The sequence below is a fragment of the Pogona vitticeps genome, chromosome 1, assembly GCF_051106095.1.
Source record: "Pogona vitticeps strain Pit_001003342236 chromosome 1, PviZW2.1, whole genome shotgun sequence".
Taxonomy (NCBI): Eukaryota; Metazoa; Chordata; class Lepidosauria; order Squamata; family Agamidae; genus Pogona; species Pogona vitticeps.
In genome coordinates this window covers 356,241,833-356,381,250 of record NC_135783.1, presented here as the reverse complement: position 1 = coordinate 356,381,250, position 139,418 = coordinate 356,241,833, and the positions used below count along the sequence as shown (strand labels likewise).

The 139,418-nt window shown below is 49.1% G+C and overlaps 5 protein-coding genes, 1 long non-coding RNA gene and 1 other non-coding gene across 15 annotated transcripts in view; 5 read left to right on the top strand and 2 right to left on the bottom strand.

Moving 5' to 3' along the window:
* Positions 1-10,712, top strand: part of LOC110091038 (cytochrome P450 2C29) — a 12,793-nt gene extending 2,081 nt beyond the window's left edge. Inside the window, exons 2-9 of one of the 2 annotated variants that reach the window (XR_013541230.1) lie at positions 1-144; positions 597-746; positions 2,795-2,955; positions 4,976-5,152; positions 6,524-6,665; positions 7,362-7,549; positions 7,750-8,210; positions 9,269-9,403. The exon at positions 1-144 is cut by the window's left edge and continues 19 nt beyond it. Coding sequence is in view for 1 of the 2 variants with exons in the window: in XM_078384594.1 (XP_078240720.1) it covers positions 1-144; positions 597-746; positions 2,795-2,955; positions 4,976-5,152; positions 6,524-6,665; positions 7,362-7,549; positions 7,750-7,891; positions 9,269-9,450 (1,286 nt within the window). In the remaining variant the exon portion in view is untranslated. Of the gene's footprint in view, positions 145-596; positions 747-2,794; positions 2,956-4,975; positions 5,153-6,523; positions 6,666-7,361; positions 7,550-7,749; positions 8,211-9,268 lie in introns of both variants that reach the window. The other variant, XM_078384594.1, reaches the window with a different exon arrangement.
* A 33,629-nt stretch (positions 10,713-44,341) lies between these two features.
* TMX1 (thioredoxin related transmembrane protein 1) lies at positions 44,342-55,332 on the bottom strand. The gene is made up of 8 exons (XM_072986957.2): positions 55,033-55,332; positions 53,895-54,010; positions 52,026-52,071; positions 51,118-51,246; positions 50,068-50,113; positions 49,877-49,978; positions 49,273-49,345; positions 44,342-47,462 (listed from the first exon to the last, which is right to left on the bottom strand). The coding sequence occupies exons 1-8, from the start codon at positions 55,293-55,295 to the stop codon at positions 47,296-47,298; spliced, it is 942 nt and encodes a 313-aa protein (XP_072843058.2). The 5' UTR covers positions 55,296-55,332; the 3' UTR covers positions 44,342-47,295.
* A 6,972-nt stretch (positions 55,333-62,304) lies between these two features.
* On the bottom strand, positions 62,305-75,436 carry KLHL28 (kelch like family member 28). Of its 3 annotated transcripts, XR_012082743.2 has the most exons (6): positions 75,165-75,436; positions 72,765-73,663; positions 69,194-69,634; positions 67,766-67,974; positions 66,393-67,054; positions 62,305-64,941 (listed from the first exon to the last, which is right to left on the bottom strand). XR_012082743.2 is itself a non-coding variant. In XM_072986954.2 (5 exons), exons 2-5 carry the CDS (start codon positions 73,661-73,663, stop codon positions 66,891-66,893), a joined length of 1,713 nt encoding a protein of 570 aa, XP_072843055.1. In that variant the 5' UTR covers positions 75,165-75,436; the 3' UTR covers positions 62,305-66,890. The 3 variants fall into 3 exon arrangements, 2 of the variants coding, with proteins under 2 accessions (XP_072843055.1, XP_020670679.1); XM_072986954.2 differs by having other exon boundaries at positions 62,305-67,054; XM_020815020.3 differs by lacking the exon at positions 75,165-75,436 and adding an exon at positions 73,816-74,442 and having other exon boundaries at positions 62,305-67,054.
* Positions 75,437-75,725: 289 nt separating this feature from the next.
* Positions 75,726-107,904, top strand: TOGARAM1 (TOG array regulator of axonemal microtubules 1). Of its 6 annotated transcripts, none has more exons than XM_072986951.2 (22): positions 75,732-77,121; positions 79,845-79,896; positions 81,628-81,762; positions 82,155-82,454; positions 84,519-84,784; positions 85,274-85,506; positions 86,579-86,679; positions 87,044-87,211; positions 87,792-87,890; positions 88,340-88,518; positions 89,518-89,665; positions 90,578-90,655; positions 90,974-91,127; positions 91,461-91,566; positions 93,562-93,797; positions 96,066-96,224; positions 96,775-96,901; positions 98,243-98,361; positions 99,903-100,092; positions 101,538-101,757; positions 102,324-102,410; positions 106,692-107,904. In XM_072986951.2, the coding sequence occupies exons 1-22, from the start codon at positions 75,853-75,855 to the stop codon at positions 106,943-106,945; spliced, it is 4,680 nt and encodes a 1,559-aa protein (XP_072843052.2). In that variant the 5' UTR covers positions 75,732-75,852; the 3' UTR covers positions 106,946-107,904. The 6 variants fall into 6 exon arrangements, with proteins under 6 accessions (XP_072843053.2, XP_072843052.2, XP_072843049.2 ...); XM_072986948.2 differs by having other exon boundaries at positions 99,900-100,092; XM_072986950.2 differs by having other exon boundaries at positions 86,576-86,679; positions 87,050-87,211; positions 99,900-100,092.
* Positions 107,905-108,430: 526 nt separating this feature from the next.
* PRPF39 (pre-mRNA processing factor 39) lies at positions 108,431-139,007 on the top strand. The gene is made up of 14 exons (XM_078384564.1): positions 108,431-108,611; positions 117,412-117,778; positions 121,602-121,727; positions 122,409-122,527; positions 123,212-123,379; positions 126,067-126,235; positions 127,619-127,726; positions 130,312-130,476; positions 130,804-130,930; positions 132,978-133,246; positions 134,643-134,827; positions 135,285-135,359; positions 137,422-137,542; positions 138,256-139,007. Exons 2-14 carry the CDS (start codon positions 117,449-117,451, stop codon positions 138,310-138,312), a joined length of 2,019 nt encoding a protein of 672 aa, XP_078240690.1. The 5' UTR covers positions 108,431-108,611; positions 117,412-117,448; the 3' UTR covers positions 138,313-139,007.
* LOC144586417 (uncharacterized) lies at positions 126,264-127,319 on the top strand. Its single transcript, XR_013541235.1, has 2 exons — positions 126,264-126,597; positions 126,740-127,319. It is a non-coding gene; the product is annotated as an uncharacterized LOC144586417 (long non-coding RNA).
* Positions 133,324-133,406, top strand: LOC140703644 (small nucleolar RNA SNORD127). The gene has a single exon (XR_012082946.1). It is a non-coding gene; the product is annotated as a small nucleolar RNA SNORD127 (small nucleolar RNA).
* Positions 139,008-139,418: the final 411 nt, after the last annotated feature.

The following is a 139,418-nucleotide window of genomic DNA, read 5'->3' as shown; positions in this document are numbered from 1 at the left end:
CCGTGTTCACCGTGCATTTCGGAGGGGACCCTGCCGTGGTTCTCCATGGCTACGACGCCATAAAAGAAGCACTGATTGAGCGCGCAGATGAGTTCGCACCCAGGGGACGCCTACCGTTGTTTGACAAAATCGACAAAGGGAAAGGTAAGTTTTGCTGGATGCTAGTCCTCATGGGAGGTGGGAGCATATCCTCCACCCGGGAGACGGAAGAGGCACAGAGACTAAAAAAGAAAAATGGGGGCAGGGAGAAATCAGCTTACATGGAGGGCTGGTCAAGGAGGTCTTTTAGACACAAACAGGGGGAAATCCCAATAACAAGTTCCGTTTTTTTTCTATCAATTAACCACTTCTTCACCAAACGCAAAGAAATTGTTGTGGATGTTTTTCAATGAGTTCTCTAGGTACCAATTGCTTGGAAAATACGGATGCTACTTTTAAGATCAAGTAAAGGAACCTCCTATTCTTCCATTCTCTTCCTCTGATCCTCCCTTCCTCCTCATCCTCCTTTTCTTCTGCTCTTGCTCTGGCTCAGTCCAGTCGTGACTTTTCCTTCACGTCTGTGTGGTCTCTTTTCCCTCAACCGCATTCTCTTCCAGGGATTGCCTTCAGCAATGGGGAAAGATGGAAGGTGCTCCGGCGCTTTGCCCTCACCACCCTCCGCAACTTTGGGATGGGGAAGAAGAGCATCGAGGAGAGGATCCAGGAGGAAGCCCAGTATCTCCTGGAAAAGCTCCAGGACACGAAAGGTAGGTCATGGAATACGGAGGGAGGGAGGTGACACTTGCCCACCCAGCCAGATAAGGAGGATCAACCCAGGGAATCAATAAATCACTCTCCTGCCTGTGCTGCAGGGTCAGAAGACCAAGCAGTCGTAAGATCGAATCCACGTGACGGAGTGAGCTCCCATCGGTTGTCCCAGCTCCTGCCAACCTAGTGGTTCGAAAGCATGCAAATGCAAGTAGATCAATAGGTACCATCTCAGTGGGAAGGTAACAGCATTCCGTGTCTAAGTCACACTGGCCATGTGACCACGGAAGATTGTCTTCGGACAAACGCTGGCTCTATGGCTTGGAAACGGGGAGGAGCACCGCCCCCTAGAGTCGAACATGACTGGACAAAAATTGTCAAGGGGAACCTTTACCTTACACTTCCTAAACACCCACTCTACAAGCACTTGTTGTGTTTCAAAGCTCTGTACTATGCTGTAGTAGAGCATGGGCTTCACAGCTGCAGCAAAAACTTGGTCCACGTCTCCTTTCTAATAAGTACAGATATATTTTTTTAATGAGAGATCAGGCTCATTTGATTTAGTAGGTACACTAAACAGTTTAAACAACCATGCCAAGACAAATTAGTTCTTTGGACATCATGATTTCTTTATCCTTGTTTGAAACACCTTTCCAGAAATTAAGGAGCCACAGCAAAAATTTCAATAAGAGTGACAATATGCACAAGCGTGTATGTTCCCCCTTCCTTCTTTCATTGTTGTTATTTCTACAGGGTTTGTTAACTCTACAAGGCCAGCCACTGACTAATTTTCCAGGGCCTGTTGAAGATCACATGGAAATTGGTGCTTCCGGAAGGCCTGTAAATGCCCATAGACTCAGAGGCCAAATCCTATTGAGTTTTTGTATGTATGCAACACAATTGTATGTAACACAATTGGCATGAATCTCAGCAGTGAATGGCCACACCTTTCGTTCGTTTAGTCGTTTAGTCGTGTCCGACTCTTTGTGACCCCATGGACCAAAGCACCTTAAGAATGGTGTATCAGACGGAGTGACAGACTAAGGTCCTGGAGCTCAGGGATTTGAATCCCTGCTCAGCTGTGAAAACCTCCTTGGGGAGTGGAAGTCGTAAAACCACTCCTTAAATATCTCACTTACCTTCAAAGCCTAATTAGGATCACTGTAAGATGGTTCTGGTATGAGAGCACGTATCAACAACGAGAGGTTAGCTTAGATTTCAAAACTCATAACACAACACGACACGTCTGAACTGAGGTCTTAATATGTACCGGTAGCAATTCACCATTAAGATAAACACCGGCTGCGCTGGCAGGAACAACTAATAGGATTTTGGGAACGGACTCATGCGGCTGGAAAGCTGGAACGGACTTCAAGAGTCATCAAGGCAATGTCCCTGCCACAGTAGGAAAGGCAGCAAGATCCATAATATTGGAAGTAGGAAAAGATGATCAAGGAGCTCCTGCTTTGATCCCAGGGTTCACACCACTTGCCAGGAAACCTCCCCAGGAACTTATTGTGGGTGAGTTGGGTGATCCCTGAGAATCTAGCAGGATCTTGCTGTGTCCCAACGATCTTCCCCTCACCCCGACAGTGATCTCACCAGCAGCAACCTTGCTCCGGGGAATGACATGGTTCTGACTGTGATCTTGGGACTTGCCTCGGTCGCTTGCAATGAGACTGCTTAGGGCAGTCTTGCCCTGACGGCCACCTCATCATCCTTACACAGAAGTACTCTCGCTCCAAGCAGTCAGAAAATGGCGATGCAGAAATCTTGTTGAGGCTGTTCTGCCGAAAGGGGAAGCACAACAGCCTCCCCTTCACTGTCCTCACTGTGATGGGGCTGCAAAAGAAGCCATTTGTGCTTCTATGGAGGCTCTTGCTCGTGCAGAGAGCCTGGGCACAAACAAGGAGCCTCTCCTCTGCTCTCCCATCAGATCATGGATGGTGCAAGGTGAGCAGCTCTGTCTCCAGCTACCTCTATCACTATTGCTATTGTGATTGGCATGATTGTTGATGTTGTTAGATGAGTCTTTTTGCACTTCCAGGGAAGCCCTTTGACCCCAGCTTCCTGCTCAGCTGTGCTACATCCAATGTCATCTGCTCGATCGTCTTTAGTGCCCACTTTGATTACCATGATGAGAAATTTCTAACGATGATGAAATTGATGAACGACAACTTCTGGATTATTAGCTCTCCCTGGGGACAGGTAGGCCCTCCTCCATGTGGTTGATAAGTTGTTGTGTTTTTTGTGACATTTCATTTTTATTATCCATAGAGAGATCTTTAGTGTGAGTGTAACACAGAATCATAGAACCACAGAATAATTGAATTGGAAAGGGCCTATAAGACCATCATGTCCAACCACTCTCCCTGCTCAAGACAGGAATCCAAGTCAAATAGATATGACAGATGATTATCCAATTTTTTCTTGAAGGCCTCCAGCACCAGAGTGCCCACCACCTCCCAAAGTCATGGGTTCCGTTGTCCTACTGCTCTAACAGATCAGAAGCTTTTCATAATATTCTGCCTAAATCTGGCTTCCTGTAGCTTGAACCCATTATGACACTTTGGGATAATCAAGAACAGGTCCTGCCTCTCCTCTATATGAAAACATTCCAAGTATTTGAAAAGTGCTGTCCTATCACACCTCCGTCTTCTTTTCTCAAGGCTAAACATGCCCACTTCTTTCAGCCTTTCCTCATAAGTCTTCCTTTCCAGCCTCCTGATCATCCTCGTCATCCTCCTCTGAACTTGCTCCCATTTGTTGGCATCCTTCTTGTACTCCTCCTTTGTGGCCTGACCTTCCTTCCACTTCCTTTAGGTGTCCTGTTTTGTTTTCCGGTTCTCTCCCTGCTTTCTGTGAAGCCACATTGGTCTTCTTTGCTGTCTTCCCATCTTTTTCTCTTGCGGGAATGTTTCTGCTTGTGCCTCTAGAACTTCCTTTTTGAGAAACTCCCACCCATCTTAGACTCCTTGTCCTGTTAGAATCTCCTGCCATGGGACCTTGCCTATCATTGTTCTGAGCTTATTAAAATTGGATTTCCTAAAATCCGGCATTTATGTATGGCCACACCCTCTTTGGTTTCCATTGACATCAAGGACTCAAGCACAACATGGTCACTTTCCCCCAGAGTCCCTCTAGCTGCCACTTCTTCCACCATCTCTACTGGCTAGAATAAAGGGCTGTTAGTTTCTTCTTCCCCTTTTTGTAGGAGAAAATTATCAGCCAGGAAAGCCAGGAATTTTTTAAGAGTCATATTTGACAGAATTTGTCTTCCAACAAGTATCAGGATAATTGAAATTTCCCATTACTACTATGTCGTGTCTCTTTGACATTCTTGTAATTTGTTTTTCAAAGGTTTCAACCATATATTCTTCCTGATTGGGCAGTCGGTAATCAATTCCAACTACCATGTTCCTTTTGTTTTTTGCCTCAGTTATATTTATCCAGATGCTCTCGATGGGACAATAAAGCTCATTCTCCTGTATTTCCATGCAGGCTATCTATACAGTGGACCCTCTACTTACAGAATTAATCCGTATTGGAACAGTGGCTGCAAGTCGAAAGTCTGTAGGTCGAATCTCCATTGACCTACAATGCATTGAAAACCAATTAATCCCATAACTGGCAGTTTTTATTCTATTTTTGTTCCATTTTGGTTTTTTTCTGGTCTGTAGGTCGATTCTCCGGCTGCAAGTCGAATCTAAATTTTGCGGCCAGAGAAGTGTGTCACTCGAAAAGTCTGTAAGTCGAGCCGTCTGTAAGTCGAGGGTCCACTGTATTTGATTCCACCTCCCTTTTGATTCTCTCTGTTCTTTTTGAACAATTTATATCCTTCGATGGCTGTATTCCAGTCATGGGAGTTGTCCCACCACATCTCTGTTACCCTTTCAAGTCATATTTGCCCTCCTGAGCTAAGATTTCCACTACTTCTTCTTTGCTTCCCTAACTCCCGGCACTTGTATGTAGACATCAGTGGTCATCAGGGATGGGAGGAACACCAGAGATGAAGATGCAAGGAACTTTTTGGAGACCAAGGGCCTTCTCTCATTATTAGAAATCACCAGCTGCCAGGCCTCCACAAATATTCTGCAGTTCAGGATGTAACCTCAGTTTCTAGCTACCCCGAGGCCAATCCTCCATGCCTATCCAGGCATCCAGGAAAGAAAGGTAACTGTGGACATCATGTATGACATGTATATCTCTCTTCTGCTTTCCTCTTTAGCTCAGCAATTTCTTCCCATCTTTCATGAGCCTCATTCCTGGGCCTCACCACAGAATGGCAAAAAACAATGAAAAAATGAAAGATTTTGTTAACAAGGCAATTAAGCACAATAAAGATACACTTGATCCCAGGGCTCCACGGGACTTCATTGACTGCTTTCTTATTAAAATGGAGCAGGTGAGTAAGAATTGACAACCAATGTAGTGCTGTGGATAGAGTGTTGGGCTAGGACGTGGGGGGTTTTGATTCAAATTCTTCTCTGACCATAGAAACCCGTTGGGGAAGGTGGGCAGAATTCACAGTAACAAACCACATCTCGCATCCCTTGAAAACCTTGCCATAAATGGGAAGAAACATGATGTGCTAGTGATGGACCACTTTGTAAGAAAAGTTGAACAGTTGGTTAACAGTTACGGGGCGATTATTGAGATTGCTACTGACCTCCCTCATAGTCGATGCCACTGGTTCTCCCTTCCTGTTACCTTTCCCATCTCTGAGATGTCCCTGTTCCTGAGGCATCCTTAATGAACCCCCATCTAGCCCAGAATGCCCAGTGGTGAAGGCTGGTCTGCAGCCTAGGGGACATCACCAAAACCGCCAAACTCAGACTAGCAGCCTGGCACTCAGAAAGACAATACCAGGGACCAGAGGGGTAATCACAGTCACAGTCAGAAATCAAACTTTTGTCTCCACCAGGTTTGCTTGCCCTGGCCTTTTTTGGTATATAAAAAGCAAAATCCTTTAAAAACCTTTCTATTACTTTTTCTTCTAGGCTTTTTAGGACTTATCTAAATGGGCTCGATTGGAGTGGGGTCAAGTAGAAGTCCAATGCACCATCCTCCCATCCAACTGGCATACATACCTCAGGTGATCCTATTTGGGCCAGCTCCTTCCCCTGTCAATATGTCATATCATGAAGTGGCTTAAGAAAAGAGCCACTTCAGGATACTGGCAAATTAAACATTTCCTCCTGGAAGTAGGAGGAGAGAAGAAAGGCCTTTGTTTTTCATTGACTTGTCTTAAAGTTCCCATCAAGAACCTGCCCACAGCCAAACATACTACAGTGTTTATTTTTTTAAAATTTGCCCTGATAGAAACTAATTTTTTAATAATTTCCTCTGCCTCTCCATAGAGGAATTGTTTAATTTGCGAACATCCTGAAGTGGCTCTCTTTTAAGCTGTGTTCTTCAGCCATGTCACAATAGGAGAAACTGACTGCAGAATGAGCCTTGAAAGTTCACAGGAAATGAAGTAGTCCTACTCATAAAAAAAAAAAGAAGTAAAAACCCCTATCAGGAACCCAGAAAAGTAGGGATGTGGCTGGGATGGCCTATAGTTTGCTCCAGCAATTATGTTGTGTGATTGCCTGAAAGACAAATGATCCAACTCATCCCCGCAGCAGAGCAAACAGCAGGCTAAGCACCATTCTTATTCCACACTTAGTCTTCAGCTGATACAATTTTTCTGCCTGTTTGAATCTACATTCTTCTTACATTTTAGCCAGCACAACAAAGTTAATTCTACTGATTGTACTGTATGTTTCTCCAGGAAAAAAAGAACTGTGCATCAGAATTCAACACTGAAAACCTGGTGACCTCAGTAATTAATTTGTTTGTAGCTGGAACAGAAACAACCAGCACGACCCTCAGATACGGGCTCTTGATTCTCCAGAAATACCCGGAGGTAGAAGGTAAAGCAGACCCTTCAACTACCTGCTGGCAGCTCCACTCCGTTTCCCCCCCCCCTCCATGGTCTCCCCTTTCAGATTCTCCATGTCTCATCACAGCCCCATGGAATTCCTGCCTTGCTGCTTGGGAAACTCCCAGAAATGGCAGAATTTCGGGTGATCATGGAACTTAGCAGGGTTGCCTGTGGGTAAAGAAGCACAATAAAAATGTAAGCAAAACCAGGAAGGATCCACCAGAAAGACAGGAGGGAATTCTTTCTTGGACAAAGCGCTTTCTTCACAGGAGAAAGGGCTTTCTTCACGGGAGCTAAATGTCTATAGATACTCTTCCAGAATACTTGAAGACTGCTCTGCTTCCAGGATTCAAAAGCAGAGAGCATATATATATTTCCCCCCTCAATAAAAGTAGGCACCCAACTCCTCTGAAGAACACCTGTAATGTGAAATATCTTGGGCCATGAAGAAATAATGGCCTGCATTTCGGGGTGCAGCCTCTTTGTAGGGGATGATCAGGGAATAGAGCTGGAGAACGGAGACTCATTAGAAGGGGCAAAAAAGTCACATAGAGGAGACCAAGCCACCCAATCCATCATCCAGCCTGTAGGGCAATCGGCCACCAGGTCAGCCCTCCTGGCCAGATTCCAGGGCTTCCGGGACATGTCGGGGCACTGGTGCTGAGCCTTTCCCATCCCTTTCCAGAGAAAGTGCATGAAGAGATTGACCGCGTGGTCGGCCGAGCCAGGGCACCGTGCGTAGCTGACCGTGGGCAGATGCCTTACACAGACGCCGTCATCCACGAAATCCAGAGGTTCATCTCTCTCGCCGCACTGAGTCTCCCCCACTCAGTGACCAAAGACACCCCCTTCCGACAATACGTCATCCCAAAGGTACCGGCTCAGCTTCTAGGGCAAAACAGGAGCTTCCGCGTGACCGAGGCACATGGATCTTGGCAGGGCTCGGGGCTGTGTTTCTGATTTTCCAGAATCCCAAGGGATGTGATTCCAAACGGCAAGTGCTTTAGACGTGCCCAAAGAAATCGGTGTGCATATTTAATTTTGTTTACAGTACTTGGTTTTCTTCTCCTCAGGGCACCACAATCATCCCTGTCCTCATCTCTGTGTTGTATGACAGCAAAGAATTTCCAAACCCCACAGAATTTGACCCACAGCATTTCTTGAACAAAGACGGGACTTTCAGGAAGAGTGACTACTTCATGCCCTTCTCGGCAGGTAAAAGGGCCCATCTCCCCCTCCAATTGTCCAGCTCCTTGGAATCATGCTCATCTCCCACCCTTCGGGCAAGGAGGGGATATTGGTGGGGGTAAATGGCAAGTCCCTTCTGATTTATCCTGGAAAAGCTTGAGCCCTCCATGGAGGTCTCAACAGGAGCTGAAGACAAAAGCTACGTATACATAAAGGAAAACTGCACAAAGAGCCAGTTGCACAAAATGATGACAGTGGCTCCTTTCCAGCATTGACTGTGATGGATGTCAATCATTTTGAACATCAGCCTGTTCCCTCTGGGCTTGCTCTCTGCATGTGTGCAAAGGTAACGTTGCTCAACATCTCTCAGTGTAGACTAAATACACTGTAGACAAAATACACATTCTGGACGAAATATTACAGTAGTTATTAAATTTTCAATTGTTTAAAAAAGAAATGTATTTTGGAAATGAAAGTAGCCAATGGGTCACTTAGGGTTCTTCAACAATGAAACAATGCAGCGCTATGCCACTTAGCAAAAATTAATTTTAGAAATGGAGAAAACATTGGGCTGAAACATGGCACCCTGTACCTGCCCCCATTTGTGCATAAAAACAGTGTTGATGGCTACTGGCTGACAGCTATTGCAACAGAGATTTATTTATTTATTTATTTATTTATTTATTTATTTATTTATTTAGTTAGTTAGTTAGTTAGTTAGTTAGTTAGTTAGTTAGTTAGTTAGTTAGTTAGTTAGTTAGTTAGTTAGTTAGTTAGTTAGTTAGTTAGTTAGTTATTAGATTTATATCCTGCCCATCTAAACCAAAGTCTACTGTTGGTGGATAACAATAAAAAAGGAATAAAAACAATATAATAAAGCAAAAAACAACAATAGTAATGTGGCACAAAATTGGGGGGGAGAGAGAGAAGTCAGGAAGTGGGGAGTAAGAAAGGGGGGGTCACATGGCAACCAAAGGGACTCAGGCCGAGCGATCTAACATCAACATGTGGTTGACTAGATGACAATCGAAGGGGCCCCGGGAATTATATCCATGTGTACAGAAGGAGTAAACGAATCAAGGCCCACTGGACCAAACCATTCCAAAGTGACTCAGGCTGGATCCTTCCCTGTCCTTAATATAGCCATACCTTCAGCTTCACGTTCAGTTCCTCAATGGACCAGAATAAAGAAATGAGCCAATAGTCTTTGTTATACCTGTACTCTTCCACCATGCCCTGCTGAGTCCCTTCCCCACCACAATAAGTGGAAAGAAGGCTGCAACTAATGTTCCCAGGAGATGTTCCTGGAGGGCCACATTCCCCTTGACCTTGTCGTGAGATTTCCCCCAGCTGTTGATGAAGACCCCCCTCTTGTTTACCTTCCCACCTTGGTTTCCCTTGCAGGTAAACGGATCTGCGCAGGGGAGGGCCTCGCCCGCATGGAGCTTTTCCTCTTTTTGGTCACCATCCTGCAGCACTTCAAACTGAAGCCCCTCCAGGATCCCAAGGACATTGACATCACCCCTCTCCTGAGCAGTTCTGGCAACTTCCCTCGGCCTTATCGGCTCTGCATTCTCCCTCGCTGAGGAGAAGGAGGCCTCTGGCCCACTGGAAACTATCTGGCAGTGGGTGTTTTATTTCAGCCTGCTGCCATTTTCCAGCCAGGAAGCAAAACTGCAAATTTATGAACACTGGGAGTCTTTTACTTAGACAAAGTCAATCTGCTTTCATAGAAAGGGGAGCTAGACTTCAGAACATGTAGCAATTGTTTCACCTTGAAATCTGACATTTTGATTTTGTTCCCTCTTTCTTGCTCACCACAATCTTCTTTCCTCCTTAAGAAGTCTCCAAATCACTGCTTCCCAAAACAGCAGGACATTTTGGGAAACATGGGAAGTCTGAAAATAAATTGAACCCATGAAAAAGACGGGACGTGGTGGCGCTGTGGGCTAAACCGCAGATGCCTGTGCTGCAGGGTCAGAAGACCAAGCAGTCGTAAGATCGAATCCATGCGACGGAGTGAACGCCGGTCGCTTGTCCCAGCTCCCGCAAACCTAGCAGTTCGAAAGCATGCAAATGCAAGTAGATAAATAGGGACCACCCTCGGTGGGAAGGTAACAGTGTTACATGTCTAAGTCTCACTGGCCATGTGACCACGGAAGATTGTCTTCAGACAAAACGCTGGCTCTATGGCTTGGAAACGGGGATGAGCACCGCCCCCTAGAGTCGAACACGACTGGACAAAATTGTCAAGGGGAACCTTTACCTTTACCTTTTACCATGAAAAAGACATCTAAAACATGATTGGAGGGAGGGAGGGATTCTAAGTGAAATCTAAATGGGCACCTGTCCACATATACAAAAGCTATGTAAAAACTTGCTAGTCATTAACGTGCCACAAGATTCCTTGTTCTCTTAAGTTTTGTTGCATATTAACTTATTAATACATATTAACTTATTGTTTAGTCGTTTAGTCGTGTCCGACTCTTCGTGACCGCATGGAACAGAGCACGGCAGGCCCTCCTGTCTTCCACTGCCTCCCAGAGTTGGGTCAAATTCATGTTGGTTGTTTTGAGAATAGAGAATGACATTGCTTTCATTTTCTGCGTGTAGAGAGAACTGGGGAAATTCTTCTTTTTTTTTTAAGCTGTAGATCTCAATCCAATCAATTGAATGCCTGTGTGTTCTCTGCTGTTCTCTGCTTTCTCGGCCAAAGGGTGCTGATGACATCTTTTGTCTCATATATTCTTCCATACCTCAGTTTAATCGTAACCCCATATCACTTTAAGAACATCATGCTGGTCCTCTGCTTCTATTAAAATCCTATATTAAAATCTTATACAATTAATTTATTATTTTTTCATTATCTTTTTTTCACCTACCTTTCCCATCTGTACTAGTGTATCATTTCACCACTATCAGACTCATCCTCCACTCAATGTATTTTCACGGCAATTACGTTTTTCCACATTCACTTTAGCCATTTTTTCTGCCCCAACTTTTGAACCCAATGCTTCCAGATGCTTCTCAACTCCTGAAAGTGATTTATTCATCACAGCTTTTAACTGTGATTGTTCAGATCAGTTGTTAATCCAATGATGCATCCATAATGTCTTGCGGCTGCTTAATATTTGTTTCAACAAATGGAGTTACTCTTCCTTGATGCTCAGAAAGTATTCAATAATGTCAGTTGGCATAATGGACCTGCAGTTGAACATAATGGACCTGGGAGAGAAGTTTATAAATGTAATTAAGACAATCTACAACAGTGATGACAAACTTATGGCACGCATGCCACAGCTGGCACTCAGAGCCCTCTTTGTGGTCACGCGAGCCATAAGTTGCTGGATCACTACCCCTGGCAGTCAAACCTGAGGAGGTGGCTGCAGCCGCAGTACCAGCACCCTGACAGGCAGCGGGCCAGGATCTGGAGCAGCTGGCTCTGGCGGGCCGGCTGAGTTATAGGCAGTGGTGGGGTTGGGCATGACTGGAGGTGGATCCAAAGTGGGTTCTGGAGGCTCCTCCTTGTCAGGGACTCCCGTTTCTCCTGCCACGTCCGCCATTGCCACTCCCAGTGCTGCTGCTGCCTGCCACCTGCTGGGTTGGTGTTTTGTTTGTTTGTTTTTTGCAGTTTGGGCCCTTGGGCTCAAAAAGCTTCACCATCACTGATCTACAAGAACCAAAAAGCAAAAATAATCATAAACGGTGAGCATGCTGAAGACATTAAGATTTAAAAGGGCACAAAACAAGGATGCCCTCTCTCCCCTCTGCTGTTCATATTGACCCTGGAAGTGCTCAACAGAAATGTGAGACAGGACCCAAAAATTAAAGGAGCAAATATAAAAGGTGAAAGCTATAAGTTACAAGCGTTTGCAGACAATTTGGTATTCATCTTCGAAGATCCACTGGAATCAACACCAAAATTAATAGAAAAGATTGAGGAATATGGAGAAGTAACAGGAAAAAACAAAAGTTATTACAAAAAAAAAAGACTAACAGCAAAGAAAAAAAACCAACTATCAGAAATGTCAAATTTACAAATAGTTAAAAGGTCAAATATTTGGGAATATATTTAACCGCAAGATGTATAACCATCAATAAAACAACTACATAAAATTACTTAAACAAATAAAAACACACTTGGAAAAATGGAAGAACTTACAATGTTAGGAAGGATAGCAACAATTAAAAAGTATATCTTACGAAAATTACTTTTTCTGTTCCAATTAGAATAGAAAAGAAGTACTGTAAGGATTTAAACAAGATGATTTTAAAGTTTATTTGATAAGGGAAGAAGGCAAGAATTAAACTGAAAATGCTACAAGAATCTAAAGAAAAAGGAGGATTTGGACTACCAGATTGGGAGTTATATTACCAAGTATGTACTTTAATTTGGCTTAAAGAATGGATCTCTTTGAGGAATAAAAGACTGCTCTGTCTAGAAGCACATGATCTACAATTGGGCTGGCATGCCTTTTTATGGTGTGAGAAAGCCAAAACCCATAGATACTTTCAAAATCATTATATTAGAAACTCATAATATAGGAAAGGATAAAAAAGAAAATGTAGATAAAAATGCCTAGGTGACTTTCACGTATGGAAGCATTTGTCCACCCAAACCTCAGGAACTTTTAGGAAGTTTTAAGCTATAAAGCTATAAAGGACAGGAAGGAAGGCCGGCCAGGCGAAGGGGGGGGACATCAGATGGCGAGAAGGGGTTCTCACCTGTGCACATGGAGCAGGGAGGGCTGGCGGAAGCACAACCTCCCCCCCCCCAAAAAAATCCATGGGCCTCCCACAAGGGCCAGCCAGGAGGGTATCTGAGGGTATCCCTCCATAGAGCTCTATTTCATAAAAAGAAACAAAAGGCCTTGGAGACCTGGGTTCAAATTCCACGGGGGGTGCACTGGGTCAGCTGGAGGGAAGGGAAGCCCTTTTCTCAGCCTAACCTAAGGAGGGCGTTGCAAGGACCAGAGGAGGGAGGGAGAGAGAGAGGGGGGGGAACCAACCCTGTGCTAGCAAACATGGTTCCCTGGAGAACGTGTGAAAGCCTGGACAGAGAGTAATCAGGAGTTTGCACACGCTAAAATAGGCTGAGGGAATCCTGGAGCTCAGCTAGCCATGCTACAACCCTCCTTCTTACATGTCTGCCCACATAAGGACACCCTTGTACTCTCAGATATTACTGTCAGAAGAACATGTGGGCTTTGTAGTCCTTAGACTTAACTTGCACCACAGGCAGGACTCCTTAAGTATGCTAGGCCGAGGCAGCACTCTCAGATGACCCTAAGACAAGTCTTACTGTTCAGGAAACCAATTGATTTTTATAATCATTATTTTATTAAAAAATAAGCATGTTACTAGATATCAAAACCAAACTAAGCCAAGCAAGTAAATAAGCATCATGTTAGTTATTTACAACTCTGTAGTGATGCAAAGAAAACATGAAAAATAGAAAAATGTCCAAAAACCTTACAAGAATACAAAAAGCCATTAAAAAGGATAACAACAGTTCCAGTCCAGTAATTCATCAGGAAAAGCAAAATAATCCAAGCATGTTATAAAAAGGTTATAGTCCTCAGTGATTCTGTAGAATAAAAATCCTGTACCAAAAAGAAAAATGTCCCATTGTCCTTAGAAAATTACAAGAGCATGTGTGTTTAGTCGTTTAGTCGTGTCCGACTCTTCGTGACCCCATGGACCAGAACACGCCAGGCCCTCCTGTCTTCTACTGCCTCCCGGAGTTGGGTCAGGTTCATGTTGGTTGCTTCGCAGACACTGTCCAGCCATCTCATCCTCGGTCGTCCCCTTCTCCTCTTGCCATCACACCTTCCTAGCATCAAGGTTTTTTCCAAGGACTCTTTTCTTCTCATGAGATGGCCAAAGTACTGGAGCCTCAGCTTCAGGATCTGTCCTTCAAGTGAGCATTCAGGGTTGATTTCCTTTAGAACTGGTAGGTTTGTTCTTCTTGCAGTCCAGGGGATTCTCAAGAGCCTCCTCCAGCACCACAATTCAAAGGCATCAATTCTTCGGCGGTCTGCTTTCTTTATGGTCCAGCTCTCACTTCCATACATCACGACAGGAAAAACCATAGCTTTGACTATTCTGACTTTTGTTGGCAAGGTGATGTCTCTGCTTTTCAAGATGCTGTCAAGATTTGTCATCGCTTTCCTCCCAAGAAAAAGGCGCCTTTTAATTTCAGGGCTGCTGTCTCCATCTGCAGTGATCATGGAGCCCAGGAAGATAAAATTTGACACTGCCTCCATATCTTCCCCTTCTATTTCCCAGGAGGTGATGGGGCCAGTGGCCATGATCTTAGTTTTTTTGATGTTGAGTTTCAGACCGTTTTTTGCACTCTCCTCTTTCACTCTCATTACAAGGTTCTTTAATTCCTCCTCACTTTCTGCCATCAGAGTGGTATCATCTGCATATCGGAGGTTGTTGATATTTCTTCCGGCAATCTTAATTCCGGCTTGGGTTTCTTCCAGTCCAGCCTTCCGCATGATGTATTCTGCATATAAATTAAATAAGCTGGGGGACAATATACAGCCTTGTCGTACTCCTTTCCCAATTTTGAACCACTCAGTTGTTCCATGACCAGTTCTAACTGTTGCTTCCATAGTCCATATGAAGTATTCCAAAAATAAGAGCCCATAGAGAAATAATTCATAGTCCTTAGGAAAAAGCCCATAGGTCCAAGGGTAATCCAGTATAGTATAAGGATCAGTCCATGTAAAGGTTGGTCACGATAGACTTCAGGGTTGGTCATGAAAGACATTAGAATGAGTCACGAATGACTGAAGAGTCGGTCTTGAAAGACAATGTCCATAGGCAAAAAGTTCCTTTTTCAAGAGTAACTGGCAAGGCTTATCGCACCTTCCCACGATGTCATCCAATCAGAGTTCGTTACTAGGCAAACAGTCCTGTTACACCACATGACTTCTTTCCCATACACACCAGATGTTATTTGTGTTACTGTGGTTTAGCAAAGAGTCACAACAATTCCCATCTATCTAATCACACCGAGTCCTTTCTCAGGCTCTCAGAATAATATTCTCTCTGCTCGCCTAGAAAACAACCTGTCAGCATAGCATAGATACTTTATACAAAGAAACAAGATGGAACCTCTCTTGCTCATTTCTTAATTACAAACCCCATATTCCTTACAAGTTTTTAACTCAAAAACCCATCTCATCACACCCTGCGCCAGCAAGAGGGCAGGAGGCACAGGCCTCCCTACCAGACCAATGAAGTGGGTGGGGTGTGTGAGGGGCAACACCTCTCCTACAGTATATATACCCTCAGGGGAGGCAGTCCAAGGGTGCCCTTAGGACATAGTCCATTATGACATAGGAGGGAGGGCCTGCCTAAAGTGGAACTGCCCTGCCTCCCTCCTGCCATGACTGTCAGCACATCCCATTTTGAGACTCACAGGGATTTAGAGGCTTAACAGCAGCAGGATGACAATTGCCCAGCACAATTGCCCACAATATACTGAAACAGGAAGATAACAGAGATTGCTTAATCTCTTCTGTAGGTAAAAAGGTAAAACCTCCAGAAGCAGCCATGCCAACAGCCCAGACAGAGCCTAAGCAGGCTTAGCTGCTCATGACCATGAAGTGCCAGGGCCTGGCGCAGAGCGGGTGCTCCTCAAGTCATGGCGAGGGTTTTTCAGGGGCACAAAGGAAGGAAACCAGAGCCTATCTTCTGTTGTTGCCCTTCTTCTCCTTGTTGTTGTGTTTTTTTTTGTGGACCAGTGACCCTAAAATGGTTTCCAAACTTCATGAGGGTGTGGCGATTTCCCATGACTCTCAGGGTCATATTCATGAGCTGATTTGCATGAACCTATCAGAGGACAGGAGGGGCGGAGTCAGCAGCGGCCTGAGGCTTGGCGGGGGGGAGGACTGAGAGAGGGGGAGCGTGTCATGTGGCCACCCCTCCCCCCCTCTGCCCTGGGGGGGGGAGAAAGGAGGGAACCATCTTGAAACCTTTGCTGTGGCCCCTGAGAGAGACTGGCTGAGGGTTTTTGAGAGTTCCTGAGGGAAAAGAATAAGGGCCGTCCTGTGGTCTGCATGGCCTCCGCTTGGGAGGGGGGGGGAAGCTGCCCAGTCCCAGGGCGCTCCCCCCAAGGAAGGGACTTGGGGGGGAACCGCTGAGGACCCCCCCTCGACTCCTGAGAAGGGTCTCTCTTCCCCCCCCGCCTCAGCCAGGATGATCACAAGGAAGGCCAGTCCGATTCAAAGGGGGTCTCGCTAGAATCAGGGCCTGAGGAGACCCACCCCTCCTTTTGAGTGTCCTTTGTGGGGGGGGGGAGGGAGTAGAAACCTCTTCCCAAGGGACAGGAAGGGAAGGCCGGCTGGGCGGGGGGGGGTGTCATTATATGGCGAGAAGGGGTTCTCACCTGTGCAGGTGGAACAGGGATATGATAAAAGGGAAGGGGGTCAATCCAGCCGAACCTTCCCAGGAATGAGGCTGGCCAGGTTGCCTTCACCAGGGTGGGTTATCTCGCTTTCCAGTGTTTTATCCTTCCAAACTGCATTCCATGTGATCTGATCAAAGGTGTGCTCTTCCTGCATGTTTCATGTAGTGCTTTTGTGTACATGGTCTCTTCATCCTGACTTCCCGTCCATCACTCTACCCACTACCCCAGAGTGACTCCTGGACCACCAAGTTCTTCAGCTTGTCACACTTACTTGAAATGTAGTGTTCGAAAGGAGTTTTAGAGATAGCATGACTTGTGAGAAAGATAAGTAAAGCGAATTAAGTGTGGACTTTCACTACAAGCTAAAATAACCAAACCAAGGGCACTGTAGTGGCATTGTAATTGATTGATTGATTGATTGACTTTCTATCCCGCCCATCAAGACAGGGTCTCCTGTGGGCAGCTTGCAACAAAGGAGGATTAAAACCATTGTTTCCCTCCTTGAATCATTTCTCTTTTTTTTCAATTTTGAGTCTCTCTCTCTCTCTCACACACACACACACACACACACACACACACACAATTTTTCCTAAGTTTTGAGCCACTTTTCAGTTTTGAGTCTGACACACACACACACACAATTGTTTTCCTAAACTTTTAATTCCACACCATTAACACAGAAACCTTTGACAAGGAAACAAAAAACCAAGTTCCCAAAGAGACACTTAATCTGCTTTGGTGAAACAAAACCACACACACACACACACACACTTCCTCTGTTTGCAGCAACAAGAGGAGGTAGCTGACAATGGTTCAAGGTTTGATTGTGGAGGGTGGGCAGCAGGGCCGGCTCAGTGCTCTGCTTGGGTGCCAAGGGAGGCCTCCCCACATACCATAGGCTCTCCAGCACTGGGTTATGCTCTCCTGGGGTCTAGGGAGGCAAAAAGGGCCCTTTTAGGGTGGCAAAAGGGAGGCTTTTGCAGGCTTTGGTGAAGTCCCACAGCCCTCCTTCAGACAGCTGAAGAATAACAGAAGGAACAGTAAGATTTCATTATGTTTCTCAGTGGTTTGGCCTTCTTACATACAGAAGCCCTTGCCTTCCCTCCAGGCCAAAAGGCCCAAGTGCAGATGGCAGGGAACAGCACCCATTGCACTACCTGACGCAGAGTGGGTGACCCAAAAGTTATGGTGAGGGTTTTTCAGAGCTACTAAGGAAGTCAGTCAGGGCTTCTCTTCTGTTGTTGTTCTTGTTGTTGTTGTTTTTATTGACCGCTAAGTCAAAATCGACCTCCAGTGACCTTAAGAGGGCTTCCAAACGTCATGAGTGTGGCAATTTCCCATGACCCTCAGGGTCATATTCACGAGCTGATTTGCATGAACCTATCAGAGGACAGGAGGGGCGGAGTAAGAAGTGGCCTGAGGCTTGGCGGGGGAGGAGGACTGAGAGAGGGGGAGCGTGTCACGTGGCCACCCTTCCCCCCCTCCGCCCTTGGGGGGGAGAAAGGAGGGAACCATCTTGAAACCTTTGCTGTGGCCCCTGAGAGAGACTGGCTGAGGGTTTTGAGAGTTCCTGAGGGAAAAGACGAAGGGCCGTCCTGTCGTCTGCATGGCCTCCTCTTGGGAGGGGGGGGAAGCTGCCCAGTCCCAGGGCACTCTCCCCCCCCGAGGAAGGGACTTGGGGGGGAACCCCTGAGGAGCCCCCCCCTCAACTCCTGAGAAGGGTCTCCCTTCCCCCCCGCCTCAGCCAGGATGATCACAAGGAAGGCCAGCCCGATTCAAAGGGGGGTCTCGCTAGAATCAGGGCCTGAAGAGATCCATCCTTTTGAGTGTCCTTTGTGGGGGGGGGGAGGGAGTAGAAACCTCTTCCCAAGGGACAGGAAGGGAAGGCCGGCTGGGCGGGGGGGGTGTCATTATATGGCGAGAAGGGGTTCTCACCTTTGCACGTGGAACAGGGAGGGCATGGAAACACAGCCTCTTCCCCCCCACAATCCATTGCCCTCCCACAGGGGCCAGCCAGGAAGGTATCTGAGCCCCCCCCCGACTCCTGAGAAGGGTCTCCCCCCCCCAGCCAGGATGCACTTCTTGAGGGCATAGGACAATATAATTGATTTTTTCATTGCCTCCACCCATCAAACAAACTGTAAGCATGTACTGCAGCAAGATGTTGCAGTAGGGAACGATCCTCTCCAGGGTTCTAGCCAAGCCATATTCCAGGAAACACCATTCCGTTCTCCCACGACTTGTCTGTGAGGGTTCGCTGGTGTGGGCTGTCTTTTCCCCAATAAACAGGCGAGGCTCAGAAGGAACATCAAACGGAACGGTATTTATTTCAACATTAACATCATCAGGAACTACCCCCATAAAAGGGTTCAGGGAGGTTTGGAGACCCAGGTTAGGCTTGGAAGGAGTCCACAAACTATGTACAAAGGGATTGGTATTCTCTGGATTCCAAGGACCTGTTAAAGGCGGCACAGGTCCCAGTCCAGGGTTCAATTCTTCATCCAGGGAGATCAAGGGTAGGGTCTCCTCGTCGCCACTCCAGCCGTCCCAGGAGGATCCCTCTCCTCCTTCGACGCCCCATGGACCGGGTAACCCCCCAGCTTCCTCAACTCGGCGATATGCCATTGCCGTTTACGCTCTAATTCTCGGGCTACCGCCTCTCGTTCCTCTCTCAGCTTCCTTCGCCACTCTTTAGCCTCCGTTTCTCCCCAATAGGAAGGGCGAGGCTTCAACCCCAGTTGCCGACGTTTCTCTGCCTCCTCATGGGGGATCCGAACTTGCTCCCATTTGTGGGTCCAGGGATCCTCCATCCAAACCCACTCCCAACCGCCTGGAATGTCCCTGGCCCTCTCTCTTATATCTCCCATCCCTGCTTCTATCTCCTCCCCTCTTTTTCCCGCCTGCACTCGCCCCGGTTCGCGGGTAACTTTTAACCCTTTCACCGCCTCCTCTAGGTCCCGGGTATCTACCCCCTTGCTCAGGGTGAGGGTTCCGCCGCATTCTGTTCCCCAATCAGGGGTTTCCACGCCTTTCTCTTCCCGTCGCGGTGGGGATGTGGGGGGGAAGTCTGGGTTTGGCTGCTATTCTTCGGGAGCAGCGGCACTCCAACCATGGCTTCCACTTTGGGAGCCTCACATACCCCCCCATCCGAGAGTGCCGCTCGCTCCTCCTCGCTCCGCGCCCACGGACCCTGCCGGGAAAAATAATCTACGTTAGAGTGTTCCTTACCCTTGCGATATTGGACAGTGAATGAATAAGGTTGCAAGGCGAGGTACCACCGGGTGAGTCTGGGGTTAGTTTCTTTCATACGATTCAACCATTGGAGTGGGGCGTGATCTGTTACCAAGGTGAATGGGGCCCCTTGCAGATAATATTTCAAGGCGTGAGTGGCCCACCTTATGGCCAATGCTTCCTTCTCTATAACCGCATACTTTTCCTCCCGGGGTTTTAGTTTCCGGCTCAAGTACAAAATGGGATATTCGCCCCCATTCCTCACCTGGGACAACACTGCCCCTAGACCCCGATCAGAGGCATCAGTGAACAACACAAAGGGACAAGAAAAATCTGGGGAGAATCGGATGGGCAACTCACAGATTATTCCTTTCAAAGTTTCAAAGGCCTGTTCCTGGGCTGGTCCCCATTTAACTTTAACCGAGGCCCTTTTCCTGGTAAGGTCCGTGAGGGGTGCCGCTATAGAGGCGAACTGTGGTATAAATTGTCTATAATAACCAATTAAGCCCAAAAACTGCTGCACCTCCTTTTTGGTTCTCGGTCTATACCACTTGGAAATTTTAGTTACTTTCTCTTCCTGGGGTTGAATTTCCCCTTGACCGACTTTGAAGCCTAAATACTCTACTTTATCTAACCCTATTCGGCACTTTTTGGGGTTAACGGTTAACCCAGCCCTTTTTAACTCTTGGAGTACCCTCCTTAAGTGCGAGAGATGTTCTTCCCAGCTAGCACTGAAAACGATGATGTCATCAATGTATGCAGCAGCCCACTCTCCCTGGGACTCTAACAGCCTATCCATGAGCCTCTGAAAGGTGGCAGCTGCCCCATGAAGCCCAAATGGCATCTTGACGAATTGGAAGAGCCCTTTGGGGGTGCAGAAGGCTGTTTTCTCCCGATCCTGAGCTCTCACGGGAATCTGCCAATATCCCTTAGTTAAATCGATTTAGCTCAGGTAGCGCGCGTTCCCTAACTTATCCAGCAAATCCCCTACTTTTGGCATGGGATAAGCATCAAACTTTGATACTGCGTTGACCTTCCGGAAGTCCACGCAGAACCTCAAAGACCCATCAGGCTTGGGTACAATGACTGGGAAGCTGCGCCAAGGGCCTTTGGCGGGTTCAATCACCCCAATGCTCAACATGTCTTCTACCTCCTTTTCCATTAGGGCCTTCACGTGATGAGGCCACGTTCTTCCATTCTCCCTTACCACCACTCCCGGGTCGGTCTCAATGGCGTGTTCTACTAGATTCGTTTGTCCCGGGATCTTGGAGAACACCTGGGGAAACTCCGATTTCAAGGACAGGGCTTGCCCCCTTTGGGTGGGGTTCAGACGTTCACCCACTGTTATGTCTTCTTCCCCCTGCATCTCCCCGACTTCAGGCCCCAATTCATCGTCAGCCTCACCATCGAAGAAGCATTCACGGTCTACCCACGCTTTTAGTAGATTCACGTGAAAAACCTGTTTCTTCCTTTTTCGATCAGGGGTTTCGACTTCGTAGTCTACTTCACTAACCCGTCTCAGTACCTCGTAAGGTCCATGCCATTTAGCTAAGAACTTCGAAGTCTCAGTTGGTAACAATACCAGTACTCTCTGCCCCCGCTCAAATTCCCTGGGTTTCACTTTTCTATCGTAACGTTCTTTCTGTTTCCCCTGTGTTTGGGCTAGATTCTCCTGGGCCACCTCCCAGGCTATTTTCAAATTGTTCCTCATCTCTACTATTTGCTGCAGGGCATTCCGTGATGCATCTTCTCCTTCCTCCCACCTCTCCCGTATTAGGTCTAGTATTCCCCTTGGTTTCCTTCCATACAACAGTTCAAATGGCGAGAAACCCGTCGATGATTGAGGGGCTTCCCGCACTGCAAACATTAAAGGGTTAACAAACAAATGCCATTTTTTGGGGTGTTCCATCGCCACCTTCCTCAACATTCCCTTCAGGGTTCGATTGAACCTTTCCACCAAGCCATTGGCTTGTGGATGGTAAATAGAAGTCCGGAGTGGCTTGACACCCAAGAGATCCCACATTTGTTTGAACGTTAAACTCATGAAGTTAGTCCCCTGGTCCGTCAGCACTTCCCTCGGAAACCCCACTCTCGAGAATACCCCCAAGAGTTCTTTAGCCAGTACTTTTGCCGTGGTCGATCTCAAGGGGAGGGCCTCTGGGTATCGTGTAGCATAGTCAATGATCACCAACACGTATTGATGTCCCCCTTCTGACTTAGTTAAGGGCCCTACAATGTCCATTGCAATGCGATCGAACGGCCTATCAACCAGCGGCATAGGTATTAATCCTGCCCCAGGACCTGTCTTGGGTTGAGTCAATTGGCACTCTGGGCAGGATTTACAGTAGTCTTCGATGTGCTTCACCATCTCTGGCCAAAAAAACCTCTGCCGGATACGTGCCAACGTTTTCTGCGTTGCCAAATGCCCAGCTACTGGCAAATCGTGTGCCCAATGCATCACCCAGCTCCTTAAGTGGTCTGGGACCACCAGGGCCACCTCCTCACCCTGCTCCCCCCGGTGTATTTGGTATAGCAGCCCCTGGCGCACCTCAAATCCTTCCCCGTTCACCGGGGTCTCCCCCTCTGGGTTGGCCTTCTGGAAACAGGGTTTCAGGGACGGATCATCTTGCTGCAGGCCCCTCAATTGATCTCTGGACAACTGCATTACTTCTCCTTCCCCTTCTCCCTCTCCTTTTTCACCAACCAATCCATCTTCCGCTCGTCGTGCCAAATCCTCTAGGCCCGGCCAGTCCCTGCCCAACAGCATCTCTCGGGTTAGGCCGGGTACCACTCCCACCTCCAATGTTGCCTCCTGAGTTCCGATGGTCACGTTTGCCCGGGCCGTATCGTATTCTTTGGCGTCCCCATGGATGCACCTTACCACTACCGTCTCTCCCAGTCTCGGTCCCTCTAGCTCTCTCACGAGCAACCGGGTGCACCCCATGTCTATCAGGGCCCGTTTCCTCTGGCCGTTGACCTCTGCTGTTACTACCCACCCGGGATGGAACTTCTCACCCACCTTGGCGGCGTTTGCATAAATGTTGGCCCAGGCATATTCTTCAGCCGGGCAGAACTTCCGGATGTGGCCGAATTGGCCGCAGCCGAAGCACGCGGTCATCTTTTCCTTCCCCTGGTTCCAAGTGGGTGCCAGTTTGCTTTTGGCCGGGTCTGTTGTAATCGTCGGGCGGGGAATCCGGGACCCCGTTGTGTTCACGTACTCGATGCGGTCGGGGCCTTGCTTTTTGGGGGTCGCCATCTGGTTCCCTCGTGGCGCTCCCGCGTTCGTTGTCTCCGCCATCTTGTCTTTGCTCCGGGGTTTCTCTCCCCCTGCCGCAGGGCGGTTCAACCATGGATCTTCCGCTCCTAGATAGTCTTCTAGCAAGGTAACGGCGCCCTCTACCGACGTTGGCTTATGTTTCACTACCCAGTTCCTGGGTCCTGGGCTAAGCGTCGACACCAATTGCTCGAGTATCATTAGCTCTAGCACCTGTTCTGCCGTTTTTCCTTTTGGCTGCACCCACCGTGTGGCGTTCACCCTCATCTTTTGCGCTACCGTTCGTGGGTGTATGCCCGGTTTCACTCGTAGCTCCCTAAATCGTCTGCGGTAAGCTTCCTCATTTAGGTTCAACGTATTGAGGATTGCCGTCTTGACCTTTTCGTAGTCGCCTGCATCTTCGGGGTCTAACGTATCCACTATTTCTTGGGGTAGGCCTGTTAGGTAGGGGGTCACAATGAGGGCCCACTGGTCTTTTGGCCACTGTGCTGAAATCGCCATTCGTTCGAATATATTAAGGAATGCCGCCGGATCGTCTTGAGGACCCATCTTTTGGAGTTTAATTGGCGGGCGATGTGCGATAGCCCCTCTGCCTTCCATAGGCACTGCTTTGGTGGAGAGTCCAATTTGCGTTCTGCTCAGTTGATCTATGATTAGTTTCTGCTGGTCTGCCAGTTGTCGCATCAGCGCCTCTTGGCCTTCCGTTATTTGCCGTATCCAGCCGTCTGTCTCTTTAGGAGGGGTTGACAGCCCCCCGCGTTGGGCGCCAATATGTGAGGGTTCGCTGGTGTGGGCTGTCTTTTCCCCAATAAACAGGCGAGGCTCAGAAGGAACATCAAACGGAACGGTATTTATTTCAACATTAACATCATCAGGAACTACCCCCATAAAAGGGTTCAGGGAGGTTTGGAGACCCAGGTTAGGCTTGGAAGGAGTCCACAAACTATGTACAAAGGGATTGGTATTCTCTGGATTCCAAGGACCTGTTAAAGGCGGCACAGGTCCCAGTCCAGGGTTCAATTCTTCATCCAGGGAGATCAAGGGTAGGGTCTCCTCGTCGCCGCTCCAGCCGTCCCAGGAGGATCCCTCTCCTCCTTCGACGCCCCATGGACCGGGTAACCCCCCAGCTTCCTCAACTCGGCGATATGCCATTGCCGTTTACGCTCTAATTCTCGGGCTACCGCCTCTCGTTCCTCTCTCAGCTTCCTTCGCCACTCTTTAGCCTCCGTTTCTCCCCAATAGGAAGGGCGAGGCTTCAACCCCAGTTGCCGACGTTTCTCTGCCTCCTCATGGGGGATCCGAACTTGCTCCCATTTGTGGGTCCAGGGATCCTCCATCCAAACCCACTCCCAACCGCCTGGAATGTCCCTGGCCCTCTCTCTTATATCTCCCATCCCTGCTTCTATCTCCTCCCCTCTTTTTCCCGCCTGCACTCGCCCCGGTTCACGGGTAACTTTTAACCCTTTCACCGCCTCCTCTAGGTCCCGGGTATCTACCCCCTTGCTCAGGGTGAGGGTTCCGCCGCATTCTGTTCCCCAATCAGGGGTTTCCACGCCTTTCTCTTCCCGTCGCGGTGGGGATGGTGGGGGGGAAGTCTGGGTTTGGCTGCTATTCTTCGGGAGCAGCGGCACTCCAACCATGGCTTCCACTTTGGGAGCCTCACATTGTCTTTCTGTTTCTTCCTCCTCTAGTTACTGGCAGAGTAACACATATGGGCCAAGTGAGCGGATTTTGATTCAAGTACTGTATTGGGACTTGTTGTTGTTGTTTAGTCGTTAAGCCATGTCCGACTCTTCATGACCCCATGGACCAGAGCATGCCAGGCCCTCCTGTCTTCCCCCGCCCGGCGTTGGGTCAAAGTCATGTTGGTCGCTCCGATGATCCTGTCCAGCCATCTCGTCCTCTGTTGTCCCCTTCTCCTCTTGCCTTCACCCTTTCCCAACATCAGAGGTTTTTTCCAGGGAGTCTTCTCTTCTCTGGTATTCTCCCTCCGACAGTTGCAGGAGAAATGCAGGGAACAACAACAGCCACTCTTAGTGGCCTTCATAGACCTTACAAAAGCATTTGATCTGGTTAGCAGGGATGGCCTTTTTAAAATACTTCCCAAGATTGGATGTCCACCTCGTCTCCTTAACATCATCAGATCTTTCCATGAGGGAATGAAAGGCACTGTAGTTTTTGACAGCTCAACATCAGACCCCTTTGACATCTGAAGCGGAGTGAAACAGGGCTGTGTCCTCGCACCAACACTTTTTGGGATCTTTTTTGCTGTCATGCTGAAGCATGCCTTTGGAACTGCAACCGAGGGTGTCTATATCCGGACTAGATCAGACGGAAAGCTCTTTAATCTCTCTAGATTGAGAGCGAAGACCAAAGTCCAGCTGAAATGCATGCGGGACTTCCTCTTCGCAGATGATGCAGCCATCGTTGCCCACTCTGCTGAAGACCTCCAACAACTCATGAATCGTTTCAGCAAGGCCTGCCAAGACTTTGGACTAACAATCAGCCTGAAGAAAACACAAGTCATGGGCCAGGGCGTGGACTCACCTCCTTCCATTACCATCTCTACACAAGAATTGGAGGTTGTTCATGACTTTGTGTACCTTGGCTCAACCATCTCTGACACCCTCTCTCTGGATGTCGAGCTGGATAAACGCATTGGCAAAGCAGCCACCATGTTCTCTAGACTCACAAAGAGAGTATGGCTCAATAAGAAGCTGACGACACATACAAAGATCCAAGTCTATAGAGCCTGTGTCCTAAGCACACTCCTGTACTGCAGCGAGTCCTGGACCCTTTGTGCACGGCAGGAGAGGAAGCTGAACACATTCCATATGCGCTGCCTCCGACGGATTTTTGGCATCACCTGCCAGGACAAAGTCCCAAACAGAGTAGTCCTAGAACGAGCTGGAATTTTCAGCATGAATACATTACTGAAACAGCGACGTCTACGTTGGCTTGGGCACGTCGTGAGAATGGCTGATGGTCGGATTCCAAAGGACCTCCTGTATGGAGAATTAGTGCAGGGAAATCGCCCCAGAGGGAGACCACAGCTGCAATACAAGGACGTCTGCAAGCGAGATCTGAAGGCCTTAGGAATAGACCTCAACAGATGGGAAACCCTGACATCTGAGCGTTCAGCCTGGAGGCAGGCACTGCATCGCGGGCTCTCCCAATTTGAAGCGACCCTTGCCCAGCAGGCCGAGGCAAAGAGGAAATCACAAAAGCAGCAAAACCAGGGAGCTGGACAGGGGACAGATTGGATTTGTCTTCAGTGTGGAAGGGATTGTCACTCTCGAATTGGCCTCCTCAGCCACACTAGACGCTGTTCCAAGTCCTCCATACAGAGCACGCTACCATAGTCTTTCGAGACTGAAGGATGCCTAACTAACTTAACTTCTCTTCTCATGAGATGGCCAAAGGATTGGAGCCTCAGCTTCAGGATCTGTCCTTCCAGGGAGCACTCAGGGTTGATTTCCTTCAAAATTGATACTTTTGTTCTCCTTGCAGACCAGGGGACTCTCAAGAGCCTCCTCCAGCACCACAGTTCAAAAGCATCATTCTTCAGCGGTCAGCCTTCCTTATGGCCCAGCTCTTAATTCCATGCATCGCTAAATTCAAACCTAGCTCAGATTAAATCGAACTCTTCTTTCTCACAGACTACATGTGCACTTCCACACATGTGCACACACAGATTTTTTTGAAAACACATAACCATTTTGCACAAGGTGGCCTATTTCTGTGCAGAATTATGCAATCCACACAATTCACAGAGTTTTGCTAAATGCCCCTTGGATCTATGCTGGGTTCTTTACACCTGTCATATACTGGACTGTTTGCCATGCATTCTGTGGGTTTCTGAGCCTTCTCATCCAAAAACCATGGGTGGCCCTAACTATCTGCCCCAACCACCCCCACGACAACTGCCCCCTGCCGCTGTCTTGGTCCTTTGCCCAAACCTTCACTGACAAATCTTCACTGCCTGCCCCTCCTCCCCATACCATTCAGACAGATGTCACACAGGCAGAGAGGCAGAAGAAAGAAGAAATAGCCAGAGAGACAGAGAAGAAGGCTCTTCAGCTGGTGGTCCTGTGGGGGACCACTCTCTCCTCTCCTGACTGGGCTGAAATTCATCTGCCTGGGCTAGGCTTCCAATTACTTGGGCAAATACACCTAGAAGCAAAGTGATGGCTTTCTGTGCCAGATAAGTGGGCTGTTGTGTCTGCAGGAGGCATGTGTGTGGGAGAAGGGAAAGGGAGACAAGGGAGCAGAGATCGGCACAAAAGATGGGGGCCCCTTTTTTTCTTGAACAGAGGAGATCCATGAGGATATCTATGCAGAACACAGACGTCCTTGGCAATCAAGAATTGCACCTGCAGGAGACCTGCAATTGGTGGGGAAGGAGAAGAGAGAACAAGGTTCCTGGAAGGAGGTGATGCTCTGGGCTGTCAGCTACCTGAAGGACCCACATGAGCCTTCTTGGTGCTTAAGAACCTCAGAGGAGATCCTTCTTTTGGTCCCATCACCAGGGGCACACTGGCAATGGGATGCGAGAGAGGGCCTTCTCGGTGGCCGCTCCCAGGGGATGGGAGGGATGCTCTTCCTTGGGGAACCAAGCTGGACCCCGCCCTTCTATCCTTCTGCCGACCCCTCTCTTCGGGCAGGCTTTTAACCATCATGATTGAGTCCCTAGTTGCCTTCTGACAGCTAAGGTAGTTTTTAATCTTCACTTTCCTTTAATTATTGAACTATAGTTTAATTAGCATCTAGTTTAATCATTTTTTAATGTTTAACTTATGTTTTTTTTTAAATTCTATTCTTTTTAATACTGTGTGGGATGCCTTGGTTCCTCCTTATTGGGAGAAAGGCAACCTATCAAACAAACAAACAAACAATATATTAAACACCTTAACCTCCTGGGCTCAAGTTTGTCACTCTCTCCACTGCGCTGGAAAGGAGGCGGCAGAGGGAATTCTACACAGGCAGGCAGGTGTGGGGGTCCAGTGAAGGGAAATAAGGGGGAATGCCCAAAGCAGCTGTGTGCCAGGGCTCCCGGATGCCCAGCTGTGTGCGCCACCCCTCATCTGCCATGGTTTCCCTTAGCACCTGTGTGCTTGCTAGCCAAGGGAAAGCCTCTGGCCGTGTGCAGAGAGCTGGGATGAGCTGCCTGGCTCGTAAGTGGCCCCACTGCTCAATGCTGCCTTTGCTGTCAAGAACGGGTCTCCAGGGGAGCAGAGACCAGGCCATGAGGCTGTTCCTTTGATACTTGTGCTTGTAGATGTGAATCACTCCGATTTTGATCATCAGTTTTGCAATGAGGTACCCTTTCCGATGGGTTGCCACGGAAACTAGAAGAACGTCACTCCAACCGCCTCCAGATCACCCTCCTTTCGTTTCATTTGGGCAGGAAACGGCCAGCTGGAGGTCTTTCCGACATTTTTCTGGACAAAGACTCGGAAAGCTTTGCAAAACAGCAAGGATCCTGCCTAGGATGATTCATGAAAGAAACACTCTAAAACATTCTAAAATAAATGAACCTGAAATGCAGTTAAACTGAATTTTCTCTTTTTTTCTAAAGAATAAAATAGTTCACAGTACAGTCTAAAGGCTTGGAGGGGGCAGGTAAGAGCTTTGGGGGGGGGGAGGAGAAAGAGAAATACGATTTGGAAAAATGAATGCATTTATAAATTTGTAGGAAAAATACAATTATTTCTGTCTCCGGTTCTTTTCCATTAAAGACTCGCTATTCCTCGTCAGAAGAATATGCAGTAAGCTACCTACGAAGAAAGAAACATAGGTAATTGTTTTTTATCCTCTTTCCCAGTTTATAAAAGCCACTCTAATATTGAATATATTTATGCAAACTACAGAGGCGTTCCTTGAAAATCTGAGAGGGCCCCATTGGGGTTGTGGCCCTTTGCCGGAGAAACACGGTTTTAAATCCACGCAAAGTCTCCTGGAAGCGAATTCCGGAGGTTTCCTGGACATGTGCTTTCCTTTCCGTCTTTCCCCAAGTCTCCTGCAAAGATCATCCACAAGGACAATCGGGTCGCCATCCCCAGGTTTTTTTGCCTCTCTGGGTTCATGCATCAGAAATCCTAAAAGCAAATCTCTAAATATCTTCACAGGGTTCCTGCTATGGAGAGACTCCCAAAGAGAGATTGATAGAGCCGGTGTTATACACACAACTAGCAAAGATGTGATTTGTAGTCTCAGAAGATTTAGCACCCTTTTAATATTATTTCATTCCTTTTTTCCCCCTGGATATCCCTGTGATTTCTCTTTCGCTTCATGAATTGAATGTCGAGAAGGAAATCTTCCTTTCTAAGATTTATTCAGCAAGCAAGCATGTATATAAAAAGTATAAAATAGCAAGCTTATACCTGTGGGTGCATCAAATATATAAAAATGGATGAGTACATATTTCAGAATCTACTGTCTTCATATAAAACGTCTGTCCATGTACCTAAACAGTATTCAGTCTAAGAGGAATAACTGCAAGTAACAAGCAACTTTATCTCCTATAACTTCACTTTAAAACTTAAAGAAGGCTTTAAAAAGTTATGATATTCAGAAGAAATATGGCTTAAATGTGTGCTCTTAATGTCTAAAAAGGAGAAAAAATAAACTCTTATACGAGTCACTTAAAGAGTCATTTAAAAACTACAGTAGGCATCCTTCAGTCTCGAGAGACTATGGTAGCGTGTTCTGAACAGAGATCTTGGAACAGCATCTAGTGTAGCCGAGGAGGCCAATTCAAGAGTGACACAATCCCTTCCACACTGAGGACAAATACCATCTGCCCCCTGTCCAGGTCCTTGGTTTTGATTTTGAATTCTTTAAAAACTATGTTAAAGAATTCTCAGAATATTGCAAGATTGTTGCATTAGAGTTAGCACAGGTATTTCTAAGGTCATGTTTAGAGATGGGGACAAATTTAAAAAATGGTGATTCATTTTGATCCATTATTCATCAAGGTTAACGGATCAACGATTACAAATATACGAATATTCTTCGACCAATTGACGAATCGACCCATCAATTCATCTGTATTCTAAATGGCCATAACACTCGGCCCCCAGTGACCTAGAGACACCAGATTTTCAGGGAAGCTTCCTCATAAGCTTTTCTACAATGCCTGAAGGACTGGTGAACATAGGAATATGGACCCCTGAGTTATATAGTCACAAAGAGGACCCCCTCCCACGAAAGCTCCCCACCAGGTACTTAGAGACTCCAGAATCACAAGAGAGCTTCCAATGTCCTTCCCCAACAAGCCTCCCAATTTTGGTGAAGATTGGATATCGGATATCTGAGTTATTCACCCACAAATTGGGTCCCCCCAGGAGAGTTCACCACATGGCAACAGAAGCCCATTCTGCCTACTGGCTGCCAATCAGCTGATCAGAAGCCAATAGGCAGCCGCCACCCACCCACACAGCCAGCCACCCCAACAGCCTACCCCCACACCCCCTTCCTTTCCCTACCTTAGCCCCCACCCCACTCCCACCGACACCCCCTTACCTTAATAGCTGCTGTCAGGTCTCCATCAGGCCTTTGCAGCCAGGGCGTGTAAAAAGGGAGACTGGCTGCCCTTTGCAAAGATGGCGGCTGTGGCTTCATTTAGGGTAGGGAATCTGCAGCTTCCATCTTTGCAAAGGGCAGCCTGGATTCCCTTAAGGCAGGCTAAGGAAATCCAGGCTGCCCTTTGGTGGTGGCTGCCTTTCTGCCACTGATCAGCTGATTGACGGCAGGTAGGCAGAATGGTGGTTTGTTTTTCAAAAAAATACAAAGGATGAATAAAAACGGGTAAATATTCATCCCTTCGTATTTGTGGGGGGGTCCTCTGCAGCCCCAAAATACGGATCGATGAATATTTAACAAATCGGCTATATTCATCGGAAAAACCAATCCGTTTTTATATTCATCCCCATCTCTGGTGACATTACATCATTCTATTATCTTACCTCCTTTTGGGAGGGTTTTTTTCTCCCCTCCCAATGAAAAAAAAGGCATATGAGTCTCTCCTAATACTGAACCCAATTTTCCATGTCTTTATACCCTAGCAAACAAAAACAACTGGCCTGATCAGCAAGGTTAGGATATTGCTAACAGGGGGGCGCCGCTGGCACTGCACAAGGGCTCCTCGTATAGCACAATGCACCCTCACCAAGGAGGGGGGCTGCTAGAAAGTGCACCTCACTTTTAATATCAATAGATGGTGCCACTGGATATATTATTCCATGCCCTCTTCTTGCTGTAACAACCTTTTCCCTGTTTAAAAACTGGCATTTTCCACCCACCACCCTTTTATTGAAATTCTCTGAACGACAACCCCAGTGCCTCATGCTGATTTATGGAAAGGTGTGCTATTTTAACTAGTAATGCCATTCAATGTGCTTACTATGTAGTTTATGACGGTTTCTAACTTAAATTTTTTCATTAAAAAACAGTCCAAACATTTGAACATTTTCAATTTGTTTGAATTGCATCTATATTTCTTACACACCCATTATTTTAAATTGTGCAACTTTCTGATGGGAATAAAGAAAAAGTAACTTTAAAAATAAGTTCTATTTTTTGTTTTTGCTTAAACCCAACTTTCTGGATACCACAGTGTTCTTGCTGACAAGATAAACATTTTCACTATAAATCCTCTTTAATTATTTTCTTTTAAAATACACTTTGGAAATATTTTAACAGTAATTGAAGGAATGACTCGAAAATCAGAATGTCTTAAGAATCGTCACATAAAATAATGGGATTTTATACATGTACGATGAGTTAGCGGCTGAAATCCTTTTGTGTAGGTATGCACACGTAATACAAAGCAGTAGGGAAAAAAATCATGGTATATCCGCAAAGCACTTCCACAGGTGTGTTGCACAGCAACCACGACTGGAATGGCGCCATCAATTAGGCAATCAAATCACACAGTGCTGACTGCAGGGCATAAAGCCCAGCACACTTCCACCGACACAACCAGGTTATGCCAACATCCACCAAATTTCAGCCGGTGTGAACATTTCCATGCAAGCTCAACTGCCCATGTAGGCAGAAGACCGTCATGCAAACTGTATGGGGATCACTGAACACTCCTTGTGCTTTTTCGAACAAAGCTTTCCAGTTACCTCTATACTGTTGCTTAGAAGGATGTCACAGTTTTGTTTTGTTTTTAATTAAAAATTAGATTATAGTGTTGCATACAAACGCTTCTTTACCAATGGTGCTTTTCTTAAAACCCTGAGAATCACAGGTACTCATCCCTGTTTATTTTTAAAAGATGGGAACGTGGATTCCCTTCAGTGACGATCCCAATTTAGAAGCTTGCCAAAGTAGGTCATTCTCTTCCTCAATTCTGAGGCACAGCCGGAACAGAGGGCGGCAGGAAACTGGTTCCTTTTTCGACGGCTGACGTTCCAGATTCTTCTTTCGCTGGTGATTCGGGGCAACCACAGATCCCGGAGTAGCATTGGCTTGGCTTTTTTCCAACGAACCTGCCTGCCTAGGTGAGATCCCATCCCATGATTTTAGAATCAGAATGGCTCCTGGTTATGATGAGTATGTCATAATACTCAAGAGAAAAGAAAGCATGAGAAGTGCTCTTAAGGTGCAGAATTTCTGGGCACCTTAACGGTGACCCTGTTCAAAAGCAGCCGTGTGTGTGGGGTCTCTCCGTCCAGCCTGGAATGTGGTTTCTGAAAGATGACTTGTCCGTCCCTTCAAGAGCGGGTGCTGAGGCCCCAGGAGTAAGCCCTGGGCCTTGTTTTGAGTGAGACGGGGGAAATTCGAGAAAAGGTTCAAAGCATCTGGAGTAGCTTTGGAGATGCCGTGAGCACCTCTAGACCTGCAGCCGGCTAAGTGGGCTGAGTGCCATCTCTCAACGGACACCCGCTCTCCTCGAACATTTCTAAAACTGCCCCCCCATCTTCCAGCAATGACACCACGGAGGGCAGCCAGATGCCAGGCGGCTGCCCGCTGGAGCCTCTCCATCTCCAGGGACACCGAAGGAAGCACGTAAGCAGATATTATGAAGATTTCTCCTTCCCTGTTCTTGTCTCTCCAAGTGGCAGAATATGCACCGAGCGAACGCCTTATACAAAATAGGTTTGATAAAGAATCCATTTACCCTTCAGGCGTGTGATGCGGCAGTAAGATTCCTTTTCAAGATTTTGCTTTCAAATACACTTAGGCGTGTGATCGGAATAAATGCATGTACTATTACGACGTCCTGCCAGCTTCCCCCCTCCCCACACTTCCTTTCACTGACGGTCAAATGGTGTGGGCGGGGGAATGAAGACTTCAAGAAGGCCTGGTGAAAAAAAACACCAACTTCTGTCTCTCCCTTGCGGGTTTTCAAATGCTGGCTGGCGGAACAGCCTCAGCTTCTCTTTTGGCAGTTTTCTGCTTGCTCAGCCATGGCAAATACCTGCCAGTACCCCCCCCCCCTCTGGTGATCCCACTTCAAAACCCCGACTTTCTTGTGGCTTTCGTCCACAGTCGACACTGCAGCTCATTAGCCGAGAGCGCGACTTCGGCTCCTTTCCTGTCGACTCGTGGCCTGCGCAGCCCTGCTCTTTTCAAGCTCAGGAGCCCGACAAGACCATCCTGGTGCCATCTCTGTCCGAGGTGCCCAGGAGACGAGAGAGAAAGAATCCCCTCCTTACCAACTGCCTTCAGCTGCCCAAGAGAGCAGAATCCTCCCGTTCACGCCTGCTTCTGGGTGAGCAGGTCCTCCGTGAGCTTTTTGTGAAGCCACATTGGCCTCTTTCGCTACCTTCCACGGTGGCGAAACCGTGGCATTTGTTTCTCTGCAGGAAAGGAAGCTGGGAACTTCTCTGTCCTCCTGGAGTGACTGTATCCGTTGCCCTTCAAAACCTATATCTTGCCCCCCCCCCGGCTCCCTCTCCCCATGCAAGCCCATTGATTTATCCTGCAAGGTAACATATGATTATCACCTTAAATCCTTTCCTCCACATCTGGTGCTCTAAGAGATTATCCTGTCTCCAGGACAGCCGTACAGATCCATTGTCCTCCATATCCTGATGCAGGAGGACAAGAACAGACACTACAGACAACCCATCATTAGCGTCAAAAGCTTGTTCAAGTCAGAGAAAGTCAGGACTGAGGCAGACTTGGGGGGGCTGAAGTCCTGGGCATTTGTTTGGAGTCAATTTTCACAGACTCCAGGAGGTGAGAACCACACGCAATCAGCCGCTCGGGATTCCCAGCTTCCAGCTCGGGAAAGAACCTTTTGGTCTTGGATTGACTTTGGGCTCTAGAATTCCTGCTTGAGGTGTTTTGGTCAAGTCAAGGAAGCCTAAATTGACAAGAAAGAGGAACTTAACAAGTGTTCTTTCTAAATGGAAGGAAGGAAGGGAGGGAGGGAGGGAGGAAGGAAGGAAGGAAGGAAGGAAGGAAGGAAGGAAGGAAAAAGCAGATGATGAGTGGATGGGTGGAAGGAAGGAAGGAAGGAAGGAAGGAAGGAAGGAAGGAAGGAAGGAAGGAAGGAAGGAAGGAGCTGTTCATGGAAGGAAGGGAGGGAGGGAGGGAGGGAAATGAAGACTGAGCACCCAGATGCTTCAACTCTGGATCATGCTATCGTTTTGTGGCGGGTTCCGTGGCACAGCCAGCCATCTTCCAGCCTTCCCATCCTGCACCAAAACTGCTGATGGCCTGTAGTGCAAGCCAGGCACAAAGGCTGTGGAGATCTCCCTCGTTGCAAATTTGAAAGATATAACCATATATTAGGATTTGTTAATTATAAAAAGATAGCCTGTGCAATGTCCCCAAGGAATTGTGGGTACACCATCATTTACCAAAAGGCCTAAGAACAGGGTCCTTCTTTTAGCAAAGGTGCGCCAAAGACAATAAAGTACTTCCGGTCTTTCCTGAAGGAAGATCAAAAGGAGCTTCCTGAGAAGATATAAAGGAACTTCCCTGGAAAGACAGTTCAAAGGATTCCAATTCCAATTCCTCATTTTCTGTTCCTCTATGTGTCTCCTATAGAGCCATGTACCACCTTTGGTTCCATAGACCATCCTCACAAGCATTGCTGTGTATATGGTTGTCTCCACTAGCCAGCATTAAATAAAACACCTCCCTAAACTTGCAATACGGCTCCTTGCAAAATCTGAAGAGAAAAGTTCTCCACAAGGGCTGAGTGGATCAAAAGGCTGTTGGCAATTCGCACCAGGATGGGAGAACCAAGGGGTGCTTCAGGTCCCTCTGGCATAGCATGATGCCTGTTGCTGCAAATCCCTCCCCGGTTGCCAGGCGGGTGAGGTACCACCACATCCTCCTTCTGCTTCCTTGGAAAGAACTTGGAAGCCACTGATAACCAAGGAATAAGTCGGGCTAGCTCTTTGCTGTGAGGCCTCCAAGAGCAGGGGGAAGAGCAAAGAACGACCAGCGATAAGCATTAATCTCTCTACCTCACAGGACAAGTACATCTCGACTAATCCAAACCTCATGCTGGAGAGGTCTGAGCCTGTCCCGGCGGTGCTCAGCTCAACCAACCACCTCCTAAATCCAGATTTATCTTGTCAAGAGCACAGTGTAAACACAGCCTTGCCACAAGTGTATAATACTGTACAGATACAGTGCATCTGGTCCCAAGCCTTCTCGAATTACCAGCCCATTAGCACACACAGTTTCGTTAGAAATCAGTTTCTATTGCATAAGCATTAGCATCAAGAAACATATTCAAAGATCATTGCAGTTAAATACGTAAAATAACTTTTTCCCATTTAAAATAATAAACACTAAAAAGCTGAAACTAAGGTGGGCTATAGTGGGCTAGCCCCGCCTCTTTCTTTCTCCTTACTTACATCCTCTCTCCTTCAAGCTACATGCTCATACCATCATCAAGGAACAAAATCCAGAACAGAAACCATTGAACCACATTCTGTTCTTCTCCAACACTTTCACATAACCCATCGTCCATTTCCTACCTTTCTAACTCCTCTCTTCCTCATGATCTTTCTGGCTGTTAACCAATTAATCTTAAGAGGTTGTACCATCTGTCTCCTCCCCTTATTCCCATGAAAGTCCAGGAGTTGTTGATCTCTTCTCTAACAAGCTTGGAATGTTGAGTCTTCCACATGCCTCTGAATTTGGCCTTCACGCTATCTCGATCCAGGCTTTAACGGTGAAAAGCAACATTCCAAAGTCTCTCAAATCATCTCCACACAGAACCTGTCTGAGTCCATTTTACATTTCTCTGACTACATATCCCATCATCACAACACCCATTTCTCAGCTGTTTATGTATCTCTTGGGTCAAAAGTCACGGACGGATCCGACACCTAATGGCCATGTGCTTTCTTTCACATTCAGTCCTTGCCTCAGGCCACAGCTCAGGAAATCCTGGCTGAAATATGAGTGAACAGCGGTCCTTCCTTAAACCCACGAAGAGCAGCAACAAACGGAGGTGCCGACAAGGCCAGAGAAAGGTCTCCAGCCAGAGCAGCAGCTTCCCGGTTCCGCCCAAGGTCTGGATGTGCCAGGGGAAAATCAATGTCCTTTGTGCTTTTAGGTAAATGGGGAGGGAAGCCGAAATGTCACCGGGTGTCTGTGAAGATGCAAACACACACACACACACACACACACACACACAAACACACACACAGTGTGTTGCAATAAACTGCAGATGGTGGTAGCATGCTCCATTTCATCCTCTCAAGACTGATAAAATGGCAGCATCTGAACCAGTCAACAGGAACCACAAGACCTGATCCAGGTTGCCACCCCACCTCAACATTTTATTTCCATTCGACTAGGATCTTGGCTTCAACAGGAGAGACAGCATCTGGTTCCCCAAAATATGCTTGGGGGCAGCCATCATTTTTATGGGGGCGGGAAAAAAAAATCTGAATTTGAAGTGGGGTCCTGAGGGCAGAAAGCGAGCGACCGAAAGGGAAATTAGAAAACAGACGGTTAAGTGTGGGGTGATGTGATGCTCCTCATGTCGGCCAGGCGAAATTTATGCAAAACCTCAGGTCAGGGCTGTTTGTATGGGGGGGGGGGGAAATAATCCTGAAAGGAGATACCAGTCCAATTCTGAATGTAAAAACCGGGTACATTTCTCCCTTCAGCAATACTGGGGTTGGGGGATGTCGTACCCCCTGTGTAGTTCAAAATCTGTGCATAACTGTTATGGCCCTCAAAACATAACCACAAAGAATAAACAGATGGTTCACAGAAAGAAAGAGGAACAGTTGAGTTTACTATATTAACTGTACAGCTTTAATATAGTAAACTCAACTGTTCCTCTCTCTCTCTCTCTCTCTCCCTTTCTATGTGTATGTGTATGCTTATTCCATAAGCACCCTCCCCAGCCACCACATGGAAGCACCATGCCAGGACGAGGGGCATGCCCAGCTGCTGCCATCGGCCCCGGGGGCCTCAGTAAGTCCGAGACCGGCCTTTCTTGAGCCACTGGCTGGAGACGAACAGCAGAATCGTATATGTTGAATATTTGTGTATTGAAATTTTATTTATTTATTGAAATAGTCTTTTATATTTTTATTGGACTATTTCTTAATTTACTGGGGAGGGTAATCTATGTACAGTACAACCAAAGCAGTGTTGCTCAGACTTGTGCAATTCAAGGGAGAAGTGCACATTATCAAAAACTGGAAAGGTGTCTGCCGGTGGAGGGGGAAATGGGGAAATTGTTGAAAATGGGAGGTTTAATTGATGGAGAGAAGAATTTTAATTCTACAGTTTATATCCCCCCCCCAAAAAAATTAAATCGTTAACTTATTTGAGGAAAGACCATATACGTATTTCAGGGTGACGTGCACCATTCCTGCTCCCCTCCTGATATCAGATCATGCCCCGATACAAGCCTAAGGGGCCGCTAAGAGTACGCCCGTGACGAGCCTAAGTTTTAGATGCTGCATTCTAGCATACCGCTTCTCCTTGAGAGCATACCGGGTTCCCAAACCAAGCTGGGCCTTGTGGCTATACTCCTTGCATGTTCTTGAGAGCCTGAGACCTTTGCAAAGAACCTCCGCATTAATCCCCACCCTAAGGGCCCCACAGGACTCAGAAGCTCCTCTTTCTGCCGTCTTTCAGTAGCCCAATCAACGGGCTGCCCGCCTTGCCTCTGGACTCCCAGCTGTGCTTCTCTTTCTCTCCCCCCAGGAGTCCTTCTGAGCCTAAGTGCCAGCAGGAGCCCTGGCCCTCCCAGTTCTCATCCCAGTCTCATCCCTCTCTTGCATTTGGATCTGCACAGGAATGGCTCGGCTGTGCTTTGCTGTACAGGTGAATGCAGGAAGCCGAGGTTGGGCTGCTGCGGGACGCAAGGATCCGGGCGCCAGGCTCCGTATTGGCCGGTGGAGCTTTGCTGCCACCTGCTGCTCTGTTCCCAAGGTAGCAGAGAAATTGGTTTAGGCAATAGGTATTGCCAATTTTTTGCATTTGTATTTTATTTGGTTTGGACCACACGTTTAACCCTTCCTTCGATTTCTCCATCTAGTGTGCACACTTAATCTACATCCCACCTAAGTGAGCGTCACAAGGAAGCCCAAAGGTGAGCTTTCCTTCTGGACATGCTGGCAAACCTCTTCTGTCGCTCATGTCCCACACTCATTCTCATCTTAGGTGGCAGGTCTCGCATGTGGCACCCAGAGGGGATTGGAAGGACTCAGTCCAGCTTCAGGGGGCAGCCGGATGTGCCCAGTGCTCCCCCCGTACCCGATCTCAAAGGGCTCCGTGAGTTAAGCCACTGGGCGTTTTCCATTTGCTTGTTCTGGTGTCTGGAGAGCCACATCCTGGATGTGGACTGCAGTCATACCACGTCCCCTGTATTTCAGCTGAGTTCCAGACAGGAGGAATATCAAACACGCCCTTTCCAATCCCTTAAACCAGTGGTCCCCAACCTTGGGCCTCCAGATGTTCTTGGACTACAACTCCCAGAAGCCTTCACCACCACCTCTGCTGGCCAGGATTTCTGGGAGCTGAAGTCCAAGAACATCTGGAGGCCCAAGGTTGGGGAGCAGTGCCTTAAACCTCAGATTATCCAGAAGGGCACCTTTTGGTCTAAAAGCACTTTTTTCTTTCTTTCTCTCACTTTAGTTCTTTGTTTCCATGTGTCATGTCATGAGGTTTTTCTTCCTATAATTCAGAACCTGCAATTCTGGGCCACAAGTGAAACAGCCATGACGATTAGCTCTGCCCAAGTGGTACTGGATGAGACCTTTTCAACGGGGACAGCACGAGCATCACTCCCGATGCTGGCATCGATCCTTTGAGGGTCTTTCAAGGAGGAAGAAATGATTCATTTGGAAGCAAACACGTCCGTGTGTGTCTCTGTGTGTGTGTCTGTGTGTGGTTGAAAGGGAGAGATGGAGAGAACAGACCTCTGCTCTCACACTGAGGGTATTTCTTGAGAGCGACTCTACCGGCCCGTCTGTGATTCAATTTTTAAAGAAACAGTCGGGTTCATAGGCGTCTCAGTTATATAAAAGTTGCTGATCTTGTATGAGGTCTGGCTAGGCGGGCGGAAGAGTGCTGAGGGGTCAACAGGGTCATGGCACAGAAAGTGGAAGCAGTGTCCGGACTGGGAATCAGGCCCTCCGAGGCCAGACGTCCGTAGTGAGGTCAGAGGCTGAAAAGCAGGACTTCTGAAGCAGAAGGGCTATTTCTCTGGGATGGCAGCTTGATCCACTCGTTGGGGCGCGGGAGAAGCCAGCCAGCCGGAGGGCTCCCAACCCCATGCATGAGACTTTGGGGTGGAAGATGTGGCACCCCCCCCCCCAGTGGCCAGCCTCTCGAGAAGATTCGGGGCCCAGCTAGGCGGCCCTCAGCCTTCCATCAACCATGGTTCTAAAATGGAAACGATTCTAAGGAGGGGCAGACACGAACCACCCCTTTCTCATCAGCCCTGGAGCTGAGGCTATCCAGTTAATTTCAGGAATGACCCCCAGTTGAGGGGCGAGGTGAGGTGGCCAAGGAAGCTGGGAGAATGGGCCTTTTCAAAAGCATGGAGGACAAAGATCAATCCAGCCACGAATAGAGATATCCAGCATTACATGCCAAAAAACGTTCAGCTCTGAACGCCGCCTCCTCTCAAACAGTGGATGCTCTCGGGAAGGGCAAGGAGGATGAAAAGGGACTGAGATCCGATTACAAAACCGGGGCCCTTTTATCTGAGCAAGAAAGACGAGCCAGCGTGTGTGGTGGTGGCGGCGGCGGAAATAGGGACAGACATCTCTAAAAATTAAGCATGACACAGACAGTGAAAGACATGCTCTTGATTCTCCCACCACAAGATGTGGCGAGGACAGGGCCAGCATGAAAGGAAAGCAAAAAAGCTACGTCTGCTCAGGATGGCGGCTGTCCCTTGCCTCGAGTACGGAGACACTCGGCATGCCTCTCCAGCACAACCGTTGCTAGGGAACACGATCCAGGGAATGCTGCGGTGCTTTGGGGCTTCCCGTCAGGGCATCTGGTTGGTTTAGCCAACGTCCGGACGGAATGCGAAGCGAGAGCAGCCTTCCTCGGGTCTGCACCGGCGCGGACGATGAGCGGCTCACAGCCAGCGGCCGTCATGATGAACCAGAGGTCCATGGGACCTGCAAAGATCTCCTTCAGTGCCAAGAATGTTTTCCCATCAGCTTCCTTGACTGTCCCGCTTTCACACCCGTACATGGTGATCTGAAAGACAAGAGTGTGGACGATCTTGGCCTCGGTCTCCAATGACACACCCTTACGCTTCAAAGGCTAGCTGTTATATTTTCTTAATGTGAGCTTTCATGGACAAGTCCACTTCATCAGACATAAGAGCTGATGAAGTGGGCATGTCCATGAAAGCTCACATAAAAAATTATAAAAGTTAGTCTTTGAAGTGCCACCACATTTTTTCTTTTTTTCCTCTATTTTTATTTTGTTTTCACCTATAATGCTTGCACAGACTCACATAGTTCACCCTTCTACAATCCCGACACTCGATTATCTTTTTTAGTTCCTTCATTGCTGCTGTTCCAAATTTCAGTCTTCTGAATTCCTGGCCCCAGTATCCGTTAGGACTCCTGACTGAACCAAGCTATTTTTTTAAAAAAAAATTCAATATTCCAATTTCTTCATTTTTAACACTAAAATTGTGCACTTCTGTAGTCATGATTTTTATCTTCCTCATGTTCAACTTGGTCCTGCTTTGACACCTTCTTCTTTCAATTTCCCTAACAGTCATTCTAAATCCTTGCTGCTTCCTGCCGGTAAAATGGCATCATCAGTGTATGTCACATTATTGATGCTCCTTCCACCCATTTCCACTCCTCCTCCATCTGAATCTAGTCTGGCTTTCCATATAATATATTCTGAATGCAGGTTATAAGCAGATAAAGAGATGCCAAAGGCAGGCTGTTGGAAAACCAATAACTATGGCAAAGTTACAAAGAGCAGGGAATCAAAGGGCAGTAAACAATGCAATAAAAATTGCCCCTGTAACTAAGGGCAAAGTTCATCCAAGTTTCAATAGGCGTCTGAATTAACGTATTTGGTTTTCTCCCAAGCCCAGGGGGAACACGTGGCTCTCATGAGGCAGGGGGTTCCACAGGGCAAGCAGAACTATGAATGCAGGCCCTTTCTCTGGTGTTTCCTTTGTGGGCACTTCAGAGGCAGTCACAACTGACAGGAAGAGCTCTCCAGCCAATCTTATTTTTATTTTAACGTCTTACTGATATTATTTTGATTTGTCTATATTGTATTATTGTATACTACTGGCCTTTTATTGCATTGCTTTGTCTTTATATTCTGTTTTATTGTATCATGTAAATCACCCAGAGTGGCCTGGGTTGCCAGATGGCTGGCTGGCTGCCTGGCTGAATCTTTGCAAGCAGGGAAAATGCAGCTTGAAAGGTACGGCGGGTATCTTGAAAGACATCCGATGAGCCTATAAAGTGAAAGTAGAAACAAACTGGAAATCCGTAGCCCGGGTACCCCGTGGTCCAGAAGCCCAACTCTGCTCAGGAGCCCCAGGGCTTCTTCATTCTGAGTCAGGAGATGTCTCCAAACGTCCTTCTCCCCCTCACCCTCCCGGAGCTTTCCGGAGTCACATCGCCCCCATTTAATGGGTTTCATGTTTGGATGCTCTACTTGGGAAATGAAAAAGAGGATTTAACCTCCACACGCTGCCTTGGAAGCTGAAGTGGGGGCCCAATGGGGAGACCCATGCAGGAGGGGGAAAAATGAAGGTGGGGGCCTTCTAGGCAGGCGGGACAGCCTCTGAGGCCAGCAGCGGCCCTTGCCCAGAGACCCTGGGCTCTTTGCAAAAGGCCAAGCCATTCCCACTGGCGGAGCCCTTTGCCTAAGAGAGGTGGCAAGCAGGGAGGAGGTGACGAGGGGGTGCAAGGTTGTGCCAACCTCTGTTCATAGGCTGCCCCCCCCCCACACACTCTCTCTCTCTCTGCTGGCAGCAAAGCTGCTCTGGCTTCTTCTGCAGGTGGGGCCAGGCAAGAGAGGCCCCTCTCCAGCCAAGCCTCCTGGGGAGCAGGGCAGGACCCTCAGTCCAATGCTCCTGTGTCCCCGTGACTACAAACTGGGGTGTACGTGTGTTGTGCACATCCTGCTCCTCCCGAAGGGCTCTCTCCCCCCCCATTAGACTGGGCTGGTTTGTGCATGTGTGCGCGCACGTGCGTGCGCACACACACACACACACACACTGTCCAGGGGGTGCCTCGATTCAAAGGCTTTATTTTTAGCACAAACCTTAATTTGAATTCACTTTGATGTGTTATTTTGAGCCTCCCTTCTGATTAACTCAGCATCAAGGAGTGCCGACTGACTTCTAGCTCCGGAAGAGAGAGGAGGCCTTCTCCTTGTTCCCCAGGGCAGGACCCCAGAACCAACGAGAAGCGGCATAGGGGCTAATATTTACTCCAAAGGGCCGGAAAGACAGTCCCTGGGCTGAGCTTTCCTCCTTACTCCTAGGAAGAGGCTCTCCTCCGGGGTGGGGTGGGGAGGCCAGAGAAGAGGCATGAACTGAAAAACCTGCATCAACAGTGATAGAAGAAACATTCCTGTGTCCTACTTACGCCCACCTCGGCCGGTGGACTTGGACCGTCCACGAACACACACAGGACCCTTCTCTGCAAGTGATGCCGTCCTGTGCCTCCAGCGCTGCCTGGCGACCGTACTGCAATGGATGCAGGAGAACGGGCTGAGGCTGAACCCGGACAAGAAGGAGGTTCTGAGGGTGGGTGGCCCTGTGGATGGTGGCTTGGGAAACTCCCTCACGTTGGGGGGGGGGGGTGGCCCTGGCCGCGAAGAGTGGGGTCCGCAGCCTGGGGGTACACCTGGACCCAATGCTCACCATGGAAACGCAGGTGGCATCGGTAGTCCGCACCGCCTTTTTCCACCTTTGGCGGATTGCCCAGCTGCGACCTTACCTAGACACGGGGGCGCTCACTACCTTAGTACTTGCACTCGTAATCTCTAGATTAGACCACTGTAACACACTCTACGTGGGGCTTCCTTTGAAGCTGATGCGGAAACTTCAAGTGGTGCAGAATGCAGCGGCCAGACTCCTTACTGGAATGAGAAAACACCAACATACCTCTCCTACTCTGGCCATGCTGCACTGGCTGCCCATCCATTTCCGCATTGACTTCAAAGTGTTAATGCTTACATATAAAGCCCTAAACGGTTTAGGACCTTGATACCTGGCGGAACGCTTACTCCCAGCTAGTTCTACCCGTGTCACTCGCGCGAGCCAGGAGGTGAGGCTGAGGAGCAGGACGCTGAGGGAGGCCCGGAAAGAAAGAACTAGAAACTGGGCTTTCTCGGTGGTGGCTCCTCGTCTCTGGAATAACCTACATCCAGAGATTCACGCTGCACCCTCGCTGGGTACTTTTAAGAACCAACTAAAAACATGGATGTATAGGCAGGCCTTCCCTTCCAGTTAATTCCTGTCCTCTTTCCTTTTTTTTCTCTTTATTTGATTTATTTTTATTTTTCCCATCTTATAGAATCATTTAATTAATTGTTATAATTTTTTTTAGAACTTGTTATCCTTATGTTGCAAGCCACCTAGAGTGGTTGAAACAACTAGATAGGCGGGGTATAAATACAATAAATAAATAAATAAATAAAGCCCCCTCGGCCATCACCTGCGTGCATGAGCGCTGGGTGTGTGTAAGGGGCCTCAGCCCAACCGTCAACTGACTGTCCTTCCGAGCTCCTCCTTATCAAGGGAAGAATCTCCATATGTCTTCTGCTGCTGAAGAAATTCTGTGATGCGGGATGGTCTGCCAGGACAGGATGTGACCCAGTCAATGGCTGTGCTCAAGACACAGCTTAGCTGAGAAGCCTTGTGTGTTTCCATCACAGGACGGGGGGGGGGGGTGTCGCATCCTGTTCAAAGAATCCATGTGCAGAGGAGGAAGGTGTGCTAATTCTCCAGCATGAAGTTTTACCTATTCCCTCAAAATGGGTGATAGCTTCACTTCTTGCTCTCTGAAAGACAAAACACGTGGATTTTTTTTGTCCGGGGGCGTGTGGCATTTTTCAAAAGGAGCTCAAGCGATAAAGGAAGAAAAGCCCAGACACAGAGTTAGCTTTATTACTCGGAAATGCTCTGCAGACAGGACGGCGCCCTGTGGTCCACTGCAAACGAAAACAACAACTCAACAGTTAACAAAGGAAAACGTTTCCAACCTGACGGCCTCTGGCCAGAAACAGTGGCTGCCAGTCTCTCGTTGAGAGTGGCTTATTGGGTCACCAGGCCACGTGTGGGTCTCCAAGAGGCCTCCTGCGGGCGGGCGCGCAGGGCGGTGGACAGGCACCCTCCGCGTCCGTCCCCTTCAGCAAAGCTGACACCCATTCGAGTGAAGAGCCGCTCAGAGTCCCCTGGCTGAACAGACCACGCACCGTTTCAGCAGAATGAGGTAGGAAAGGAGACCGTGCCACTTCAGACTGCAAGCGAGGCGCCCTCACCCCTGACCTTTCTTTCGTTTACTTCAATGGGCTAGTTCTAGTGGTGGCATCTGATGGGCACAGGTTAGTTCTACCAGCTGCTTCAAGCGGTCTTGTCATAAAGCCTTCAAAAGCAACCCGGTTCCTTCTTAACAAAACCTCTCTTCGCTGGCCGACTCCCTGCTCCAAAGGAATTCTGGACAGCTATCTTGAGCAGACAGGAAGCGTGGTGGTGTCAGTCTACGGCAACAGTCTGCCAGCTTAACAGTGTGAGTTATCTGTCAGGCCAAGCTCCTCTTCCATGAGAAGGCAAGAGTTAAACCTAAGCAACCCCCACTCCTTTACACAGGACAAAGCTGTCTATCACGCCTCCAACCTTCCACTGCTGGTCCAGAGCAGGAAGGGGCTCTCAGCAGGTCCCTTAAAACCAGCAAGCATGGAATTTCTTCATCAACAACACAACTGGCTAAGAATGGCACAATCCTTCTGCGCTGCTCTCTCTCTCCAGAGCAGAACACTAAAACCGACCTAGGCATCCTGAAAAATTTCACAAATCCAATGACTGGGGAGAAGGAAGAAATATTACTGGACATCAGCCATCAACGCTCAGTGCTGGCCCTCCATGTGGCCTGCTCGCTGCACAAGGAAACGCTAGGGGAGCTCAGACCAACAAGGTGGAAGGTGGTTGCCGGGATCTGCTGTACAAAATCCTATCCAAGAAGGATGCACAGAAGGAAAAGAGGGAAACTCTTGGGATCTCTCCCCTCTAGGATGTGCGCAGAGTTCTTGAGTACATCGCAGAGTCCGGTGCCCAAGCAGACGCTTAAAGAGACATGACGTCTCTGGTCCCTTTCTGAAAAGGAATGCCATGGAAGCTAGACGAGAGCACGGCTCCACCATGCAGGAAGACACGCGAGCCCTTCTCAAACAAACTGGCCTTATCATTGCCTCCTCGTCCTCCTCCTCTTCCACCAGGAGTCCCTGGATTTGGGGCAGCCACCCTACGCTCCTCTGGAGTGGTTGAGAAAAGCTAATCGGAGCGCTCTCTACATCTGCCAAGGGAAAAAAAACAGCTGCCTATCAAGAACAGGGGGAACTGTGCTGCACTAAAATGCAACAGAAACAGCAGAAAACCTAAACAGGTACATGCGAGGCTGCATCTTAACAGCCGCAGAGAACACGGGTGGTTCAAAAGACGGGAGGCATTTCCGAGAAAGCCGCTGTGTCCCAAAGAACCAGGACCATCCAGTCCTGCATGGAGGAAGGCAAGCATAACAAGATGCCGGATGCATTCACGTTGTTATTTGGCTCTGCCAAGGGAATCTACTTGTGCAAGACTCAAGGCCGGTGCTGGAACTGGGGGAGGAGGAGGAGTAACTTTGCAAGAGAGTTGGGTTTCGTGTGGTTTTTCTCTCTATAAAGGGAACCAGGGAGTGCCCTGGGCCAAGACACCAGGAACGGTGACAACACTTCTCCTTCCTCTTCCTACTTCATTCACGGATGCTCCTATTCCTAACTTTCAAACTATTCAAAAAGAAAAGAATAACTAGAACAACAAACAAAGAAAGTGGCCAACCCGCCCACCCCGACACCCTCTCTTTGCATCCTCTACCATTTCAATTCAAAATCAAATCAGGCCACAGCACCCCTTCTCCTTCATTGGTTATGAAAAGCAGGAACTACAAGTGCCTGGGGGGGGAGGTTGAGGTTGGAGAGAGAGAGAGAGAGAGAGAGAGACAGGGAGGAGGGAATGCCACAGGGGAGAGCAGGATGATGCTCAAATCCTGACCCATCACAGAGGCCAATGTTAAGGCAGGGAAACCAAGACCGGCTCTCAGGGCCCTGATGGGATTTGGAGCCCTGACCCTTTTGAAGAGCCCTCTTTAGCCTGTTGCATGTGGGGCAACCTCTGTATTGAAACACAATCCCTCGCCCCTGGGGAAGGGGCCGGGTAGGGAAGCTGTTGCCCCAGAGAGCCAGGCCCAAAGTCCTCCTGGACCCACACACACATCTTGTGAAGTTCCCACCACTCCCAACTTGAAGCTTTTTTTTTTTTTTAGTTTGTTAAGTCAATGATACAGGTCTCTTTTACTACCCAAAGAACAGAGCATTCATTGTAAGCCTCTGGTGAAGATCACACCAAGGAGAGAAGGCGTGTGATGGCTGAAGCAGTTCTCTTCCCAGGTGGCCTCCACACAACAAGGAAAACGGACACAGAAAAGCCTTAGGCCCTCCTTGCTGGGCAGCCGGGCCGAGATCCTTCAAAACCGCAGACGGGTAGCCCTGACGTCCTCTTCCAGCCGATACGGAGGCTGAGCTTCTTGCCTCCCGGTCAGCCGGGGAAAAAAGAAACCTCACACATTTCAAAGATCAAACGTTGAACTGATGCCATCAAAAAGACTTGAAAAAGGCATTTTCCCAACTGTTGGGAGCCTCCACGGTCATGGAGGGAGAAAAGGAAGAAGTGGGGGGGGGGGCTGCTGCCGCCGCCGCCACCACCACCACCTGGCCCAGCCTGGCCTTCGCATTTGAACGTGGAAGATGCAACACAAGAAATCCAGGACAGGAGCCAGCCAGCGGGAGCTAGGACTCTTCCCCTTCTGCACCTGGGGCCACCACACGCTGCCTCACGGTGTTGGACGGGGAGGGTACGTGTGCTGGCTCCCTGGGCTCCGTCTCAGCATCAGAAAGGTCACTGCCATGCACACCTTCCCTCTTCCTGAAGCACTCAGCAGACTCTGGCCGGTTTTCTGGAAAAAACAGTGGAAAGGCTTTACTACTGGCAAAGATGACCTGTTCAGATCGCTGGAAACTATGATACGATGGCTTTTTTCAAATACAGTGGTGCCTCACATAACGAGTGCCCCGTTTAACGACGAATCCGCATAGCGATGTGATCGCATTGCGATGTTTTGAATGGCAAAACATCGCATTGCGATGATCGGTAAGTGTTTCGCTTACCGATCTTTGAATTGCGATGTTTTGAAAACAGCTGATCGGTGGTTCCAAAATGGCCACCGGAAGAAAAAAATGGCCACCCGCAGCATTTTCGCGCGGCTTCCTCGCTTACCAAGGTGGCGAAAATGGCGGCCAGATGGAGGATTTCCGCATAGCGGTGAGTTTATCCCCCATAGGAAGGCACTGAAGGGGTTTCAATGCGTTCCTATGGGGTTTTTTGCCCCGTATAGCGACGATTCCAGATAGCGACAATTTATCCGGAACAGATTATCTTTGCTATGCGGAGCACCACTGTATTTGAAAAGTTGTCCTATGGAGCATGGGTGGGATGGACTGGATGACCTCGTAGATCCCTTCCCACTTCACTCTTCTATGATTTTACACAGGCACCCAACACATCTGGCTCTGGGCAACACTTCAAACCTTGCAGGAGGCGCCCACCATCTGGTGCAATCCCTCACTTTAGTTTGGTCAGGAAGGGCAATCTGACCTGTGAATGAAAGACTTGGTCGGGGAGAGGGCTTGGCAAAAGCCAGCTGAGCAGAGTTCACGGCAGAGGAGAGAAGCCTCAAACTGGGGGCTTCCTTGTTGTAGCTCAGCCTCTCAGGGCCCTTTTACATCCCTCCCCCAGCACTCCGCAAGGCCAGAAAGAGGTGGGCCTCCCTCCGTAACAAGTCCTTCAGAGCGGGGCCACCACCAAAAGAGACTGGTTGCCTCTAGCTCCACTTCAGACTCTGCTGCTGAAGGCGTGCCTGTCCCAGACGACAGAGGAGGAGACAGAGGCAATACGGCAGCACTGGGAACCAGAGGGAGCTATTAGGTATGGATGGAAGACGCCCCCATGATGATATTCTCTCTCTCTCTCACACACACACACACACACAAGGCAGAAGAGGTAGGGATGTGAAAATGGTCACAAAATTATTCATTCTTGACATGATGTGTGAAAAAGGCATGTCAAGGCGCTCCTTTTTTGTTTGTTTTGTTTTCGTTTTTTAATACTACGATCCTACTACTGGCAAAAGAATAAGGGAACAGGGTTTTTATTTTCCCACCAAGAGTTTTGGGATTTTGCACAAAATGTCTGTGCGAAACCCCTGCCCTTTACTTGTGAAGTGTACACAGAGAGAGAGAGAGAGAGAGAGAGAGAGACGGAGGGAGGGAGGGAACACGCAAGGACTGGCTAATTGCTCAAAACCAGTCAAACAGTCCATGCATTCCAAATGTGAACAGTCTCCTCAAAAAAGACAACCATTATATTGTATCATTTTGCCCAAGTAGCACAAGCATCGTTCTTGCAAAGGCAAGAACTCCAGATAATATAAAAAGTGTTGCTGTTTCTTCTCACAAATGGGAATGAGCTGAACGTGGATTTAATTCCCACACAACACACACGTTTTTCGGGCTTTTGTGACCCTTTGCTGAAGCTTCTTGGTTTCTTTCCAAGAGACCTAAAAAATTCCTAGTGATTCCAAAGGTTTTAGCATCAGCCATGCCAGGTTAAAACGGACTTAAGCAACAGAAAAATCCAGCCGTTTGCCCTGCCTGAGATGTTGCTGAATTGTACCACCAGTCAATGAGCAGCAGCCTCAGGATACTTACTTTGAAAAGCTCTCAGCGGTGGTGGCCTGTGCTTCTTAGAGGGACAAATACAATCGGCCAGGAACACCATAATCTGAGCAGGGGGGAAAACATAACACAGAGACATATACACAGGCAGATGCATTATTCCTTCCTTCAACACATCTCCTAACTTGCCTCTTTATTTTCCTTTCCTATCCAGAGTCTTCTCTGTTTCTTGAGACCAACAAAGCACGGGTGCTTGTCAGGAAATTACAAGGTTTGTAACAGAAGAAACTGACATCTAAGACTGATCTTATAAAGGAAGTTGTTCATCAGCCATATGGCACAGCTGGGTATAAAGCTGAGTCACGCTGACCAGGCAGAAGCCTGACATAATCCTATCAGATCACCTAGAATGAGGTCATGGTACCTGACGGGTCATTTGTACCATATATTGTACATAGGGACATACACGTGGAGATGCCGCTGAAGTATTTTGTGAAGATGGGACCTATGTCGTATAGACTCTGAAGAAGAAAGTGGCCGCCTCGTGTCTTTACTTCTCTGGGAGGATCTTGGAGGCTGGTGGTGGCACCCCTGCTTTGCTCAGCGCACCCCAAAAGAAATACGTGGCCCCGCTTACCAGCCCCAGCAGCAGTCCTGAAAACAACGTCGTGAGGGCAAAGATGGCGTAGGATCCCCAGGGCGGAATGCCAAGGTTTTCGGTGAAATAGCTGTGGCATTGCTGCAACCGAGAGGGAACGAAAAGGTCAAGCGGAGGAGACAGAGGGGCCAAACAGACTCTTGGCTCAGAGGAACGTCTGTGGCACTTACCCTGATCCACATGGACAACTGGAACAAGGCGGACATGCTGCTCATCCTGCCCAAAGGGAGAGAGAGAGAATCAAAAAACATCCTGCCATCACGGCAGGCAAACACAAAACTATCCGAGTGGAAAGCGAAGCCTGGACGGAGGACGGCAGTGGCTCTAAAAGGCTGGCTTGGTCTCTCCGGAGCCCGGCTCCTCAACAGCCTACATGGCGTGGTGGCCACGCAGGCAAATACATTAGGGAACGTCTCCAGCAGAATCAGTTCACACATTCATCTTCACCTCTGGAGTCAGATGATGGAAAGGCCCGCCTGAAACAGCCCAATCTGGTAACATCAGAGCCAACGTATATATCGCCCAAAAGAGATCTCCCCTTTAACTCAAAGGGGAGACCAAACGCTTAAGGGTCGCCTCCACTCAGAAAAAAGCGGATTTAGAAGACCTGCTCCCTCTAAGACTCAAGTTTTGAATTGCAAAGCATGGCGTTTTATCACAAAACCAGAGAGGCAGTGAGCAATGCTGGGCTTTGACCTGGAAAACCCACATGCACACCTTTGATTTGACCATGTAAAGCTTTTAAGCGGGTCTGTATCAGAAAGCGGAGGACTGATCACTTAACTACCCAGCCTAGCCCACCTCTCCAGACTATTGCACTGATCAAGGGGAAAGGCACTGGCCAGGGACGCTTCTGTCCACTCACTGGAAAGAAAAGGTGGGTTTAACCACTTAAGAGGAAACACCTGGAGAGAGTGGACGCAGGCCAGGTATTAGGACTCTTCAGCTCCATCTCCTCTGTCCTGGCGGTTCCTTTACCGGAGCAGGTCCTGGGCACCTCAGCCACCCAACGCACGGGGGCTTTAAGGAGGACATTCTCCTGCTGGAGGGGGAGAGGATGTGGTCCTCCCCTTCCTTCCTCCCACCCTCAAAGTTTGGACAGGCAGAACAGGACTGTTATGGAATACTGATATCACAGCTTAAAGATTCTGGGCACTGCTATTTCTGGATTTTAGAGATAAGCTCTACTAACGAGACGAGAGGCAAACCCTGTTACTTACAGGAAGGATGATGGGCCTAACCATGAAGAAACAGGATCAATGGATTTCCATTCTTGGTCACTGATGAAGTTGATAAAGTCATTTTTAGTCCGCGGGCCCTGGTAGCGTCTGAACTCTCCATCCTTGCAGCTGTTCAAAAGGGTACATTAGGTCAGTTGTGTTTAAATGACCCACCAGAGGAGCCACAGAGCTGTGACACCACAGAGCAGGGGTTGGCAAAATTAAGCCTCCAAGGCCACCTGCAACCACTGGGGGCTCGTCTGCGCCCCAAGGATGCCCCCCTCCCCAAACAGCCCCATCAAACAAAGGAAACAAAAACTGTTCTTTAAAGGAAAAATATGAACCTCTTCTGCTCCTACAGTTCTTAAACTGTCAGCTTTGCCAGGACTGACAAAATATGCCCCCGCCAAGCTTTTAACATGCGGGGGGGGCAGCAGGGACTCCCAGAACCCTCCTCCGTGGTGGCCGAGGGAGATTCTGGGAGTTGTAGTAAAAGAAGAAGAAGAAAGCAAGAGGAGTCCCTCTCACCCGCAGCAAGGAGGGAAGGAGAGAGGTGCCCTCTTTTCGGCGCCTTCAACTGAACCACCACAGATACCTCCTAACATCAATCTTCTATGAAACTATAACAGACACCCCCCTTATTAGCTTGATAAATACCAAATCATTTGTACTATTAAACAAAATTGACAGGAATAATAATCTGAACTAGTTCTCTTTTACTGTCAATTTTATTTAATATATTTAATGATTCCAGCTTTCTCACCTCTTCTCATTCCAATCCTCTTTCAACGTTATGGGAGATAGAACTAATATTCACAACCGATTTTTCAATGGATGCTGGAGAAGAAATGTTAAGCCCTAACCTTGAGTTTTATTCATGTATTAGATGAGACTCCCCGTGCACTTACTGGTAGATGGTGGGAAGAGCTGTGATGATAAACCGCCCACTGAGGCCTGCAAAAAAGATCCAGAAAACAAGTGAAGGCTAGAGGTTTGTCTGAGACCAATTTATTTCAATGCTGTCTGCCTCAGAGATACTCCATCTCTCCACTCTGTAGCTGCACATGTTTCATGTGTCATCCCTGAAACTTATTCTTAAAAAGCCAGGCAGAAATGGCACAAGCTACTTACAGAGCAGTCAAGCCCCCTTTCCTCAACACAGAATAAACAGCCAGATGCTGCTCCACAAAATGAAACCATCTCTTATATGTAAGGAACACAAACTGCTTTTATAGTCTGTGTCTCTCTCACACACACACATGAAGCTGCACACAAGTGCACAAAGATGAGAAACAACCGCAAGCTTTCAGCCAGTATAACACCCGTGATATGCAATCAGTAATACGGTTTACTTGGAATAAAACTGAATTTAAAAAAAAATCTCCCATTACCCTAAAATTCAGCATAACCTGCTTTAGGTAAAGGTAAAAAAGGTAAAGGTTCCCCTTGACAATTTTTGTCCAGTCGTGTTCGACTCTAGGGGGCGGTGCTCATCCCCGTTTCCAAGCCATAGAGCCAGCGTTTTGTCTGAAGACAATCTTCCGTGGTCACATGGCCAGTGCGACTTAGACATGGAACACTGTTACCTTCCCAACGAGGTGGTACCTATTTATCTACTCGCATTTTTACATGCTTTCGAACCACTAGGTTGGCGGGAGCTGGGACAAGCGACGGGAGCTCACTCCGTCACGTGGATTCGATCTTACAGCTGAAGATCTGCAGATCTTACAGCACAGAGGCTTCTGCGGTTTAGCCCACAGTGCCACCACGTCCCTCTATAACCTGCTTTACCTTTAAAGAAACAATTAAAAAGAAAGTCTGCTGCATAATATATGCAGTTATGAACTGAGGGGCATAAAATTTAGTATGTTAACAGTTTAGGGTAGATTTTCCCAGTATGTTTAGCAATGTAACTTGTTGAAATGTTTTAGAGGAAATGTTATGAGAATAGTTTCTACTTTAAGCTTTGATTGTGTTCAACTATAATATATAAACGTCGTTAAGTGTGCTTGTTCTTCCTCTTAATCAAGGACTATTACTGACACATCAGGACGTTTTGTTTCATAAAAATCTGTTCAAAAAAGGGTAAATCAGACGATGTTCCATTTCAAGGGCAGTGGTCCCTTTTTTGAATTCAGCCTCATCCGCTGGAGATGCAAAGGCTACTCCAGCCGCACTGTGACTCTGTGCAGAACCACTTGCCTCTCCCCACCCGAAGCTCAGCGAGAAACACGGGCACAATTGGTTGAACCCTGCGCTCGTTCGACAGTCCCACTTCAACGTCCTCACCGTGCTTGTGACAAACTGTTCGGAACCGAGAGATTCTTAGATCGGAGAGCAGCTTTGGCGCTGCTGGCCCGCAGCACTCCTCTCTCTACAAACTTATCTCCTTCCTTCCATCTGTGGCTTCCGTACAACGAGCCACACAAAGCTCTTTCAGTGTTCCCTTTTGGTTTACAGATCGCTGGGTCTTGGCTTGCCCTTAAAGCACACCCAGGTCTACGCTCTGGCTATACAATCCAGATAAAAGCAACAGTGGCCAAGTCGTCCTCACCGCACCGATTCTGTTGAACAAATCGAACCACCAGTACAATTTCCCATGGGTATACGCTGCTGGCATCTAGCCTGACAGAAGTGGCGGGAATTAAGTGAGAAACCTCAAACTTTACCCCACTGGCTTCCTATTGGACTTCCATGGGAACAGAACCTTTGGCCCTGCTTTGCCATTAACCATGACAAGCAGCCGTGGTGGCAACGGCATCTGCGTCAGCACTTACCGGGCTGTTCGGTCACGTCCACTTTGGCTATGTTGATTTCTAGGTCCTCCCCCCATTCCGCGAAGTTCTCCCATTCCGGCTGTAAGTTCTGACAGGCAGGGCACCAGGGAGCGTAGCTGGGAAATAAAAAGAAGCCGCTGGTCACTCTGGCAGGGTCGCCTCCTTTTCAGGGACCTGACATGCACCCTGTACAAGAACCCCGTTCAGTTCCCAAATTAGCCAAGGGTGGGAAAAAGGACTGGCGGGCAGGTGGGGGGGAGGGGGAGGAAATCACCCTGAAAGATCAGCACCATCTTGCTCCACACTGTTTCCCCAAGTTTGTGGTTAAGAGAAAATAGCGGAACTTCCTTCTTCTGCAGAGATGGCTTGGTTTGTCTGTTTCGACATCTTGAAACCAGCCCCCTCCCCCCCCCCAAAAGGAGGTGGAGGGGAAAAGAGATTAAAAGAATAATAATAATAACAGGACAAAAAGCTTGGTTTCCATCCAGCCGTTGGAGGATGCCTTTCCTCAGCCAGGAGTTCTGCTCTAGTGGCCTTCCTCCCTCCTCCTCCTCCTCCTGCCCTCTCTGATGGGGAAGAAGAGCAGGGGAAAGGGCACAGCCACCTTCTTGGGGACGCATTTCTCTCTCCCAGCCTGGCCTACCTGGCAGGGCTGTTGTGGAGAGATGAAAGAGGGAAGGAGGGAGGGAGGGAGGAACGACCTCTTCTAAGATCTTCCACTTCCACGGGAAGAGGAGGAGACCTGACAGGCACCACCAACCGACCCACCGGCCAAGGAGAGAGCTGGGCCTGCAAACAGGGGGGGGGGGGGGTTGGTGTGTGGTGGCGGCGGGAGAGGCGGCGGTGGGGAAAAGAGGGAGAGGAGAGGAAGGGCTGCCCGGTTTTGGATTCAAATCCGGCGCCGGCGTCAAGGGGGCGTCCCCTGGCCTCCGAAGCAGCCTCTCCACGGCGGTGTGTGTGTGTGTGCAGGGAGGGGATGCCCCCTGAGCATGTAGAGAGCGCCTCCTCTCCCTTTCTTCTTCTTCTTCATGACTACAACTCCCAGAATCCCCTCGGCCGGCGGGGAGGAGGGTTCTGGGAGTTCCCCCCCCCGCCGCCCTCCCTCCCTCCCTCCCTCCCTCCTTCTGAGGAGACTCACAACTCGACCATCCACTCGCCGCTCAGCAGCTCCCGCCACTCGCCGTCGCTCAGCGCCTTCACTTGGTTCCGCCGCCGCCCGGCCGCCGCCTCCCCCCCCGACGGCAGCAGGAGGAAGAGGAGGAAGAGGAGGAAGAGCGCCCAGGCCCAGGAGGGGCCCTCCGGCCACGGCCCCCGCCTCCGCCCGCCCGTCGCGGGAGAAGACCAGGAACAGGAGGAGGAGGAGAAGCCGCCGCCGAAGTAGACGCCGCCGGGAGCCGCCATCTTGGCCCGGTTCCGCCTCGGCCGCGGCGCCACTGCGCATGCCCGGCAAGGAGCATGACGGGAAGGGGGGGAAACAAGCACATGGAGCGAGGGCGCACGCGCGGAGAGGGATTACCCCCCCCTTCCCATTCCCGCCGGCGTTGGGCCAAACGGGCGGGGCTCCCTGGGGGGGAGGAGAGGACTGTGATTGGAGGAGGGTTCCCTCCCACTAGCCAATCGCGCCTCGCTGCCGCCCCTCCCACTGGCCTCGGAGGAAGCGGAGCGAAACCCGGAGTCGCTTCGGGGGCGCGGGAACCGGGAGCGCTTTTTTCCCCCTCCCCCCTCCCACCGGGGGAATGTCACGGGCGCGGAGGAGAGAAGGGCAGAGGCGGGGGGGGGGGTGGCGGAAGCGAACCCTCTGGACTACAACTCCCCTTGTAGGGGGGGCGGAGAGAAAAAAGTAACTTTTCCAAGCCGAAAGAGTTCCGTCCCGTTATTTCCACGTTATTTTGGAGGAGGACTCGCTCTCCCTGGAGACCAGGATTGAAAGGCCAAGAAGAAGAGGAAGCCTTTAAAAAGCCCCCCCCCCGCCACTGCCAGGATATGGAGCGGGAGAGTGTGCGGAATGGGGGGGGATTCTGGGCGTTGTAGTCTTAAGAACGGAGCGTGTCTCGCTACCCCCCGTCAGGGGAGACGAGGGTGGCCAAGGGGCCCGATGCTTCCCCCCCCCGCCCCCAGGGGGATGCATCCTCACGGACAACCCCCCCCCCCCGGTGCAAACCTCAGGGCATCCGCTGGAAGGGAGCGACCCCCCCTCCCCCCCCCCGGCTCTGAACTCAAAAGAGGCTTCGCACGATGCCCAGAAAGTGGCCCCCTCCCGACACACGAAGCTGTTTAAAGGGCAGCAAGGCAAGGGCACCCAGCTGGGTGGCCTCGATCCGGACCTTCGCCAGAGTAGTCTGGGCACCAAGCGCTGAGGAGTCGATTCCCATCCCCTCCTTTTTGTGGTGTGCGTGTGTGTTGGTGTGTTTCGGGACCACCGGGGAGCTTGCCCCAGGGCCACCCAGGCTGGCTCTTCTCCCAGGAAGGCACACAGCGGGGAATCGAACTCCCAACCGGGGCCTGCGGACTCCAGCTCTCAGCCACCTCCATGTGTTTCCTACAGGGCACAGACCAGGGGCTTTTTGCTCTGGAGGTGAGAAGTGTTATCGTTCCACACGCACGGCTGAGGGCAGACCGCTCTTGTCTTGGCTTCAGGGCCTTTGCCAAGATTCGTTCTTGACCTTTCCCAGGTGCAAAAGAGAGAGCAATAGACTGACAGGCCGCCTTCTTCTTAGCAGGGCTGTAGGAGTAAATGTGGAAGCAGAGGTGCTCACCGTGGCTGTCCCCAAACTCACCCCTGTCATGTATTCGCGAAGGCTTTCACAGCCAGGATCCAATCGTTGTAGGTCTTTCGGGCTGTTTGGCCATAACATTTTTCTTCCTAAACGTTTCCCCAGTCTCTGGCCAGCATCTTCAGAGGACAGGGGTCAGAACTCTGTGTTCTGGTGCAGTGTGTGAGGTAGTTGAGTATTCTTTCCCCCTCCATCACAACAATACACCCATAACCAAAAAACCCCCAACCTGATCACCATAATCACCCAGTCTGAAAAGGACAAAAACTTGATCCCACAGCTGCAAATACTCAACTATCCCACACACGACACCAGAACACAGAGTTCTGTCCTCTGAAGATGCCCATGGCCACAAAGATTGGCGAAATGTTAGGAAGAAAAACCTCCAGAACATGGCCAGACAGCCCAGAAAACCTACAACAATCACCCCTGTAAGATTCCAAAAATAAAGGCAGTCGGATTTGGCCATATTAACAAATGAGGAATCCATCTTTCATAGAATTAATGGCTGTGGTGATGGGCTGTCAAGTTGCCTCCAAATGGCCGTGGCCCTCTGAATGAGCCATCTCCAATAGGTCTTCTCTGTCCTCAACTGCCCTGCTCAGCTCTTGAAAACTCAAACCAGTGGCTTTTCCTTTATGGAGTCAGTCTATCTTATCTTTTCCTGCTGCCTTCCTCCTTTCCCAGCATTGCCCTCCCCCCACCCCCCGGCCAGGAGAATCCTGCCTTCCTTCATGATGTTCCCAAAGCAGGATGGCCTCTATTTCATTGTGTCTGCTTCCAAAAAAGTTCTGCCTTGGTTTGATCCTAGATCCACTGCATCAAAGCAATAAAGTAATCTGCGACCTTAATATGCTACAGTGAGGTCTCTACTTAAGAACTTAATCCTTATTGGAAGGTGGTTCTCAAGTGGAAAAGTTCTTATGTTAAATCTGCATTTCCCATAGGAATGCATTGAAAACCATTTAATCCGTATCTGCTCTTTTCCGTCCATAGAAACTACAGTGGAACCTCTACTTAAGAACTTAATCCGTTTTGGAATGGTGTTCTTAAGTTGAAACGTTCTTAATTTCCCATAGGAATGGACTGAAAACCAATTAATCCGTTCTGGCTGTTTTTTTGTTACGTAGAGGTGCGTTCGTACATTGAAGCATTAGTTCCCATAGGAACTAATGCAAAGCTGGTTAATATGTACTCTATCACTAGGGGGAGAATTTTTTTTAACCTAAGATGACCTAAGGTTAAAAAAAGAGCAATAAAGGTTTTTTCCTGTTCTTATCTTGGATTTTTGTTCTCAAGTAGAAGCAAAATTTAGCAAACGGAGCTGTTCTTAAGTTGGATTGTTCTTAAGTAGAGACCCCACTGTATTTGGAAATTTTGCAGGACTTGTTTTTCTATGGCTGAGGTTTCTCCGAACTTTTCCACATCTCCCTTGAGATGGGTCCTAATGAAGCTAGATGTTCTTCTGCAATGACAGCTGAGCAATCCTCAGATATTATTAGGCGGGCAGCCCAATCGCCTGGCGCTAGACTCAGCAATGTGCCTGTTGTCTGCCGTGAACCTGCATCTGGGGAGAGGCTGTTGATGTTGGCAGAAGCGAGGCCCTCTCTTTCTGCTGGCAGACAGCCAGAGGGAGCAGATGGAAAAGGGACCATTTCTGAGTTCGCGGCTGTTTAGTTGAAGGAAGGAGAAACGGACGTGAGTCTAGGGACTAGTTGCTGCTTTCAAAATGGAATCATCTCAGTTTAGTCAGGCCGGAAGGAAAGAAGTCCTTCACTGGGATTCAAAATGGGAGGGTGGCTGCCTCTCCTCGTTCAGCCTGCAGAAAGAGGCCCTTGGCACGTGCCCAGAGGTGCATTGAAGACAGTGGAGGATTAGAGGAGTGTCCAAAGGCTATGCAACCAGAGGATGGTGGCTGCAGCGGCTTCTGCCTCCTGCAAAAAAACCTGTGAGAATCCAGCCGGTCGAGACCGGATGGAGGACTCCGATGCAAGAGACCGAGCAGGCCTGCGTCCGTCCTGGCCTCCCCAGGAGAGACCCGAACACAGGCGGATGATGTCCCTGGTGGTTGAGCTCCGGCCTCAGGTCAAAACAGGTGCTTCCTCAAAGGCCATCCTCCAGTTTACTCCCTCTGTGTGTGTGTGGGAGGGCTCTTTCTATCTGTTTCCTCCCCAACATCACCCTTCCCGGTGGACGTTTTATGCACAACTTCACTTTTAATTTCAAGTTTTGTTTTCCAACATGGCGAACTCCATTTTTAACACACATCTCTCTCCTGGCATCCCTTCTCCCAAAGTTTTATTCTCTCATGTCATACTGTATTTTGACTGAAGTCCCCGTTCGGAGTGAGGCTGGTCTCGGACGATGGCAAGGGAGGTGGGATAGAGTTCTGGGGGAAAGTCCCGGCTTGGGGGGAGGGTCGGGCTCGAGCGATCGTAAACCCAACCCCATTTTCCCGTTCCCGGCTTCTCTTTCTCTGTTGATGTCCGTTCGGCCATGCTTTGTACACAACTCTGCCTCCCCTTCTGCCTGAGGCTTCCTGCCTGATTGATGGAATGGGTACCCCGGCAAGAAGGGCCTCCTCCGCCTGCCTCTTCTCCCACTCTCCCTTTGGGAACGCCTTGGCATGGATGCCCAGGAGGAAGGAGGCGTTCCTGCATGAATTTCTGAAGGCAAATTTGACACCAAGGACAGTACAGAGACCCTTGAGTCGGTGTGATGAAACTGGCAGAGGGTCAAACCTGGGCCCGAGGGAGTGGGGTCCGAATCCCCACTTGGCCATGGAAACTGAGGTGGGTCACGCTGGGGAAGCCGTTCCTTGAACTTCTTAGAGACCTCGAAAACCTTTATTTGGGTGGCCGTAAAGGGAAGGATAGCATATCAGCCTCTGCCCTCCGAGAGGTCCTTGCTAAAAGAGACCTCCCACTAAGGAAATGGGAAGCCTCCACGTCTCCCAGTTTTGGGTGCTTCCCATTTGCAGTGCGGATCTGGCCGCGTGTCCGGGCTCTCCATCCCAGGAAGAGAGCCTGAGGTTGATCCCCGGGTTGCAAAGGGCTCTCTGCTCATCATAACCGTTGTTTTGGTCTTACTTCTGGCTGGTGACCCTCCCTCCCTTGGGGGGTTGCCTGCTGTTCATAATGCCATTTACGGATTCCTGTCATCTGGGCCCAGATGTCGGGGGTATTAACGGAGAAAATTAAAGTGATAGTGCGTGAGAGTACTGTAGAAAAAGCCTGCTGGAGGAGGATGTATTTAAACAGTGGTCAAAGCCAGCAGAGGTGGGGTGGGGCAGGAAGGTTCATGGCTATGATGATTAAACAAGACGGAGAGAGGGAAAATCCTGCCTTCGATTTATAGTAATCCCAGATGATGGCAAAGGTATATATGCTCCTTCCGGTGAGGATACCTGCCAGTCACAGCAGACAACGCTGATTTAATTGAATTGGCACAAGGCACCTTGGTATGTTTATGAGCCTCCTCAGATGATCACCGTGGAATATGTATGTTTCATGGTCGTTGCAGCCTGCCCGGGAAACTCCCTGCGAGGTAGGCCAGATTGTCCTCCCTGCTTCTTCTTTTGCCAGTCGGCAAAGAACTTTCTGTTCAGACACTCGTTCAGCAGTTGATAAGGAAGCACTTTAATGAGAGATGTTGTATGGTCTAGAGGGGTGGGGTATAAATCTAATAAATAAATAAAATAGCAAAGATCAGTGGCTGTTTTAATCTCACAGTCTGCCTGCCTGCTTTTTTAATAGCTGCATTTAACTGCATGTTTCAGGCCCTCTTTCTTTATGGGGGAGAAAGGTGTAGGAATAAAATGAATTAAAAGACCACAGCTTGTTTTTTGGTTAGCAGTTGAGTCACAACGAGATGGGTCCTCGGTGATTACGCTGATGGAGAACTTTCAGCTTCTCTGCACACAGTCATTCTAGTTGACTTCTGAAGGTTAAACAGGTTTAGCAATACCATGATTGCGATGTAATGCCCATTTCCTGCCCTCAACGGCCTATTCGGCTTCACACCCCTTCCGGGCAGATTCAGTTCAGAACCTGGGACTGAAGGGAGGGTGTTAAAATCTACTCCAGAAGAGAAGGAATACGCACGTAGGCTTGATATTTATGTACTGTGCATGCATCTGTGTAGATCCAGTCAATCTAAACCCATTTACAAGCAAGCACGACGGGCTGGAGAGCTCAGTGAGATGGGGGCACCCGTGTCCAGAGATGGATTCTCCCTGGGTCTCCAGTGGAAGGAAAAAACAAAACTCGTAATCTCAAGATTAGACTACTGTAATGCGCTCTACGTGGGGCTGCCTTTGAGGCTGTTGCGGAAACTTCAGGTGGTGCAGAATGCGGCGGCCAGACTCCTCAGCGGGGTGAAAAAATTCCAACACATCACACCCACTCTGGCCGCATTGCATTGGCTGCCCATCAGATTCCGCATCGACTTCAAAGTGTTGACGCTTACGTACAAAGCCCTAAACGGTTTAGGGCCTCGATACTTGGCGGAACGCCTTCTACCACCAAGATCTACCCGTGTCACTCGCGCGAGCCAGGAGGTGAGGCTGAGGAGCCTAACGCCGAGGGAGGCCCGGAAAGAAAAGACAAGAAATCGGGCCTTCTCGGCGGTGGCTCCTCGCCTCTGGAACAACCTTCCCCCTGATATTCGCGCGGCCCCCTCGCTCGGTATTTTCAAAAAGCAATTAAAAACATTGATGTTTCGGCAGGCCTTCCCTCCTAATTAATTCCGATCCCCTTCTCTTTTCTTTCCTAATGTTTTAACCCAACGGTTGAAAGTTTTCTATTATGTAACTCTTTTGTTTTTATAGTGTCACCCCATGTTGTAAGCCGCCTAGAGTGGTCTATCGACTAGATAGGCGGGATATAAATAAAATAAATAAATAAATAAATAAATAAAACAGTCTTGTGTGGCCTTGGGCAAGCTGCAAGGTGACTTTTGTGTGACACTGCAAAGAGGGACCGACTAGTCAAGGGCCTCTGAGTGCTACGCTGTTCCTGGAAAATCTTAGCAAGGGTAGCCACAAATTGGAGCTGATCTAACAGCCTGTGAATCTACCACAGCAAGAGGGCTTGCTTCTGATTAAGCACACAAAAGCTTGCCCGCTGGACGATGGCTGTGTCCACTCAGGTGAAGATGCTGGAAGTCTGGTTTAATTTTTAAAAAAAACATGTGAAAGGATTTTGACAAGCACAAGCACACTTGCTTTAAATGGATTGTTTATAAATGTGTCTTTAGAATTCATTTTATCATTTCTAATAGAATTCTTAATTCTTTTAAAAATATTTGTACTTCATTGTTTTTAGTTTAATATTGTCTCTTTAATGATGTGAGCCACCTTGGGTCCTCTTGAGGAGAAAGGTGGGGTAAAAATATTTTAAATAAATAAATAGCACAGCAGTTAACTCAAACTCAAATCTGTTTACTCGGGGGGGGGGGGGTGTCTCCCGACGGTCACCGGGATTTACTGCCAGGTGTACTTATTACTCTTGCTTTGATAGGGGACAGAGACGAGTTAGAAACACCGAGCAAAGACACGAAATGAATGAAGAAATGAACCCCTACGTGCAAGGAAAGGTCAGAATTACCTTAAAAGAACACGAAGCCACCCAGCGTGCTGTTTTGTTTTCCTGGATTTATTTTAATAAACGTTGCACATTCAAATGAAGCATCGTCACAATGAGAACAGAGCGTCGTCACATTTAGCAAAGAAAAAAAGGCAGAAGCCGATCAGTTTCCCACTCAACTCAAATGCCCCTTTGCGGGGTGGGTGGAGTGGGCGGGGTGGGTGGGTGGGAACGGGGGGGGTGAGTGTGTGGCTAGAGAGACGAATGAAGCCCTGCTGGGAGGCATGAAGACAGAACTGCCAACATCCCTCAAGCTAGACTGGTCACCTGGCAGAAACCCAAGAGAAAACCCCTTCTCAGTGCAGGCCAGAAAACCCTGTGGCAGATAATTTGGGGGGGGGGGGGGGTTGGAATCTTGCAGAAACCTACGATTGCCCTGGGCCAGGGAGGCGAGAATGCAGCATATGGTAAGGCAAAAAAGAGGACTCCCCACCTGGTTCTGTGATGAATTCAAGAGGGACTTAAGGCAAGCGGAGAGGGAGGGAGGGAGGGAGTTCCCACGCAAAGGGAAGGCATTGCAAAGCAGCCATGAAGGCAGAGGGTTCTCTGGAGGGCAGGAATGAGGACACAGGACAAGTCCGGGAGACCAGGGCCATCGGCTGCAACGCCCGACGGTGGGAGCCTGCCAGCGGAGCTCCTCAAAAAACTGTCTTTCGGGCACCCTCTCGACAGCATGCCTAGGCCAGACCCCTCACCCCCACCCCGCCTTCTGTTTCTTGGCTGGCCATTGACGGATGGACGGAAGGCTATGATATTCAGGACAGACTGAAGAACACTTCCCACCAAATGAGAGAGGCTGGCATGAGAAACAACTTTTTGTGATGCAGAGGCGATTCCCCAAACAGATAGTAATGATGTACACACAGATAATGGACATGCGTGCACGCATGCACATCCCTGGCCATACATATGTCCCTAACGTGCACCCAAAGCAGTGTCTCTAATCCTTATTTTCCCAAAATCAAAGGAAACACGAGCAGACAGTATGATGTAAAGTGCTTCTCCTTGAGCATTAAAACATTGCCCCAAATGTTTCAGTAGAACATCATGAGAAGACACGGATGTTGTTCAACTAGGGTACACTTATTGCAGCTTTCAAGTGTTAGGGCCAGCCTGTCCAACTTTCCTGCTTGGGCATTTCAGGGAAAGAGCAAAACGAAGCTGCCACCCACCCCGAACCCCCAAGGAAACAGGCACAAGGATCGTCCGGGAAATGCCCTCTCTTTGACTACTGCCTGAGTGAGTTCAGTCTTAACTCAGCCTGGAGTAACTAAACAGTTTCCTAGCCTCTTCATTAACTTCTAAAATTTTATTCTTATTATTGTTATTATTATTACTTGGACACAGTTAGTCCGTATCCTTAAGGCAAAGCAAGCCTGCCCGCAAACACGCAGCGGGGGGCCCTTGGATCAATTCAACTGTTTTGTTAGCTCAGCTGACCGACAAGACTGACTCACGGGGCAGCCCATGGGCCCTAGAGTAACAGAGTGGGGGAAATGATGCTGCTTGAAGATGAACCGAGCCTTCCTCTGCCGAGACGGGCCGAGCACTGCTCTCTGGGTGTCATCAGACTGCAAGAGGCTGTCTTCTTCACACCTGGCCACCCTGGGAAGGGCAGAGGGGGCTCGCGGTTCCCCGCTGGGTGGACCAGACATGGATAGATCGTGGTGAACCGGCAGGTCCATTCGGGAACACTGCATTCTGCCACGGCCAGGACTGAGTTGTTCTTTCCAGAAACGTCCTTGGCTCTGAGAAGTTTCACGACCCACCTCCGGCAGTTAAAGCTCCGTAAGGACCACGAGGACACGGCAGGCCACGCCAGAGTCAGGTGGGTTCTTTGCCGCCAGCAGAGGTGGCAGCTCCTTCATGGCCATTTTTCCTTCTGCACGATTTAAACTTCAGTTCTGTCTCACAGCCTTTATTCTGCGCCTAGAGGTGCCCCCTTCCATCCCAGAACTCTACGGAATGCCTTCGTGTCTTCAGTCCACTCCTCCTCAAACTCATCTTGGACCGAGACCAGCATGTCTAACGGTTTCATCAAGCATCTTCTTCTCTGGCTGAAATGAAGCGGCCCAAACAAGGCATCGGCTTTGGTGGCCTGCGGTCATAGCTTCTAGTGTTCTTCACAACTGTGAGAATGTTCCCAGACAGCCTTGGTGGAATAAACGGGATGAGAATGCCATAAATGCACCATCATGTGTAAAAAAAAGGTAACTGCAAAGGTTGCATCAGGTTATTATTGCTGCGCAGTAAGAACCGAGAAGTCCCTCAGAAACACCTCGGGGGAGAGAGAGAGAGAGAGAGAGAGAGAGAGAAGGCTATACATCGGGTAGCTGCTCAAAAATTCTCCTGGACTCTGGCAGTATCTGGAGAGGAGGGGTTTCAGGACTTCCTAGGATGGATGTTCAAGCTGCAGCTTTGTTTTTGTATACGTAGGCTCTGAGCTTGAAGCAGAGGTGTGTGGATTTGTGGGGAATTCCGGAGACCTGTCGCCCATCCACATGAACCTGCAAACAAACCTCTCGAGGAGTTTTAGTCTGAGCATTTGACCGCTGGAAGAAGAGGGAGCCTTGGCAGCGTTTCCGCGTGCCAGGAATATGGAACAAGCAAGTCCGCCCATCGTCCCACCTTTTAGGTTCACGGAAAGAAAAAAAAAGGTTAGAACAAGCCAACCAAAACCAAACTCTGCACTCTAATGATATTATTGCCTGTTCATCAATATGGAAAATGGGAGCAGAGGGGAGGAACATGGTAAATGGAGAACAGAAGGGGAAAATCTGTAAAAAATAAAATAAAAAAAGAGGGGGGGAAAGGGGAACACCACAGTAAATTAAAGCAAAGCTCCTGGTACAAAGCAGAAGAACCAAACAGACAAACTGGTGGGTTATATAGTTTCCGTCGGAGGTGTAAAGATTCGTGGTTTTGTGGACAAAGACTACTAGAATGCTAGGAACTGTGATCAAAACACGCCAGCAAATTTGCACCTTTCTAGTTTTAGTCATCTTTCAGGTGAAACAAGATTCAAAATATACCTGTCTGCTTTACTCCCTCAGAACTTCTCAGGAAATTTCAGGATACCTGGAAGATAGGGCTTTTAGATTTCAGTTTGATTCAGTAAAGGTGGGGGCTGTCCGGCCATCAGCTACATACCAATTACAGCCTTCATCAGCTCCCTCCAGCCAAGCCCATTGTGAGAGACGTATATGTGTGTGTGTGTGCGTGCGTGCTACCTATTACATTCCTGTTTAAAAGACAAGACCTGTCCGAGGCAGAAAAAATGATCTCTCTGCCATGCCCATTAAAGATCTGCAGAAATTCCATTTCCCTAAATGAACTAATCTAACCAAAACTGTTAGCATTTCAGAGGTTTTTCACTGGCAGACAGAGGCAGGAAAAGCAAGAGGGTTGCAAGCACCTACCGCTTTTTTGATAGGGTGCATTCACTGTCTAAGGTGCGGGCCACCAAACAAGGGTGGGCTGGCCATGGCTTCATCCAAACATCTGTGTGCTGCGCTCTCACAGATAGTCCCTTGGACAGAAGCCTCTCCTAATTGATAGGCGACTCAGTGCACGGAGAAGGGCAGGTCTCTGTTTCTATTAGAAACCTTATCTTTTGGCACCACACGACAGCCAGGATGCTCTCAAAACTTGGCCATATGTTTTTTTACCATCCTGTATGTATTGGCTAGTTGACACAGAGGGGCACTTGCAATCTTTGTGAACTATTTACAGGGCTGCTGGAAAACTCCTGACGTATCCTTTTAGAAAACCCAAGCGGCATGGGAACATTTGCTGACTTAACATTCTCTCTCTCTCTCTCTCTCTCTTTCTCTCTCTCTGGGTTTCAAGCTACAGATCTTCCCCCTGAGATAAGGACTCCGGTGAAAGAGTCACATTTCACACATGCAGGATAGCCCAAACAAAAGAGGGCTGAAAAGGCATTAAGCCGGCCAACTTGAAATATTGACCCCTGTTCTTCTAATGCTCAAACCCCCACCAGCCAGTAGCCGAAAACCAGGGTAAGAGTGAGTGGGTGGCAATTACAGGCAAGCAGACGATGGTGTCGATTATTTACAAACCTTGAGTAATGGGGACAAGGAGAGGGAAAGGCAGCCCTTTAGTTAACGGTTCATAAAAAACTGTGAAGCCACGGTGCTTTCTCAATGCAAAGACAGAGCCGGACAGCTACCATGAAAGTCTCTTTGTGCGGCATGCTCCAGGGACCCGTGTCCCTAGCAAGGATACCTACATCAGGCAGAGGAGAAAGAGATGGAAGCGGTCTAACTACTGAGTTGGGGAGGATCTACGCCGGCCTCAGGCCACACTCCAGCGCTGCTTCTGCGGAGGACCCAGCATTCCACGTCAGGGATGGATCCGTGTGAGAAACAAACAGCCGGGCTCCCTTTCTCCTGGTGCCTTCTCTCCGACCATCAACAGCCAGGAACAAGGCTCGGCTGGGCTCTCCTGCCTGACTTTCAACAAAGCCATCGTTTCTTTCTCCCGGCGGAAGAAAGGCAGCTTCTGGTCTCCACAGGCTGGGCACGGACTGTACCCCTTGAGTCCTCAGGGGGCCTTCTTCAAAGGGCAGTCAAGCCAAAATTGCACCGACAGTACATCATCCCAGCGGTGTCCATCCAGGTATCTGAGATGGGGTCGTATTTCTGCACAGTGTTCAGGTAAGAGGATCCTGAGTGTCCGCCCACAACATAAAGGTAGGTGTCAATAACGGCAGCACCAACGCCTGTTGGAGTAGGGAGAGGAGGAGAAACAGAGAGCAAAGACATGCTGAACAGGAGGCTATCAGTGCTTTTAATAAAACCACAAGGCAGGGAAAAGATAAGCGAGAGAACAAGAGAAAGACGGTCCGGCAACTGCAACTGGTCCAGAATCGAGCTGCGCCGCTGGTGAGTGGTGGGGCCACTAGGGAACTAGTCAGGGGCCCCTTTTGAAAGAGCCGTCCCTCAAGGAGGTAAGAGAGACGGCTTGCAGACAAAGGGCCTTTTTGGCAGCTGCCCCCAGACTATGGAATGCTCTCCTGACTGAGATTTGTCTGGCGCCGACGCTGATGACATTTTGGTGCCAGGTCAAAACCTTCCTGTTCCAGAAGGCTTTTAATTGAAAAACATCAGCTGTGGGTCCTGATGGCAATTTTTAGACTATATATTTTAATTGTATTTTAACCGTTTTATCTATTTTTTGTGTTTTAATTGTTGTAAGCTGCCCAGAGAACTTTGGGTAGAGTGGGTGGCATATCAGTTAAATAAAAAAATAAATAAAATAAACCCAGAATCTGAATAGAATGCCGAGACAGTGGGCCAATTCTGATAGATGCACCTCTCATAAGCCTTCTCCTGCGGCATGAGGCCTTAAAAAAGGTCAATCCCTTAAAACCTTGGTGAAATAAGCAAGCAACATGTAACTAGCGGAAAGTAACTTTCAGAATGCTTCCTACCTGTTCTGGGCTCCTTCATCGGCCGGCACACAGTCCACTGGTTTTGGTGCGGGTCGTATCGCTCAATGCTGGACAAGTGGGAAACGCCGTTGTGCCCCCCGACCACGAAGATGAAGCCCAGCATGACCCCGACGCCAAAATTTGTCCTTTTTTCAGACATTGGAGCTACTGCCTCCCAGGAGTCCTTGCTCGGATCGTAACGCTCCACGCTGCAGAGGCAGACAAACAGCAGAGGTCAAAGAAAGCCATTTGTAAAAAAGAAAGAAAAAAAAGAGGAGTACCTCAAGAGGCTGTTTCAAACGCATCCAGGAGGGACTTCCCTGCCGTTTGGAAGTCCCTTTTCAAGGAAGCGACAGCACACCTTTAAGGGGTAGTGCAGGAATCATTGGCCTTGAGTTCTCTCTCTCTCTCTCTCTCTCTCTCTCTCTCTCTCTCTCTCTCTCTCTCTCTCTCTCTCTCTCTCTCTCTCTCTCACACACACACACACACACACACACACACACACACACACACACACACACACACACACACACACACACACACACACACACACACACAGAGAGAGGCTTATCGAGGCGGCTGCCACTGAGAAGGAAAAGAGGGACACGTCTGAGTTGAACCCAGCCTTGACAGAAGATCCCCCTTTCAAGAGATGAGGGCCACAGCTCCGGAATGCAGTGCTTGCGACGTCTGGGTTGTGTCGTCCCTGTGAGAAGAATGGCTCTCAAGCAAGGTTCAACGTGGGCTATGAGAAACCGGGGATCCCACTGCGTCTTAGGTTCCCACCCCTGCGGGCCAGATGCCTTGGGTCTTGCCCATCTACGTATCCCGGGGGGGGGAAGAGGAGAGCCCACCCAGCAGGTTTCCAGTAGCAAACACTTCCACGCCACACAGCCGCTGTGCAAATATTCCCTGTCAGTTCTCACAGGCCCTGTAGGGATCTGAGGGAAAGGGGAAGTGGGTTCCTCTGCATGCTTCTGCTGGACCTCTGGAGGCAGAAGAGCATGAGGGTAAAGGACTCTCTCGTCCTCTCTCCAAAGTTCTTCTCACGCGCCTTGTGGGGAGAAGGGTGAGGGCAGAGACTATTCTGACCACCTCCAGATAAAGCGGGTCGACTTAGAAAGCCACGCGGGTTCACCCCAAGAGCTCAGACACACCTTCCAAAGCACACCTTGACTGAAGAAAAACATGTCAAACCCTACTAGCACCTTTAGCTAAAGGCAGGACGAAAGTGCTTGGATGAATTCTCCGGCCCAAGCATTAGCGAAGCCCCCAGAAAGGAACAGCAGGTTGTTTGTCGGAAACCTCTTGCACGTGGGTAACAGAGCCCGTTTCTGAGCAGGCTGGTGTAGGGTCTCCTTCTAGGAGGAGAGCAGGACAGAAACAAGGTCAATCCTAAAAGAAGAACCTCCTGCCTTCTCTCCTTACCTGTTCATGTGGGCAGGCCCGTAGCCGCCAATGGCGTAGATCATGCCATCCAGAACGGCGGCTGCAAAGCAGCTCCGGGTTTTACTCATGGGTGCCACCGGTTGCCACTCTTTCACCTTCGGAATGTACTTTTCCACTGACTGGAGGTACGACTGCCCATCGTACCCGCCCAGGGCGTAGATTTCCCGGGAGAGAACCACGACTCCGAGGGTGCTCCGGCTGTCGTTCATACTTTCAAGGGTCGTCCAGGTGTTTGTATCGGGATCCCAGCATTCCACGGAGCTTTCATGTTTCCGACAGTCAATGCCCTGACACATGGGAGTTATCCCTCCGATCACGTAGACCTTCTGGTTCAGGACGCAGATTCCAAATTCATAGCGAGGGACGCTTAGAGGTGCCAGTCCTATCCAGGCGTCATTTTGAGGAAAGTACATTTCCACACTAGAGAAGGAGAAATGGAAGGAAAACCGTTCACAGGACAAAGCTGAAACCGACCAATGTGAGAAATGTTGAATTCAAAACACTTGCATCTCAAATCTCCTAGCTCAAAGTAGATTTTTCCACAGGCAGAGTCAGCTGATGTTTAAAATGTCTTTTAAACAGTGAACAAACAAGATGCCAACTGTAAAAGGGGGCAAGAAAAGAGTCACAGCAAACTGTTAAAATAACTGTGCTGGTTTAGTTCAATGTGTAATTGAAATAAGTGTGCTGGTATTTGCCTAATGTTATCTGAGACCAGACACGGGGGAAAACACTAGTGCTTGCAGAAAGACACATTCTGCTACAGAGGTGGAACCAAACGAGAGTCACTATCCTCAGCAAAACAGAGTGAACTCTGGCAGATTTAAGAGTCGTTTGCTCGTTTTAGCAGAGGATTCGATGCTTTTAAAAACCTATGGTTTATGAATATGGGATATTGCTTCTCTACCCATGAAATGACCAACACTGCCTTGCCGTATCATGCTTAACTTGCAGGCAGGAACAAAGAAGCCAAGCTTTCCATAGCAATGGTTGGCCTGCATCTTCGTAACACCAATGTCAGCAGTCAAGATGGTTTACAGGATTCCCTCTTGTGCTCACTACCATTCACAAAGAGACACCAAGCAAGGAAAAATCCTAGAAGCAGACTCCATCTTTCCATCAGTTAACCACTTCTAACTCAAACGTAAAGGAAAATGAAGAGACTCGTGTTTTCTAAACCCAAGAAGAGAATGCTTCTGTCTAATGTGTCCTGCAAGTGATCCTGCCTGCCAGCATGTTCAGAAGGAAGACTTTATTCCTGCGGTGAAGCTGAAGCCCTCATATTACCTCTAGTGAGTAAGACTCATTTACCTGAGAGAGTCACTGCTGAGTTCATATGTGCAGAGCTGCAAGCTAAATGACCTCTTGGGAATAAGCCTCATTAAACCGAACAGGGCTGGCTTTAAAGTACACCAAAATAGGCTGCTTTGTCTAAATACATAGGAAAACAAAAAAAGAAATAGGGGTGGGGGAAGTGTTGAGCCAGATGCCTGGGGTCACTAAAAATTCCAGAGAAGTGCTCGCTCGGTCTCAGTCTCTTTGGAATGTGAAAACGTAAGAAGCAGGTCCTGATTTCCAATCCTCCCTCACCTTGATTCCAACCCTGACAACAATACACCGAAATAAACCTCCACTCTCAGTGGGATCACAGCTTTTGTCGTGTAAGCTTTTGTTTTTCGTTTTAGTAAGTCTGGCACATGTGGGCGAACAGGACCTGAACCAGTGATTTGGGATAGAAGAGCACTTTTCAAAATTAAAAAATGTCCAGAAAACTTTCCAATGCTTAGTTTTTCATGGGAAAAAATCACTGGCTGAAATCCTGTTACTTGGTGTAGTAAAGCCACAACTAGTGTAGGCTCATTTAATCTATGGGGATTTGGTGAATTGGCTCCTCTATAAATTACATGTATTTAGTTGGCCTTCCTTGTGTGCAACCTACTATGCTGAAAAATTGGATTTCAACCAACATTTCATAAAATTAACTGGCATCAATAAGTGGATGAAGGGAGGGACAAGCATTTGAGTTTGTCATATTGAGGCCACTGAAGGAAGGAAGGAACGGAATTGGCAGATGTAACATCATAAGCATTGAGTTGTTTGCAAACAAAGCAAGGAATGAGGAGTGCCTTTTCTTTTGAAAAACTTTTAAGACAAGTATTCTAATCAGTCGTTTCTGTGCAAAGTGTTGAATTACTTTCACTACAATAGTCATGTGCTCCCCCCCATCATGATCAAATTCAATTCTTCAAAACAAACAAACGACAAGACTGGGCCTCGGAGACAGATCTCCGCCCCCCCCCCCCATGCACGGTGGGCGTGTTGCGCTCATGGGGTGGGCATATTGCTGGAAACTGGAAGTAACTCGCCTGTCACTTCCTACTTCCGGCTAGCCAGGCTGCATGTGTTGTATTTAAAGGGCAAATGGTTCCCGCAAGGTTTTTGGGTGAAAAATTGAGAGGCTGTGGTGCTAAATCAGGTCATCATATGGTTTTGAGCAATGGGATAGTTTCTAATACAGTGTCTCCCCCTAGAAACTCATGTCGCTGCACCAAACATTTCGCATCCCTCCATTTCACAGCACACAAGTTGACAAGCACTGCATGGTGCTGAGTACCAGTCACAGAAGCATAGAATCATGAACTTGGAAGGGACCTTCAAGGTCATCAAGTCCAACCTCCTGCTCAATGCAGGAATACAATCAAAGCATATCTGCCAGGTGATGACCTAAGTCATGAGAAAAGGGCAGCATGCTGCAAGAAAACAAGGCAAGAAAACATTGGGTGGGGTGAGATATCAGGTGGCCGCTGCTACTACGAGGACTTTCCCCACCACTACAAGCCCCTGTGCCTGCAGGAGAGGAAAAATGGGCAGGGCATTCAACCCCATCATGTTCCTTGACTGTTGTACTGACAATGCTAAGGGTCAACAAAGAAGTCGCTTTGCCAAGTCCACTTCCTTTTCCCCCCCTTAAAGCCAAACAAATCATCCACAGGTTTTAGCAGGAAAACTGGTGTTTTTCACTTCACCTTAGATCTCACCTGCACTGCCATCTCTATTGTGAATTATTTCACTACTTCTCAGCATATAAAACACATTTATTTCTTGAAACAGGTAGAACTTAAATGATGAATGTAGAGAACGTTACCTAAAGGCCAAAAGCTGTGCTGGGTACTCTGCCCTTCCTCTCTGTTACACATTTACATGAATGGCCCTCCCTTGCAGGGCAACTGCTAGTGAATGCAAGCACCAGAACTCAGAACTTTGCAATTTGAGAAGGCTTTTGCCGATTACAAAGCAATAGCAACCAGTAGTCTTCCTGCGATGTTTCCAGACCGGCTTTGCAACTTTAGTGGCCTACAGTGACCTAGGGAGAGAATGTGCCCCTGCCAACCACCAATGAAACGATTGCTTTGTTAATGCCCCCCTGCCAAGACACACAAATGATTGCCCTCTGACTTGGGAAAAAGGGAGCACTGCCCCCCCCAGCAAGGGGCAATTGCTCACATCCAGTTGTAAGAAGAATGTTCTTCCAGTTCTTATAGTTCCTCACCTTTCCAAGCAAGCAAAGAGTCCGGCTTTCCCTCCCACAGCGCAGAGAACTTTAGGCGGGCAGCGAGGGCGCGTCGTCAGAACCGTCTGATAAGAAAGTCTGTGCTCAGGCATGAAATGGTACTTCAGGGCTTCATTCAGCAGGTGCTTACAGGTGTGGTCATCGCGGATGAGATGATTGGCTTCATAGAGCCGGGTGAGGAACTTGACGCTCAGCAGAGGAAGCCGCACACAGTGCAGGAGCTGGGCCAGGTACTTCTGCCGCTCTTGCGCCTCGTACTTGATCCAAGACTCCAGAGCGTAGAAGACCATCTCCTCGGTGACGACGTTCAAGCAGTCGTTGGAGACGATTTCGTCCAGCTCAGAATGAGTCAGTTCGAAAAACTCTTCCGTCTGGCAAACCTCCTCAAAGTTCTGGCAGATGTATTTGTTGGCCGCCAAGCAGAGATCGTGGCAGCCGTAGGTCTCTGCGAAGCGGGAGATCCCGATGCAGTTCCCCGGGTCCAGCTGGCTTTCCAAGAAGGTGCAACACTCCTTCAGCACCAGTTTGATCTGCAAGAGGTTGGCGGCAGGCAGGAGCGACTCCACGGTGTCCTGAGAGATGAAGACCGTCCCCGTGTAGGCGTACTCCACGATGGCCTGCAGGGCGGCCTCTGCAATGCACTGGAACTCCACCTCCGAGTTCTCCTTCTCGGACAGGTTGCCGCTGAACATGGCCTTGAAGTAGGGGCTGATGCTTGCCAGCACCACCTTGTGGGCGTGGATTTTGACATCCCCCACGCGGAGGACGATGTCACAGAGTTCATGGTGCTGCCGGAGGAGGTTCAGGCCTTGCAGGAGCTGCTCCGAATGCAAAGGGGCTAAGTTGGCAATCATGTAGGTTGGAGGCGATGGGTCCATCTGTGAGGAAAGGGAGGAAGACAGGCACAGGGTTAAACGCCACTGGAGCCTCAAGAGGAGCACGCCGTGAGAGGCCGGCGTGCGCTGTACCCTTATGCAACTGCTGCATCACCCTGAAATACCACCACCGTTCTGAGCTGTGTGGCACCTACATTCCCAGTTCATCAGAACGTTCAGAGGAAGTTTCTCCCAGACCCTCTCAGCTCAGCTCAGCCCCGGCTTGGCAAGTGGGTCTTCAGAGGATTGCCCAGCCATCTTGGCTCAAAGGTCAGCAACGCCGCACCACAGCTGGAGGAAGTGAGAGAACATGCGGCCTTCCAGATGTGGTTGGACTTTAACTCCCACCATCCTGCACCGGCCGGCACAACCGATGCGGCAGGAGGATGGGAAATGTGATCCAGAAGCCTCTGTTTGCCACCTTGACTGGATCTGTCCTTTCCAGTAACAACGCAGCATCAGTCAGGGAATCGACTAGATGCGAGCCCATCATCTTCAAGTCCAAAACTTTAGCTTGGCTCAATTACACGGGCAGGTTGCTTTGCAAAGTTTGTAAGCATGCATTCCTGCCCGGGTGTGGGTGCGATGCGGCTCTGCTTGTGCGCTGTTTTCCTCTAGGTCTGAGCAAGAGGGCAGCTTGAACGGCCAGCCGGCTGGCCACATCCTGAGCCCGGGTCCAAGGAGGCAGCCCTGCCTCTGCAGGCGAGGTCAGGCTTCTTTGGAGAAGCCTTATGGAAAGGACCAGATTTCTCACCTCTCCCGAGACCACCGGAGAAAGCCTGCTCTTTCTCTCATCGCCAGCCAGCGGGGGGGGGGGGGGGGGAGGCTAACGGGGAAACCCCCATACAAGAGGCACCCCCCCGCCAGGCTTCTCCCACGGCCAGGGGGAGTCTCTGGTTCGAATCCCTCCCCCCCCCCACTCAGCCACCCACCCCACCCCAGGACTGGGAAGCAATCAGGGATGGAGGGCCAACCTAAAAGGGGACGTCCAGCCCCACGCTAGGTCGTGAGCAAGGTCCCTGGACAACCTATCATCCCTTAGGAAGGATGATGCAGGGGGAAGAGTGGGGCATGCGGGGGGGGGGGGAAGGAGGCCCACAGCGAAAGGGCCCTTGGATAGAAGAGCCACGATGGGGCCTCAAGAGAGAGAAAGACCGACCCAACGCCGCCCTCCCGAGACCACCCTTTCCTCTCTATCATCCTCATCATCTCCTCTCCCCCCCCCCAATGCTAATGCTGTCCTTGGGCTGCCACGGGATTCCCCCCCATTCGTCCTTCCCTGTGGCTGTTCTCCCTTTGCGGGAGAGGGGGGGGGGTCGCCTCACCTCCAACCCCCCTCCCCCTCCCCCTTCCTGGCTCTCCCCTCCCCCTCCCGCCGGCCTCCCTGAGGGGAACCGGAGGCCAAAGGCGGCGGCGGGGGCGGCGGACGGGGTGGGGGGGAGGGCGGGGGGGGGAAGGGTTGGACAAAAGCCTCCCGCGCGGGGAGGGGAGGCCCCCCGCTCACCGGAGTCACGTGACGGCGGCCCGGTCCCGGCGGGGAGGGGGAGCGGGGGCGCCTCCGCGGGCTCCTCTCGGGCACAACGAGACGGGCGGGAGGACGGAGGAGGAGGAGGAAGAGGAGCGCCGCCGGCGGTTACGTCACTTCCGGCCACCGTCTCCGTTCCTCCTAAACCCTCCCCCCTCCTATTTCACTCCGGGGGGGGGCGGCGTTTTCGTTTCCTCCTCCCGTCCCGGGAGGCTTCGAGGCCTCTTCAAGGGAAGGCTTTCTTTCCCTCCTCCCTTCCCCCCCCTTTGGTGCTCTTTCCAGGCGACCCCTGGGAGGAGCGGGATCCAGGGTCACTTTCTGAGGGAGCGGACCACAAGTCCCGGCGTGCCCCGCGAGGGGAGGGAGGGGGGAATCGGTCACGTCACGGGCCGGCTGCGCCAATCGGCGCCGGGCTCTCCTCTTTCCCCCCCCCCCTTGCGCCCGGTGTCGTCGTCGTCGTCGTCGGGGCCTCCAGCGAGGGCGTCCGGGGCCGACGCGTTTCCCTGGAGACGGCGATGTTCTCCCGTCCGGGGCCCGGCGGCGGCGGTGGCGGCGGCGGCGGCCCGGCCCTCCTCGGCCTCTCTCTCCTCCGCTGCGGTCTCGGGTCGGGCTGGCGGGCGAGGCCTCGTCGTCGTGGTCGTCGTCGTCGTGGTCCCCTTGGCCGGGCATGGCCCGAGGAGGAGGAGAAGGAGGTGGAGGCGGAGGAGGCCCGGAGCCCGGCCAGGGCCAGGCCGAGGCCTCCTCTTCCTCCACCTCCGCCTCCGCCACCGCTTCGCCTCCTCCTTCGTCGTCGTCGGGCGGCCTGGGCTTCGGGCTGGTGCCCCCGGAGGTGCACGCGCGGCTGCTGGACGGGCGGGACTACCGGGCCCGGGTGGGGGCCATGGAGCAGCTGAGGCGGGCGCTGGCCCGGGAAGGGGAAGGGGGCGAAGGAGACGGGGGCTCGGCGGCGGGGCCTCCCCCTTCCTCCTCCGCGTTGCCGGGCGAGGCGGCCTCGGGGCTGCTGGCGCTGCTGGGGGCGCTGGTGGGCGACGCCAACTTCAAGGTGGCCCTGGGAGCCCTGGAGGGCCTCCGCCTGCTGGCCGCCCGCCTGGGGCCCGGCCCGGCCCTGGCCTCCCGCTTGCCGGCCCTGGTGGCGGCGGCGGCCGGGGCGCTGGGGGACGCCAAGCCGGCCCTCCGCCTGGAGGCCCACCGGCTCCTGCACAGCCTGATGGCGGCGGCCGGGCCTCAGCCGGTGCTGGACGAGCTGCTCCGGCCCGAGCGCCTCGGACGGGCCCCCCGGAGCGCCCGGCGGCGGGAGGCGGCGGTGGCGGCGGCCGGAGGGGCCCTGCTGGCCTTTCCCCGCCACGCCTTCGACCTGGCCCGCCTGGCCGCCGACCTGGCCCCGGCCCTGGCCGACCCCAAGCCCCGGGTCCGCCACGCCGCCCTCGAGGCCTTCGCCCTCCTGGCCCACGTCCTCGGGCCCGGCCGGCGGGGCCTCCTCTTCCGAGCCGTCGACGCCGTCGAGGAGCAGCGGATGATGGAGCGGCAGCAGCGGTGGCCCCAGAGCCGGCAGGAGGCCCCCCTTGGCGGCGGACCCCGCGGCCCCAGCCCACCGGAGGGCCTGATGGAAGCCCTCCAGGCCCGCCTGGCCCACCAGGCCCTGCCCCGGCTCACCCAGCAGGGCTTCCTCCAGTACGCCCTCCCCTTGCCCGCCGACCCTGGCCCCGGTGGCGGCATTGGCGGCCTGGCCCCCGGGGCGGACCCCGACCGGCTGCTGGAGGGCCACCGCATCCAGAGCGCCCACAGCGCCTCCGCCGCGGAGCCTGCAGGAGCCCTCCACCCCTTCGCCCGCCACGGGACCTGCCCCCGGAGGGTGCTGAGCGCCGGGAAGGGGAAGCTCCCCTGGGAAAGCGATCCCGCCGGCAGCCGGGCCTTCGGCACCCAAGGGACAGAGCCGGTAAGGGGGGCAGCGAGGTGGTGGTGGTGGTGTTGGTAGGGGAGCACAGCAGCCGGCAGAGTGGGGTAGGTGCGCCCGCCTGGGCAAAGCCAGGAGGAGCCCAAGGCGGCCCAGGGTCCCATCGCCGCCCTGTCTCGGGGGCCCCTTGCCCATCCACCCGATCAATGATAACGCTTCATCAGGCCACACGCCGAGGATACGCGCAGGAGGCGGACAGTGGTGGTGGGTTTTGGCCCTGCGAGGAGGAGGAAGGAGGCGTTGGGGAGAGGCTAGAGACAGGGGGAGCCTATGCCCCTCTTCTCAAAAGCCAAGCTAGCGCCTAGAGGTGCCTTTGTACACTAAAAAAGGCCAACGGGTCCAGTCCATAACAAAGCAGACCCAGGAGATCGTGCTTGGGTGGTGAGCCCTGAGCCCTGCGTCTCTTCGGAAGGCAGAGGGAGGGTTCATGCTCCTAGCTTCAGAGAAACCAGTGGCCCCACAAATGGATTCACTCGCCTCTGCGTTCATGAACGTGTCTCTGTTGACAACCACTTTCTTGGCCGCTTTGGAGGCCCTTCTTTCTCACCACAACTTGCCTGGCCAGTTGGTGATCGCCAATGTGTGATTGCTTGGGGGCAGGGGGAGCAGCTGTGGTTTTCCAGGTGTTTGGGGCCTGTAGGACTGTCACTGTACAGGACTGATGGAGGGCTACAGTGCCCCCCACCCCAAGAGTTAGAGGGCATAGATGTCTTTGAAGTCTTGAGGAGCTCATGATGTGAATTCCTTTGGAATCCCTACTCAGTGGTCTTTGTGGTTCTCAGCACCCTTTTTTCCCCACCTTGGGATAGGGGAAATCCAAGAAGATTACTCAAGGGAAGTAGATACACCAAACTCCCAAAGGTGATTTGCTTGTACTGACCCCCCCCCCCCCATTCATTTAGGAACCTGTTAGATCCGAATCTGCACGCATAACGCACAAAAATACAGTACACGGTTATAGGTGTCCAAGAGGCAAGGATCTGGATTCAGAACCTGTGTACGTTCTTGTATCCCAAAATCATTCCCACGGCGAGGAAGGATTTTTATCTGTTTTATTAAAGAACAGCAACAAAACATGACTCAAAAAGGAATAAAGGATCAAATGCAAATTCAGCAGAAAACACACACAGAAAATAAACAGGCTTTGGACTTTGTCAAGAAAATGTCAAAAGCTTAGAAAGTTAACAAAGCTTCTAAATACCTTGCTAGTAAAGACCTTTACTCTTTTATTCTAGTCTAGAGAGAAACCCTGCAGCTGAGGGTGAGCGACAGCTCTCTGGCCTCAGTTCCGTCCAGCCCAGCTTGCTGCTGGACGCTATGCCAGCAGGTTTCTTTAGCCATACGTGGTCAACTGCCTCAGGCCAGAGGTCTGCTGTCCTCAGAACAGGACCCGCTTGAATCACTTTCTTCTGACAAAAACAGACCATGAATCACTCTCCTGGACAGGCTCTCCTTCCCCTATTCTTTCCTGAGGTCACGACATGGAGGTCTGCATTTCAAAGTCCCTCAAAGACGTCCTTGCCTGGATAATCAAACCACTGAACTTTTGGATACAAAAATCAAAGCCCTTTTGGTTGGTTTAAATAATTTGCAGATGACGCGTGCTGGGAGGCCATTGGATAACCAACCTCTTTAACTCTCGTAAAGCAGCCGAGTGTATGTCAGTAGCCACGGTGTAGATATACCTTCAGAAGTGTGCAGGTATTTTAGGAGAGGCCTGCTGAATTTTGCGGATGGTCCATCGCCTCCTGCATCCCGTTTCCCATTGTGAGAAGCCCAGAAAGCCACGGCATCTCCCCCACACCCCTGCACGGGTGCTCTTGGACAGGTGGTGTGTCTGAGACCCGTCCTGGCACATGGCTCAGGAGAGAATTCTGGGCCTTTTCTTCCATGGGTGAGGCGCCCCCACTAGGAAACTGCTCAGCGAGGCCACAGTGGAGTTACAGTAAATGCCCAAAGGCCCATGAGGGTTTTCCTCGTCCATTTGGTGACCCTTTTTAAAGGGCAGTGAAGTGAAGCAGGTCTCTTAGATCCTGCTGTCCATGAGCCCCTGGAAAGATTTCTTTGTCTTACATCCATAGAAGGATGTCCGCCTTCAATGTTCTCTGTTTTTCAAGCGTTGGTTAAATTTGAGAAGTACAAGACAGCATTGTTCTTAATTTTTCAAAGTAAAAGCCATGGGTCCCTGGAATGGTGGAGGGGATTAATAATTACATTCAGGCACATTCCGGTGAGCTCAGTTTTGTTATAGATTAACGCAGGGAGCCCTGGGGGGTGGCGGAAGGAATTTGTGGAGCCGCGGATGTTCGTAGCCGCTTTTGCGACAGCTGTGTGTGAGAGAGATGACTAGGAGGCAGTCGAACGGACAGCCTTCTGAGAGGAGCCGTTGGGCAGGCCTCTTTGTGCGAAGAGTGGCAAGAAGTCCCTATGCTAGAGATGAACTTGAGTTGATTGGGTTTTTCTGATGGTTAACGAGGTGTGGGCTGTTGGAGCGGGGCTGCCAGGAGAGAACCCAAAGTGCCAATCTCCACGTGCAGCTCCTTGGACCATGTGCAGCCCTGCTCATAGGTCTTGGAGGTTTCCGTGGTCTCCCTTGTCCAGATTCGCATTGTAATACGTGACAGTGCATTTGTCTTGGTTGGATGAGGAACCATGTGGTTTGAAATGGCATTTTAAAATCTCTTCCTTTGTGCTTTTGATTGCAGCTCTCGAGGTCAAACGATTTCCTTCACTCTCCGAAACTAAGGCCTTCTCAAGGTAACCCAGTTGCATCCTAAATGTGGGTTGAGGTTGTGGTGCTTCTCAGTCGCACTTGGAGATGGAGGCGGGGTGGAGCCTTGTCCTCTAGCTTTTTCCTTGCTGGCCTGGCCGTCCTCAGGCAGCAAGAGGGCAAGTGGGATCCAAGAAGCCCGACCGGCTGAGGCTGTAAGCTTGGCGTTCCTCTCGCCTGCCTAGCCTCTTTTATAGACCCACCGGAGCGAAATGCTCCAGAGGCTCCTCTTAGCAACCCAACAGAAGAGGGCCGTGGTGAATGCTGCAGGGAGTAGACCCCACGGAGAGGCACCTTCAGCCACAGGTGCCTCCCTGTTAATTCGCCTTTGCTCTGACGGGCGGCAGGACTTGCAGCCAGTGTTTTGCCACCATCGCCCGTCAAGAGTAAATCTCTTCACTGAGTTACGGCGGTAACTGTTACACTCTAGCATCTTGCCACTTACGAGACGACAGAGCAGCTGAACTATGACTCTGGTTTCTCTGGAGGATTGGGTTTTTTAAAAATATATTTTACAATTTTGGTGAGGAATTGGGATCTGTCGTTATAGAAACCTAAACCAGGCAATGGGACCTTTTCTGGAAAAAAGCTTGGGTGTGAAATCAAAGGCTTTATGAGAAGAGTAGCAGTTGCTGCTCCTAGGGCTTTCAGCCAAGCTTTCCCCAAAACCCCTCTTTCCTGTACCTGTTCTTCCATCCCATGTGATGGTCGTTGGGGATTTTATTTGCTCACAGCCCTCAGGGGAGGAAGAACGACAGGGTATGGAAACTGGCTTTGTGGTGGCTCCCACGTTTCTCTCCTCGGGGTACATTCTTTCCTTCACTTTCAAATGCCTGCCGCCCACTTCTGTAATCTGTGCGTGGGTGAGGCTCTGCTCTTCTGGAAGAAGATCCACTTTTGGAAAAAAGTAAACGGTTGCTCGTCTTCTCTGTTGTTTGATCCTGGATTGTTCCAAATGTGTTAATTGTGGTTCCCAGGAACTCGGAATGAGTTCTGTACTAGACAAAGGTGAGAGGTAGTTCTTGCAGGAGCTTCAGATGACGAGTGTGTGTTTTGATTAACAGCTTCTAGAGGCATTTGCGGTCACATGCAAGGGGTCATCCCTTTGCACCAGGCTAGTGTGGGGAAAAGGCTGTCTTTGGGCAAGAGCAGGCTTGCCTTTGCTCCCTGGCATTTGCCATGTATTGTCTGTCTAGGAGGCCTCTGCCAATTTCGGGGGCTGGGCTGGGGGGCTGGGTTCCTTTCCTGTTGTGCCTGGCAGGACGGGCTCAGTGGGAGTAGAACTCTGAATGTGTTTAGGTGTGCGGTGGGAGAGGGAGTGGGGGAGTGAAGGAATGTGCTGATCCTTTTTCCTTTATTAAGCGTTATTCATTTGATAGAATGCTCTGGTTTTTGCTTTTGCCTGATCCTGGATATGTCCAATACTCAGCTTTGATGGTCTCTGCTCATGTCGTGCCTAAGAGAAGCTTCACTTCCATGTTGGATGTGCCACCTCCTCCTGTAGGATCCCTTGTTCTGCCTATTGCGGGTGAAGCCTTTGCTTAAAAGGCTGCCTTGAGACAGAGACAGAGACGTGGGAGGGAGGGAGAGCTAGCTGTCAACAGGATTCCAGACATTCTGATTTTCCAGAGTCCCAGACAGACAGAGAGCATGCAGTCCCTGGACGGGGATGGCTTGCTGCAAGCAGGACCTGACTGCCCATTCCTTTTGCTTGGAAGGTGTGATGGCGTCTCATCAGCCCCATATTTCGGGACGGTGCGGCCTCTTTGGTTTCTCTGGCACTCGCGGGAAGAGCGGTAGCGTGGATTCTGATCTGCAGTTTCTTGGGCTCAGTAACCCCTGGCAAGAGAAAGGTATGTGCCATGTAGTTAAGTTCAGCTTCACCAGTATTGCGCCCACAGATTTTTTTCCCTTCCTCTCTTCCCTGCTGTAGCCGCATTTCCCATCCTCTTGCCTGTAGCCTTGCCGCAGGCTACAAGTGCTCCAAACCACCATATACTGTTCTTATCATCTCTAAGCCTCTCTTGTCGTGGACACCGTAGCCCCACCGTCTAAGCTGTGGTGGTGTGACACCCATGTAAGATCAGACCGCTGGGGTTACAGGCGCTGGGGAAAGTCCCCCTTAATAGTTCTGCTTGTGGTTTAATCTCCAGGCAGATTGGACAAAGAACAGTTGGCGAATGTAGTCGGTCTTTTTATGGATGGTTCATGACTGGTTTGCATTTTCCTTCTCTCTCCTCATCAGTGTGCGCCAGCCTGAGTTTCACCAGCAAGTCCCAGCGGATTTTTTGCAGTCCCCCAGAACACGTCTCGCCTTTCCTGGGCTCTCCCGCCGCCGGCCAGGGCTCCTTCCTTCTTCCATCCTACCCCTTCTCGTCACCCAGGCACAGTCCAAAGCGCACGTCCCCTCCCGCGGATCCCCTCAAGAACTCACAAGATCATGCTGTTAACTTCTCTAATTCCTGGCCGCTGAAGAGCTTTGAAGGGCTTCCAAAACCTACTCCCCAGAAGAAGTTTTCCAGTGCATTATTAGGAGAGGATACAGGTAAAAGCCCCGGCGGTAGCAGGTATTCAACGGGTGGTGCCTGGCAGGGTCTGCCAGCTTTGATTGCAAGGAGGCGCATGGGGTTTGGGGATAAGAAATCCCTTTGTTCTCCCTTCTGGCAGTTCCACCAGGCAGAAGACATCTGCAGACACGTCAGTGTGGCTTGCCTCACCAGGGGAAAAGGCCTAGAAGAAGCTATAATGCCATTTGGGTCGTGTCTCAGGGAACCTTGAACCTTGCGGGATGCATTGTTCTGTGAACTGCCTGTGAAGTGTTGGGTTAGGGTTGCCTTGGACGTTCCTGGGGATGCTTGTCGGAGGTGTTTTGAAACGTCTGGAAAGGGAGGTCCCAGGGAGCAGCAAGGCCACTTCCATTTTGCACTGGGAACTGGGCCTGCCTGGGCCACCGATTCCGTCTCCCAAGGTCTCTGTAGGTGGAACTCCCAGAATGAAGAATCATGGGATATGTAGTAAAAAAAATCTCATACCTGATTGTAAAGTTTGGGATGACTTGAAGAAGCAAAGTGGAAGCGAAAGGTACAGTGGTGCCTTTCTTGACGAGGATAATCCATTCCAGCAAAATCGCTGTAGAACAAAATTGTCGTCAAGCGAAAGTAAAATTGAAATGCATTGAAAACCAGTTCAGTGCGTTCCAATGGGTGAAATACCTCCGCGTCCAGGGAAGATCCTCCATAGGGCGGCCATTTTTCGGTGCCTGTATAGCGAGGAACCTGTCCTAAAACACAGTGGGGAGCCAATTTGCACAGCGGGTGGCCATTTTGAAGACCCGACAATCAGCTGTTTTGATCGTAGTTAAGGGAAAAATCAGTTCCCGAAGCAGGGAACCGATCATCGTTAAATGAAAAATTGCTAGAGCGATTGCAAAATACTCATCGTTAAGCAATTTCCTCATCTAATGAGGTAATCGTCAAGCGGGGCACCACTGTAGTGGCAAAAACTCAGAAGAAGGAAAAAATCAGAAGAGGAGAAAGGAAGGCAGTGCTGAATCAAGAGTTTATTAGTACCAGAGGCAATAATGCTTTTGCGAAGCTTTTCAGAGCAATAGATGTCGGCTCTTCAGTTTTCTCTGTTGGCATCATCGCCATCAATTCATTAACTCTCCATCCAGCACTAGTTTGAGCTTCACTTTATTCTTAGTTTTTATGACACTTCTGGGGGGAACTGCCTCAGAACAGTTTCATTGTCCACGAAAGCTCACATTAAAATACAATGGTTAGTCTTTAATATTTTTGTCCTTTTGTGTTATGTGTTTTGTTTCTTTGGGCTTTGCCTGTACTTTATAAGAAGTTTATCTTAAATTGGATGCTTAAATTCTTTTATTGTAAAATAGTTAAGGAGAGCCACCTTTGGCAGGGTGTCTTCAAACAGAGGGCACCTTACGAAGCAAAATGGACCAAAGCAAATCAGCCTGTTCATTGCCAGCAAATCTTTTCTGAGTATTAATTTCTGCACATCCCTTAGGGAGGCACGGTTTTAGACTTCTTGCTCATTTATTGATCTGTTTATTTCTTTTAATCTGCGGGGCATGACTCTCCTTTCTCCGTTTGATCCCCACAAAAACCTTGCGGAGTAGGCCAGACTGAGAGAGCATGACTGGCCCAAGATCACCCTGTGAGGTGAAGGAGGGAGCTCAGGTCTTCTAAGTTCTGGTCGGCGAGTCTGTTCATGGTGCCACGCTGGCTTCTTCCCTCCCCCCCCATCAAAAAAAGTTGTGTTGGGAAAAAGGAGTTGGGTAAAGAAAAGGCAAGTAGAGACTTTTCTGACTCAGCTGGAGGAAGAGACGCCGTTTCACCCCAGTGCAACTCGGTTTTCCATAGGACGAAGGGGTTTCCATGAAATAAAATATGAAATAAATATAGAAATGTTCAGGTTGCCACATGAGGGCATGAGTGGGTCCAAGTGGAGGACTAGCCAAGACCCAGGTCCAGCCCTGCCGTGACGGTCTGAATCATTCTGCCGCTTCTGTCTTTGCCGACTCAGAATAGGTGGCGTCTTCTCTCTGCCAGCGTGTCCTTAACATGCACCGTGTGGCTCTTTCTTGTAGAAGCGAACGTTCAGGATACGCCTCCAATCCAGCTGAAGCCTGCCTTTGTGAGGTCCCCTGCGTCCCGGCGAGGCCTGAGCGGAACAAAACCGGTGCCTCCCATCCCCAGGGGGGTGAGTCCCTTGCCTGACCCAGCAGAGGCCAACGTGGCCGTCGGACGCAAGAACGGGGAACCGGATGACCTCTGGCTGAAGGAACGGGGCAAGAAGCTGTCCATCGACCTTTCAGAATTGAACGTCTGTGAGAAGGACCTGGATGAGGAAGAGGTGGGAGACCCATGGCGTGGGCCTGTCTGCCTGCGTATTTTTCTTTTTTTCTCTCCCCTGTGCTCCACTTAGCGTGAGCCCTTGAGGTCAGCATGGACCCGTTTGACGTCTGTCATCCAGGTGGCTTTTGGGCCATCTGTATTTCATTGCAAGTGACCAACGAGCTACATGGGATGTATTTTATTTTATTCTGTTTTCAATATCACTTGATGGCTTCCCCAACCCGGGACTACTACTTGCTTCGCTTTCTATCTCTAGTTACTGTTGTGTTTTTTTTCCATCTGGTGTGTTTACTCCTTGGCACTTCCCCAGGCAGATGTCACTAAAATAGCTCAGGGGGTTGGAGCATCAGGTATTGCGAGACAGTGCGAGTGTCGCACCTTTTGAACCAAAAAGCTTGCTCACCCACTTAACCCAGTCAATGGGTGTTGGCCACCTGCTTCCCTTTCCAGCACCAGGTTGGGATCCCGTGTCTTCTTTCCTCTTCAGATGCAGAATTCTCTTCGGTCTCTGCGTAACAGCGCGGCAAAGAAGAGGGCCAAATTCAATGGCAGCACATCCGATCTGGAAAGTCCTGACTCCTTGTTGAAGCTTGACCTGACCTCGGAGTCTCCTTCTTGTTTGTCGTCCCCGAGCAACAGCTCCTACGGCGAAAGTGGCGTCTATAGCCAGGACTCTGTCACGTCCCCGCTCTCCACAGCCCCTGCAGAGAAAAGAAGCACGTACGTTTCCATTCCCAACACACAAGGGGAAACCCATGGAGGAAGGTCATGGTGGGGAGGGAGGGAGGGTGTTCGTCCCCCTTTTCACAAGCCTGGGGCTGAGTCTTGTTCATTTGAACCAAGGCAAATATTCTCACCTGTCAACACATCCGTGCCGTGTCTGTGTCCCTCGGTTCACTTGTGGGGCAAGCCGGACCCATTTGGGCAGCTTCCTTGCTGGGCTCCTAAACTGCTTTGGGACTGAGCAATAGTTCACCGGGGGCGGGGGGGGGGTTTCAGCCACTTAGGGAGTGAGCAACCTGTGATTCTCCCGGGTCTCCCGAGCCCTTCAGCGCCCTCCCCAGCAGAGCCAGGGATGGGAGACAAAGGGAGAAGCACTCCAGCAACCTGTCAGGGACCACCACAGTTGCCCACCCCTGACTTTGGGAATCGGAGAGGAAAATGTGCAGGCAGGTAATGCTCCAGAGACAGCCGCTGGCATAGAGGTGGCTCCCAGCGGAAGGACGGCAGCTCTTCCTGCCCGAGCCAGACCAGTGGTATTGATCCCGCGGAGGCTAGGAAGCCACCCCTGTGCCCGTTCAGTCTGCTGGTCCACACAGAGCTCTCTCGGCTACCCTGGGTGTCCCTGGTCCAACAAGGTGTTCAGATGGAATCCTTAGAGCCTTTAGGATAGGCGGGAGGGGCGATCAAATACGTTTGAGCGCCTCTGTGATAAAAAGAGCTGGCCGTCCAGCCCGAGGAAGCTCTGTGGATGCCTTTCTAAAGCACGCCTCAGGGATCTGGCCCTGTTGCGCCTCCCGATAGGAGCTTTGTCCTGATGCCTCCTTGGTGTCTTGTAACTGGGAGCATCTCTTTAAAAAGTTGGCCTGCCAGGTGCCAAGGATGGCAAGGTTTTGCTTGTTTTGCTTGCTCTAAAAACTTCCACTTGGGCTTCTTGAAGTAACTCAGGCTTTTTTTCCCAAGGTTTCATTCAAGAACCTTCTCCAAAATAGCCCCAAAGCATACACACGCAGCTCAAAGCCCTTGTGCCCCCTGCCGAGGTCTCACGCCAAGCCTCTTTCTGTTGCAGAAGGCTGGACGTCTTTCCTCTGCTTGGAGGCAACCTGATGCCTGCGGAACTCTCACCGGTGCAGTGCCGAGGTCCCGTCCTTTCCGAACAGAGCCTCGGCACAGGTATTGGAATGGGCCCAGAAAGAACAGCTGGATTGAGGGAAGGCCACGCCCACTCTGTGCTGGCTCCCGTCTGCACACTTCCCTCTGTACGCCTCTGTGACCTAGCCCTCGGACAGAGTGGTCGTGGGCAAGTGGCCTGCTGGGCCCGATTTGCGGGGGGGCTGTGGCGCAGGAACGTCAACCAAGGAACTTTGGTGTCAGAAGGCCCTTTCTTGCTAGAGGGCAGCAGAAGGTCTTTTTAAGTGCCATGGGCTGTTTGGGCAAGCAGGGAACACCACAGCGGGCCGCTTAGGAGGTGGTGGACTAAGGTCCCCAATGCTGGTCCTGCCGGATTAACTGGGCTGGGGTTTTTTTTGTCCTCCAGGAGTAGCGTTCCACGAGAAAGCAGCCTCCGGCGTCAGCGTTAGTGGCCAGCGCCTGAACTGCGGCAACGGCTCCGGAGACTACGAAGAGGACAGGCGGAAGGTTGTATCGCCTGCCCTTTCCAAAGGGCCGGCCAGAGAGCACCGGAGGCACTGCAAGCCCTTGAAAGGTGAGTCAGGGCAAGGTTCTGAGGACATGGCAGAGCTGGGCCCTCTTGGTCTCCCTTTCCACTGTTGTTTTTTCTTTTCCTTTTCCTTTCATCGAACCCGGTCTCTGTTGTGTGTGTGGGTTTCATCTCTTGCCTGCTGCCTGACCCGGGGGGAGCGGTTGCCAGAGGCAGGACTACTGTCGGTCTCGCTTTCAATGCCAGAAGGGTTGGGGAAGGCACAGGAGGGGAAGGCGCCACGTGGCTTGCCTGTGATTCAGAGTTCTACGTCTACCCAGTGCCCGCAACAAAAGCACAGGGGTCTCCATTGTTGTGGAGAGACGCTCCACAGGGCACTCGGGGAGGGAGTGCCTTTCTTATTTCATTCATTCATTCATTAATTCATTCATTAGATTTATACCTCGCCCACCTAGACCAATGGTCTACTTACGTAGCACCTTGCGATGGTGAATTTGGGCCTTGTATGCGAGAAATTCTGGATCTAGATGCTGCTTTACTGAACAAAGAAAGAATTGTTTTAATGTGGCAAATGCAAAATGGGGATATCAACAGTGTTCGTGCTGTGACCCTTTTTGTTTTGAAGGATTTACAGGGCCCACCTCAAGTTTACAGCAGCTGACTAGCCCAGACTACCTTTCACCGAGTGCCTTGACAGAAGACTCTGTCGTCATTGTTGGAAAAGGTGAGTTTGTGTCTTTTGTGTCTCCTCTCTTTTCTCTTACTCTCGCTCTTCCGCCGCATGATCTTTTCTCTTACCTCCCTGTTCCATACGTTCTTTTAGTAGCGTGAGATCAGCTGGACCTTTGTGTTAGATTTCTAGATCTATGTCTAGCTGGATCAGAGACTATAGAAAAACGGCCATTCGACAGGAAATATTCAGATCAGTTGATCCTGTTTTCTGCCACCATTGAACCCTATGAGTACACACTAGAACCCTTGACTGACCATCTAAGAGGCAAATCATGTTTGAAAAGATGCTTGGATGACCAAGACACTCTCCTTGCTGTCTTTTTAATTGCATGAAGAATCGTGCTGTGTGTGTGTTTTTTTTAAATGTGTTCTGTCAGATTCTTTGCGCACAAGAAGTGACCTTTCACAGTGACTGTGACTGAAGGAGCCCTGTTATTTCAGGTGTGTTTGGAAGCCCGCCTTCTGCACCCCTGACGTATGGCCAGTCCATCATCTTCAACATGGAGAATGGTGACGCACCTTCCTTCAAGCAGAGCATGGAGCCCCTTTCGGGGATTTACGGGAGAGCTGTCCAGCAGCAGAACTGTGCGCCTCACCTTGATGTAGAAAATGAAAAAGATGTAAGAAAGGAGAAAGGCATCCCTTGTGATAGACAAGATGAACCTGGGTCAGGTGTGCCTAGATCTGACCTGGGTGCTAGAGGCAGGCGGTGGAAAGTGGGTCAACGTACAGATCAGCAGTGGGCTGGTTGTTATTTTTTTTGGTCTCCTGGACCGATGTTGCCTGTGGCCAAAAAATACACAGGAAGACAGATCACAAAGGGCTTGAGAGCTGTTCTCCTAAAAGCTCCTGGTCAGGATGATGGTGCAGCCACAGATGTCTGTGTGGCCCTTGATGATAAGGGGCTCTTTCGAAAGCTGAAGAAGCTTCCATTCATCAGCATTAGGTTTGGTGAGTCTCTGTTTGGTGACTCGTCAACTTAGTGGGCTGTACGGCCGCCGTGTGCCGTTCCTTTTCTGTGCTCTGTCCACCACCACCAGCCCGTCATCCCCGAGAGGACCATGCTGGCAGGGGGAGATGCTACGAATGGTCTCCTCCTGTGTCTCACTCTGAGAATTGTTTTGTGCCATTGGTTTTTAAGTCTCTAGAATATGCTTTTGTTAGCGGTGTGGTAATTTAGGGTTTACTGCTGTATTGTAATTTTTTTTAATTGCTTGTAAGCCATCCAGAATAGTGCTTTGATACTAATGGGGCGGTACTTAACTAAACTAACCCAAGCCAAGCCAAAATAAAAGGTGGTTGTTTCAAATACGTTAATTTTTCTATCTCTGCATCACTCAAAATGTAGCTCTGGTATTTGGCAACATGCACTGGAGTTTATTTCACTCTGGAGAGATAAAGTGAAGTGCACTGCGCAGCTGATGATCAAACAGCCACCTGGTTTGGTTGCTGCTCTCATTCTGCTGTGCAAATCCATTCTGAATACCAACAAAGGATTTCTCAGCTGCCAAGATGGGGAAATGATGTGTTGGGGGGGGGGGCAGTGCTTCTTTTTGGTGGAGCACCCTCTCTCTCTCTCTCTCTCGATCCCGCAAGACTCCATTTATTGTTTCCTTCAGGTGAAAGTTTCCTTATCTAGATCTGCTCGTGAAAAGATGAGACAGAAGAAGAAGGAAGAAAAAGAGCATCGGGAAGGGGAAAGGAAGGAATCAAACCCTTGGGAACTGTTTAAGCCCAACGAGTCAGAGAAGATGGCCACAGAAAGCCGTAAGCCACGTCTTCAAATGGTCTTTCAACGTGGAGTCCCAAGTGTCTGGGTTCCCAAGGAATCTTCCTTGCACTCACGGGTTCTGGCTGATTCCCCCCTCCCCAATTTCCTTCCATAGCATCTTCAGTTTCCTTGGCTACCTATCAGTAGTTGATGAGTCACTGGTGCAGTAAGCTTGCTGGCAAATCGTTGCGGGAACTTCCCCTCAGTCCTCAGGGGTGTTTGAGAGGCTGGGCCTGCATTTCAAAGCAGGGTCCTGGAAATTGGCTGGGGCTCCATCTGTTTCCATGTACAAAGGGGCTCAAGCGGATGATAGAATACATCCACACCTTTCTCTTCCTAAGTCTAAATGTTTCTTCTTTAGCGGTGGCTGCTGTGGGCAGAAAGGGGTGTCATGAAGCATCATAGAATCACAGAGTTGGAAGAGACCCCAGGGGCCATTGAGTTTCCCCCCCCCCCCCCGCCATGCAGGAACAAGCCTCAAGCGGAAGGCTTCCTTGTGATATTCAGTCATGCTGGAACACACGTTAAACTCTGTTCCTTGGTTCAAGCATGCATTCTTTTTGTGGAAACCCACGTAGATAACAACATTTTTACTACATGGGGCAGGTGCTGTGAAGATTTTTTTAAAAAAAGACAACAGCAATCAAACACTCTGCTTCTAGGTTGACCTTCTAAAGTAATTGCTTGACTGTCAGTTAGTTTCTGAGACAGTAGGAAGTGGTAGTTATGAGCGATACACCCATAGGCATCTAGGCTATCAAAAATTTCATTTGAGCCTCTCTGAGTTGGTGGAAGACTTTTTCCTCAGAGGTACCGAGTGATATATTTGGTGGTGGTGGGATCTGGGAGGAGGCTTTCTCAGTATTGCAAGCATGCCGATAACGAACTGCCCCCTTCTCCCCTTTTAGGACATGCGGCTTTCAGTCCTCAGTTGAAAAGAACATCCAGCGTTAAAAGGTCGCAACCTTCACTCCTGCTAGAGTCAGGTAAAGCTCTGCATCTCAGATACACAATTATAGAGGCAAAGTGGGGATTGTCAGTTCGGCGTTCCTCCGGTTATGAGACAGGAATCTCATGGTCTCTCCTGGGCTCCCAGAGGCATCTGGTGGGGCCCCTGTGAGATCCAGGAAGCTGGACTAGAGGGGCCCTCGGCCTGATCCAGCACAGGGCTGCTCTTCTGAGGTTCTTATGAATGCTGTTGAGGACCTAAAACCACATGCTTCTCAGGTGACCTTTGTCAGCTTCCTTGTGTCAGACAAGAGTCCTTGGTTGCTTTTTGTGTAACCAAATGTACGATCTCGCAGGTGAAATGTCTCTGGGCCCACAAATGCAGTTCAAAGATCGGATGTTGTCTGTCATGCACAGCCCAGAGATCATGGAACCATCGGAACTGAGGCCCTTCCCCAAACCCGACGTTGCTCTTTCGGAAGCCTTACAGTATCTGGCCGACGATGACTGGTAAGGGTCACCCAGACTTGGAAGGGCACTAGACGTGTGTCTGAATGTTAACTATCGTAAGAAAATTCCGATTGAAGCATGAGGTGCAAAGCTTATGAATTAATAGTGGTATAAGGGACCTTTTCTGGCAGTAGTTGCCGTCTTCTGACAAGGCACCAGGCAGTTTCTGTTTGCTTTTAACGGCCACTTGCAAGGGGATGCGTCACAGAAAAGTCATTTTGAAAAGCATAAGGATGTTTTACTTCGTGATGTTTTCTTGTAGAGCCGAGCCGGTTCCTTGTCATGTTATGTTTTGAAAGACTGGCATTTTGTTTTCTTTTGTTTCAAACACAGGGAGAAGAAAATTGAAGGCTTGAACTCAATTAGGTGCCTTTCTGCTTACCACCCCGATGTGTTGACAGCAAAGCTGCACGAAACCAGCCTGGCTGTTGTTCAGGAGGTTAAGTTTTTTATATATGCAGACCTTCCTTCCCATCTTAAGCACAACAATTTTAGCAGTTGGTACCGAAATTATTCTTGCTGCCTGCTTGTCTGTTTTCGGCACGTTAGCTGCCCTTCTGTACCATGTTGTTGGACTGTGCCGTTTGTTAATGCATTTGGTGTTTTGGCTTGGCTATTTTTGAGGTGGTAATAAATCAGTGGGACTGCCCGGAATTGGTGTGGGTGAGGGGATGTGTTTTTGTCATGGGTTTTTTGGCCTACAAAACCTATGCACATTTACCTTCCTTCCTTCCTTCCTTCCTTCCTTCCTTCCTTCCTTCCTTCCTTCCTTCCTTCCTTCCTTCCTTCCTTCCTTCCTTCCTTCCTTCCTTCCTTCATTCCTTCATTCATTCATTCATTCATTCAATTAATTTATATCCCGCCTATCTGATCAATATGGCCACTCTAGGCGGCTTACAGAATCATAATACTACAATAAAATAATAATAATAAAAAGAGTTATTACATTAAATAGTAAAAACTTCAAGATGGGGAAGAAAATGAAAAACAAACTACAAAGAAAAACGAAAGAAACATATTAACTGGAGGGGAAGGCCTGCCTGAACATCCAAGTTTTCAGTTGGTTTTTAAAAATACCCAGCAAGGGGGTCCCGCAAATCTCTGGAGGGAGATTGTTCCAGAGGTGAGGAGCCACTGCCGAGAAGGCCTGGTTTCTTGTTTTTTCCTTCCGGGCCTCCCTCGGCATCAGGCTCCTCAGCCTCACCTCCTGGCTCACGGGACTGATATGGGTAGACCTTGGTGGGAGTAGACGTTCCGCCAAGTATCGAGGCCCTAAACCATTTAGGGACTTATACATAAGCATCAAAACTTTGAAGTCGATGCGGAACCGAATGGGCTGCCAATGCAGTGCGGCCAGAATAGGAGAGATGTGATGGTATTTTCTCGCTCCACTCAGGAGTCTGGCCGCCACATTCTGCACCACCTGGAGTTTCTGCGTCAACCTCAAAGGCAGCCCCAGGTAGAGTGCATTACAGTGGTCTAATCTTGAGATTACAAGCCCAGTTGGTTCTGATGATTTCAGTTATATTTTTTGCATATTACAGGAGAGGACAGTGTTGTATGATTCTCTCTTTCTCCATCAAGTACCTAGTTACTCATTCTGTTTGTGTGAGTAATAGAAGTCTCCAAAGTGGGGAACATTCTTTCTTAGATGGGCTGATGTGCCAACTTACAGAGGAAGAGATTCAGTCACTCAATAATCCTTCTGCTGTTTTTGTACTGCTGTTCACCATCCTTCTGTGGAGTGGTGTCAGAATGGTGCATTCCTTCAAGCATTTACACTATCAGGTTGTTTAAAGCCGCCCCGAGTAGACATTGTCTAGAGGGGCGGGGTAAAATCAAATAAATAAATAAATAAAGCCATCATGATATCTATAGTTTTATTCCTCATTCCTTTCTTGTTGAGTTCCAACATAAAATCAGATTTTTCCCCCCACAATCACTACAGAGTGGATTGTCATTTTGCTCAATCTATCCATGGCAACCCTAAACTTGGTTCCCTCTTATCCTGCCCCCACCTCATTTACACTGAACAGCATTTGCTGTTGTAATCTTCATTCCCCCCCCCCAAAAAAAAATTTTTGGTTGTGCAAAAATATATATAATAATTGCATTGGGCCAGGGTGATTCCACATTCCAGAATATGACCGGTGCTAGTTCATAGCTGTAAACTAAATGCTTACCTGGTTTGTTATGGAATGGATTTTCCTAGGCAGGTGCTAGTTTTATCAGGCGTAGAAGGCAAGATTGAAAACCAAATTAGTTGTGTGAGACACAAATGTTGTGTTGTCCCGAGTGCCTGCTTAGCTCCCCTGTTACCTCACGTACACACACCTGGAGCTGCCGCTACCCTTGATTCATGTCACGTAAACGTCTGAGGGAGGGAAAGTGACATCGGATGAGCTGTTGCTGATCCAGCTCTTTCTCTTTGCAGGTGAAGAATTTACGGTCTGTGGTCTCCCGGGCGGCCGTGCTGTGTTTAGGGGACTTGTTCAACTACCTGAAAAAGAGCATGGACCAAGAGCTGGACCACACCGTGAAAGTCCTCCTGCACAAGGCCGGGGAGCCAAACACCTTCATCAGGGAGGATGTGGACAAAGTGCTGAAGGCCATGGTGAACAACGTGACGCCGGCCCGGGCGCTTTCTGCTCTGATCAATGGAGGCCAAAGGTAACAAACACCCTGGAGCATCCCACGTCGAGACTTTCGTTTGTTAGTTATTTTACGAGGACCCAAGGCAGCTTACGCAATTTTTTTTTAAAAAAGACAACATTTCAAAGTTAAAACAGCCAGTGTACAAAATACTAAAAAAAAGAATTAGACAAATGTAAAAAAAGGTAAATAAAATAAGTGCTAAAAACATATTTAAAAGCAGCAGAGCACAGCACTCCATTTGAAAAAACAACCCGCTCAGATAGCCAGTCATGAAGGAAAAGCCTCCCTGAAGAGAAAGGTCTTTGTCTGCTTGCGGAAGGCCAGCGAAGGTGGGGCCAGACTGGCCTCCAGTGGGAGGGAGTTCCACAGTCCGGGAGCAGCCACAGAGAAGGTTCTCTCCCGGGTCCCCACCAGACACACCTGTGAAGGTGGTGGGATCTAGAAGAAGGCCTCTCCCTCATGATCTTAGGACTCGGGCAGGCTCATTGAGGGAAATAGCTTGAACTCGTTTAGAGGTTTATAGGTTAAAACCAGCACAGAGCAACTGGTGTCTGCATAAAGCCGAACAAGTATAAATGACAAATCTAGGTTATAATCAAATGGTAGCAAAGCCAGTTCTTGAAAATGTTCTTTCTGTTCACCTGAGATCACTTCTCCTTTGCAATGCAGGCACCTGCAAATATGTGGGGCTAAATGGGGCAGGCAGGAGAGCACCCCTGATCTTAAGAACTGCTCTGCATCTTTGTAGGCCAACTGGAAAGTCCTTTTTTGGTAGAAGGACGGGATACGTATATATGTCAGTGAATAAATAAGCACATTTTTTGGATGAAAACGTGCCTAGGGAAATTTTGCAGTGCTTTTTACTTACTAAACAAGTGTTCATCTTCCCTGGCCTTATTTTTATTAACGTCTGCCCATGCATGCTCTGGTGGGTAGTTGTAGCAGGTTCTAAAACTGGAAGTATCCGATAGAGCACATGGCCTGTGCATGGATGCTTGTCAAGCCCAACAAGCCATTGCGGTCAGAGCGTAGTGCCCGGTTTCAACCAGTCACTCGTATTGCCCATGCTTGTCTTTGCTGCGTGAGGGTGTGAGAGAATGCAGCGTATTTACTCCATCGTATTTGCCAATACAGTGAGGTCTTGATTTGAGAACTTAATCCGTATTGGAAGGCGGTTCTCAAGTCAAAAAGTTCTCAGGTCAAATCTGCATTTCCCATAGGAATGCATTGAGAACCATTTGATCCGTATCTGCTCTTTTCCGTCCATAGAAACTAATGGGAAGCTGCTATTCCGCCTTCGACCACTAGAGGGGGATATTTTGTTTCTTTTTTTCTTAGGTCAAGAAAGGTTCAGGGAAGGCAGGGAAAATACAGTCCAGGCAGGACAGGACCAGGCAGTCCGAAGACTGTCTCCCAATCCACTCTCTAAACGCTGGGAGGCGTGAGGAAGCAGACAGGCACCCTTTTCACTGGCCAACAGTTAATGGAAAGTTCACATTTTGCACTTTCCCTGCCTCCCACGTGGGTTTTTTTCAGTTCTTAACTCAAATCTAAGTATGTAAGTCAAGTCAATATTTTCCTATGAGAGTGGTTCTTAAGTCAAAATGTTCTTAACTCAAGCCGTTCTTAAGTCAAGACCCCACTGTACTTTGGCCATCTCATGAGAAGAGAAGACTCCTTGGAAAAGACCCTGATGCTGGGAAAGTGTGAAGGCAAGAGAAGGGGAAGACAGAGGACGAGATGGTTGGACAGTGTCATCGAAGCGACCGACATGAATTTGACCCAGCTCCGGGAGGCAATGGAAGACAGGAGGGCCTGGCGTGCTCTGGTCCATGGGGTCACAAAGAGTCAGACATGACTAAACGACTAAACCACCACAACAGCATTTGTTAGAAATCCATTCACCTACCCCAGTGAACCAGCTCTTCTGCTTGTGGAAAAGGAATTCTGTTAGTATAAGTTCTGCTGCTGGTATTTCTTCACAAGGCAGGGTGTCTAGTGCGTTCCCTCATATTGCTAAAACTTCTCTCTCTCTCTGCTGCATGCAGACTTTGTCCTCTAGATTGCTCCTTTTGCATAGGTGATGGGGATGATGGCTATGCCACCTTAGCTGCATCCCCTTCCTTTTGGCTTCACGGGTCTTAATCTCCATGCTGCTACCATCAGTGTTTTAGAGAATGAGAGGGTTTTAGAGCATGCTCTCAGTATCACTTCTAGGAGCAAGTTACTCATGCAGGGTCCTTATTGTCCCTCTCCTCCACCCACATCCCAAACTCTCACCAGCCACTTGAACACGACAGTGAGGAGATGCACCGCACGACACCTGTCGGATCTCGTGGAGCACATGGGACCAGGACGCATCCTGTCTGGCATTAAAGATGTGACCGACAAGGTTTTGTCTGCTGTCGCCAAGTTTGTCCAAGATGGATCCCAGGAAACAAGGTGAGGAGCTGCAGAGGGGGGGAGGGAGGATGGGGGGGTCCTGAGTCTTGGAAGTGCAGCTGTTTGTTAAGAGGCGGAGAACATCAGCCATTCCGGAAGCCTTGGTGAGGAGGAGCTTCCTCTTCAGAAAGGAATAGCATGTCGGAGGTGGCTGAAAGGAGGAGAAAGAAGGAGCGGGAGAGATTTTCCCATAGGGTGTGTTTGGCTCTCCCTATATCTGATGAAGAAAACACCGTTCTGGATCCTTCGCACCTTGAAGCTGATGAGAAGGCTTAAGTGCGAGAGAGAGAGAGAGAGAATTTTCTGCATGTAAAAAAGGAAGCCAAGGCAGAGTTTTGAGTGTTGGTAGGATAACATGGATCCCATTAGATGCATGTGTGTGTGGAGGAGTGCCATTCGTTGAGGGCGCAGCAGGGCTGAGAGAACCGCCGTGGTTCTCTGCAGTGAGAAAGCCAAACTTCAACCCAGCTGCGGGTGTTGATTTTAAAGCCTTTGCCTGAATAGAAATTTGTCAGGTTAAACTGAGACAGAAGATGTGTGGCCCTCGCAGGTACTACGGCCGGAAGATGCTTTACATGCTGATGACCCATGCAGACTTCGAGAAGATGCTTGAGAAATACGTACTGCCAAAGGACTTCCCTTACGTGAAGGAGACGGTTGGCAGCCTCCGGCAGAAGGTACGCCAGGTGGAGTTGGCTTTGGAGTGCGCGCCCCCAGGAGCCTTATTTGGGGCCAGGGTTGACCGTCCTTTAGGCCTCCGGGCCCGAGGAGGACCTGGTGTTCTGTCAGCGGGCTGGTTTGGTTGCAAGAGCTCGCTCTCTGGAAATACCCATTGGGGGTTCTGGAGAGAGAGAGAGAGCAGAACCGTTTTGCCTTGGCTGTCTTCCTCAGTGGCTGCTCTCAGGCTTTGGATGGGTTGCCCCAAGAAGCCCTATTAGCCCCTTCCCTCGTCAGGCAAAGACCTTCCTCTTCAAGCAGGCTTAGAACCTCTCCCTTCCCCCCCCCCTTATTCTGTGAGTGTAAATCTCAGGAAAGCTATATTTATACAGTCTTTGGTACCATGTTAAGATTGTGATTAATGTACAGTTTTAATGGTTGTGAGCTGCTTTGGGTCCCCTGTGGAGTTGGGGAGGGGTGGAAAGGTGGCAGATGAACACCATCAATCAATGCACAGCCTTGTTGATAGGTTTGTAGCTAACCAGGGCCAGCTTGGCCCCACTTCTCCATCCTCTTGCCTAATTAATCAGCTGTAACGATCTGCAACTGTCCCGCACTGGCCAGACTACTTCTGAGAGGTCAAAACCAGGTAGTCATTCAGCCCCTTTTCCTCTGCAAACAGACAGGCTCTTGGGCAGCTTCCTGTGCTTGTCTTCCTTCACCAGCTTTTCAGAGTCCCGGACTCTGCGGTTCCTCTGTCTTAACAGGACCCACAATGGTCCACCTCACAGGAAGTGGGAAGTTCACCCTTGTCCCAGATGGTGAAGGTTTCCCCTTACAAATGAGATGGGATTCCCATGGGCAGAGAGAGTCTTTGGAAACCCTAGATTTTCTGCTGGATAAACATGGATCTTGTGGACGGATGTGTTTTTTATCCGATGGGAAACCTGTCCAAGCCTGAAGGTTCGGGGCCGGGGGGGGGGGCAGTTCAGCCGCATCCTGGATGTTAGGAACGGGTGCGGAGTCTTAGAACTCTATCAGCAATGTCTTTTTCTCCAGCAAGACGGAGAATAGAAATGTTTTCTGTGAGAGTTAAGCAGCTCATGTCAGTTTCACTCTTAACTTGTCTCTGGTCAAAACCTTCTGTGCTTACCTTTCCTTTTAAGCTTTAAAAAAAAAAAAACACCTTTGCCCGTCCTCTTTAGTCAAGAATTCAGAGTGTCGTCAGGACAGGGAATCCATCTCCTGTAAATCCTGGTTGCCTCTCTTGAGGGCACTGGCAAAAGCTGAAATGACACGACATCTAAAGAGGAGAAGGAAGGGGCAAACCTCTTATCTGACCTGTTGCACTGCGATTGCAGGGGCTGGGAGAGATGCCGATCGTCACCCCTTCGGCCAAAGGGAGGCGTTCGAACACCAGCACCATGGAGAGCTCCCGGTCGGCCTCCATGTCTCGGGAAGTGCTCAGCGTGAGCGACAGGTACAACTTCTTCTCAGAAGTCTTTCACGGCCGGGATCCGAGGGTGGTGGTGGGTTTTCCGGGCTCTTTGGCCGTGTTCTGAAGGTTTTTCTTCCCAACTTTTCACCAGCCTCTGTGGCCAGCCTCTTCAGAGGACAGGATTCAGAACTCTGTCTGTACTGTGGTCAGTTGTCCAGTTGTTTGTCTCCTGTTTTGCGAGGTCCCGAGCAAAATTGCATGGAAATAAGGAACTGAGGAGGTGCCCGTGTGGGGTCTGCTCTGCTTGGGTTGGGCTCTCTGGGTAGCATAGTTCGCTTATGGGTTTCTGCTTGCAAAATGTCCAGTGGAGAAAATTAAGAGATATAAAAGAACCCTAATCAACAGATGATGGGATACAACCCCTCCCCTCAGATCCACACAGGTCATTTACAGCCCTGTCATTTTAAATGTTCTCCTTGGTGTTGTGACTGTTGTCTTTTAATTAGCTAAATCACTATTTTGAAAGAAGCACACATGCGGGAAACCGAATGGCTAGTTTGACAAATAAAAATACCCTTCTTGCTCTGTAAACATGCCTCTTTGAAATTACTAGACCATATGAAGGACATCAAGACTGCCCTTCTGTGGGCGGAAGTTGTTTCCAGCTTTTTATGGTAAATGTCTCCTTCCTTTAGCAAAGTGGGGTATAGCTGTCCTGCCCAGTGCTGGAATATGTTGGGGGGCAGGGGAACGTCTTTCATCAGTCCAGAAGTTGCTCTGCGAGAGGAGAAAGGCTCCAGGACCGATGAAGAGAGAACACCTTCTGACAAAACCTGCACAGGTTTCCTCTTCCAAACTTGAGGCTACTAACGTGCCTTCCCCTCTTTCCATATACAGTGGTGCCTCGCTTAACGAGCACACCGTTTAACGATGAATCCGCATAGCGATGTTTACATAGGCAAAAACTCGCATTGCGATGATCAGTAAGCGTTTCGCTTACCGATCTTCGCATTGCGCTGTTTTTTTAAACAGCTGATCGGCGGTTCCAAAATGGCCGCCGGGTGCCCAAAATGGCCGTCACAAGTATTTTCGCGCCCTGCCCTCGCTTACCGAGGGCACGAAAATGGCGGCGCTATGGAGGAACTTCGCTGAACAGTGGGTTTGGGCCCCATAGGAACGCATTAAACCAAGTTTAATGCGTTCCTATGGGTTTTTTCGATCCGTTTAGCAATGTTTCTGGATAGCGACGATTAATCCAGAACGGATTAACGTTGCTATGCGGGGAACCACTGTAGTGTTTTAGTGCCAGTTATAATGACTGCACACATTTCCAAGTTAGTAGCGCTCTTGGTGCCTCCAAACTGGAGATGAATTGACCTGCTGAGTGGCGTCGAATGAAGCTGGAGCCTATGTGGCCATGCTGGCCTCTTTTGTCCTCTTTGGGGTTCCACGAACCGCCTGGTTCCTCGTGGTGTCCCAGAGCCATGTGGCTCCCTCTGTACAACTGCGTGCCTTTCAGATGTTGAGATGTCCTTTAGATCAAATGTGTAGACCGCGTCCCCGCCTTCCCTTCTTCTCAGCAGAGAGATCAGAGAAGGGCGGGAAATGTCCAGGAAGCCGGCTCCTCGCAGCGCAGTGGAAAGCGCAGAGTACGTGAAGGCCGTCACGAGCTTATTGAATGCAAAAGACTTCCGGGACCGAATTAGTGGCATCAAACAACTGCTGGCAGACACAGAGAGCAATCAAGACCTCGTTGTGGCAAACATTGTGAAGGTAACGGTGTGCACACGGGATGAACCCTCAACATGGTTACTGAACTCAACTGGGCAGGGACATAATAGGCCAGGACCTGTGAAGGTAGAGCAGCTGTGTGGCAAAATGGAAGGTGGGTGTGGGGGTGGTGGGAGGAGGAGGAGGAGGAGGAACTGCCGGCAGGGCAGAGGCGTCTAAGCTGCAGCTTCGCACAGGGGACAGAGAAGGGAGAAGAGTCAGCCTCCTGGGCCCATTTATGCCAGCTCATTGCCTGCTCTGGCAGGCCGTGGCTCTGGGGCAACGAGAGAGCAGGGGCCAGGCTTGGGCTTCTGCGCTACTTCTCTCTTGAAAGTAAAGTGGTGTCCTTCCTCCCCCGTCCCCCACCCCAAGCCAACCCTTGCCTTGGAATTCACGGGGAGGACTTTCCCACCCATACAAGAAGAGTGTCTCTAAAGAGAGATGCCACCACGTCCCTCTAAAGAGAACACAACCCTTTGAAAAGAGGGAGCCAGGAGTCCCAGGGAGAACTCCCTTGGGTTCTCCCCTCCTCCCCGTTTCCTGCCTCAGCAGGGCCAGGGGAGCCCCTTCTCCTGCTCCATGAGAGACCCGAAGAACTCCGACTGATGTGTGGAGCCCTGGGCGTGTCTTCCTGGCCTCTTTTGCCTCTGGTCGATGCTGGCTTTCCCTCTGGTCTGTGGATGTGCTGGACAACTCTGGGCCCATTTACCTTTCCAGCCTCCCTTTCCATCTGCCAATTAGCCGTTGCTGGTCTGCCTCACTGCCAAATGGAACCCATTCAGTTAGCCTGAGAAGATGGCTCTCCTCCTCAGTTTCCTTCCCTACTCTTTGTCAGAATGCCTGTGGATCAGAGAATCAAGAGCATTTCCCAGTCAGATACAACTCAGTGGGCAAAACTGGGTTGCTTTACCTTGTGCCTTGGGATCTTTGGACCCTAACATATTGGGGGGGGGGGGCTAAGAAGCTTTTAATTATTGTAAGCCAGATCAAGAGCCCGAACTGGCTTAAGCTAAGCATGAAGATACAGAACAGGATTTTACCCATAGCGTGGTGGGGCTTTGGCTAGCTCCTTCTCATCTGCACCCCCACACCCCGGTGAGCTCCCCCACCCCCAGGATAGGTTTTGAGGGTAACCATAGGGTGGCAGAACGGCTCCCATTTCACTGACCCAAGGAGTCCTGGCAGCCAGAAGACTTAATTTGGGTACCATCTTTAGAGAGCCCTACTCTTTGCCGACGGCGTTTCTCAGAGGTTCTTAGTTTAGGAGGCCGATCCACTAAACAGACTGCAATTGTGTTGGCATTTGTCACCAATGCCTGCCCTCTATAATTGGCAGAGAGATTTGCCAACTTTGCTGGACCAAGCAGTCAGGCAAAGAACGGAGCGTTCCCATCGGGGGCAGGAGAACCTTTTCACAAGACGTTTTGTTGCCCTGTGTGTCTCTTCAGATCTTTGATGCCTTCAAGTCCCGCTTGCATGACTCCAACAGCAAAGTCAACCAAGTGGCCCTGGAGACCATGTCCCGGCTGATTCCTCTGCTGAAGGAGAAGCTTTCCCCTGTGATCAACATGCTGATCCCTGCCTTGGTGGACAACAATCTGAACTCCAAGAACCCCGGAATCTACGCCGCCGCTACCAATGTCATCCAGGCTCTTTGTCAGCACTTAGGTAATGGCTGGGCCAACGAGAGCCCTCGGAGCCTGTGTCCGGCGGGGATGCTGGGCCGGCAAGATGCTTCTTCCTCATTGCCTTCCTTGATCCTGCCTCTGTTAATGGGCACATTCACGTCTCTGTACACACATGCACGGGGGGGGAGGGGGGGAGGTGTATGTTTCAGACCAAAGGCAGCTTTGTTTCTGCATGCCTCGGTCCGGTTCTGAAGTTACGCCACCTGAGGGGGAAACATTTGTAATTTTTGTTGAAAACCACAAGGGTGTGATGGGGGTGTAGCACCGAGAGACCATACGATCCTAGAGGAATTATTTGTGCCTTGGAGGCTGTGAATTGATGGGGCCACCCTAGGCGGTGCATCGCCACCAGGCTGTGCATTTTCTTGGCCGACGCCTGCGGGATTCCAGACTCCAAAAGCCCCGTCCGTGCTATTCTGAACCGAAGGCTGTTGGTGGACCGCAGGGCTAAAAAAACAAAACCTGAAACATAATCCTGGGATTCCCATTCAGCTCCTGTCTTCTGCCGCCCCCCTCACTTCTATTTCTTTTTCTTTTTGCATCCAGACAATTACTTGCTTCTTCAGCCATTTTGCACAAAGGCCCAGTTTCTGAACGGAAAAGCCAAACAAGACATCACTGAAAAGCTTGCGGGTAAGGCTCATCATAGCAGGTCTGCTTTCGCTTCCGTGCTTTTCTCCTCCGTCAAACTTCCGATCCAAGGCTGACCTTTTCTGAGAACGTTTCATTCGAAAGTCCTTCCTGCTCAGAGTGGCTAATAGTAAACTGGGGTGGGGAACCATTAGTACTCATTGTGAAACATTCATTTTATGTAGCAGAAGGGAGGGCCTCCTCAGGCGATGGGTTGTCCCTCCTCCTCCTCCTCCTCCTCCTCCTCCTCGCTTCCACAGGGAGAATTGATCAGCAAATCAGGTGGTGCCCTCAGGCCCCCTTAAGAGAGAGGGACCCACCCTGGCTGAAGCAATCTTTGTCTTCAATGTTTCTTCTTCTTCGTGGCCTCTGTGAAAGCACACAAATGGGTTTGACTGCACTGCGCAGGACTTCACAGAATATTCTAGAGCTTTAAAACATGTGATTAGTAGGACGTTCACCTGTGGTGCGCATGCTCCACCCTGCGGTAATACCTCAGTTCCTTTTCGCCGCCACTGAGATCGGACTCTTTCGCGACATCTAGAGCTGTTTTGAATTGTTCTCATATCTTATAGGTTTTGATTCTGGTCTGGTTTACTGGCTATCGCTTGTGATTTCTGTAGTACTCTGACCTTTGGACTGATTACTGTTTCTGATTTAGGCTTACAGACGTTATTGTGATTTTTTTTGGCTTCTGATTTTTTCATCTTCTGACCTGGACTGGCAGTCATTGACGTTTTCCCCTGAGTTCTTCTCTTTTCCCCCCCCTTCCCTCCTTCTTCTGTTCAGGCAATTTTTATGGCCTCGTCAGGTCCCTTTAAGCGCTGTACGTTGTGTGCCAATGAGATCCCCTTCACGGACGGCCACGACCGCTGCTTATTTTGTTTAGGGGAGAGGCACCAGACCCACTCCTATCCAGAGCGTAAAAAGTTGACCAAGCCCGCCTTTAAGCTCCACTTACAGCGGCTTTGTTCATATTTGTGGGAAAAATCGCTAACACCCTCGAGTCTGGCAGCCATCGAGCCTACCTTGACTCCTGCTCCTTCTCCCCCTCATCCCAAGCCCACTGTTTCATCGGCTCCTGCCACCCCTTCTCCGAGGGCTTCTTCGAAAATTCCTAAACCAAAAAAGTCTTCAACATTGACGTAGATCTCGATGTCGAAATCACCATTGATAAAGGATCCTAAGAAAAAGAAAGAGGTGGTTAAGCGGAAGAAGGCTAAACAGTCTTCCAGATCAACTCAACATCAGGAGCTCCCTCCAGTGCAGTTTCCCCTTCCGTCGCAGATACTCAAGGAATCATCCAGAGAGTTGCCAGATCCAGACTCCCTTTCTGAAGCGAGCGACTCTGTACCACCACCACAGGCTCAGACTTTGGTATTGATACCGAGCCTGTCTCTCACTCATGGCCATTCTGAGGCTGATGTGATCTTCAGCCCAGCCTCTGCCCATTTGAGCCCTATGTCAATCGGGCGGGCAACAGTGATACAACTATCAAACTCAGAGATGTCACCACAGCAGTCTCTTCCACATAAACGGCTGGCAAAACATTGACATATCTCTACAGCCTGATAGTATCCTCAGCATTGGGAGGTTATATTTCTTCCTCGCCTGTCTTGACGTCGGCCGTTCTTGGATTATGAGGAGCCTTTGTATGTAGAGGTTGATGGATGGGGTGTTCGACATCGATACCATGGGGATGACCTCGATCCCTACTATGGCACTGGCAATTATGCAAGATCCAAAAGAGTTTCATATGCCTATGCCTCTCCTTCTGGATCCTCCCCATCACCCTCACCTCTTCGGCATCGAGCTTATTACCGGCTCGACCCTCCACCATCAAAGCCTGCTTCTAAACACCCCTTATCTCAGCAAGACGTTTCTCAATAGGCATCCCCATCCATCGAACCGTTCTCATGTCCCTTCGGTACCGTCATCCTCGGTATCGCACCCGAGAGCATCTCACGCTCAGTCTTCTCGTCAGGGTGCATCTTCTAAAAGTTCTCATCCACCTGAAACAGACACTTCCGCACTGATTCCTTGAGCTCGAGCCTCTATATCAAGAGGTCATCGTCACTCGCTTTCTCCACCTCTTTCTGTTACTAGAGGTTCTTCGATATCATCAATCTCTGAACAGGATCCACCTTCAGAAGCTTCCAGAGAATCTCCTTCAAATCTGCCAACTCCTGATTCAGATGTCGCTGATCTTCATCCCCCATCGCCATCTGAAGACTTTACATCTTACTCGCAGTTAATTCTCCGCATGGCGAAATCCTTGGACCTTGATGTACAGCAGCGCCCTCCTCCCAAGCAGGACCTCATCTTTGACGACATAGACCAAGATAAATCCCCCCCATTGAGTTTGGCATTCATTCCAGCTATGTTGGACTTCCTAAAAGAATCATGGAATCAACACTCTACATCGCTTCAGATCTCTAGGCGTGTTGAAAATCATTGCAGAATGCATGGCGGTGACACTACTTTCCTCACAAAACATCCAGCACCAAATTCCATCATAGTACAATTTAATCAATCATGGGCTGGAAACCGTTCAAAGGTCACACCCACCAACAGGGAAGGTCGAAAGCTGGATATCTTGGGCCGTCGACTCTACTCTCTGGCCTCATTTGTCAGGAGAGTTTCAAACTATCAGGCAGCTATGGGTGCTTATCAGAGGCAGTTGTGGAACAAGGTTTTACCAGTTCTCCAAGCTGCTCCTGAGGAGACTAGGGCCAGTGTTCTCAATGTTTACCTGGAGGCAACGACGTTGGCTAAACAGCAGCATGTAGCATCCCGTCACACAGCTGATGCAGCATCTAAGGCCATGACATCGGCTATTGCCTTCAGGAGGCATGCTTGGCTGCGTTCAGCGGGAATTACAGACTGTGCTAGGTCCCACATTGAAGAACTTCCATTTGATGGTGTTGCCCTGTTTAATGAGAAGACCGATGAGGTGGTGGACAATTTACATAAGATCCGGAAGACAGCTCGCTCTTATTCTGTCCAGTAGCCACAATACCAACGCTACCTGTGGTTCAGATCTTTCAGTACGCAACAATCTTATCAGCAGTCTTCCCATTAGGCCTATCGCTCTTACAGACCTCCTGCTCAGGAGAGGTCCAATCCTCCTCCAGCTTCTTCTGCTACCACTACTTTCCAGTCACAGGTTCCTGTCCAACGTCACCAAACCTTCCGTCCTGCAAAGAAAAATAAATAATATATTTGACTGTCCTATTCAGAACCTTTCGTTCGACCTCTCCCATCATCCCCAGCTAGCCCCTTTCTTCGACAAGTGGTCTATCGTCACCAAAGACATCTGGGTGCTCCCCACCCTGTGCTGACTTCAGTGTTGGCCTGACGGCCCTCCTTCCGGTAAGTGAGCTTGCTAGTCACCCATTTGTGTGCATTCACAGAGGACACAAAGAAGAAAGAGAGGTCACTTGCCTGTAACCATGGTTCTTCAAGTGCTCCTCTGTGAATCCACACATCCCGCCCGTCCTCCCCGCTGTCCGTCACTTGGTGTCTTGAGCTTTGTTTCGGTCAGAGTCTTGACAGCGGCAGACATTTCAGAACTGAGGTATTACGGGCGGGTGGAGCATGCGCGCCACGGGGCAACGTCCTACTAATCATGTCTTTTAAAGCTCTAGAAACTTCTGAGAGGTCCTATGCAGGCACAGCCATACCCTTTTGTGTGGATTCACAAAGGACCACTCAAACTATGGTTACAGGTAAGTGACCTCTCTTTTTTCCTGTAGTGGCAAAGGACACATCCTCTAGATGTTCAGAGCTCGTGGGAATCGGCTTATATTCCCTTAAAAGGGACAAGTCAAAATTAGCTAGAGTCTGGTGAAAAGAGTGGGAATCTTGGACTGCTGGAGACGAGGTGGAGCTAAGCCTGTTCAAAGCGGAGGGAGAAACAGAGACAGGTTCAGCCAGGGTTGGGCCCTCTCGACAGGGAGCCTGAGTGGCTGATCTGTTTTGCTCCTGCATGCAGGTATCCCTCTTCCTTCCACTACAGGAAAAATCAAATGCAAACGATCCGCTGTTAATATTCCGTTGGACTAAAACGACCCAAAGCTGCAACCTTTTAGAGAGTGCTGTGGTTGAATTTCATAGGCTTTTCCCAGATGTTGCACAGGAAGAGGGTGTGTGAAGTCGTATTTTTGATCCGCATGTTCGGGCACGGGCAGGGTATAAAGGCGGCAGCCTCTTTCTTGTGTGGGGCGTTTGCTATGGACAAGTCATTGCCTTTCCTTCCTTCTTTTTTTCCCCTCTCGAATTCAGAGCTTGTCACCGAGCTGTATCCCCGGAAACCTCATGCCGTGGAGCAAAAAGTCTTGGCCGTTTTGTGGCACCTGTTAGGCAACATGACAAACAGCGGCTCCTTGCCAGGAGCCGGTGGAAATATCCGAACCGCCGCTGCTAAATTGTCCAAAGCCCTTTTTGCACAGATGGGCCAGAACCTCTTGATCCATGCTGCCTCCCAGCCCCCGCACATCAGAAGAACTCTGGAGGAATTCCTGGATCCAGCCACATGACGCAGGAAGGGGTGTGTGTGTATGGACACCACTGCTATTTCAGATTTCCGAGCCACCAGCAGCAGGCTGTTTCCCACGAGGCTGAGCGGATGGTCCTCAAGCCCCATTTCCGAGCCAGGTAGTGTCTGCATTTCATGCAGAAGGAAAACTTGGCAGTGACTGGTCTGAAAGACCGACTACCACGGACGCTGTCTTTGCAGTATATCCGCCCGAGGCTGGAAACCAAGCCCAGCAGGAGGCTTGTGGACTGTCTCCGTCTCTCCTGGTGCTCTTCCAAGATCCGGTATCGATGTGGGGACTGGTTGTCTGCGGAATCAAAGTCGATTCTGCTTGTTTGCACTCTTCCTTTGACTCTGTGGCACCACGCCCCGCATGTACGAGCAAAGATGAGATTTTTCACTAGGAATAGATTTAATCATGAAATCATGTGATGACATGTCTTCTCATGTAGCCTTAAGATGAACAGAAGCTTCAAAAAAGCTTTGAATGATACATGCAAACAACAGGGTTCTGTGTGATGTTTGTGGGGAAAAAAATGCCTTTTGAAAATCAGTCCTGCTCCTGTTTGCGCAGTGCCGGCTTGCTTTTGCTGCTGTCAAATGTGTTACATCTGGCTTGACCGTTGGGTGTAATTATCTGCACACTATTGTCACACTTTTAACAAATTAATGAAGCATGTGGACCAAAATTTGTAGTAACAGGGTTTGAGCGACACATGTCCTAAAAGAAATGTCTTGTGTTGGCTATCACCCCCATATTTCAGTGTGGGAAATATTGCTGAATTTCATCTTTGTCCCAAACTTACAAAGGGTGTTTACCTTCATCCCCCTGCTGTGCAATTCTCAACGATGTAGTGCCAGGTCTTCTTCTGCTCTCACAATTTGGTATTTTACAAAGTACTGTATTCATTTGAAAGGGAAAAAAAAAGTTATAAAAATAAATGGATTTATTTCTGTAAAGATGTGGGAGATTATTGTTTTTTGTTTGTTTCTCCTTTTCCTCTCTCTGGCCGGACACTTAGCTTCCTCTGTGAAGACCTTCTTGTCTAAATGGGGGATAATGTGTTTTGGGGAAATCCATGTGATGAACTGCCAGACATGAAGGGGGGGGGAGGTCCAACCCCCACCCCCTTCAGTGCCTTCATCCCCCCTGCTGGGACGCAGGAAATGCTCTAAAAGAAAAGTCCCTTTTTATTACTAGTATTTTAACCAGCCTCAGGAAACCACCGGTTTGCACGCTAGTCTTCATTGGAAACGGGTGACAAGGGGCAGCTGTAGGACTACCACTCCCATAATCCCACGCCCAGCCCAGGGGCTTCGTTGGAGCCTCCTGCGCACGCGCTCTGGGGCAGGGGTAAAGCGCGCCAAGCTCCCTCCCGCTGGAGGACGGACGACCCAGCACCGGGAGGTAGGTGGGCGGGGGGCCGCTACGGCGCATGCGTCCCCTGTGGCCTGGCGCCTGCGCTCTTTCCTTCCCGCCGCCGGAGGCGAGGTTGGCCGAGCGAAGGGAGGCCTCAGGACCGGTGCGCCTGCGCAGTGCGCGCTCGGTCCCTCAGAGGCGGTAGGTTGGCCTGGCTTGGGCCTGCGCTCGTCTCGCGTTCGGCGGCGGCAGAAGAAGAAGAAGAGGAGGAGGCGGCGGCGGCCCGATGGCCGAGAGCACGCGCCAGGTGCGGGGCCCGGGTGTGTGTGTGTGAGGGAGGGATGCGGGGAGCCCCGGCCTCCTTTTCCGTGAGGAGAAGCCGGTCGGCGTCGGTTGGGGGGAGGGGCGCGCCGCCTTCCCGCCTCTCTCGCGGGGCCTGTGAGGGAACCTGGGCCTGAATGCTCGGGGCCCGGCAGGGAAGGCCTCCCGCTCGAGCGGCCTCCCCGCGGACACGACCCCCCTCCTCCCCCCGCCTCATAGCCTTTCCCCCCCTGCCAGCGGGGCAGGCGCGCATGCGTGTTAGGAGGAGGTGGAGGGGGTCCTTTGGCTGCTTTCCCCCCCTTTCCTTCCTCCGAAGAGGGTCCCACGGCCACGCAGGCGCCCCCTCGGCCCCTCCCCCTTCGAGTCCTTTTCAGGTGGTGGGGGGAGGGGAGGTAAGGTGGAAAGTTTTCCCTCTCTCGGGGAGGGCGCCTCGTGGGGCGTCTGGAAGGGGGGGCAACCTCTCGGGTCGGCCCTCCTCGCCCCGCTCCGCTCCCTTTCCCCGAAGGGCTGGCGGCTGGAGGGAGGCCCCAACCCTCAGGCGGGCTCTCCAGGGCCCCCTCCTGCCTCGGATGGTCCAGTCCGCCCGGAAGAGAGCCCGCCTGGGCAGGCACCCACCCACCCCCACCCCCTTTTGCTCTCCTTCGGTCCCCTCGAATCGCCGGCCAGGGAGGGAGCCCCCTTCTTGCCGCCCACGTGGAGGGGATAAACTGGCCGGGGAGGGAAAAGAGAGGCGTGGACGAAGCGCAGGGTTTTTCTCCTCGCTTTCCCCTCCACGCGGGGCTGGTGGCCGGCGGTGGCGGCTGGGATGCCTGTGGGCCGGGAGTGGCGGGGGAGGAGTGGGGACTCTTTTTTTGCCAGAGAGTTCCGTATCCATCTGGGAGGGAAAAACCCTCAGGCAGGGGAATCCCTGGGGGGGGGGAGGAAAGGAAAGGAGGGAAACCCTGTGAGACAGGCAGGCGTTGGAGTTGGGGCGGGGGCAGTGACTGACACCCCACAAAAAGCACCTTTTGGAAGCAGGACTGGAGGTTTGGGGGAAAATGTTCTCTTTTACTTTTGAGACCTTTGTTAGGCCAGGATGCTTCACGTTGGGTGTGTGGGTACCTTCCCTTTTCCGGTGTGTGCTTGAGGGCCAGCTGAGAAGCTGTCTCCTGTGGGACGGCTCAGGGGCTTCTGGCGGCATCTGGCTGCGGAGCCAGAGGTGGGAGTTCAATTCCCCCACCTGGCCTCCTTGATGGGCTGGACTGGATGATCCAGAGGGTCCCTTCCAGCTCTTCCACTTTTAAGATTATATAAATGAATAAAAATAAAGCAGCCCAAATACTGCAGTTCAGAAGGTCTGCTTAATGTAGCATGCCTTGTAAACCCATCTGGCTGATTTCTTGACCATTTTAGGTGGCCTGGTTTGTATGGAACACTGACATGTAGTTTAATATTGCGTGTCATGCATGAGCTGGAAGGGTTCTTCATACCCATTTCCCCTTCCCTCCAAAACTGAAAGAATCCAGTAGCATTTGCTCTGCAGTTTCTTGCAAATGATTTGCCTGGCTTAGACCAAACTGCCTGGTTTAAAACGGTTCCCTTTCTCTTTCCAAAACAGGCTATAGTTTGGTTTAAACTGTCAGGGCCAGTTTGCTTTCTGCTACACACTGGGATTCAGGCAAGTCATGAGTCATTGCTTACTCAGAATTATTCCAATTTGTGCACGTAGCACTGAGTCGTGGTTTATCAGTGCGCACAAACGTGGCTGTTATCTGAAGTATCCCTGCTATTGATTTCTGTTGGGCTTGTTGCCTGGCCGTTTGTGTCATCTGAACAGTGGCGATATGTGCTGAAGAAGCTGCCTAGCATAAAGTTATATTTAAAACACACACCACTCTTTCTGTACACAAGTGGTTTGTTCCTGTATGTGCGGTGGCTACTGAATGGACACAGCCTCTCGTCATGCTGGAAGCTTACGCTCTGTGTAAATGTGTGCACGTTCTAGCCTTCCTTGCATTACGATCACATGCAGTTACCAGAGTGCTGATTGCGATACTGATCACTCCCTGGTGTGTAGTAGAGTAAAATTGCGAACAAAGAGACTGTATCACACAGAAAAGGAAGGAAGACCACGTAGTGACATCAACAAGACTCGCGATCAAAGAAAAGTGGAGAAATTTGTCCAAGCGCTTGAGGAAATCCTTCCAGGCCCAGCTGAGACAAATGCACCTGAACGTTGGGAACATTTCAAGAATGCTGTCTATAACACCGCCTTGTCCACATTTGGCAAGAAGACCAAAGAGACAGCTGACTGGTTCGAAGCCCATTTGGAGGAGTTGATGTCAGCCATCGAGGATAAGAGCTCTAAGCAGCATACAAAGCCTGACCGAGTGAGTACAACTTGCAAGCTCTTCGAGCTGCTTGTAGCCAAGTCCAACAGACTGCCAGGAGATGTTCCAGTGATTATTGGCTTCAGCTTTGCTCTCAGATACAGATAGCAGTGGACACAGGTAACATCAAGGGAATGTATGACAGTATCAAGCAGGCTTTAGGTCCAGTACAGAAGAAATCTGCTCCCTTGAAGTCTGCTACAGTCGTGATCATCCAGGACCGAGCACAGCAGATGGACCGCTGGGTGCAGCACTACTCTGAGCTATATTCTAAAGAGAATGTAGTAACTGAAGAAGCATTAAATAACATTGAGTGCCTGCCTGTCTTGGAAGAGCTGGACAGCGAACCAACCTTAGCAGAAATAAAAGCGGCCTTGGATTCCCTTGCCTCTGGCAAGGCACCTGGAAGGGATAACATCCCAGCTGAAGTGCTGTAAAGAGACCATCACCACTGAACTGTATGAAATCTTTCATCTTTGCTGGAGCGAAGGTGGAGTACCACAGGACGTGAAGGATGCAAACATCGTCACATTGTATAAGAACAAAGGAGACAGGGGCAATTGCAATAACTACCGTGGCATCTCTCTTCTTAGCGTTGTAGGGAAGCTGCTTGCCCATGTTGTGCTGAAGAGGCTCCAGGTGCTTGCAGACAGAGTCTATCCAGAATCACAGTGTGGATTTCAAGCAAATAGATCCACCGCTGACATGGTATTCTCCCTCAGACAGTTGTAGGAGAAATGCAGGGAACAACAACAGCCACTCTTAGTGGCCTTCATAGACCTTACAAAAGCATTTGACTTGGTTAGCAGGGATGGCCTTTTCAAAATACTTCCCAAGATTGGATGTCCACCTCGTCTCCTTAACATCATCAGATCTTTCCATGAGGGAATGAAGAGCACTGTAGTTTTTGAGGGCTCAACATCAGATCCCTTTGACATCCAAAGCAGAGTGAAACAAGGCTGTGTCCTCGTGCCGACCCTGTTTGGGATCTTTTTTGTTGTCATGCTAAAGCACGCCTTTGGAACTGCAACAGAAGGTGTCTATCTCTGGACTAGATCAGATGGAAAGCTCTTTAATCTCTCTAGATTGAGAGCAAAGACCAAAGTCCAACTGAAATGCATGCGGGACTTCCTCTTCGCCGATGATACAGCCATTGCTGCCCACTCTGCTGAAGACCTCCAACAACTCATGAATCCTTTCAGCAAGGCCTGCCAAGACTTTGAACTAACAATCAGCCTGAAGAAAAGACAAGTCATGTGCCAGGGCGTGGACTCACCTCCCTCTATTACTATCTCCATGCAAGAACTGGAGGTTGTTCATGAATTTGTGTACCTTGGCTCAACCATCTCTGAAACTTTCCCTAGATGTCGAGCTGGATAAACGCATTGACAAAGCAGCTTCCATGTTCTCAAGACTCACAAAGAGTATGGCTCAATAAGAAACTGATGGCATACACCAAGATCCAGGTCTATAGAACCTGTGTCCTGAGCACACTCCTGCACTGCAGTGAGTCCTGGACCCTTTGTGCACAGCAGGTGAGGAAGCTGAACACCTTCCATATGCATTGTCTCCAATGCATTTTTGGTATCACCTGGCAGGACAAAGTTCCAAACAGTAGTCCTAGAACGAGCTGGAATTTTTAACATCTATACATTACTGAAACAGCGACGTCTACATTGGCTTGGGCATGTCGTGAAAACGGCTAATGGTCATATTCCAAAAGATCTCCTGTATGGAGAATTAGTGCAGGGAAATCGCCCCAGAGGGAGACCACAGCTACGATACAAGGACATCTGCAAGCGGGATCTGAAGGCCTTAGGAATAGACCTCAACAGATGGGAAACCCTGACATCTGACCGTTCAGCCTGGAGGCAGACGGTGCATCACGGCCTCTCCCAATTTGAAGAGACCCTTGCCCAGCAGGCCGAGGCAAAGAGGAAGTCATGAAAGCAGTAAAATCAGGGAGCTAGACGGGGTACAGATTGTATTTGTCTTCAGTGTGGAAGGGATTGTGTCACTCTCAAATCGGCCTTCTCAGCCACACTAGACGCTGTTCCAAGTCCTCCATACAGATCACGATGCCATAGTCTCTCGAGACTGAAGGATGCCTATGCTATGTTTGGGCATGTGCTGAGAAAAGAACGTTTCCTAATTGAAACAGAGAGCACTCTATAGATTCTGATCAACAGCAGCAAGGTCTCCGATTCTAATAAAAAGTACTTGGTAGGGTACGATCTGATGAATGAAAAATGCATTATAAAATACATTATAAAAATTTTTATACTGTGTTGAGTGCTATACAGAGAACTAGTTCTGTTCCGTTTCATCAATAACAAAACCAAAACTAATGTATTGCAGCACCTTTAAACCTCACAAAAATTATTTGATTGTCAGTTTTCATGGATGCAGTCTTTTTCTTTAGATATATCAGGGAGAGAACTTATCTGATATCAGGCAGTTTGTGTTCTCTTTCAACAAGGTAAATGTTTAAGGTAGTTTTCAATGTACAAAGAACGTAGTACTTAAACACCTATATATCATACTGAAGTGATGCCACAAAACAATTCTAGACATAATGGTAGTATCAAAATCTATGTCATTGTTAGGTAAAGGTTCCCCTTGACATTTAGTCTAGTTGTGTCCAACCCTAGGAGGCAGTGCTCATCCCCGTCTCTAAGCTTGTAGAGACAGCGTTTGTCCGAAGACCGTTTCCGTGGTCACGTGGCCAGCGCGACTAGACACGGAACAGCATTACCTTCCCACCGAGGTGGTACCTATTTATCTACTTGCATTTGTACATGCTTTTGAACGGCTGGGACTAGCGACAGAAGCTCACTTCATTGCATGGATTTGAACTGCTGATCTTGCGACCTTGCAGCCCGGAGGCTTTTTGCAGTTTAACCTGCAGCGCCACCACATCCCATGTCAATGTTAACTAAGTAATAATTCTTAGAAAAACCTTTAGCCTGTCATGCCAGAAAAACTTAAACATTTTCAATGAGCAGAAGTGCCATTGATTCATTAAGTGTGTGCATTAAACTTTTATTAATCTGTTACCTGTTGCCAAGTTCTCAGTTACTGCTCTCTTGCCAAAGGCCTATGTTCCAGTAGTTTTGCCAGTTCCATACCATGAGCCAAAAGGTGGCAAGGAAGGCGGAACTGATTTCTGGCAAAATGTACTTTTAGATTCTGCAGATTTTCCAGATTATGCACTCACAGAGAGACTTTAAAAGGCAGTTGGCCTAATATATTTCACGTTTCTTTCCTATTGAGAAATGTTTCTCCACTGCAAGAAGATTTATTCATAAAACTGGCTTTAAAATAATTTAATACAAAAAACCCATGAGTCCCTTGCTCTGCTGGTTAACAGCTCATCTCAGCTGCTCTTGGATGCCTGTGAAGCTCTGTCTTGAGCAAGTCCCATTCTCTTCAGTAGGTTGTGCTCCTGATTATAGGTGCACACAGTATGGCTGTAGCCTTGTAGCCGTAAGACTGGTAATGGCTCAGTGCGGAAGGTTAGGTTTAATGAATTTGGAAGTATTGAATTGCAGTGAGATGCAGCTTTCTGTTCTGTGTTTTGTGTTTTGCACAGCTCTGAACCCTGAGGAGGAGCCTTCATAGCTGAAATCCTGCACCGCTTCACCTGCAGAATAGAAATTATCAGGGTGGAATTGATTTAAATCAGATTGATTTAAGTCACAATTAAAATCATTATTTAAATTTAAACATTGGATTTTTTAAGAAAAAGATTACGTATATAAAAACTTATTTTAACATTTTATTTTAAAAATTATTAATTTTTATCCACCCTGGAGATCATGTTAACAGCAGCTAAGCACCACTGATTAAAGTTTTGTGATTTTAGGGTGCGCAGGGCTTGTAGCAAACTCATGTACATCACAGGAAGCCTTTATTTGGTGGCAGTCAGCCGTTGCAGGTGATGGCATTGGTGTTCCACAGGTGAATGCTGCCCAGCAATATTTTAGCCAGTATCTCATCCATGATTCTGTGATGTCTGTAAATAATAATGGACTATTAAGTTGTTTTTCTTCTCATCACTTTGTTAATTTGGGGGCCATGGGCCGTAAAAGTTTTATTCTGTTCTTGGAGGAATGAGAGCTGAGGTTGAGGTACTACAGAAAGGCTTTCTGTTCACATGTGCCTGGAGTGATTAGCTTTTACCTCTTGTGTCAAGAAGAACCTTGTGAAATCGGAATACTTTCCCAGTGTCTCCACTGTTAGAGAATTCTTAATTAATGAGTTCATCTTTCCTGTTCTCTCCCTTTCCCCTTTCCACATCCAGACTTGTGTAATTTGCCACTTCTCCTGAAATATTGCTGGGCCTGCGTTTCCCATGTAGGGTGTGCTGGGAACTGTGGTGGCTTTATTGTTCTAAAAATTAGGGCTGCTTTGATCGATCATCCTTTAACTAGCAGCACTTTGATCACTGGTTCTTAATTGGTGCCTCCTTGCTCAGCAGCAGTGTGGATGGTGACCACATCAAGGATTGACATGCAGTTTGCCTAGTTTGATTTTAAAGTATGTAGGCAATGCTTCCCCAAGCACTTGCTTCCGAAAAGTTAGGGATCATCATGATGGTGTTGCAAGACCCTCAGGGGTGGGAGGGAGGTTTTGCTTTTGCTTTTTTCCCCCTGCTCCTTAATTGCAGGCTGGGAAGGCGGATTTGCCATGGTAGGCTTTGTTTCCTCCATTTGCTATTAAAAAACGGTTGTGCCGATGAAGATCTAGTGCTTAGGGGAAGTCTCTTTGTCTGAGTGTCAGTTTTAGACTGAAACAGCGTACCTTAGAGATTGCTGGAGTCCACTGAGGATTGTTGGAAGAGAGACAGACGAGCCAGAAGCATCGGTGCCTGTTAGTAGGTATTCTGTGGCTTAAGGCTTGGTAGGAGCTGCTCCCTCATTCTTATTGGCTACTCTTTGAGAACAGAGCATGTCACCCTGTGGTGTTTCAGAGGGTTTGTGAGGGGATGAGAGGTGTGGACACGCTAATAGAGCCTGCAACAATTGAGTGTTGGACAGATTTCCTTTGGGCGATATGACCTCTTTTGGACATTTCAGAGGAGGAGGAAATATGTGCCTCTCTTCTCAGATGGTAGACAGAGATACTTTTCTCAGAAGGGGGAATATTTGGCTTCTCTAGAGTTGGGGAGCTCAGTTCTGTTGCACCCTGGATAGCCGTAGTTCAGAAGGGCTCCAGCCTTTACACTTTGAATTTAAAACAGACATGTCGATGGGCATGAGAAGGAAAAGGAGAAGGATGTGTAGTCATTGTAGTAAAAGCTCTTGATAAGAACCAAAGATGGATTGGGTGTCCCAGGATCTCTTACAATACACAGGATGTGGCATCTTCCGGGTTGATGACTTACCTTTTAATTGTTGTTATTCAGTCATTAAGTCATGTCCAACTCTTCGTGACCCCATGGACCAGACCATGCCAGGCCCTCCTGTCCTCCAATGCATCCCGGAGTTGGGTCAAATTCATGTTGGCCGCTTCAGTGACACTGTCCATCCATCTCGTCCTCTGTCATCCCCTTGTCTTTTAATAGGTGAAATGCAATTCACACACCTTTACTTGTAAGCTTTGGTGGTATTTCCAAACACTTCCATTTAACTGTGAAAGTTTCACCTTAAAAGTATGAATACTGAACTCTTTCTGACTGTTATCTGGGGCTGTAGCACACATCTTCCCTGGGTTAGAATGGTCTCACTTGACCTTCAGATACCCATAGAGTCCACTGTAGTGTGCATTTGCTTGGTCAGTGTCCCCCCTCCACCAATTCTAAAGATTCACATTCTTCAGAGAAGCTCAGTTAAGAAAAAAAGAGAGTAATTCCATGTATCATAATAATTTGTCAAGCCCAGAATTTCATTAGAACTCTCCCCTTCTGCCTCACTGTCAACGGAGTCAACCTGGCTGGTGATTTGTTATTCTTCTGCTGACTAAAATAGCTTGCATTCTGAACAGTGAGACTGTTTTCCATTTGTTGCTTCGGCTTGTTGTCAGCCAAGGTTACACTGGGGGATAGGTAAGGTAAAGGTTCCCCTTGACATTTAATCCAGTTGTGTCTGACACTAGGGCACGGTGCTCATCCCCGTCTCTAGGCCGTAGAGCCAGTGTTTGTCCGAAGACAGTTTCCGTGGTCACGTGGCCAGCACGACTAGACATGGAACGCCGTGAACTTCCCACCGTGGTGGTACCTATTTATCTACTTGCATTTACATGCTTTCAGACTGCTAAGTCCCAGTAGTTTAGCCTGGGTTCCTCAAGGTTGTTTTTTTTTTTTTTTAAATTATTATTATCTGTCTTCACCTCAGGTTGGGGTGATGGTCGTGTCTGCACAATGTGAGGAGAAACCTGTCCCCCACAGATTTTGACGGTCATCTTCTGCTCCAACAGGCAGTTTTCTAACAGAACACAAGGAGCGTCAATCGCTATGCAGAGTTCAGATCTTCAGGACACGAATAGCGACTTGAAAAGTGAAAGCATGGGCAAGGACAGCGAGGCCAAGAGTGAGCAGCCGGCTGACTTCAGTACAGAGATCATGAGTGTCACGGAGATGGAGCAGTCCCCTGATCACTCTCCTGGTGTCAATGCCCAGGAAGAGAGCCCCCAAGACAGTGAGGTACCAGTCACTGAAACAGAGAAGACTGCTGAACCCGAACCGGCGTTCCCTCTGGAGTTTGAAAAATTCTGGAATGTAGTTGAAACGAATCCACAAGATTTCACAGGCTGGGTCTATCTCCTCCAGTATGTAGAGCAAGAGGTTAGTATTTTAATCTTAGCATTTTTCCCTACTGTTTGTGTGTGTGTGTGTGTGTGTGTGTGTGTGTACACACAAACACACAGAACTTGATAACTGAGTGTTATCATAGCTTATCATAATCACCAGAGTCTCGGGCATTTTAGAAGCATTACAAAGAATAAAGGATGTGGAGTACAGGATATATTAAAAATTGCAGCAAAAGTGACACTGAAAATAGCTGTTCATTAACTATGTTCAAATGCTAGATTGTATGGAAAGTTCTTGTAATATTTTCAGGAGATAAGCTTCTTAAGAGAGAGGATGGAAGGGTTCAGTGCCTTAAAGCAACCATCAAGATTTTTTTTTTTTAGTGAAATTAGCATAGCGTTCTCAACAGGTTAGAAATCTTAGACTTGTTGTGATATAGTGTGGCGGCATCCACTTCAAAGGTGCCTGTCAGCAGATGTTATCACCTCCCTGCCTTGAGGAATAGTACACCGTCTCTCTCTCTCTCTCTCTCTCTGTCTCTCTCTCTCTCTCTCTCTGTGTGTGTGTATTTGTAGGCTAACTTATAGTATTTGAAGGCTTCCTTTCTCTCCATAGAACAAACAACTAGAACAAAAACTAGGAAAAAAAACAACAGTATTAAGAATACCATATTAAAATATATATTACGATTAAAAACCAAGATTAAAACAATTTAAAACATCTAACACCTTGTAAGCTCAAAACCAGCATCCCAGAGACAACTTTTTGCATAAAAGCCTGCCTGAAGAGGAAGGTCTTTGCCTGAGGATGATGGAGAGACAAGAGGGAGGGAAGGAGGGAGGGGGGCAACTTGGCTTCTTGGGGCCGTGCATTCTAGAGCCTGGGAGCAGCCCCTGAGGAGGCCCTCTCTTATGTCCTCACCAAGTGAGTTTGGGAAGCTGGGGGCACCGAGAGAAGGGGTCCTCCCCAGAAGACCTTAGAAGCCAAAAAGGCTCATATGGGGTGGGGGGTGATACAATCCTTCCAGTATCCTGGACCCAGGCTGTCTAGGAGGGCTTTATAGGTCATGACCAGCATGATTTGGGCCCAGAAACAGTCAGGTGGCCAGTGGAGCTGTTGTAATCAGCGGTATAACCAGCAGCCTGGCTGCGGCCTTTTGAATCAGCTGAGGTTTCCAAGCACTCTCCAAGAGCAGCCCCACGCAGAGCTTCTCTTACTCTTTACCTCCTTTCTGATCACTGGACTATTCTGGGAAGTAAAAAGTTTATAGTCGGGAAAGTTGGTAATTGTGGCATCTGTCAAAAATGTTTTGATGAGGGTTCTAGATGTTTGTGACTTCTAACAGACATTTTGATGATCAATGGGAAGGTCTCGGTCTCAAAATTACATAGGGGTCAAGGCAACATGACAGTTATAGAGGTAGGAAAAACACATCTTGAATGAAAGGAATCTAGAAATGTGTTGTATGTTTCTGGCAAGCCTTATGTATCAGAAGACTATGAAGGGCATCTCTAAAGTGAATTTGGAGTCCAAGAATTGTGGACTTTTCCCATTTATATTTTTAACTGGCTATAGCTCATGAAACCTTAAGTTGAGTAATATAAGCCCACTGTTTGTCATTAAGGATTCTTCTTCTTTGCCCAACCCCTCAAAGGTGTTGGGCTGTTTCTTTGCCAAGTAATAATATAAGTAGCACTTGAAATAAATTCTGAATTTGCAAGCTGATAGACTAAAACGGTTATTAGAAAGCTTTTTGTTAAAAAAATATTGGGCTAAGAGGAGCTTTAGGGCATAGTGGTTAAACTGCACTGCTGTTGTGAAGACTTTGCTTACAACCTGGGTTTAAGCCTGACAGGCTGAGGTAGCCAGCTTTGGGGGGGGGGGCTCAACCCTCCAGCCTTCCAAGGTTTGTACATTGAGTACCCAGCTTGCTGGTGGGGTGATGTGTAGCCTGCATAATCAAAGTATAAACCACCAAGTGAGAGCTTTAAGCTTTGTGGAGTGGTATATAAGCACAGCGCTTTGCTTTAATGTGGAGAAAGTCATTTCTGATGTTTCTTGCTTGCATCTGTGAGGTCCTGCTAATACATGTCATTAAGTATTCTGCCTAATGGTTCAAGTGCAGTTGACGTTACTGGGCGAGGCATGTCTTGTGCTGGGATAGTCCAGAAATGCTTGCACTAGAGTATCTTGCAGAATCAAAACGTCAGTCCAATACTGGGTTGAAGTTGGTCTGGAGTCAAAAGGCTGCTTGTTTGGCCCTACGTTTATTTATTTATATATATTTACAGGCTGGCTTGCTCTCATAGGGTACCCAGGGTGATTCACAACAATAAAAAGTATAAAAGAATCAGCAGTTTTAAAAACACTATATAAATGTCCTACTAAAAACAAAGGTTCCCTTTTTGCTTTTTCTTGGAAAGGCTTGTTCAGACTCGCTGCCCCAAACATAGATTAAGAGAATCTGAGGATGTTTTACTCACTGCAGAAATTAGTCCAGCCGGAGGGGCCCTGATAAGTGAACATACAGTGAATACCTTTATGGGAGGAGAGCCTGGCGCATCCCACTGTCTCCTTACGTTGGGCCCACAGTTTGCTTCCTTACAGCTTTGAATGTTGCTGCGTGCTCGGAAGCCTTTGCGGGGGTGGGGGGAGGAAGCTGTCCCATCTGGTGTGTGTGTGGCAGCTTTGGAGATATTTGGAGGTCACTATCTTGCCTCCTCTTAATCTTTTCTTCAAGCTGGCTCTTTAAGCCATAGAACCTAAGTTCCCAGATCCCTCCCAGTCCTCCCAGTTACCTTCCCTTGGAGTATGTCCGGTTGGCCATGATCAGAGAAGCAAGGATGGAAAAGGAGAGGACAGGGATGTGCATCTGACTAGAAGTTAAAAGGCAGCTGTATCCTGGCAGCTTTTCTCCTTGGGTCTTTATGGGCCATTTTACTGGCCACGTTGGATGAGGAGCAGAGGACGGCAAGTGCTAAGGTACCCTTGACTTTAAGCAATGAGAGGTTAAAAGGCCTCCAAATTGATTCATAACAGGCAGCTTGATTTAATACCCTTTTTCTTAACAAAATTGAAAAATCAGCAAACGGGTTAAAAACATATTGATTCTAATTTAAAATTTCATCTAGTTTTTGATTGGTGACACATTTTTTTCTTTTATTTAGTGTGATGTTAGAGCTTTAGTACTTCACACAGCTGTGCTACGGGGAATCCACATATTTCCTTTTTTTTTAATTGCCTCACATCAAGGTTATCCTAGGCAGGTAACGCATTCCTCTTCCTCTTCATTTACAAGTTTACATTCTGTAGGAATTTTATGCAAGGCATTGGTGAAAGCTTAAAACCATAAGAAACAAAGTATTTTGGGGGTGGGGGCAGAGGAGATATTCCCTATACCATTTAAATTTTGCCTGAAAAGTTGTCTGAGGAAGATGTGGGGGTTTTTTGCCGCTGACTAGACTTAGACTTTGAGTCTGCAGAGGAAGAGGGTTCCAGCGCTGAAGGGTCATCCATGGGTATGAATACACACACCTTTGTGCCCTGTTCCATAGACTTGGCACATTGATGAAGCGCTTGGAATTTTTTTTTTTTGGTGAGTTCGGGTTAGTGGTTGTAAAATTCAAGAAGAGGGTGGTCTATCGTATTTTTCTTCTGTTCAGCATGTGTTCAGATAAAGCATAACCAGACCCAACGGTCCATCTTGATTTAACCTTTTGGGGAAAGTGCTGTTGGCGTGAACCTTAGCTTTGGTCAGAATTTGAGAAGGCGCTTTCCACGCTTCAGCTTGTGTGCTGTGTGTCACTTTCAAGTGTGTTTTTTCCCAAAGTCTGAACCTGCTGTGTGTTTCTCCCAGAACCACTTGTCAGCTGCCAGAAAAGCCTTTGACAGTTTTTTCACACATTATCCCTATTGCTACGGCTATTGGAAGAAGTACGCCGACCTGGAGAAGCGGCACGGCCACACGAAGCAGGCCGACGAGGTACGTACGCCGCGCTGGGCTGGCAGCCGTTGCTTTTGGGTCCCGCGAGCCAAACAAGGACCAGACCATGGCAGAGTTGCCCTCTTTGGCCGCCCGTCCCTGCTGTTTCCGCACAGGGCTTTTTTGGTTTGCGCTCGTCCCTCCTTGTGGCGCTGGAGCTAACGTCTTCTCTCTTTGTTGGCAGGTGTGCTAAACTTCTACTACAGTTTGTCAAGCTTTGCAGTGCAAGCGTCTGCATTACACTGCAGCTTAACAAGTAGGGCAGGGCTTTTCTGTCACTTACATTATACATTTATTATTATTATTTCACAAAATTCGAACGCTGTGGTTGGTTTTGCTGGTCACTCTTGCTACATCTTATTGCATTTTTGGTCAGACGCTGTCATTGGTGCTCTAGAGGGTCTGTGCCCTATGGTCTGTACCCCAAAGCCTGCCCACACAGCCTGGTCAGATGCAGGGACCGCTGCGCTTTGAAGATCAAGACTCCGCTCGTGGAGATCAGAGCATTGCCATGTTCTAGCCAACCTCCACCCAAATGGTAATGGTAGATTATTTAAACAAAATTCCAGTACATTAGTATTTTTTTAAGGTTCACCGGATAACACAGTGTTGCCTCTCGCTTAGGACCTCATTGGAGGGTTCGAAGGATAGCTCTCTCTCTTTTTGGTGTTCTCTTCATAGGTCTATCGGAGAGGGCTCCAGGCCATACCTCTCAGCGTTGATCTCTGGATCCATTACATAAATTTCCTCAAAGAGACGCTGGATTCCAGCGACCCTGAAACCGTTGGGACCATTAGGGGGTAAGTTCCTTGAGCGAAGGACCCAGCCGTTGTACTCTTTGCCGTAGAATGTTTTCACTGACCAGTCAGAAAATGTGTGACCAGAAACATTCCACTGGGACCTGCGTCTCTTTAACTGGGGTATGGAATGGGCAGAAGATGGACCTCTTGCAAGAAGCATGCTGATGAGAGCAGAGGGGACTTCACTTCGTAGGCATAGATTTTTTTAAAAAATGTTATATCTCTATATAATCACCCTTAGTCAGCGTGGACAGTGGTGTAGGATTATGAGAGCTGCAATTCAGGAACTGGAGGGATGTGAGAATGGAAGACTATCTTATTCCTACCTCTCCTGGATGGTTTTTAAATATATATTTCTGGGTGGGGGGTGGGGGAGAGGGAACCATCGTGGGAAAGGCTGATCTGAGATCTAAACTTTTGTGATACATGAGACGGGGGTTGAGATCTAGCATTTTAGGTCCAGCTTTTCTACCCTTTTAAGATGGTCCCAGGGGAATCAGTGAGGAACGGAAGTGTTGCAGAATTTCTGATTTCACTTTAAGAGAAAGAAACTCTCATGCTTTTGTAAGGCCCTACACTGAGTAGCCGCCCTGAGTAGACATGGTCTAGAGGGGCGGGGTCTAAATTTAATAAATAAATAAATACTTGTTTTCCATGGTCACCAAGATTGTTTTGCTCCCCTAGGACCTATGAGCATGCCGTTTTAGCTGCAGGAACAGATTTCCGCTCAGACAAACTCTGGGAAATGTATATAAACTGGGAGAATGAGCAAGGCGATCTGAAAGCGGTGTCGGCTGTGTTTGACCGGATTCTCGGGATTCCAACTCAGCTGTATAGCCATCACTTCCAAAGGTGAGAGGATGGCGGCCGTGTCGTCGTCTGGGTCAGAGTTGTGTGGCTTCTTTGACTCCTGTTTCCTCTTTTGGCAGGGCTGAGGTCTCTTTGGAGGGACATTCATTCAGCCCAGGGGCCCTAAAAAAGGCACCCTGCTCTCCTTCTGTCCCTTCTCCACTGGTGGTTGTACTCCAAACTGAAAAAGCGAGCAGTTGTGACACCTCAGCTCTTTAACTTGGTTTTACAGCAGTTAGTAATGTCATGTCTTTCAGAAGTAAAGATCAGTTAATGTAACATTCTCTTGTAGAGGTATTATTGGCACCCCATTTTAAAGAGACATTTTGTTGTCTAGAAGTTAGTAGCTTTAGTTGCTTGATGAATAAATATTAATGGAAACAAAGGCTGCTTGTAAATGGGCAGAGTTATGTACAGTGTGCTTGTAACTCCTGTTTTTAGGACTCCATCTAAGAGTAGTTAGTTTGCCACAAACTGAGAGGCAGAAAACCTCACAGGGATGCTCCAGCTGTGTATTCCAGTGCACATTGAACCTCTCTGAACGCTGCTGCCGCTGCATTAAGGAAATATCTAAGGAAGCCAGTTTCACCACATCTCCCCCCCTTAACTGTGGAGTCATTTTAACAGGAATATTTTTCCAGTCATATATTCTTCAGACTAAAGTATCCTCTGAATGAACGTTGAACTAATATTCAAAAAAGTGTCTGCTAGCCAGTGCAGGCTTGTTGTTTTTACAGAAATAACTCTTTAAGAGTGGTTTACCTTTGAAAGAAGGAACTGATACCTTTTCCTAGTCTTGTGTCCTTTATGAAAGGCTGTTACAAAGAACGGCTAAAAGAGTTGGAGGTTTCTAGAATTGCACCAGAATTACCTAGATATCTCACTTCCAGCTAAAAAGAGACACACCGTCTTCTGTTTCCTTTGTGGCTTAATGGAGACAGACAAGCTCAACATTCTGAAAGATAATGTTGCAAACGCCATCCCTATTTTCAAAAAGGGGAAGAAAGAGGAGTCCCACAGTAAATGCTAGGCAGCATAACAGCAGGAGAGGTATTTAGACTAGATTGCTAAGTAGCCAGTCTGTGAGCATTTAGAAAAGAGCATTTCTCAAAAACAAGTCATGCCCGACTGGTGCTAGCTCTCGTTTTGGTGAGCCACAAACTTTGTAAATGAAAGGAATGCTCTCCTTGCAGCACACCTTGGTATAAGCAAGGCTTTTGATAATGTCTCTTAGGGTAATCTTGTGGCCAAGCTGATGAAATGTGGTCTAGAGGATGCTGCTCCTCTTTGTAACTGGTTGACAGGCTGATGTGCCTAGAGTGGGGCTGCTCACCAATGAATGATTCCTTGCCATCCTGGAAAGTAGTGACAGGTGGGGGTACCATGAGATTTTGTGCCATGCCTTGTGTTGTTCAGTGTTCTTTTTAAAAATAATAATAACGTACTTGAGATGGCAGACAGCATCCTCTGCAGATAACACCAGACTTGGTCTGGTGGCTAATACTTCAAAAGACAGAATCAAGATTCAAGAGGTTGTTGATAGGTTGAAGGACTGGAGTAAAGAAATAAAACGAGTGGAATCCACCCACAACTAAGGCGAAGGCCCATTGAACAAATGGATATTTGGAGGGTCAGCAGTTCCGTAACTTCCCCTGACGTGCAACAGCCAATCCTGTTGTTGTTGAATAGTCAGTACTAAAGTTCAGCCAATGAGTTTTAATTAGGAAAAATGTAAAATCATGCACTTAAGTGGAAAAACCAAATGTAGGAGACAGCTGACTCTCTAGTAGTACTTGTGAAAAGGATCTAGGTGTCGTACTAGAAGAAAGAGATGTGGGGGGAGTTAGTGCTGTACTAGGCCTCCTCAGTGCTATCTAACTTAAAGGAGGTAATTGTACCACTTTATTCAGCTTTGGTCACCAGGAATGCTATGTCCAGTTCTGGAAAAATGTCAGCCGTATAAATGAGGCTTTTGAGAAGCTGGAAGGGTGCCCATGGGAGGGATAATAAAAGGTCTGAAAACCAGGCTCTGCAAAGAACTATTGAGGGAACTGGGCACTTTTAGCATAGAGAAGAGAAAACAGAGAGGAGATATGACCAGCCGTCTTCCAGTATAGGACCCTCATGTGGAAGTTGGAGCAAGCTCGTTTTCTGCAGCTTCGGAGGGAGGACTCGAAGCGGCGGAGCCAGTTTGCAAGAAAAGCCATTTCTTCTAAACATTTGGACAAACTTTCTGGCAGTGGAACAGACAGATTGCCTTGAGAGATGATGGATTCTCCTTCACTCTTGCAGGCTTTAAAGGGGAGGTTGCTTTAGCCATGGATTTCATGCTCCTTCAGAGGAGGGAGCTAGGCTTGGTGACCAGTGGAGTCCCTTCCGGCTACATGATTTTGAAAGATGAAAAGGAAGGTATTAGGTCTGCTTGGAATAAAACACAAAGTCTGTGGTGTTATTTTAGAACATTTCATGGACTGCTTTAGTCTTCGGGTAAACGAATAATAGAATAGCTGATATTTCACAGCCCAGCTCATCAGCCTGTGCATGACTACCTGTTTTCTTCACATTTTCTGTTCAGTGAACAGTCACGGCCTACGGCATCTCCTGGGTCCTTCAAACTTTAGTAAGTTCAGGTTGCTGTAATACAACATAGCAAGCATAAAATAAGGTGGCTGTTCTCTGCTCCATTGCAGGTTCAAAGACCATGTACAGAATAATCTGCCACGAGATATTCTTGCTACGGAGCAGTTTATTCAGCTGCGCAGGGAGTTGGCTTCTTCCGCCACTAGCCATACCGGGGAGGGTGCACCCGCTGGTGATGACCTCCCTTCTGGAACCGAAGATATAACTGATCCCGCTAAGGTAATCAACCCGTACTTTCTGTAGCTGCAATTGGATGCAAATGCCAGGCGCACCTGAGGAGAGATCTGCTACTGCCGCAAAACATTGATCCACCTCCCCTCCCCAATCCTCTTCTCGTGTCTCCTTTGAGCCATCCAGAAACCTACTAAAGTGCTTTTCCCAGCACCATCCTGGAGCAGCTGGCTTTCAGGGTGCAGGGAGGAGCAGGCGTCTCCTCTTTCCCTCTTCCATTGGTGGTGGGAGCAGTTCTACCGAAACTCAGCTGCTGTTAGAATGGCATTTTGTGCTGGACGTCCGGCCCACGGACCTGCCCCCCTTGCCTGCCTTTGCTCTGGTGGTCCCTTCCTGGCTTGGCTTCAAAGGCAGCCAGTGCTTTGTTCCCTCAGCCAGATTGTCTCTGGCTAGGTTTTCTGGCCTGGGTTTGGCGGGTGTGCTGAGAGTGACAGTGGTTATTAAGGGACTTCGGCCACTGCAGCCGCCCTGTGGGTCAAGAACCTCCAGAAGGCCAGTTCATCTCTTCCTTGGCCTTCCTTTTTTCCTGTTACCTTTCACAGCATTATTTTTTTTTTCCTACTGAGGGTTGTCTTACGTTGTGTCCAAATAATGATAAGTTGGATGTAGGGCATGCTTATTGTCTTCCTGCTTGTTCAGATACCTGCCAAGCTACCCTCTAGTAGCGCATTTTGAATGAGTTGTTTTTTTCCTCCTGTTTGCTTCCTTCACTGCCCACCCACCTCTTTCGCATCCCCATACATAAGTAGTTGGGCATACATACCGTGATGTCGATGATCTTGGCCTTGGTTTCCAGCGGCACTCCTTTACATTGGAGGATCGTGCCTAGTTCCTTCAGAACTGCTCTTCAAGTTACAGACTACTTTTGCATTCTTGAGCCTGATTTTGATTGCTGTTTGGGATAAGATCCAGAATGTTGTCAGCAATTCAGATGTCTGTGTTGCCAACGTTAAGAGTACACTGGTAGCGGGCTAAAAGATTTTGTTCCCCATTTTGGCCTTAGGCTCCCTAGAATTCTTCACCACCACCTGGCTTATGTGCCAGCGGTAGTATTCACACCTGCCCTCCACGCTCCCAATTTTCTAGAGTTCCTTTTTTGTCTTTGCTTCTTTCAGAGGCAACAGCTTTAAGCAAAGAGGAAAACAGAAGTACTGTATTTTTTGCACCATAAGACTCACTTTTTTCCCACAAAACAGGGGGGTGGAAAGTCTGTGCATCTTATGGAGCGAAGAAAACAGATTATATTTTCCTGTTTTCTTCTCCTAAAAAATCGGTGCGTCTTATGGAAAGGTGCGTCTTATAGAGCGAAAAATACGGTATGTCTTTCTGATTTTTTTTTTCTTAAAAGATTTTCTTTTTGTGTGCCTCCAGCTGGTAACAGAAATAGAAAACATGCGACACAGAATAATTGAGATTCATCAAGAAATGTTTAATCACAATGAGCATGAAGTCAGCAAGCGGTGGACCTTTGAGGAAGGGGTAAGTTCACATGAAGGACCTGAACAGAAAATTTAATGGGAAAGAGGGATCCTGTTTAACAGGGGAGATGGCTTTCTTTGGAAGCTTAAGAGGGACGCGTCAGTGACCCATCCTGTTTGGGGCCCTTGCAGATCATGCCCAGAATAGCTTGAAATCAGCGACACAACCTGAAGTGTCTGGTTTCACAGCTAATACCACAGAGTCGGGGCTTGCATGCGTGAGAAAGTGAGCAACAATACTATCCGAATGTGTCTGTGTCTCTCTCTCTTTTTTTCTTTTCATTTTTCTTTTGTTTTTGCTTCTGTTTTTCATGTTCATAAAATCATTTTCTATTCACTGAAACATGCAGTTGTACTATAATTTTAACTGGCCAGAAAAAGGTTGGCTTGATTAATGTACAGCATTAGCGCTTGTCACAGCAGAGAAGCAGTGGGGCTGAAACTTAACACACACGGCAGAAAGTCACCGGGGTTCCATCGCCAGGATTCCCTGAGGGCCAGTGATGGCTGCTTGTCTTTGTGGGGAAGATGGTTTCAGCTGTACCTTGGCACATGTGGCACCTGACGGAAATAAATAAAAAATATGGAAGCTGCCTCTTAAATACATTTTTGGCTCCACCGAATCCTTGGCGGTGCTTGACGTTAGAGAATCGACAGATAGGCTGTTGTTGCACTGAGGAGTCAATGCCTAAATCTGTTTCTGTAGGCCAGTGACTTTGGGGGTTTCCCGGGTGTGCCTGAAAGAGGTGGGACTCCGTCTGGCTTCCCCGTTCCATCTCGGAGAGTATGCTTTGGTGGGTGGGTTGGTTTTTTGCCTAGCATTTTTTGTAATGCATAAAGTGCCCTTGTCCAGTCCAGAGTGCAAGAGAAGGGCACCTTTGCCATGTTTTGGGCACCACCTACATCCTTAGCCCCCACTTTTAAATTTTTAAAATAATTAGTTTGGGCCAATAACAGTGGGGGGGAAAATAACATTTTCAGTGGATGAAAAAAAAAGTAAGGGGAAGGTGTGGGATTGGTTGTGAACCTCTGCCACCCTGGATTAAAAGGGAACTTTTGCCCTCCGGTATTACTTTATATTTACATTCGAAGGAGATTTAGCACTGGAGGACTGGGTTCTGTAAGTGACACGTGTGCTAACTTCACCTTCCACAACTGTTCTCGGTGGTGGTTTTCTACATCTGCACAGTTGTGTTGTCTTTAGAGAGCAGCACCCTTTAGTGTGGTTGTGTTGAGGCAACACTTCAGTCTGTCCTTCTGTCTCAGTTCTGCCTGTGGGCACTCCCCCCTTCCTGGTGGAAGAAATGCTGGCTGATGCCTCAGCTGCTGCCTGCCGGACAGGATTGAGATTGCTCTCCTGTCTCTTTCTGCCTCTTCAGTGCATGCTTTATTTGCTTTTCAGGGCGTCTCTCTGAAAAGTACACATGTGACCTGCATAGATCTGGCGTGTGTCATGCTCTCCTGATTTGGTTTAGCAATTTAAACTTCACTTGAAATTGTCAGATTGACAAAAATGCTGTTCCTTGTAATCCAGTCCACCCAGGCCCAGGGTTGCAAGGTTAGGGGTGGCAGAAGAGCAATAGGTTCTGGCAGCCTGCTCTTACACATTCCTTTCTCACTCAAGTCAAGCAAAATATGTATGTGTGCATCTGCTCGTTTTGCCTAATTAGCATCAGAAGTAGATCAGTCTCTGAAAGAGAGAGAGAGAGAGAGAGAGAGAGAGAGAGAGTCTCCTTGTCACTTGCTGCAAAAAAGTGCATTTGTGGATGTGGGCCTTGCACTTCATGGCGGAGGCAAGAGTTGAACGCTGGAAGGGCTATATGTAGTCTGACTAACCCATCCCAAATGGGTGGGTCCCACACCCAATGAATATCAGCCGGTAGGATTCATTTGGAGTTCCTTCGATGTGTTTCTAAATCACTTTGTGCTGTCTTCAGCTTCTGGCGCAGTTGGAATTTAATTAAGGACCTTGTCAGATGTTTATCTTCCCTGAATGAAAGTAATGAAAATATATGAGTAATTTGTGTTCCCTGCGGCTGGCAGATCATACTGGCCCGATGCTGATAAAGAGATGGAGGGCTGTGTGATTAACTGGGGGGGCAGCGTGCCAGGCTCTTCTTGGCCATGGCTGGAAAATGGAGTATCATTTGAAATCCCTGCTGATCTTGGACTTCAGAGGGTCTGAATTGTTTTACTGGTTTCTCAGAACAGATAGTTGCTGTGTAGGTATGGTTGGATCCTCACGGGATGGGAGGCACCCTACGTGGCTTTAGCGGTGTGACAGACGTTCCAAGTGGAAGGATGAGTTTTCCGATGTGGCTGTCCAGAGCCGAAGAAGGGGGGAAGTAAAGTGGACAAGGCTAGGGTGTGGCCCTGCAGGTGCCTTCCACCCATTCTGTTTCACATGAACTGAATACTCCCCAGTCATAATGCCGACCAGGTCATGAGAACATCTTCCTGGGATAGAGGAGAGGGCTCTCATGTTGCCCGCTTTCACAATAGGGAAGTGGCAAAGGATGTTCCTTGAGGGATGGCTGAAGCTGACGCGGACCTTCTTTATCTTTTGCTGCTCCCCCTGTGTTTCAGATAAAACGTCCTTACTTTCACGTTAAACCTCTGGAGAAAACCCAGCTGAAGAACTGGAAGGAGTACTTAGACTTTGAGATTGAGAACGGAACGCACGAGCGGGTGGTGGTCCTCTTTGAGCGCTGTGTGATCTCCTGCGCCCTCTACGAGGAGTTCTGGATCAAGGTACGGGGCGTGTCTCCTTTGCACACACAGCTCTTTTCCCTTTGCAAACATTGATGATCAGTGACTAACCTTCTGTACTCTTGTTTGAATGTTGTTCATGTATAACTATATCTGTTGCATTAGGAGATGGTCTGCTTGCAACCAGATTTGACAGCTGCATATGCCAACTTCGTTGCCTCTCTTCGTCCTTCCTTACAGAAACTAGTCTAATGGTTCAATAAAGGTGCTGAATGGGTTTAAACACAAGAATTTTATAGTTCTCTCAAGTATTTAGCGGCCCAGAGTAAGGTGGGAATCATTCAGTGTCTGCTCTGTCTTCAAATGCAGTATGCCAAGTACATGGAGAGCCACAGCATCGAAGGGGTGAGGCACGTCTACAGCCGGGCTTGCACGATACACCTCTCTAAGAAGCCGATGGTGCACTTGCTCTGGGCAGCCTTCGAAGAACAGCAAGGTGAGGCCTGGGGGTGGGCCTCCTCCAGGGGTGGGAGGGCAGGCAAAGCGTGGCCCTCCAAAGATGGTTTGACGTGCTCCTTCCTTCAGCCCCAGGGACCAAAGCCCAAGGCGAGGAGGAATGCTGCTGCCCAGGCCTTGGCAGCCAAGAACATCTGTTCTAGAGGAATGGTGGAGGAAGAACAGCACATAAGAGGAAGCCATCAGCATCAAGCGATTGCCTGTTTCAGGGAATGAGATGCTGCCCTTAAATCAGACGCTCCGGCAAGACCAGAACAGAGAATATTCTGGGTGTCTCTTCTGGTCTTGTTGGAGCGTCTGGTTCAAGGGCAGCATCTCATTCCCCGAAACAGACAAGAGCGGCCCACTCGGCAATCGCTTGATGCTGACGTATGCAAGCAAGCTGCACAGAGAGTTTTTGTACCTCCACATCTCTCTCTCTCTCTCTCTCTCTCTCTCTCTCTCTCTCTCTCTCTCTCTCTCTCTCTCTCTTAGGGTTAGTGTGATTGGATGGAAGAGGAACAGATAGGGTATTGGATGAGAACTTAAGCAATATTTATGAGGTTTGGGAAGTAGGCAAGGAGTGTCCTGCTCTCTCTTCTCCCTGGGACCCAGAGCCTTTCAGCGGGTGTGCCCTTTGAATCTAAGGGGTAGGTGCTAGCCAGTGAACATTTGCGGGTCCCACCAGTCCTTCTTCCTCCCTCCCTCCCTCGCATGTGTCACATAAGAGTGACCACTAGATCTTTGTATCCCAAGAAGAACAATATTAAACAGCAAAGGACCTCACAAGACATATTAATAAATGCAAAAATAAATATACTTTACTACCTGTTGATTCACACTGGCCATGTGACAACGGAAACTGTCTTCGGACAAACACTGGCTCTATGGCTTGGAAAGGGGGATGAGCACCGCCCCCTAGAGTCGAACACAACTGGACAAAAATTGTCAAGGGGAACCTTTACCTTTACCTTTTACCTGTTGATTACAATTCTAAATAAAGGGGTTTCATGCATTCAGCGCATTCACACCACATACATACTCACCAAAGAGAGAAGAATTCTTTATCTGCATTGTCCAAGTTCCAAAGAAAGTAGTTCATTCCAAAAGCCTTTTGGTCTCAGCAGGCAGACAGACTAACGTTTTCCCAGACCCTTCTTCTTATATTCTATTTAGGCAGTTTTTTAAATAGAGAATGCGTCAAAGACATTTCTTTGTCTCAGGTTGTTCACAGGGCATGCATGGTAGAGATTTCTTTAGATATATGGTCCTTATCCACTTACTGTGAAGTGTGGAATGCTTAATATGTCTTCCCTCACTTAGTGGACAGGTTTGTAATCTGCTTTGTTCAGGAGGATCCTCGTACCAGGCTCTTCTTAACCCTCGAGTTTGCTCCACTCCCTCAGCAGATGTTTTTTGTCAACTTAGTTCAAAACGTTCACAGTTCAAAAGTTGAATCTCTCACAATGAGGGCTTCTAGTTTGAAATGCAAAGTCTCATCGTTCCTCTGGGTTTTGTTGGTCTCCATCTTTTGTGTCTAACTCTCTCTCTCTGGTTCTTCACCTGATCCATGCCAAACATGCACACACACACACACACCACAGGCTCAGGGAAAGGTTTGGTTTTCCTCTTTGGGGAATGAAACTCTTTTCTGCTACAAGAAAGAGGCAGCTGTCCTTACCCGCTTGAATTGCATCTGAAATGATCATTCTGAAGAAGGGTTCTGTGCTGCCAGGCCTTAGGTTGGCCAGAGGGAGCCAGGTGGTGAATTAAGACTGCACGTTGCCTTCCTTCGTACTGTTTTTCTTTCTTGTCTCCCTGGGGCTGTGCAAAGCAGAGGAAGCCTGTCTCCTTTGCTACGGGGGAGTCATCCCCACTTCCAGGGCAGTTCCCCTCCAGTGGGAATGATCTTGGTGTGCTTGAGAAGGGAGCAGGGGAAGAGGACCTTGAGAGGCTGCAGGCCCCAGTGGCAGTGGCACTGTCTGCAAGGCACGCGCACACACACACACACGCACGCCCCCTTCCCACATTACCTCTCTTCCTTTTAGGGAATATCAATGAAGCCAGAAGGATCCTTAAGACCTTTGAGGAGAATGTTTCGGGGCTGGCAATGATTCGTTTACGAAGAGTTAGTTTAGAGCGGCGGCACGGGAACATGGAGGAGGCCGAGCATCTCCTTCAGGAAGCGGTGAAGAATTCCAAGTCGAACTACGAAGCCTCCTTCTTCGCTGTCAAGCTGGCCCGGCACCTTTTCAAAATCCAGAAGAATCTCCCCAAGGCCAGGAAAGTCTTGCTGGAGGCCATTGATCGAGACCGGGTACGTTGCTTCCGGGGCTATTTAAGGGACAGGGTCTTTTCCGACCCTTGGGGGGGGGAAGCACAGACAGTCTGGCCTGGCAACTGTGATGATTCCCTTGACTCTGCAATGCGTATTGCTGCGAGATGGAGACACCAGTCCCTCTAAACTGACGCTGCCAGGCACAGTTTTCTTCGGGGAGAGCTTCCCCTCCAGAGCAGAGCTTGTATGGGCTGGAAGAGAGCTGGCGCTGGACGTATAAGATTATGTGGAGACATGCAGCCTGAGGCATACGACACGGACCCTGGCTTGGCCGTGTTGAATCTGTGCAGGCTCTTAAAGCAGGTGGTGGTGGGGAAGCCTCACTGCTGTTTTCATGGTGACAGGAGGCCCTTCTGGAAGTCAGCTGAACGGGGCTCTAAAATTCTATGAATTAGGAGTGCTTGTGGAGAAATAACACAATGCATGTTAAGGCAAGAGGTAGCGAGGGTTGTGGCTTTGGCAGAGTGAATGTGTCAGGGGTGGTTTGTGAAAGATGGGGAAAAACCCGGAAGATTTTGGAAGGGGGAGGTGAGCTGAGGTCTGGGGAGGGGAAGGGAGATTTGGTTCTCCCTGATGGTTTTGCCCTAATGATAGACATCCCACCCACGTTCCCTCTGGGACCAAGAATTAGCAATTGGGCTTCCCTCTTCCCCTGAAGTAAGAAGACCTTGTTGCTTATCTGTTTGAAGAGACTGCTCTGTTTGAGGCCCGATGCTTGCAGGGCAAGCTTGGTTTGTGTCCTGATTTACCAGCAGGTGTAAAATCCAGCTCTCCCTGACCCATAGAGGAACTTGCTAAAAGCTTGAATTTATGGGGCGGGTGTGCAAACAAGATTAGTTTCTTGGGGGCTTTCTGTTGCCTGACGAGTCCTCTTTGCCGCAGGTAGCGTTGGGGGTTGAACAGTGTCTCCTCCACAGAGACTCTCCATGCCAAGCAGGGGCTGCCTTTCTGCCTCGCTCTTGACTTAGGAGACCTTCCCCTCCTGTTCCCACCTCGGTTTGCTGCCCTTGTCCTCATTCTCAAGGATTGTTTGTAAGACTGTCTGGCGGTGGTTGGGATGGTTAGTTGTGTTAGTTGCTCGTCATAAGTGGGTTTACCCAATACAGCCAGCAATTTCACCAGAGCTGTCCTTGTGTACGTAAAAGAGAAGAGCAGGACTCCAGTGTGTGCCCTTCGTTATCCAGACGTTAAGGCAGAACTCTCAGTGTGTCATCTCCCTGGTTGATTTGGGTCTATGATTCAGGCAGAGTTTGGAGCCATGGGAAAAGCAATATAACCCCCACCCCTGGTCATTGACACACAAATAGAGTGTAGTGGTGTGAGAAGGTGATTCTTGGACAGGGCTTCAATTGAGTCTTTTTCTGTGCATGCCTAGGATAACCCAAAGCTGTATCTCAACTTGCTGGAAATAGAGTATAATGGAGATCTGAAGCAGAATGAAGAAAACATCATTGCCTCTTTTGACAAAGCTATCACTGGAACACTGCCGATAAAAATGAGGATCGTTTTTTCACAGCGAAAAGTGGAATTCCTTGAAGACTTTGGCCTGGATGTGAACAAGTGAGGTTTTTACCTGTATTTACGCCAGTGTGGAGGTTGTGGGCTTAGCATCTCAGTGTCCGTAGATAGCTGTCAGGTTACAAAGGTTGGGACGGTCGGAGTTGGCGCTTCCCAGGAGGCCTGCAGAAATTCTGACCCTAGAATTGGTTTTCACGTAGAGGACTCGCTGTGGCGATAGAGATCGCGATCAGCAGGAGGCAGGGCTGGTTTTCATTTCTGTCTAGGGCATTTCTGGGCCACTCCTACATTTTCCAGATTCTTACTGCGCGGCGGCAGCTGCTGCAAATGCCACGTTTGGGGATCTGACAGTGCATTGCCTTGCAGTAGAAGCAGCTTGCAAAGCGGAAGGGGGGGGGCTGGCTTGGGGCTGGGCAGGCTGTGCCCAAAACTCAGTCTGTCCAGACGGGAATGTCTCACCTGTGGCCACCTTTCCCCCCCCCCCCCTTCTATTTGACAGGCTTTTGGAGTCTTATGAAGAACATCAAGCCCTTCTGAAGGAGCAGGAGTCCCTCAAAAGGAAAGCAGAAAACGGGTATGGAGTCGTGGGCTGTGCTGAGAACACTCGGCTCTTTTCTGAAATGTTGGTGTAACGGTGAAAGGCTAGTTTTGTCCTTGCTTGAAGCCATTTGCCTAGATCGACAAAACCCTACATTATGTGTCAGAGAATGGTCCTTGTCAGTGTCATAGTTGATTGGGTAGAGCATGGCGGACTCGGATGGTTACAGCCCATGTGCCCCCTGATTTTCAGCACTGCTGGGTTTGACTCTGCTCCCCCCCCCCAATACAGAGTTCCACCCCAATCGGAACCAACACAGGCTGGAAATACTCACTGTGGGAGGAGGAGCGCTGCCTATGGGGGAGGGGTAGCACAGTCCACATTCGCAGCCAAGAGCCTCGGTTCCAGCCCAAACAGGCACTTGGCCCTTCAGGGAGAACAGGGCTGATGAACTGGTAAGCGGCAGTCAAAGCCCATTTTTGCTGAGCCTTCCCTATTAGACTTTGAATTCTTTTAACAGGCAGAAAGATTGTGGCTCCACTTTTTTAAAAAACGAAGACGCCAACTTGTCTTATTAGGACTGCTCCAGGTCTTTGTGCTCTTTTCAACTGAGATGTTAAGGATTAAGTTTGCACATTACGGTCTGTACAGACAGCTAAGAGCAAAGTTTTTGGGCTCTGGAAAAAGTTGAGGCAACTCAACACACTTTCCAGACTTGGCTGCACTGTGTGTGTAGAGATTAGTGATGGGGACAAATATAAAAACAGGTTGGTTTTTTTGACGAATATAGCCGATTCGTCATATATTTGTCGATCTGTGTTCATCAAAATTTAAGTCCCAATAAATACAGGTTGACGAATATTTCCCCGTTTTTATTTGTCCCCATATGAATTTTTTTTAAAGGCATCCTATGGCTTTTCCGTTCTGCCTACCGGCCCCACCAATTAGCTGATTGGTGTGCCGATAAGAAGCCACCCATCCCCACATCCTACCCCCTAACCCCCTCCCTCTCCCTACTTTAGCCCCCCCACCAACATCCCCTTACCGTAATCATCGCCGCTGCTACCGAGGTCTCCGTCAGGCCTCCACAGCTGTAAAAAGGGAAACTGGCTGCCCTATGCAAAGATGGCGGCTGCGGCTTCATTTAGGGTAGAGAAGCTGCAGCTGCCATCTTTGCAAAAGGCAGCCTGGATTCCCTTAGCCTGCCTTAGGCAGAATGGAAAAGCTATAGGATGGCTTTTTCTTTTTTTTAATATGGGGGTGTCGGCAAGGGTGGCAGGTAGAACATCTTTGGTTGATTGTTTGCCAGGTCTTTAGTTTCCAAACTTCTCCAGGCACCATGGTAAATAAGAAATGTCTAGTGCTTAAATTTGTTTACAAGTAGGAACAGATGAATAAAGCAGTATTGCAGAATTTAAAAAAATCAATTTTCATACAGTGATCTGGAGGAAGACCTGGAAAAAGTACCATATTAAGTACCCAGTGAGCCTCCTTTGGTATTTTGTGCGTTCTGCATGTCAGATGCTTGAGCCCTCTTGTTGATCAACATCCACCTGGCCTTAGAATATGATTGATACCAAGCAGGTGGCCTCAAACTGGAAGCTGTGCCAGTTTGTTTCAGAGGCCACAGTCTGTGCAGTATTGAGGCCCCACTCCTCCTGCTCAGAGAGATGTGGGAGGAGAAGCCTTCGTAGACTCTGCTCCAAGGAAGGGGCTTGTCCTGCCTTGGACTTCATCTTGGTGCTTGCGGTGGAAGAGCAAGATAAGGAAGCACTTAAGAGCTGTTGACAGGGAAGGACAGCAGGTTGCTAAGGTCCTTGTAAGCTCCTTAATGTGATACTAACCCAATAAAGTTGACTGTCAGGAAAGGTTTTCTACTTGCGGTAGAAGTGCTCTGTTAAATCTTCACTGCTCTCAACCATTAAGGGCTACTGGCCCAAGCAAAGAGATGCCCAGGTACTGGGGGGGGGTCTTCATCCTCAGTAGCAGGGCAGCTGGCCCACTTTGCCGTCAGCTGTTTCTCCAGTTGTTCATGTTTTGAAGGAAGGTCATGTGCGAGTCTGCTCTAAAATAACAGCTCGTTCACTTCATCCTCCAGCTGTGAAGAGCCAGATGAGAAACGAGCCCACGGGGATGAGGCAGCTCTCGCGGCCGGGCAAATGGCAGATGGCGACATGCAGGCCAACCAGGCGGCCTACAATTATAACGCCTGGTACCAGGTGAGCAGGGGGTACCTAAGATGGGCTCCAGCCAGAATAGGTCTACCCGAGTCACTTGCCATAGCCAGGGAAGACGGCTGAGGGGCCTAACACCGAGAGAGGCCTGGAAAGAAAGAACAGGAAACCGGGCCTTCTCGGCGGTGGCCCCTCAACTCTGGAATAGCTTGCCGCCAGAGATTTGCCTGGCACCCTCTCTGGGTGTTTTCAAGAGCCAGTTCAGAACTTGGCTCTTTAAGCAAGCCTTCCCTCCTGCCATTACTTGACTTTTACTTTTCTTGGTTTTGCTGTTTATTCCCATCTTGATTATAGTACTATTGTAGAGTTTTTAACTCACAATATATTGTGAGCCGCCCTGAGTAGACTTCTGTCTAGAAGGACAGGATAAAAATCCAATAATAAATAAATAAATAAAATATGTGGAAAGGCCCCCGGGCGCCGATTCTCTGCCACTGATTCTTGTGGAATAAGCTTCTTAAATGCCAGTGCTGGACGGACGGGATGGCGGTAGTCAATTCCAGTGTGTATTGCAAGTTTCTCGGACACCCTGGCTATTTTCCCAGGTGGAAAGTCCCAACTTCCGAGATTTATTTGCCTAAGTGGGGCTGCTGCTGAGTTTTGTTGTGCTGGGCAATGTCGGGGAGGGGGGGGTCTGTTTTTGCCCAAGTGGAGGAGGTACTCCTTTGCTAACCTTGTCCCCATTTCCTTTCCTATAGTACAACTATCCCAACGCGTGGAATTACGGGCAGTATTACCAGGCCTCTTCAACCTGAACAGAAGAACAGTGAACGGGAGCAAATGGCGTGTGAAAGTGTTTTGTTATTTTTTTAAAAAGATAGGGATGTGAAGAAACCGTCATGTGATAACTTTCTGTCTTTTCTGCATGTGCAATGAACTGACGTCCACGGGGTTCTTGTGACAAGCCTCATGTGTTAATTGGTATCTCACTGTCTACGTAGCTGACCAGGAATTCAACTCTTCCCACAGCTAAAAATGATCAAGAAGTGACATGGAGTCATATTGTTAGTTCATGTTGCATTGAGAATGTTCCATGCGAACCCATAACTTTGATTGAATACTTGCCAAAGTCTGCCCCTCTTGTGTTCCAAAAAGGTGGTGGCTGGAAGAGGATCAGCGCCCGCCCGCCCACGCCCGGAAGTAAATGCTCTCTTGAGTCTCCTCTTCCTGTCCGTCTACTGTGAGGTCCCTAAACACTTTTCAGAGCTCCACTCCACGCCTCTCCCCTCCCTTTGGCCATGGTGGTGGCCACGAGCTGCGAGCTTCTTTTCAGAACTTGGAAGGCGAGGCGGGGGGGGCAAACTCTGGGTAAAAAGTGACAAATGAAGTGTGTTGCCAGAACCATGCTGTGTTTGGGGTGGATTTTGTATTGCAGTTTTCATGTATAAGTTTAGAAATTTTTTTTGTTCGTTTAAAAAGTCTTTTTTGTAATAAAACCACATTGTGTAAACTGTTCTGAATAGTTTTATTGTTCAAGATTTTTGGTTTAATTTAGTTGGGACCTTTGCTGTCCTTTTCCCTATTTCTTCGCTGCATCCGTTTTGAAACTTGACACTACCCCCCAGAGGCTGTTGCAGGTCTCTGTACCTGAGAGTAATTTCAAACCCCTGCCCCACCCCATTCATTATTTCGACTTAGCTGAGTGTAGGCAGATGCAGGAGCACAAGTGGGGATTGTTCTTTGGTCCAAACTTCTTTTCACTTTGCTTGATAGCTCAGTGGCCCAGGTTGGGATTTTGATTCCCCACCAGGCCTCCTTGACAGGAGCTGCCCTCAATTATCCCTTGAGAGTCCTTTCCAGCTCCAACAAGACCAGCAGTTCTAAGACGGTTCATTTCTTGAAACTAATTGAAAGAACTGCT

Coding starts and splice junctions, on each gene's coding strand:
- TMX1 (XM_072986957.2), bottom strand. CDS start 55,295: ATGGCGGCTCCCGGCGGCGTCTACTTCGGCGGCGGCTTCTCCTCCTCC. Junction 51,247..52,025: donor GCTCTTCCCACCATCTACCA/GTAAGTGCACGG, acceptor CCTTTTGAACAG/CTGCAAGGATGGAGAGTTCA. Junction 47,463..49,272: donor ACCGCTGAGAGCTTTTCAAA/GTAAGTATCCTG, acceptor TGTTTTTTCCAG/AAAACCGGCCAGAGTCTGCT.
- KLHL28 (XM_072986954.2), bottom strand. CDS start 73,663: ATGGACCCATCGCCTCCAACCTACATGATTGCCAACTTAGCCCCTTTG. Junction 69,635..72,764: donor CTCTTTGCTTGCTTGGAAAG/GTGAGGAACTAT, acceptor CTCCTTCTCTAG/TGTGGAAATGTACTTTCCTC. Junction 67,055..67,765: donor GATGAAGGAGCCCAGAACAG/GTAGGAAGCATT, acceptor CTACTCCAACAG/GCGTTGGTGCTGCCGTTATT.
- TOGARAM1 (XM_072986947.2), top strand. CDS start 75,853: ATGGCCCGAGGAGGAGGAGAAGGAGGTGGAGGCGGAGGAGGCCCGGAG. Junction 82,455..84,518: donor ATTATTAGGAGAGGATACAG/GTAAAAGCCCCG, acceptor TCTTTCTTGTAG/AAGCGAACGTTCAGGATACG. Junction 98,362..99,899: donor GTGCTCAGCGTGAGCGACAG/GTACAACTTCTT, acceptor CCTTCTTCTCAG/CAGAGAGATCAGAGAAGGGC.
- PRPF39 (XM_078384564.1), top strand. CDS start 117,449: ATGCAGAGTTCAGATCTTCAGGACACGAATAGCGACTTGAAAAGTGAA. Junction 130,477..130,803: donor ACGAGGAGTTCTGGATCAAG/GTACGGGGCGTG, acceptor CTTCAAATGCAG/TATGCCAAGTACATGGAGAG. Junction 137,543..138,255: donor ATTATAACGCCTGGTACCAG/GTGAGCAGGGGG, acceptor CCTTTCCTATAG/TACAACTATCCCAACGCGTG.